This window comes from Patella vulgata, chromosome 4, assembly GCF_932274485.2.
Source record: "Patella vulgata chromosome 4, xgPatVulg1.2, whole genome shotgun sequence".
Lineage (NCBI taxonomy): Eukaryota > Metazoa > Mollusca > Gastropoda > Patellidae > Patella > Patella vulgata.
This window is the reverse complement of record NC_065882.2, coordinates 24,174,200-24,278,102: the sequence shown is the minus strand read 5'-3', so window position 1 is coordinate 24,278,102 and position 103,903 is coordinate 24,174,200. Positions and strand designations below refer to the sequence as shown.

At 35.3% G+C, this 103,903-nt stretch overlaps 6 protein-coding genes and 2 long non-coding RNA genes across 13 annotated transcripts in view; 1 reads left to right on the top strand and 7 right to left on the bottom strand.

Moving 5' to 3' along the window:
- The window catches only part of LOC126817713 (cytochrome P450 2C42), a 6,860-nt gene extending 3,841 nt beyond the window's left edge, over nt 1-3,019 (bottom strand). Inside the window, exons 1-3 of the mRNA XM_050544835.2 lie at nt 2,837-3,019; nt 1,130-1,709; nt 352-570 (exon numbers count right to left, since the gene is read on the bottom strand). Coding sequence (XP_050400792.1) covers nt 352-570; nt 1,130-1,690 — 780 coding nt within the window. The 5' untranslated portion in view covers nt 1,691-1,709; nt 2,837-3,019. The remainder of the gene's footprint in view (nt 1-351; nt 571-1,129; nt 1,710-2,836) is intronic.
- A 1,815-nt stretch (nt 3,020-4,834) lies between these two features.
- On the bottom strand, nt 4,835-21,544 carry LOC126817714 (cytochrome P450 2C42). Of its 2 annotated transcripts, none has more exons than XM_050544836.2 (6): nt 21,178-21,544; nt 17,619-18,195; nt 16,619-16,837; nt 7,215-7,595; nt 6,554-6,681; nt 4,835-5,853 (listed from the first exon to the last, which is right to left on the bottom strand). In XM_050544836.2, the coding sequence occupies exons 2-6, from the start codon at nt 18,174-18,176 to the stop codon at nt 5,649-5,651; spliced, it is 1,491 nt and encodes a 496-aa protein (XP_050400793.1). In that variant the 5' UTR covers nt 18,177-18,195; nt 21,178-21,544; the 3' UTR covers nt 4,835-5,648. The 2 variants fall into 2 exon arrangements, with proteins under 2 accessions (XP_050400793.1, XP_050400794.1); XM_050544837.2 differs by having other exon boundaries at nt 21,311-21,544.
- An 8,601-nt stretch (nt 21,545-30,145) lies between these two features.
- LOC126817858 (cytochrome P450 2D14) lies at nt 30,146-31,431 on the bottom strand. Its single transcript, XM_050545028.2, has 3 exons — nt 31,088-31,431; nt 30,793-30,920; nt 30,146-30,368 (listed from the first exon to the last, which is right to left on the bottom strand). Exons 1-3 carry the CDS (start codon nt 31,307-31,309, stop codon nt 30,146-30,148), a joined length of 573 nt encoding a protein of 190 aa, XP_050400985.1. The 5' UTR covers nt 31,310-31,431.
- Nucleotides 31,432-36,882: 5,451 nt separating this feature from the next.
- Nucleotides 36,883-45,978, bottom strand: LOC126818505 (uncharacterized). The gene is made up of 9 exons (XR_007679252.2): nt 45,806-45,978; nt 45,089-45,208; nt 42,892-43,007; nt 41,812-41,898; nt 40,817-40,897; nt 40,143-40,242; nt 39,312-39,455; nt 38,462-38,556; nt 36,883-37,135 (listed from the first exon to the last, which is right to left on the bottom strand). It is a non-coding gene; the product is annotated as an uncharacterized LOC126818505 (long non-coding RNA).
- A 3,723-nt stretch (nt 45,979-49,701) lies between these two features.
- On the bottom strand, nt 49,702-56,548 carry LOC126818503 (uncharacterized). Its single transcript, XR_007679250.2, has 5 exons — nt 56,262-56,548; nt 52,807-53,001; nt 51,464-51,588; nt 50,971-51,074; nt 49,702-50,099 (listed from the first exon to the last, which is right to left on the bottom strand). It is a non-coding gene; the product is annotated as an uncharacterized LOC126818503 (long non-coding RNA).
- A 3,446-nt stretch (nt 56,549-59,994) lies between these two features.
- Nucleotides 59,995-64,340, bottom strand: LOC126818508 (cytochrome P450 2D27). Its single transcript, XM_050545965.2, has 6 exons — nt 64,203-64,340; nt 63,207-63,791; nt 62,572-62,790; nt 61,927-62,301; nt 61,383-61,510; nt 59,995-60,908 (listed from the first exon to the last, which is right to left on the bottom strand). Exons 2-6 carry the CDS (start codon nt 63,765-63,767, stop codon nt 60,689-60,691), a joined length of 1,503 nt encoding a protein of 500 aa, XP_050401922.1. The 5' UTR covers nt 63,768-63,791; nt 64,203-64,340; the 3' UTR covers nt 59,995-60,688.
- A 7,512-nt stretch (nt 64,341-71,852) lies between these two features.
- LOC126818954 (nucleolar GTP-binding protein 2) lies at nt 71,853-84,403 on the top strand. 2 transcript variants are annotated; one of them, XR_007679428.2, is made up of 15 exons: nt 71,853-72,042; nt 73,360-73,456; nt 73,869-73,963; nt 74,180-74,313; nt 74,763-74,861; nt 75,509-75,661; nt 76,361-76,519; nt 77,464-77,577; nt 78,043-78,276; nt 78,753-78,911; nt 79,070-79,165; nt 80,286-81,099; nt 82,637-82,782; nt 82,941-84,000; nt 84,038-84,403. XR_007679428.2 is itself a non-coding variant. In XM_050546666.2 (14 exons), the coding sequence occupies exons 1-14, from the start codon at nt 71,955-71,957 to the stop codon at nt 83,037-83,039; spliced, it is 2,487 nt and encodes an 828-aa protein (XP_050402623.1). In that variant the 5' UTR covers nt 71,853-71,954; the 3' UTR covers nt 83,040-84,403. The 2 variants fall into 2 exon arrangements, 1 of the variants encoding a protein (XP_050402623.1); XM_050546666.2 differs by having other exon boundaries at nt 82,941-84,403.
- A 998-nt stretch (nt 84,404-85,401) lies between these two features.
- LOC126818951 (reticulocalbin-2) lies at nt 85,402-103,673 on the bottom strand. 4 transcript variants are annotated; one of them, XM_050546659.2, is made up of 7 exons: nt 94,812-94,917; nt 93,679-93,775; nt 92,300-92,446; nt 89,440-89,587; nt 88,976-89,168; nt 87,786-87,978; nt 85,402-87,348 (listed from the first exon to the last, which is right to left on the bottom strand). In XM_050546659.2, the coding sequence occupies exons 2-7, from the start codon at nt 93,716-93,718 to the stop codon at nt 87,077-87,079; spliced, it is 993 nt and encodes a 330-aa protein (XP_050402616.1). In that variant the 5' UTR covers nt 93,719-93,775; nt 94,812-94,917; the 3' UTR covers nt 85,402-87,076. The 4 variants fall into 4 exon arrangements, with proteins under 4 accessions (XP_050402616.1, XP_050402617.1, XP_050402618.1 ...); XM_050546660.2 differs by lacking the exons at nt 93,679-93,775; nt 94,812-94,917 and adding an exon at nt 103,532-103,673; XM_050546661.2 differs by lacking the exons at nt 93,679-93,775; nt 94,812-94,917 and adding an exon at nt 98,611-98,766.
- Nucleotides 103,674-103,903: the final 230 nt, after the last annotated feature.

Sequence of the window (103,903 nt, the reverse complement as noted above, 5' to 3'; positions counted from 1 at the left end):
AGCGAATCTGCTATAGTTTTACACGAGCTGTTTCGTCCCTCTGATACAAACTATACGATGATAATGTAATGTGATAACCATGACCTCTGGAGTACCACAAGGCACATGTGGACAACGGGCAAAGGGGCAGACGGGCAGACGGGGATGACAGTGATATACGAATGCATTTAAGTGTGGGCACATAAAAGTGTATCAAAGCCAAACGCAGAAGTAAAAAATATAATGACATAAGTACAAAATGATAGAACTACGATATATAAATAATCTATTGACCTATGCAAACCAGCAAAGACTGCTTTTGGTACTTTATTGATTTCATAATTGAACATTTTATTTTTTAAAATAACTCACCTTTTTAATTCTATCATTTAAGTATAAATCATGCAGCCGATTTTGAACATTTTTCATTTTCATGTACATATCACGGAATTGTCCAGGTACAAAACGAAGCCATGGAAAAAGTGTGAGAACCATATTGTTGGAAAAATTGAAAAGTACATTGGCAAAATGATCATATTCTTTGATGACGGAGCATATTTCTGCAGCCTCATCTGGAGTTTCGTTCGTTAACTTAAAATAGAAAGTTTCATTTAAAGAATGTCTGGGGAAAATTAGGCTTACATCTCGTTCAAGCTTTAAACATTACATTTCGAGCGGCTGTTCAAATTTTAAACATTACATTTCATGTGGCTGTTCAAGTTTTAAACAATATATTTGAATGTCGTGATTCGTTCGTAAACATTACATTTACATGTGGCTGTTCAAGTTTTAAAGATAGCATAGACTTCTATAGGGGTTTACCTCCTTAAAAGAAAGGTGATAGCATCATTATAATCTAATCAAATGTGTTATTTTCGTTTCGTTTATTAGGATGGCCACTCTAAGAAAGACACCTTCTATATGTCTGTGACAATTAGGTAATACGAATTGACATTAATTAGACAGCCAATCCAATTCCCCAATATTCAAAGCCTTTCAAAAGATTCTGCATAATAATATGCATCCCAAATTTTGATTTGTCTAGGACACATTCAAATGACACTGTTAAACCAATTGAAATATATAAATGCAAACTGTAAAATGGTCATTTAGAACTGGTCCATTTGAATAATACAAACATTTAACTTACAAATATGTGCAATATTCGTATTATGGAAACTGTTAAAGCACTGTCTAAATCGAATGTAGGTTTATTGTCTGCAGACCGAAGTTTAATTTTCAGAAGCTCTATCTCCGAATTAACCATATCCTCGAACACCTTGACACCATCTCCGTACATCTTCATGGATCGATGTATTATCTGCCTTATCTTCACAAGTAAGTCATCATTATTTCGTAAAGTCAAATCTTTGCCGCCATAAAAGATGTACTCACTAAAGAATGTTGGTGGTCGATCATTGGTAACATCTCGATAATGGCTGGAGGAGAAAACTTTACGCATTATTCGACTACTGTTCAGGAATACCGTGTTGACTGAAAAGATTCTGATGATGAAAATGTCTCCATAACGCCTTGCAAGTTCTTCGCCGATTAAATGGATGTCGTTCTTTCTTATCATATGCCATGTAATTTTTAAACATTCTAATAATCCTGGACCTGGAGGTAGGGGTGTTTTATGTTGATCTTTAAACCATTTTATGATGAGGTAAGTCACCAGTAAAACCACAGATGATATAAGTATTAAACCCATTCTGAATTCTTACACTTAACTAAAACAGTGAGAAAACGCCGAATTATTTTACTTCGAATTAAAAGGAATTAGACCACCACCATAGAACCCGATAAGTATCTCTTCGCTTCTATTTGCCTTCATGTTACCTCGGCGCGAAGACGAAGCTAAGAAGCGGCGACAAACGCATCTTCTATAGAAGGCTTTAACTCCGTACATCTTATCAAACCGTTCACGTAATACCCTGCTAATTTTGATTGGCTACTGACCCAACTGGGGTGCCTATCAGATTCCTCGATCATCGCGAATACCACGTCTCGCGCTTTCCAGCTAAACTGACTACCCGTGATAACCGAATTGCAAAGTTTAAGGTTTATTCAATGCTAAAGTTTCTGTCGAGGTCGCGACATGTTTGATAGAGAGAGAGGGAGAAAGAGAGGGGGGGGTAACACCCACACAACACAAATTAGGTCATTTAGGGACTAACATATGGTTCAATATTATTTCAATAATTCGTTTAAGCGAATGGGGTCTTTAGCAGTGGGAGGAAATCGGAGGACACGGAGAAAATTCACTAGGTTGGACGGCCGACTCTACTCCTTGTCACGCACAAGTGGGGAATCGAAACCACGCCACTTGACTCAATGACAAGCCTTACGGTTTCACACGCACACGTTTATGCACTAAACCCCCCCCCCCCCCCCGCAACTCGTTCTGAAGGCAAGAAGGAGCGAAGGGGTACATATCGGCTTCCATATACGATAGCCACTTCACGCTCTACTAAAAATAGAATCGAAACCAAGCCACTTGACTCAATGACAGGCCTTATGGTTTCACGCGCATGCGTTAATCCACTAGACGCCCCCCTCCCCCCCGCAACCCACATCTCGTTCTGAAGGAAAGAAGGAGCGATGGGGTACATACCGGCTTCCATACACGATAACCACTTCACGCTCTACTAAAAACAATGTCAAGAGAAATAATTATATATAAACAGCTGTAACTAAATTCGTATGACACTAAGACTGACCATACAGACTGTAGTTTATAGTATAAAAAGGCATGTGGGCATATCGTATACAGTATAACAGGGGTCATTATTACCCTCCAAGAGACAAAATGTAATGAATTTAACATATACTATATTCAAAAGAACTGTAGGCTCACCTAACTATCGAAAATCCAAGCTTTCGTCACGTCGAGTAAATATTCTGTTATGAACGCTCCCGATGTAAGGTTAGATCTATTTGATAAGGCCAACTTCAAGTTTGGTCAAAGGTCACGAGATGTTAACAGGGCTAGTGCTAATCCCAACCCTAACCCTAATAATCACGTGCCCTAACCTTATTTACACCCCAGCGACCTTGAAGAAAATTGTGCCGGCCTTAACAAAAACATTTAGCCCCCAGTGTAATTGTATAGTTAAACCAGATCAAATTGAAAATTATTCTTTTTACTTTCAAGGCCTGCAAAGCGCCAATGACTAATTACAAAGTCCATAACAATCGCTTTCCAACATATAAACACACTTGTTTAAAAAGTACATTACCAGTTCAATCGATACGTGTTTATTTATTAAATTCTGCTATCAGCAAAGAAATGTAAATAAGCTACGGGGTGCCATTGTAGACATTATTTTATATTTAAGCGCAAGATGATAACAATTTCGTTTTTAAAGGCCCGTTCTCACGGTGCGACTTGTAGTAACTACTTGTAGTATCTACATGTAGATTACAAAATCGTATATAAATGAGTTGATACGACTTGGAATCTCGCGATAATCTCGTCTTGTCTTAGCATAATGGCGTCATCAAGCGACGAAGAGACGCTGGCTATTATTGCCCTACATTTGATAAATAAAAACAGTTCCCACTCACATCCCATAAGCAAGGTTGTGAGAGGTAATTATTAACAAAATTCTCTGTCTCAGCTTTGCTGAGCGGCTCTTGATGGGTGCGCTTCGCGTCCATGTTTGGACACAGATCACTAAAGATTTCCCCATTGACTCCAATGTTAATTCTCGTATCTTAGACCGGCTCTAACTTTTTCCCAAATTTTCGTTGGGTAGAACGCTTTCTACCACAGATGGAGCAACATGTGGCAACCACTTGCCCAAAAGCACGTATGAGGTTCTTCATGAAAAACTTGAGATACACAAGCTGGAAGTAGAGACAAATAAACATGCAATTTCAGGCCCTACATTTCAACCTAACCAACCTCTCAACTCTTGTATCCTTCCGCATCAAAATTATGAATATTCACCAAAACCTGGCAGAAAATGTATTTTCAAACCCTTTTCCTCGATTCTACACCAAAAAGTCAACAAAAATCGCCATGCAAAAGGGGGAAAAAGGAAAAGGGAGAGGAAGACTAAAAATAGCTTTGGCCCTTGTTTCGGGAGCTTGTAAAAATTGGTACGACTAGGGTGTTCTCACTTGCATCTTGGGTCGATACTACAAGTAGTTACTACAAGTCGCACCGTGAGAATGGGCCTTAAAGACAACTCTTTTCATGTATAGGTTAATCTTATATTCAGAATCTGTTGACCGGATAGTAGATAATCCAGAACTGTAATAGACTTGATATACAGTTTCATATGTCACTATTATGGGCTAGACATTTTTTAATAGTCGAACTGTCTTGCTCGCAAGAAATTGTATCTTTTGAATATGTCAAACAATATCACAAGTGGAAGTTAACACCCTCTCGCCATGTCCCTGCTTCTCCCATCATTCAGTACTTTCCCTCACATTAGCGTAACCACCACAAGTTCAAACCAATGGTTTACTGTGATTTTGTACATGCATTCTGAATTTGGTTGCCTTCATTAGCTTTGCTCTGTAGTGGTCTCGTCGCAATTTGGGGTTAGTGTTTTTTGGGGTTTTTTTTGTTTTTTATATGTTTTTTTTTTCTTTTTTTTTTGTTTCTTTTCATTTAGTTCTTTCGGCCTTTCACCAAGCCTATCTTCTTATTAATGGTGACGTCTACAGGGGTTAATTTAATCTATTCGCAATGGGAAAAGGGCTATAGCTATTTACAACTAATGTCCGTGGACAAACATAATGGCTCTAATGTGCTGCCGTACAGTCCAGTTGTTTACCGAGATGGTTTTATTACAGAGCCAGGTCATAATGCATCGCATATTAATATCACATGATGACAAGGTAAACCAAGATAAGAATTACTTTATTTATCTACATAGGTATATTACTATACAATGTTACCACATCCACTGGAGAAAAAATTCGGCTCGCTACATTAAGAGTTCGGGAGAGGATGAGAAGAAATGATAACACAAGTTTTTAAATTTTACTATACATAATATTATATAACAAGTATCATATTACTGAGTTACAAATATACTTTTATAATCCCACGATAGCAGTTATACGGGCGACTGGATGAGTACCACTTATTTCTACCATAGAACTCAACAGTCCAAAAAGTTCTTACAAAACCAAAAGCAGGAACAACATTAATAGTCTTCTTGTTTATGCTGGGTTCTCACTGTCGTGTGATGCTTTACGATAGGGTTGTCCCTATCGAGTCCACGATCTGCTACGTGCAGATACGTTCGAATACGTTTCAATACGGTCAACACGATTGCTACCACTGACCTCAATATATGACAAGACCTGATAGTATCACCACGATTACTTAGACTGGAGTATGGGGTCAATAGCTATTCAAAAACGTTACATTACCATATTGAATATAGCAATGGTTGGTGAACTATACATTTACATTATGGGACAGAAAAGTAGGATGTGAACCCCCTTTTTATATTCAAACTTTGATTATTATCCATTCCCAAAAATAATGCTATTACGTTTCAAAAAGTGTGACAGAATGACCTGAGAAAGAGAGGACACAATTTAATAGTTTCACAGAAAAGCTGGGGACCCCAAAAAAACATTTAAGATTTTATTTCAGTTAATTTAGACATCAATATCGGTGGCATTAACCGATATTTGGTCATTTACCTAGTATGTACACAGCAGTTCAAGAAATCGGGTTGCATGGCAGCATTAGGTTTCCATGTTGCTGGGTCTAAAGGTGCTAATTTATTTTCACCTGGTGAAAAAGTAAACTTCTGTAATAATGACGTAACGTACAGAAATATACGCGATTTTGCGAAGGATTCACCCACGCAGTTTCTTCTTCCAGTTCCAAAAGGTATAAATCTGGAGAGAGAGAAAAAAAATCACAATTTTATCAACTTCATTTAACACATATCAAAAATCTGAACATCTCTCGCAAGTTCCCTCAACCTGACTGGGGTGAAGGTGTGGGGGGATAGTACATATTATTATATCAGTGAACTAGATGTGTTACCACACCGATAGATAACCAGTATCTATTCTGAAGTCAACCGTGCAGAGAAATTTTATTTAATTTTGTGGACATAGTCGCCACCATTATTTCCACCTCTTCTTAGCACAATTATAGTCAGACCGTTGGTTACCGAGCTTTGATATTGTCAAATATTTTTCTAAATAAAATGAAGTGGTACACCGAACAGGTTGTCACGGTGTGAGTTGTTCTATAATCAGCTATATCACAGAATATTTAATGACCCAGTTTCAACATTCCACTACAGATTTAACATATTTGTTAATGTAAATATATGTCTAATTGCTTATTTCCTTGAATTTTTAAAAATTTGGTCTCGCATTTAGCATTCCATTAAGTGCTAATGCAGTCTTTCGAACACATGGAAGGGAAACATCATCACTGTCTCCTAGTAAAAGCCGATGCAGATTTTGCAGATAATTAAGTAAAACTGTAATGTCGTCATCCAATACAGATGCACCAGTCGTCCACTCATAAGCCTAACCTAACTTCAACCTGAGATAATGATCAAACGAAATGGTAAAGACTTACTGTGCTCGAAGTGGATGTTCAGCAGGAAGTAGTTTACCTGCGTCATCTAAAAATCTTTCTGGCAAGAAGGAATCAGGGTTATTCCATACTTGATCCGAATGGGCCATCATCCATAAATTGCATATTATCTGCGGATAAAGATTTGAATATTTTCTGGGAATAGTTATTTGCATATTGCCTGGGAATAAACGCGCCAAGGTTACTCCCTAGTTGAATATAACGGGTCATCATAAACTGCCGATTATCTGAGAATAAAGGTTTGCATTTTCTGTTTACATAAAGGTTTGCAGATGCAATAAACCATAAAATTTGAGTTAAACATGTACGAGTATACTACGTATAAATCAGGAACCAAGCATGGGGGCATCTTAGCCATCTTGTCGCCGTCGATCGATTCGCAGTTGACCAAAGAACAAGCATATCAAGTTCCCTGTCGATTACGCACGAATTGGCAGAGCCTTGGGTATGGTTTGAAGACCGTGGACCAAGAACAAAAAGAGGTACAATAAGAAGATTGCCAAGTGTATGCAATCAGTTCATGGTTTTTGTGTGTTCCGGTAGCTAAGAGTTTTAGATAACGATGAACTAGATGTAAACTGTTCCAGTTAAAGCTTTCAATTTCAGCGATGGGCGTAGTATGCAAACTCGTATGTAGACTTACTGTAGCATTCGCTGGAATCCGCATTCCTTCTACTTCTATTTCTTCTCTATTCATATGTGGAATTCCTAATGGAATATGACTAATGAATCTCAAACATTCTAAAATGGCGGAGTTTGTATAGTGCATTACTGATCGGTCATCTAGGTTGGGATCTCTGTTCCTACCAATATATTCATCAATTTCTTCTTGAATACGGTGCTGAATGTCTGGATAGTAAAGCATCAACAAAAAAAATCCACTTAAAGCTCCCTTAGTTGTTAAATAGCCAGCCACTACCATGTTGCTGAGGATTCCTTTAATACAGTCCCCATCAATCTCATCATCATCTACAGCTTCGTTTAAAATATTACCGAGTATACCTTTGCCATGGGATTTCATTCTCTAAAATATAATAGACAAATAAGGCGCATTATGATTATGTCGAATTTCGTAAAATCAACAACTAAGGATTAGACCCCCTTCTTAAAGGAGCTAAATCGCTAACATTTGGGACCTAGAAATTGACAAAAGTAGGTCGCAACACATATAATACTGTAGTATGAATGTATATAACCTGATTTACATTCAATGGTTTCCGTTTTTACTCCAATTTCAAATCAGTTATGTTCGGCGAAATAAGCCAGCAGTCTCAAGCGAGTGCAAATTTCTAGCGTCTGGTTATTCCAGCCGTTTGATTTGGTGCAATGTGTCTAACCTCGTCCCTCGAGACTCTTGATACAACTGGGGCTGAAGCGCATTATGGTACACGATTCGTGTACCAATGGTAAAATGTTTATTTTGTCTTAAATATTGGATATCAAAAGCCCATCTTTTTCCGGTAAGATCACAACATGAATGTTGATTTAATTTGACAAAAAAATCGTGTTTTCAATGTTGAAGATTTTGGATGATATTTTTTTTTTTTTTTAAACAATATTTTATTCAGAAAATTTTGGATTGGGGAACAGGCTTAGCCTATGGACCCCCTCTCCATAGTATACAAATACAAACATTAAAATACAAAATAATAGTAATAAATATACAAGATAATTGAAATTTGATGGCTATTTACATTATATACAAATTTCACAGCCACAACAATGTTTAAATTCATAATTCATGACTTTAAAACCTCTTGGAGATGTCGAGAAAATGATGAACTGCATTAAATATCTGTGTTGCCTTATAGCTATCTTTTACGCCGAATAATAGGGAGTTAATATTGTGATGTTCTGGTTCTAATTGAAAAATAGTTTGAGAACGGGCATCTGAATGTAAGGAGCAAACTAACAGAAAGTGTTCAGAGTCTTCAAAAAAGTGACCGCAATCGCATGTAGGAATGTCCGAAATATGCCTTAGAAATTTATGTCCGTTTAAATCACTGCAAGAAAGTCGAAGTCGAGAATGGAGAATTTGATTCTTCCTGCAACCAATATAGTAGACAGATGGAACAGAGTTGTCTATAGCTCGTAATTTTGATTTAAAAGAAGAAATGGTAAGTGCGTTTTTGGTAGCATTATCAAGGTTATTCCATTCTTTAATAGTGGATGGTATGAAAGTAGAAGAGAAGAGAGTTGTTCGGCAAAAATAATCTGGTAAATTGTTTTGGTTTCGTAGATTGTATGAATATGATTGATTGCAAGGAATAAGTTTAAATAAATAGTCGGGAGTAAAATGATTTAAAATTTTATACATTAATATTAGTTTGTGTCGCCTTCGTCGTTCTTGCAGTGATATAAACCCGGTCTCCTGATATATTAACTTATGACTGGTACCCTTTACAGCACCGCATATAGTCCTGAGTGCATCTAATTGTAAATATTCTAGATTGTTAGTCAGTTCATTAGTGCTCCCGTCCCATATTATGTCACAGTAGTCAAAATGAGGAAGAATGTAAGAAGTGTACATAATTTCTAGGGATTTGCGACTAAGTCGGTACTTTAGAGATCGAAGACAGTTCACGAGTTTACCAGTTTTTGTTAAGATGTTATTGATATGCATATCCCACTTACAATTATTTTGAAATGTCAGTCCCAGATGTTTGTGATACGAAACTTCTTGAATTGGAATGCTGTCTAAGTTTAGTGTCGGTAATATAATTTTCTTCTTAGTAGTAAGTGCAAGTGTTTCAGTTTTCAGCGGGTTAAAGGATACCAGCCATGTTTTTGCCCAAATATTTATTTTTTCCAGATCAGCATTAAGAACATTCGCACATGCCGTTGGGTCACTTACTTTTATATATAAACTTGTATCGTCTGCAAATAGTCTGATGTTCGAGTCAATGTTTTTGACAATATCATTGATATAAACAAGGAACAAAAGGGGTCCGAGAACGGAGCCCTGTGGGACACCAGCTGGGACAGTCAGAGGTTCAGAAGAAGCACCCCCAATAACCACACATTGTTTTCTATTACTAAGATAGTCTTCAAACCACTCTAGTAGATCTCCTCTGATCCCAACTGCCCCTAGCTTATGACAAAGTGCAGCATGCCACACTCTGTCAAAAGCCTTGCTGATGTCACAGAACACCGTTCTCGTATACTGGCCTTGATCGATGGCTTGACAAAAAAAGTGAGTAAGGTCTATTAGTTGATAAGTAGTTGAGTCCCCGTGCAGAAAACCGCTTTGTAGATTAGTTATAATGTTGTGATCCTTAAAGAAGTTAAAGACATGTTTGTAAATGCATTTCTCAAAGATTTTTACAATAATACTTAATAGCGATACAGGTCTGTAATTACCACAAAGAGTTGGGTCACCTTTTTTAAAAATTGCCGTGATGTTTGCAGATTTCCAAATAATTGGTACATGCTTACAGTTTAAAGAGATGTTAAATAATTTACATAATGGTTCACTTATTTCAGAAGATAGAGATTTTATTAATTTCCCGCTAATTTCGTCATGTCCTGTAGCTTTAGAAGTGTCAATTGTTGAAATCATGTCTCTAACCTCTTTAGGTGTTAGTAATATGTTGCACAATGAGTGTTCTTCGTGCTGGAGATCCGGAAGATTTGCATTAGTGTAGTCTAGCTGTGATTGGTTAATAAAAAATTCGTTTAAATAGTGTGCTTTATCTTTAGGGTTGAATAATGGGGTCCCATCTTTCATAAGTGGTGGCATTTCTCCACCTTTTTTATCCCTAACAAACGAGTTAACAAGACTCCACCACCCTTTTTTGCCAAAATTGTTTGTACTGTTAATTTTGTCGTCTAATTTTTGATAATATTCTTTTTTACAGTTTCTTATTAAATTAATATATGTATTTCTAATATGTCTAAAATTTTGCCAATCAGTTGCCAAATTAGTTTTTACAGCTTTCTTGTGTATTTTATTTTTTTTCCTTCTCATTTTCCTAATAGAGTTATTCATCCATAATTTATCTTTAGGTCTAATAGTAACTTTTTTGTTGGGAATGTATTTTGTTGCTAGTTGTATTAACTCGTTTGTAAAGGCTATACTAGAGCTTTCAATTGAACCATTATCAAAGATGGAGTCCCATGGTATACTCCTAATGTCATGTCGAAGATTGTCAAAGTCTGCCCTATCGTAGTTCCATATTGTTCGAGAAAAGCTATGTAGTGTTTGACGATGAAAATTTAACCGACAGTACACAGGGCAATGATCACTACAGAAGTTATCTAATACACCAGATTCGTAGATATATCCTGAACAATTTGTTAAAATTAAATCAATTAATGTTTTCCCCCCTTTATTGTCATATCTTGTTGGTTCTGTAATAATCTGTTTAAAATCAAAAACTGAGATAGCTGAGTGAATAATAGTATTTGTTTTAGTCAAAAGATCAAAATTAAAATCGCCAAATATAAGGAGGTTATTTATATCATCTGATGCTGCCAATGACAAAGAATCAAATATTGATTTGTTAATTTGGGTTGAACAATTTGGAGGTCTGTAAAAGGTGCCAATTAAAAACTTTACATTATTAATATTTGTTTCAATCCAAATGCACTCTGTACTGTCGGTTTCTAAATCAGTCCTACGTTTTGCTAATATGTTCATACGGTAATATAGTGCAACGCCCCCACCCTGTCCGTCTGTCCTGTCTTTTCTTATAGGTGCATTAAAACCAGTGATAGATAGGGTGTCAGATGAAACGTTTTTGTCAAGCCATGTCTCTGTAAGTAAAATAAAATCATAATCTTCTGATAATTCTGCTGTGACAAGATCAATTTTATTTCGGATGCTCCTAACATTCAAATGCACCAAGGAAAATTTATTTGGTCCAGGATTCTGTTCGACATCTCCACTCTGTAACAATAAAGATAACATAAATATTAAAATGCTTATGAAAATTGAAACATGATAATCGTAATAAATGTAGGATTTATGAATTGGCCGTAATTGATTATATACAATACATTGGCAATAAATACACGAAATCAACTTATTTACATTTATGTACAAGAGGTACAACGCTACCGCACCTCTGTGATTGCCGTATAAAATAACGACAAGCTGCATATGTTCAGACAGATTAAAGAGAGAACTTTAATTAAAGAATAAGTTAGATTTAAATATCGCATTAAAATTAAAAGAAGAAATAACTTTTATCAAAAATATTAACAAAATTTAAGCTATATTTTAACTACACGTACTTCAGTATTTTATTTAAAAAAAAAAAAAAAAAAAAAAAAAAAAAAAAAAAATTGAATTGTTTGCATATAAGAAACCGTTATCTTACTTATATTGTGTCAAAATATTGTATCAATCCGTATTAAAATAAAGTTTTAACATAGTATTTTATTATAAAGAACTATTAAAAAGAGCTATTTTCAACATACATATATATTATTAAAGTATTATTTCTATTGCATCAATGAGTGTGTTCAAGTGTTCAAAACGTTTTGAAGTATGAATTTGTAAAATAGTCTAACATAATAATTATGAGATGTCTTGATATACCCAAAAGTTTCTCTTATCTAAGTATGGACACGCTTTAATATATCAATATGTTTGTAGAATGCTGTTCAATAAGTTTTAACATAATATATTATTCTGTTGTATCACTATGTATATGGAATACTTTTTGTCTTAAATGCATCTATATTTTTAATACTAAAGCACGTTCCAACATAATATATTATTGTGGAATATTGTCTGTGTTATTAACATTTTTTAAATTTAGGTACAAACAAGTTTAAATAATAATATGTATCCTCATCATAAAATGCTGTCTTAATAAATTTGTAGAATATAAAAATCTAACCAAAAGATTCCAAATAACATATGTGTTTTGAGTACTTTTGTCTACCTAAGTATAAACAACTTTTACACTAAATATCATTATGAGCATGAACAAGTTTAATTTAAGATATAATTTGAATTATTGTGTCAATATGTGTACTACTCTAGGTTTAATTCTAAAAATTTTGTACAGAATACTGTTTTCTGAGTATGAACAAATTTCAGCATATAATCTAAATATGTGAGTAGAGTACTACTGTCTTAGTAGCAAGTTATAAAATGTTGTCTTAGTGTGTGCATTGAATACTTTTGTCCAAGTATTAACAAGTTTTAAGCATAAAATATTATATGAAATTCAGTTTTGACATGTTTACAGAATACTACATGTATTATCTAAGGATAAACAAGTTTCAATATAATATATCATTATACAATGTTGTCTTGATTTGTTTATAAGATACTATTTTCTAAGATCTAAGAGCAATTTGTGAAATGATAGATTATTATGAAATATTGAGTATATTGTAGTAAATTCTTTTTTCTTAATCTAAACAAAATTGCAATACAATATATCATTATAATTGCTGTTTTAAAATATTAATATAATAGGCATTATTATATAATACATGTACTGTCTTAATCTCTTTATAGAATACCATTATTTAATAATTATTTAAATAATTGCAACATAGCATATTATTATTACCTATTGTGATATTGTATCAATAAAATCATAGACTAATACTATTGCCTAAAAAAGGAGAAAAGTTTCACTACAATATATTTTTTTGGAAAATTGTATTGAATTAGTGAATGCTGTTTCATAGAAACGGTGGCCATTGATGGGTCAAAATTGTATTAGTATTTTTTACATAACACTAGTTACACTACTATCTTAGTATAAAGATCCTGACAAGTTTCATAACTTATTACTATGGAATATTATATCAATATTTTGTCTTTTGAATAATTTTTGTCTAAGTATGAGTACAGTATGATCCAGTTTCAATATAACATAGTATTACTATGTAAGGTGTACAGAATACTAATATCATAATATGAACCAGTTTCCATCTAACATTTTTTTGTGAAATATTGTATAGACTTAAATATGACCAAGTTACAACATTCGGCCTTATTTTGAAAATGTTGACCTGATATGTGTACAGAGTGCTAATATTTAAGTATGAACCAGTTTCAACTTAACATATTACTATGAAATATTGCATATAAGTCTCACATAAGTTACTATTATACAATGTTGTGTGTACAGAATACTATTATCAACCAGTTTCATCCTAACATATTATTTAAAGTATTCTATAATCTTAAAGTGACACTCCCAGAAAGTTCAGGTCTTTAAAACTAAAAGTTCCCGGATCTTAACAAACGCGACTATTTGCTAATGTGTTAAAAATTGAAAGCTCGTCGGGTTTCATTAGCCTCAAATTATATTCACAGATGAAAGACATATAGACTCATCTTACTGTTTTTACTTTCTAAAACGGTTAAAAAATGAATAATATGGCCTGTAATAGTTGTACAGGTCTAAAGTAGGGGTTTATAATTAATTTTCATAGAAAAATTAAACATTTGTATCTTCCAAAAATCATCTGGGACGTTCCCTTTAACTATGAACTACTTATAACTTCACATATTTTTAAGAAATATTGTATACGGCCTGTAATGAATAATATGGCCTGTAATAGTTGTACAGGTCTAAAGTAGGGGTTTATAAGTAATTTTCATAGAAAAATTAAACATTTGTATCTTCCAAATAATCATCTGGGACGTTCCCTTTAACTATGAACTACTTATAACTTCACATATTTTTAAGAAATATTGTATACGCTTAAAGTTTCAATATAAAATTGTTTATATACTTAAATATGAATTTAAAGAAACTTACATACATTGTTATATATAATTAGAATCTTGAAGCTTGGCTAGATTTATTTGGTGACATTGTTGGTGTTGGGTTTTTGGGTGTTGACGTCATAACCCCAAAGTTTACTATGGATTGTTGTCTAGTAGTCTTCTGTCCTTCGTTTATAGATGCTAGGTCTCCAAATATATTTCGCCTGGTATCTCCTTGTTGCGTTCTAAGAACAGGTCTTGTTGTTGCTGGTACTGATGTGAAATTTTTCAAATCGTCTTCATTATTTATCAGATATGTTCTGTCGTCATCTAGATTTCTGACGTATATTCTCCCATCATACGTCCAACAACTCTTTACTAGGCCAGCTTTGAAAACTCCTCGTGTTTGTTTGTATATGTAGGATCTTCTCTTTGTTAAGGCTTCGTTGATATAAATTTTGGATTCATTAGTAGTGTTATAATCCTTTAAAAGTTTTTTATTTCTAAACACAACAGCTCTGTACCTATAGCTAATAAAACGCACAATTATGTCCCTTTCATATCCGACATTTTTGCGGCCAACCCTGTGCGAGCGTCCAATATGATGAAGATTTAACCTTTCTTCACTCTCTGGTAAAATTTGTGAATTGATAAGATCTAAGATTAATTTATCTGTGTCTTCATCTTTTGTTTCTTTTATCCCACTGAATTTAAGACAGGTTCTCCTGGAATATTGTTGTAATTCTTCGATATCGTTTTCTAGTTGCACAATTTTATCATTCATTTTTTCAAATATCACTGGTTTTATCAGTTGGCACATAATTTCTTCTCTTTTGTAAATTTCCCGAATTAAGGATTTAAGAGATTCATCGTCTTTTACCAATGTGTCAAGAAAAGCAGATATGCTTGCGGAACTGGTACTATCATCAGGTTTGCTTCGCTTGTTGTTTTTCTTGTTCGTCATTTTAAGTTACTTGTATTGGTTTTCTATTGAATGTCTGACTGTCCTCTAGTTGACTCTAACTAAAACGAACTTCGCTCACCTGAGCACTTCTAAGTTGAAATCGTCGAGTAGACAAAGAAAACCTCAAATAACTTGTCATAAAATTGATTATTTGTTAAAGTTTTATAATGTAGTAAATTTTAACATCACAATTGTATTATTTGCAAAAGTACATACTATTTTAATCACTGGATATCATTAAAATTAGCTTAAAATCTGTCTGATCATTCACTCCACTCTACTCGTCCGCCATCTTCTTGGATGATATTGAGTTAGAGACTTAGCTACTTTAAAACCTGGTTGCTTTATAGTCCAATATTTGTAACTACGGAACGGAAGGGCACAGAATGCTGAATATCGATAAGGTTCATTCTCTCAATCTCATGACAACAATGCTTCAAACCAAATTTGAAATCGACGAAGACCAGTGTGACGTTAAACCCCATTTGATTTCAAAGTTTGAAATTTAAGAACAGGGGGAATAACTCGCAGAACGTTGAATATCGATGGGGTTCGACCTCTCATTATCCCAATGATTCTCATAAAAATTGAAAACATCTGTTAAAAATCGTAGCCCAAAACGCGTTAACAAGGTTTCAGCATAACTATACGGAACGCAAAGTTGCGGATAGCTGAATATCAATGATGTTCATCTTCTCATGACCTCGACGTTTCCCTCCAAATTTGAAAAATAAATCGGTTGGAAATAATAACCGATATCGCTCTCATAAGGTCTTCGACAAAGGGGAGATAACTCCGAAACGAAAAGTCTTTGAAAGCTGAATATCGATAGGGCTGTACTCTGCATTGCTTCACACGAAAATTTTAAAAATTCCGTTAAAAACTTTAACCTGTATCGCATTCACAAAGTTAATTGGAAAAAGGGGAATAACTCCAGAACTAAAATTCGCGGAACACTGAATATCAATGCTTCCATAAAATTTGACAAAAAATCTGCTAAAAACTATAGACTCTATCGCGTTCAAAACGTTTACAGAAAAGTGGGCGTAATTCTCGTACGGAAGGTCAAGGAACATTCAATTTGAACAAAAATCTGTAGAAAGAGGATAACTATGAAACAGAAAGTCAAAGAAGGTTGAATTTACACAGGGTTCATCACAATGCCCCACAACAAATTTTAAAATATTCCGTTAAAAACTGTAGCCTTAATCGCGTTCACAAAGTCTACGGAAAAAAGAACCTAAGTCTTCGTCGTCCTCTCATCAACAAATTTGTAAAAGAAATATGCCATAAACTGTTGCCTCTATCGCGTTCACGAGGTTTTGGCGAAGGGGGGTAACTCCGGGACTAAAAGTCGTGGCACGATGAATATCGATAAGCCCTGCATATCGAAAATACTCACCTCTATAATAGTGGGGTTTAAATATAAATCATTCAGTCGATTCTGTGCATTCTTTGTATTTATCCACATCTGACGCAATGATCCAGGTACAAAACGAACCCATGGACATTTTGTGAGAACCATGTTGTTCGAAGACTTGAAAATTATATTGATGAAATGGTCATATTCTTCAATAGTTTCACAAACATCTTTAGTATCAATAGGTGCTTCATTGGTTAACTTGAAATAGAATACCGATTTTTAAATCATGTAATCGGTATTAAAAAAACATAAGAAATAAATTTTCAGGCCCGTATAATTATAGACTGGGCCCGTTTTACGAAATTTTAACTAAGATAAAATCCAAATTTTAGTAATTTAATTGGATAATATTAGGTTGATTTTAGTGCTTAGCAAATCAAAATTGAAGTATCCACTAAAATTTGGATTTTATCTTTAGTTAAGAATTCGAGAAACAGGGCCCAGGCCTACAACCTTGTCTGCGATACCACAAGCGTGGAAGCAACTGTTTAACCACCAGCTACTACTACATTATAATACTACACTATAGGCTTATACTATCACATAGGCCTATATATATATATACCCCCCCCCATCATGAGTCTATATTAAATGATCCCAGGCGCCTCTATAGTTACAGTAGATACGCCTCTCCCTCCACCTCACCTCCACCCCTAATCATGGGGTCTATATGATCCCACACGGTATAATCACAGACCCTTGCCCCTAATAATAAGCCTGTGGTCTCGCAGTACGCCTATATCGTTATGGTTTCCACACCACACCCCTAATTATATAAGCCAATATGATCTCATACGCCTATATGATTACAGCCCCCACCACCAACGCCACCCCCACCCCGCCAACCTCCTAATAATAAGCCTATGGGGTCAAGTACATGGTGTTAACATGAAGGTTTAATTAAATAGAAGTTTATACCATAAAGTATATTTCAGTACAAGTTGATGTAATTATTGGTTAAAAATTCAGTTATACTCACAAGTATATGCAATACCCTTATCAAAGAAACCGTTAAAGCTCGGTCTAAGTCGATACAAGTTTTATTGGAAGTCTCTAGATGATTTTGTAGATTCTTTGTTTCATTTTTCACCATATCTTCGAATACATGAACACCATCCCCATATAATTTCATAGATCTATGAACAATTTTTCTTAATTTGACATGAAATAAGTCAAAATTTCTTAACACGATATCATGACCATCATAGATTAAATGTTTTTTAACAAATGTCGGTGGTCGATCGTTTGTTAAGTCACGATATTGACTGGACAGCAAAACTTTACGAATCACCCGACTGCTGTTGAGCATCACAATATTCTCCGAAAAGATCTTGATATTAAATATCTCTCCATAACGTCTGCATAGATCAGCACTCATTAAATGAATATCATTTTTTCGCATCATTCTCCAGGTAATTTTTAAACATTCTAATAATCCTGGACCTGGGGGTAGAGGTGTTTTATGTTGATCTTTAAACCATTTTATGATGAGGTAAGTCACCACTAAAACCACAGATGATATTAGTAGTATATTCATGTTTTATTCTCACGGTTCACTGAAACGATAAAAATAGATACATTTTTCAAATAAATAATAATGGTTTCGAATACAAAAAATTGTTGTTAGTAATATGAATCTATTTTATTTACCTTATTATTTCTCCTGAAAAATACGCGTTAAATTAAACAGGCACTGGCATGCTTGACATAATACTGTTACTATCGGGGTTAGGGTACAACAAATAGATAGGTGTAGGTGGGAAAACCACTGATGGGTTAACTGCAGTCCAGAAATGTATCTATCAATTTTCAAGGTGAGTCATTTTCTTCCAAACTGGTTTCAAAATTAATCATCGTGTACCCTTTAAGCGCAAATTGAAAAACATAACCCCCAGACGAACCGGGGGGGGGGGGGCAATCTGACGTTTCGAGGAGGACGGGTAAAGTGAAAACAAACATTATCATTTCATCTAGTTGAATACCACGAATTTGTACTGAGTTGACTATTGATTAAAACATTTTGTCTGGATTCACTCTACTTTGTGCGACATTTTTCGGGCATCTATTATTATTTGTGAATGCTGCTGCAACAGCCCGATTGGATGATTGGAATTCAGGTTGGCATACAGTGGGATTTCGGTAGCACCACACATAATTTACACCAAAAAAAAACAACAAATATACGGACAAGACACAATACGCAGAAATCACAAAGAAATGAACAATTCAAATTAAGTGAATGGATCTGGGGGGAAAGCCGCAAGCGTCCACTGCGCTGTACAGTCCCGGGTATGTAGTGACACAGACTTCACTCAAATTTGAAAACAATCAGGGGCCTGTTTCACGAAATTTTAACTAAGATAAAATCCAAATTTTAGTAATTTGATTGAATAATATTAGATTGATTTTAGTACTTAGTAAATCAAAATTGAAGTATCTACTAAAATTTGGATTTTATCTTTAGTTAAGATTTCGAGAAACAGGGCCCAGGAATATAATCCAAAGAAACCATTGTGTAATGCCAGCATGAGTCATGATCTGCTATATGTTACAAGAAATATGAACGTAAGGATATTGAAGTAAAAATTAACTATACAAGTAACCTGAAGTAAAAATTAACCATACAAGTAACCACATCGGTGAAACTAAATGGACCACATTGAAGTTGCTGTATTTACGGACTTGAACAGCAGGAAAACGAGTTTGCGGCAGCTAAATTTTCAAAATTTTCTCCTGACGGTCCCGTCTCCGTGGATTGTGAACGATTGATTGGTTGATTGGAATTCGAGTCAGTCCGGCTATACTAGAACTCTTTGAAGTTGCTGTATCCTTGGGTTGCAATAGCAGGAAAACGCCTTTGCGGCCGTCAAATGTTCTTGGGGCGAGGGGTCCCTGCACGGCAAGCTCCACTCATTCGCCTAGCGTATATTGTCGGGCAAACCATTTTTATTAGTCAGTGATGTAGGATGGATGGCCTGACATTAAGGACCAGAGGCGTAGCCGTGAAATATATATTGGGGAGGGGGGGTCCGCAACCCTAACCCTAACTCATTTTTAAAACCCCTAAAAAATATAAACAAACACCATGTGGCCATGCTCTCTACCAAGACACCGCATGCAAAAGCATTATGGTTACGTTGCTTTCTGAGCGGGTGATAAATATTTGGTTTAGGCGATAATGTTTTTTGGTACCTACATGCGATTCACTCTGATAAGTGGCAGAAAAAAACAAGCCAACAGTGAGGCTCATGTCCCCCGCCGAAATAGGAAAATAATTAGAGGACACATATAAAAATCAAATTGCGTATCGCTCTGCTTACCCTGAGCAGAAAATGCTCATTATCAAACTTATTCAAGGTATTACTGTAATGAAACTATACACCAAGTTTCATCAATCTCACTTAATTAGAACTAAAGTTATCGTGTCCCAAAGCATCAACCAATCAAATTGCTTATCTCTGCTTACCCTAAGCGGAAAATGCTCATCTTCGAACTCCATCAAGGCATTGACCTAATCAACACATACACCAAGTTTGAACATTCTAGCTCAATTAGGAAGAGAGTTATCGTGCCCCAAAGTATCAACCAATCAAATTGCTTATCTCTGCTTACCCTAAGCGGAAAATGCTCATCTTCGAACTCCATCAAGGCATTGACCTAATAAACACATACACCAAGTTTGAACATTCTAGCTCAATTAGGAAGAGAGTTATTGTGTCCCAAAAAGTGTGACGGACAGACAGACGGACAGACAGACGGACGGCGTCCCAAAAAGTGTGACGGACAGACAGACGGACAGACAGACGGACGAACCCATTTTAATAGTCCCCTGCTTTCTTCGAAAGGCGGGGGACAATTAACAAAATAATACTGACAGGCTAACTAGACACAATTTTATGGAACACAGTTACTTTTCACTTCACACATGTTTCCAGGATGATTCTCTCTGTGTTTTATTTTAGCAATGTAAACCGTATTGGGATATGTACAGGTTTTATACAGATAGAATCTTAACTAATCCTAATAATTGTTGTAAATAAATAGAAGTTTGGGCCTACTATGTATTTTTTTTTTGGGGGGGGGGCAATCCAAGTATATTCAGCCCCCCCCCCCCCATCTGTGACGCCCATGTTAAGGACAGCTGTCTATTAGATGTGATGCAAAATTTGAAACCATAGATATATAGAAATGTCCGCCTCCACTCATGCCGAAGCGTGGAATAGGTTTTGATTTATCCTCCTAGTCCTTCTATGTATTCTGCGTCTTATTTTTAGCATATAAATAGAAAGCTACAAAACTAATCTTACGATTTAGAACAGGTCACATGATCGACGTAATTTACTCGCTGAATGGCATACACCCTCGAGACGATCGCTACGTATGCCCGTTCGTGATCGGCTGTAAAATATCGCTGGCGAAATCTAATCAGCGCGATTAGGTGAAACAATACGCTCGCCTGCCCTTAGCATAATATAGCACGAAATAAGGAAGTCATGTATTACATAGGGCCTATCGTTGATGTAAATAAGCATATTTACCTTAAAATAATCCAGTATATGGAGTGGCCATATACATGTATATTATGTACATTTATATACCCATATAATCTGACCTATATGCTTAGTAATGCCTGTCGGGTAACAATAGTCATCGATATTTAGCCTACACTACCTGCAGTCATTCAAAGCTATTTAGCTGAGTTGTCTTCTCGTAAATGAGTTTAGTTCGTTTAATGTTCATCACTACTATATTTAGTGACCTTGGTCGCAATCGCCCAAGCGGAATCTCTCACCCGTATTCCAGCACCCGGATTCAAACTGAAGGGGAATCGGATTAGAATAGGGTCGCTGCGCACACTTCTAGGCTACTGTCTGTTCAGGTGATTGAATATTTAATTGCCCTCCGTTCGAGAATTGTAACTTTTTGATAGTGTAGTGAATGTCACGTGATTGCTCGTTGACGATATCACGTGACTACATGAACGAATCACTTTTACTACGAATCTCACAAGGTACGGTTGCTAACCAAGCTAACAAGTTGTCGGCCACGACTACACTTGGCGTAAGCCGAATCACGGGTTGGTAAAAGTCAATTTGATATATTGTATCGTGAGTATTTGGTGCGATTACATTATATCTCTAATGTGTGATAATACGAGTCATAATAGCGATCGTAAGTGAGTCACATCATTGTGATTCATTGATTGTTCACCTTGACTCGATCACCGGTGTTTTGATAATCTATAGAAGTTAATTTATGTTTGCTTGTTGTGAAAGATAGTTACAGCGATTTAGTCATATCAATATTCTCTCACCCTCTCTCTCTCTCTCTCTCTATATATATATATATAACCCACCTGCACGTCACGGAATAGCTAACTTTTTGTTGGTCCAATTTCCCGCGCGTACATCATTTAAAGGGACTCCATTACTGTTTGGGTGATAGCCAACGCCGGATTAACCATGGTGGGGGCCCTGGGGCCTGGAACATGTGGGGGGCCCCTGATCACCGATCGCAGAGCTGTGGCCGGCAAAGCCGGCAACCGCGAGCGCCAAAGTCGCGAAGCCCCGCCGGAAACGTGATTTCCTGGCATTTCAGGCACTTGCGTGGAGCCATTTAGAAGTACCTACCCCAGAAAATAATACAGTTCTGCCACAAAATTAGCGCATTCTGGCGTTATTTCAGTGGACCAATCAATGCGAGTGCTATGAAATGATGGCATTTCTAGAGGAGGGGGCTGGACGCAACTGAGATTTTTGTGGGGGGGGGGGGGCTGGGGCCTGTGCCCCATGGTTAATCCGGCGTTGGTGATAGCTAACATTTTTGTTGGTTCACAGCCCAAATTAATCGTTCCTGTTGTTAACTTGCGCAATTGTACTGTGTCTTATAGGGAATGATGTCATATCTGCTACCCTAAAGTACTCACCTGGAAATATTAGTAAAGTCTGTAAGGTACAGACGGTCAGTAGTCCACTTGCCTGGAAATTATCATAATGATTTAGCCCGCCTGCTGTTCGAATATTCTGATGTGTTTGCTGCCGCTGATTTTGATCTTGATTGTCTCTCAACCGTTCAGCACCATATAGATATCAAACCGAGAATGAGACAAACACCCCTGGGTTTTCAGGAGGTAGAGAAATTGCTTAAAGCCGGTGTGATTGTGCCATCAAAATCGGATTGGAGCAGGCCCCCAGTTTTGGTGAGGAAGAAATATGGGAGCTGCCGCTACTGTATTGACTACAGAGCTCTTAATAAGCGAACAGTAAAAGATAATTTTCCGTTACTCATCATTGAGGATTGTCTTGATTCGCTTCAGGGATATTATCAGATTGAATTGGATGAATCCTCCAGGAAAAAGACAGCATTCATAACCCGCTAGGGTTTGTTTGAACACGTTCGCATGGGATTCGGAGCTTTGAGCAACCTGTCCCAGGACAATACTGATGCTGGTTCGAGGTCTCCCACACCAGCTGGCATCAGAAAGGTGATATCGCTGTCGCTGGTTGACCAGGATGATGATGATGGATTTGTTCCAGTAATTGCTGAAGACTCCACAAAAAATATAATGATTATATTTTATTATAATCTACGCACATACATACTTTTTTTTAAACTGCACAGATTTTATTCCTAAATAATTGTTGGTGGTATGGTTTCAGTCTTCATTATATTTTAACCATTATTTTATTCCTTTTTAGATGGCTTCTGAGACAGGAGATTTTACCCGAGATTATTTTAGGATAGTGAAGACTAGCTGTAGTGAACGAGTTTTATTTAGTCAGAAATGTCGGTTGACAACCATAAAAAGAAGAATAGCTGTATCAGATACAATTACGGGTGTTCGAGGGTTCACACAAATATTTGTAGCTCTCTGTACCTCCGCGAAACTGTAAATAGCTGTAGATATTCCATCATTTGTGCCAATTGTCTCACACATCTTCTCGCCGGCGCTGTGGATTCTTTTCTGGCGGGAGGGGGGATTCCGCCCGAAATGTCTCGTGCTAGCCGGTTACCAAAATGTTTTGTTCAATGGTATTGTATGGGGCATTAAAATGTATAGAATTCCTTCCATTTTAATCATATTTATTAATTTTTAGTTTATTCATCTGGTTTTTAAACAGTATCTGGCATATTTCCTTTAAGTTGACGTCAAAGTCTTTTGGATCGGGAGGAGTGTAGTGAATGTCACGTGATTGCTCGCTGACGATATCACGTGACTACATGAATGAATCACTTTTACTACGAATCTGACAAGGTACGGTTGCTAACCAAGCTAACAAGTTGTCGGTCACGACTCCAATATCGATATAAGCCATGCAAATTTTAATACGCTATTGTGCTGACACGTGGTGGAATTTTGGATGGAGGCTGCAGGATATACTCAAAAATAACTCGGTCCACAATATATATTGACACTTCAGTCAAATTACATAATTCTGAGCCAAGTGTATAAATGTTCGAAGTTTTGATAAGAAAACCGCTGTCTCGATTTCCATTGCTACCATTTGTACGATAATAAACAAAGTCTCGATTATCCATTTTTAAATTTAATTATTAAATAGTGATCGTGTGTCACTCCATTAAACACCGCGACCATCCCATGTTCTAGAGAGTTCATAATGTACTGGTCATGTGAATAAATGTCTAATTAATAATTTAAATAACATTTGGAGCCTAAAGAAAGACATGCAATAGGCAAATGTAGCTCTTACATTACATACTAGCCATTACCGTGTAGATTGTGGATGGTCGCTTACTGGTCAGGTCAAATTTATCTAATTTTGGTAAACAGTTTTTAAACATCCATAATTTACTATCCAGTTTTGTAGAGCCCCGTACACAGAATTTACGTGTATATTTAGAACGTTGGCAATCTTTTTTTAAAACTTTTAATTCGTTTATAATTCATTGTATTATGTTTCTCAAATAACTATATAATTGCTTGATACATTCCATGACATACTGCGTATTTTTTATCTTGAAATTGTACATAACAATATTTCATTATTCAAGGGACTATATTTTCCAAAGATTCGTTTGTTTTTTCTTCTTTTCTACAAGAACATCAGAAACAAATATGTTGTCCCTAAATCTAAAGATCTATTTTAAAAGGAATATCGGTATACTATTGTAAATCCAAAATATTATAAGATATCTTACAAAAAAATGCACACTTTATCCTAAAGGTTACCACTCCATCTGCTGGTGAAAATAAGTGTTCTGTGAGAAACATTTTGGTAGCAATGCAATACTATGAATACCAATGATGTAATGAACAGTGAGGAATATTAAAATATAGGTAACCCAAAAAATAGTGCTATTGTAAACCTACATAAATTTATTTTGCATTTAGAAACAACTCTGAAACAAATCGAAAACTAGTACTGTGAAGACTAATTTCACCGGCGCCCACCTTTAGCAGACGTCACTTCCCGTACTAATGTTAAAAAAATGGACGCGAAATAGCCATTGATCAATACATGTTGAAGTGTGAAAACCATACAAAGTGACTAGGCTAATGATAAATCGGCCATCTCTCGGCAATGCATCGAGTTGGAGATTTTTTTGTGATATCTGCCTGATCGTATATTTGCATACAATTCGTCTATTTTTCGGCAAAGGACAAAGTTAAAAATGATTTTATGATATCAACATGGTCGTATATCTGCATACTATGTTAAAGGAAGTTGGTAAATCATATTATTAAAGGGTAGCTAATAACAATCTTTAGAAAAAATATTTGTTCTAAAGAATAAAAATATAGTGTCTTTCAAAATCGCCTCACCCCCGATAATACTGGGAATTTTGGATTGATTGGATTGATTGGATTTAATGGCGGTTTGTATAAGGTATCAAATGTTAAAATGTCTAATAAACTATAAATAAATGTTTTGTGGGGAAAACAACGTAAAAGGTTACTTTTGAACAAATGTTTATTTCTAGGTAATGACTCAAGTTAGAAACTATCTTTTGATGTATTTGTTCGCAAAAATATAATTTTTGCCACAATGACATCATTTTCGGTGACCAATTAGTTACATCTAAGGAACATTCACAGAATGGTGCAAATTTTTATGAAAATTGTACAATCATTTATTCTTTTATGGGCACAAAAACTTGAAAGTTCGCGGAAACGTCAAAAAATGTTTGCTCTTATATATGACTTAAATATGCCTTCGAAAATAGTCATGTTTCAGCCTTAATTTCATAGGGCAGCTTAATTTTAACTCCCAAAAGTGTTCCGAAAAGGTAAAAAAAAAAAATGCACGTTTTCTTAGAATACCGTTAACTCTGGGTCAGTCGGATAATTATTACCCAGTTTATACGCTAAAAGCTAAATCTAGGACGGAGGATAATTTAAGTAAATTTGTGTTTGATATGTATTGGAAATCTGATCAGTACATACATGTATAATGTTATTACGAAGTTTCAAGCAAAAAATATGAAAACTAAAACGTTTTCTAAAAATGCCACATTCCCCATATTCCTAAAGCAATGGCTCGAGAAATCCCTCTCTGGCCATTGCTGGATTGACTTCTGATACTTGCGCTTTTGATGGAGTGTGTTTATTCTTCCCGTTCAATCAAATCTATCCGAAGTACAGCAACATGACAACCCTTCGTTTAATCTGGGGTTTTCCCTAAAACCTTGGACAGTCATGATTTGCGGTATTAAAAACGGTGAAAGTATTGTTCGTCTCCAAACAGTATTGTCCACATTGTATTTGTTTTGATAGCCTCGTTTGTCACGCAATTAGTTTTTCTGCAATATTATGCTGCACTGGTTAATTAGGCATAATAAAATCGTGAGTCATGACGTAACGTTATGTAAACATATTTGGTCCAATTTGGAGCTCTGTTTAACGCGTTATGATACTGTTACGCAGTTAGCTATTGGTGGTTAATCGGACTATTGACCATTCATAATTTGGAACAGAAATTTGCTTTCTTTACAACAGTGTTAAGTGAGATTAGGTATAATCAAACGAAATACTGCGAGGAGTATGTACATTCCCAGGCTTTACTCTCAAACAGAGCTATAAAGTCTCAAAAAACAAATTTCTGAATCATTTTACCCGATACATTTGTTCAAATTTAAATAAGACCTAATCTTTTACACCAAATTACTTATTTCGGAGAGTTCACATGGTTCTGACATGTGCCGACTTTTCAAATAGTTTTAATCTTTAAGTCACTCCAAGTGATCCAATAAGCATTTTTGTGCGAAATAAGCAAGGTGGAAACAGCACACCAGAAAACCCAATAGAAGTAGGACAAAAGTCTCTAGTATATCTCATAGATGTAAATCAGCCACAATCCTCTTAGATTAACAATACATAAAAACACATACTTATGGAAAAACAGCTACTTATTTATTTGGGCGACGTTTCGAAGAGCATTCTCTCAGCATTACCAACGTGTGTGCACACCTCATTCATTGATCCTCGGCGAGGCCAGTTATCTTTGATGACCTGTGGTTGGCCACCCAGTGATCTCTGATGACTGGTAGTTGGCAATCCTTGTTAGGCTATGGGCTTATGATACAGAACAGAAGAAGACCCACACATTAGGCGATAATATTTAAGCAGTCTGCTTCATTGCTCTAGAACATAACATTTGCGGTTGTTTGATTATGTAGTTTCAACCGATATCCTTACTAAAAGTCTATCAAATCGCTTCTCTATGTAAATGTGTGTCCAAGACCTGTTAGCACTGTTTCTTTACTGTAACATTTTGATTCAAATATTGATAGGGTTCTTTTGCAAATTGGATTTAACTATTGTTATATCTCTGTATATTGCCAACGGTCACCAATTCATTTTTATAGTCTTGTTATTGCCAAAATAGTATTTTTCTATTGAAGTTGTCTGTAGATGTCTACTGTTCATTGGTTATTTATATTATATGCAGAATGGTTGAGGCAGAATGGTGGACACAGATGGAAGAGGATGCAGACAAGGCAATATGGTGATCTGATTTGGTTTTTCTGATTTATTTTCTTGCGGGCGGTGGCAGGCTGCAGAGTGGGCGGCTCTCAATTCTGGGGAAAAGCCCAGCTGAACAGTACAGTTCAGTTCCATTTAGTTCAGTAGGGAATTAAGTTAATTTGGCTTTAAATTCATTGAAGATTATTTTGTTTTTGTTTTTCATTGCACAGGAGAGTACAGTGTTTCTGTTTGATTTAGTCGTGAGGGCAGTGGAGGGCTGCAGCCTGGTCGGCGGCTCTCAAATTCGGGGAATATCAGATGAACAGCCCAGTTCAGTTGCATTTAGTTCTTGTTCAGTGGGGATTGAGTTAATTTAGCATTTTTGGAAGATATTTTTATCATTGCACATGTACTAACTGCTCTCTCCCGCTTGGATTATTTTTTCAGCACGCCCATATTAAACATTATTTAGGTTGTTTTATACGCCTATACATCATGCATGTCAATGTGTCATGCTACAAGTTAAATTTTTAAATTTTCAAATTTCCTAATCTTGGAACATTACCCTTTAAGGAAATTTAAAAGGGTGCCAAAATAATTTCGAAATTTGACATACCAACATGTGATGATGGTGGATTAGATGATTCATGCCGTCGCCAGTCCATCATGCTACAGGTTAAACTTTTAAATTTTCCTATTTGCTAATCATGGAACATTAACCTTTATGAAAAATTGAATGGAGTCGATTTAATTTCGAAATTTGACATACCAACATGATGTGATGATGGTGGATTAGATGATTCATTCTATTTTACTAAACTTGGAACTTGGAACATAAACCTGTATGAGAATTTGAATGGGGCAAAATTATTTCGAAATTTTCGACATACCAGCATGATGTGATGGTTGGTGGCTGAGATGAATCGTGCCCGTTGTTCCATCGTCATTTTACAGATCTAACTTCTAAATTTTCCATTTTACAAATCTTGGAACATAAACCGTAATGGGAATTTGAATGGGGTCAAAATTATTTCAAAATTTTCTACATACCAACACGACGTGATGGGGAGTGGAATAAATGAAACATGTCCGTCGGTCTGTCATACTTCTAAATTTTCTGTTTTATTAAACTTGGAACAGACCTTTATGGGAAACTGAATGGGGTCAAACGCATTTTGAAATTTTCGACACAACAACATGATTGGATGGTGGATTAGATGATTCATGCCCGTCGGCCCGTCATGCTACAGACCAAGCTCTTCTAAATTTTCGTTTTCCTAAAGTTGGAAAAAACCTTTATAGGAAACTGAATGGGTTCAAAATTATTTCGAAATTTTCGATGTACTAATATGGGATGGTCTGGTGACTTAGATAAATCATGTCCGTCGTTCCGCCGTGTTACATGTCAAGCTTCTAAACTTTCTATTTTACTCAACTTCGAACGAAAGCTGAACAAGCCAACACCTTAAGCTTCCGAAATCCGTGTGTAGGCCAGTGACGATTATCAGTCCAGTTCAGTTGCATTTAGCTCTAGTTCAGTGGGGATTAAATAAATTTGGCATTCTTGGAAGATGTTTTTATCATTGCACATGTCTTAATTGCCCCCCCCCCCCCCTTAGATTGTTTTTCCGCAGTTGGATTGGTGGATGCAAAATGGCAGACACAGATGTGCGGATGTAGGCAAGGCAGTGATGGTCTGTTCGGACTATTTGGCTCAAAAGGAGAGTAAAGTTTTTTGTTTGATTTTGTCTTGGGGGTGGTGGCAGGCTGCAGACTGGGCGGATCTCAATTTTGGGGAAAAGACCAGCTGAACAGTCCAGTTCATGCTCATTTAGTTCAATTGAAATAAAATTTAAAGATGTGTTAGTCACGAAATGACCTGAGTGGACGTTAAACCCAATTCTCTCTCTCTCTTTCATTTAGTTCAGTGGGGAGTTAAGTTAATTTGGCTTTAAATTCATTGAAGATTTTTTGTTTTTGTTTTTCATTGCACGTGTACTAATTGCTTTCGGTCACTTAAAGATACATTATGTAAGATTTAGATAAAGAACTAGCCATTCTTGCTATAATAGTTCGAAAGTAGATGATGTAAAATGAATAATTTGAAAATTTCATTCAAATTACTCCATTGCAAGCGAAGATAATAGCCTTTGAAGTTTTGACAGACGTATGCAATAATTTCAACAACCGTACTGGTTGATCGAAGCTAAGTCTCGGTCCTCCATATTTGATTAAATCAAAGTATCGCTGAACCATTCTAATCTATTTAATATCGGAGAAATCTGATGCCATCGAGAGTTGATTAAGGCCTGGATCAGTTAATTAATGTCTAATTAATACTTTAGAAAACATTTCAGGCCTAAAGAAAGACCTGCAATAGGCAGATTTAGCTCTTGCATAATGCATGTTTAAGTTGTCACAAAGATTTAATTCGTTCCGTTTGAGCATGCTATTCAAGAAACACAACTCTTTTTATCAAACAGGTAATAAATTTTACAATTTGTCTCGTGGCTGCGATTAGTTTTGATTTCTTTTTTATTTTGCATTTTAATTTAGTTTAACAGAAATCTAGCTTTACTTCACGAAATGTTTCTACTTTGTCGTAAACGGACAATACAGTTCAGAAAATCAGGCTGCATAGCAACGTTTAGTTTCCATGTTGCTGGATCTAGAGGAGCCAGTTTATTTTTACCGGGTGAAAATACAAATGTCTGTAATAACGATGTCACATATAGGAACATGCGAGACTTTGCAAACGATTCTCCAATGCAGGATCTTCTTCCGGATCCAAACGGTATAAATCTGGAATAAACAATTTTATAATAAAAACAATCGTGAAGTTGAAACAATTATCTCTACCATTGCTAGTATTAAGATATACTTAGATTTTTAATAATAGGTATGGCATTGTCATTTTTGTAACAATGTATTACCCAAACCAACGATCAAAGTGAAATATTTGAGCGGTTAAAAACAGTTATAAACAGGGACATAGCGATTTAAGTTCTCGTCAACACATAGCTCCGTCTACCAAGGGTTCTTTTACATAGACGTTGATGTGTGGGTCGGTGTACCTTGGGTTTTATTCATAACCAAAAGATTTGGCAACACGTTGGTGTTACAGCTGATAATTTCTGAGCCCACGCTCGGCTTCGATCCCGGGACACGGACCGTCATCCACTTTAAATATTTTGTCAACTGCAATCCAAAAGTCTAGAAAACTTACTGTGACCTTAAGGGGTGTTCCTTGGGGAGTAACTTTTCCTCGTTGTCTAAAAACCTTTCAGGCAAGAATTCGCCAGGCTTATCCCATACTTTCTCAGAACGATTCATCACCCATAGGTTGGTTATAAGCTAATAACAGAAATTTTTAATTTTTTAAAGTCGGGATGCTTACATTAAAGAATCTCTGTATCACTGGGCTATAGCATTTCTTTAAATTTTGTATGATTTTAAACACTATATTTAACATTTATTCTGGTATATAATGTATTTATACAATACTAGTGCCCAAATCCTACCATAGTATTTGCTGGAATCCTCATACCGTCTACTTCCAAATCTTCCCTTGCCAAATGAGGTACGCCAAATGGAACATGACCAATGAATCTCAGACATTCTAAAATAGTAGCGTTTGTGTAGTGCATTACTGCTCGATCGTCTAGACTAGGTTTTCTGTCCTTGCCAATATTGTCGTCTATTTCCTTTTGAATACAGTGCTGAATCTCTGGATAGTAAAGCATAAGTAGAAAGAAACCTGTCAGTGCCCCTTTGGTAGAAAGAAACCCAGCTGTTATAATGTTACTAAGGACACCTTTAATACATCCTTCATCAATCTGATCATCGACTTCTGCCTCACTTAAAATAATTCCAAGTAAACCTTTGCCATGATATTTCATCCTCTAAAATATGTAGAATAATTATCTTTAGAGCTGTTTAATCAATATACGGGTAAAGGTGGAAATACACATGTACTGGAAATGAGTCACTTAGCTCTTCTGATTAAGTCACTAATTATTGTTTTTGGCGGAGGAATTTCTGTGCCTTTGACTAATCAGCATGGTCAGACATATCTCGGTTACAGCTTCGATCGTGTGACAACTTGTTTATTACTAAATGCTACTCAGTAAAACTAACTGAGTTACTTGTGGAAGCTGTCGGTGGTTATTCGGCGTGTCTGGTAAAATAAAAGACATAGAAAAAGAAGGCCGTACCTTTTTTATACTGGAATTCAAGAATAAATTATATAGCCTCTCTTGAGAATGCTTAGTTTTTTTCCATATTTCTGATATTGGTCCTGGTAAGAAACGAAGCCAAGGAAAGAATGTGAAAATCATGTTATTTCCGAAACTGAACAATGCATTAATCAATTTATCATATGTTTTAATTGTATCACAGACATCTTTTGTATCAGTTGCTGGTTCGTTCGTTAGCTGAAATATAGCCGAAATTTGGATGGATATGTTACATATCCCACCTATTCATAAATAAATATACTAATACATTATGAAATTAAATAGTTGCTCTGCAGAATTCTCAAATGTAGAAAACATACAAGTATCAACAATGCAGAAACATTAAAAACATAAATACAGCCACATTTGTAAACATCAAAAATCAGGAATGTTTGAAATTTGACATAACATCATCGTCATCATCATCATTCTGCATTTTATGTAAAAGCATATCGCTACCCCTGAACACGCGTCGACCACCCCTTCTGTCCATGATTGTAGTAATAAACACTCTATAGGTCAAGGGTATAGAAACATTTTGTTTTACCTTGCTGGGATGAAATGACTCGTCATAAGCAGGTCAGTGTTTCTGAAACTGGGCCTAGTCGAAATTCATACTCGCGCATTATTTTACTACAAAGTTATTGTTGAAACCTTGTAAACGTTCTGTGTATGGGTGTGTGTATATAAATTTAGGAACAATCGGATTTTGATAAAGATATCACAAACACACAAAATCTTCAAAAACGACAATTAAATCAAATTAAATTAATTTTGATTGAATAAGTAAACAAAGGGGTACACGATGATGACATAAGGACAATGCGCCCACAAAGCATGTACAAGGGCCTATAAACAAAATGTTACTTACAAATGTGTAAAGCACTTTTGCTAGAGAAAATGTTATGGCACTATCCAAATCAAATGACTCCTCTCCGGTAGAATTACACAATTCGTGCTTAAGATTCCTTATTTCAGTATTAATCATATCTTCAAACACTATGATACCTTCTCCATACAACTTGATAGATCTATGAACTATCTGCCGCAATTTTACAAGGCCCTCGTCGAAATCTCTAAGTATAATGTCTCGACCGCCATATATATGTTTTGTGAAAAACGTCAGTGGTCGGTCGTTCGTAACGTCGCGGTATTTCACAGACGACAAAACTTTTCGAATCAAGTGCGCACTGTTGAGAAAGACAAATCTTCTTGTGAAAATTCTTATACAAAAAATATCTCCGTATTTTTTACTCAGAATTTCCGCGTTTAAATGAACATCATTCTTCGTTGCCATTCTCCAAACAAACTTAAACGATCCTAGAATAGATGGGCCTGGCGGAAGAGGTTCCTTTTTCCCGTTCCGGAGCCATGTCATTATCACGTAAAACACCAGCAGAATAACTGACGTTATTACTAGCAGACTCATTGCTTGTCATCAATATTTGTGTCTGTGGTGGTGGATGTTGGGGAACTTCTTCCACCTTCGTGTTGATAATTATTAGGGTTATGAAATCTATCGGTGATTACAATGTAAGTTTTGCGTAATAAAATTTGCGTCTGATTAAAGTCCACTAATAGTCTACGTTTAATTACTTATCACAGGTTCAAAGATGATTAAAGATATTAAAGAGCCAAATCTTCCTATTGAAAGTTTTTCTTTTGGCTTCAAATGTTACATAAATTATTATTTAGACATTTATTAACACAACAAGCAATCAACTCTCTTAAACATGGAATTGTCGAGATTTAAATGGATTTAAAATTTTAGTGATAAAATGGACAATCGTGACTTAGTCTCGGTTGTGAAATATCGTTACTACGATAATAAACGATCTACACTACATATTCAAATGGTCATAACTTCGCCTAGAATAAAGTAATTTGAATGACATTATCAATATTCATTTCTCATTATATATTGTTGAACTAGTCCAGCAAAAACGGCCAGCAGCGGACGCTTACGGCTGGCCCACGGATCCATTCACTTGAATTAATATTTGTTGTGTATTTCTTGCAATGTCTGTATAGTTTGTCTTGTCCACACGTTTGTCTTATCCGTTTTGTTTTGCGTGTACTGTGGTTCTTTGCACTTACCGTTATCTAAATCTTACATAATGCATCTTTAATCATTGCCTGGCTTTTACTTTTGTATAATCAAGATTATGACCGTGGATGGGTACAAATATTATTACAACCCCCACCCCCACCCCACCACCCCAAAAAGAAAAAGAAAAAATAAATGAAAAATAAATAAATAATCTTATTCTAATCCTAAGTGCATTTAATTTCAAAGTTCATAAATTAGACCAGGTTCAGACAACGAACTTTAAAACTAACTGAATATTGTCCACTAAAAGATTGTATGTTTTACTTCTTAAATCCTGCTGTTGTGGGCTTATCAAATATAACATTATGATGGCGGTAACAAAAACCATATTGTGATCTTTAACCAATTATTGATTGTAAAATTGATAACAATCAAGATATTGTAGCAAGTCACGCTGGTTGTTTTGATACGTTAACTGAGCTATAGATTAATGAACATGTTGGTCATTTAAATTTGTCTTTGTTATAAAACGTATATTATCTTTGTTGACCAGATTAGGTAACAATCCCTGTCGATATCCAGGGTATGGTGCATGTCCATTCCATATTTGGAATTTAGCTGTTATCAGTTTATCACGTAAATCAGTTAGGGGTGGTCACACTGAACAGCACTGAATATTCGCTAGGCCGCGACAATCACTGATAAGGATGACATCGATGCGACTTAATGAGCCACAATTTTTTTTTTTTTTTTTGTTTATTAGAAAAATAAATAAAGAAGTTTTAAGTATTAGTAGGTAAAAATTATTTCCTATTTTAGTGTAAGTTGGTATTAAAATGAGTAAAAGGCGCCATTCTGCTCGAATCAGTAACGTCTTATGTAAACAATGCATGCACCATTGAGCCAATGATTGACGCCGCGTGATATGACGTCATGTGTTGAAGGCAGTCATCTTTTACAGAGATATTAGAAGACTTTCTAATACTCTGTGAAACAGATTGAGGGGTGGTTACCTATAAAAGACAGAGCGGGGGTAGAATTCAATCAATATAATTTAATTTGTGTTTTAAAATTTAATGTTTTGTTCTGTTTTCTTTTTCTTTTCAGGTAAATTTTATCTGGGATGAGTCACATGCAAGAAAAACCCTAATGGACTGCAAACTATAAATTGTAAACGCTGCTGTTGTGAACAGCTTTACATTTTACGGGTCCAGCTATGTGCTATTTACTACGAGAACTTTGCTTTTCCACATAAAGCAGGCGGGTTCTTTTTCCCCACGGGTTTTTTTTTCTATCCGCTCTGATGACGCCAAATATCAGTCAGCTGGATCTCATGCTTTAAACATGCGTTATGTAAGAGCTAAATATGTTAATTAGGCAGTTATAAACAAAACAAGATCATAATCAACCCTAGATGCTATCGGATACTCGTGATTTTAACTAGATTAGAATGGTTCGCAATTTAAAAATTTAATTTAAAAACGGGAAAGCGAGGCTAAGTCTCGAATATACCAGTGCCCTGCTTACCACAAGGCACACATCTTGTCAAAATTACAAACAGTGATAACTTTTCTCAGAATTGAGTAATTTGAATGAAATTTTCAATATTTTCATTTTGTATTATCTATTTTTGAGCTATTATAGCTAGAATGGTTAGCTGGACTTTTTGATATACAAGGAGTTTTTTTATTTTGTGTTTTACCAATTTTCAACCCTTTAATTAAATCAACCTGTCCATAATATCATACTCAATGTATTGGACGTTAAATCTGTAATAAACATCAACAACATAGAATTCGGCAGAACTCACACAGACCATCATAACAGCTATAACAAGCTTCTTGAGAACGGGGGAGAGTTGTGATTACCAATTGCCTCAGATTGTTAGAAGAATAAAACTTAGAAAGAACCTGAACTGTAGTCTGTAGTTTTGATCACGGAAAGAAAAGTGAAGTTCAAGAAAAAAAAACAGTAGTACTACACAATGACTCAGTCTTCCAGATCACTTTTCATTAGTTTTAGTGGCTGATTTAGGACTTATTGGATCAACAGGGTGTAAATTTTCGAAGACGAGGGCGACCACATCTCCCACATCAAAGATTACTCCCTCTTTAACTTGGAAGGGGGTAGATACAATGGGAAATATTTAGTTGTGGCGTTCAGCATGGGATGGAGCATACTCCTCACAGTGTTTCGTTTGATTATAGCTAATCGAGCCATTGCCTCGGGGATATGGGGATGCAGTGTGTGTGTGGGGGGGGGGGGGGGGGAGGGGGGTTTCGGCTCCGTTAATGCAGCTTTGGATGGGCTGTAAAAACGAACAAAAAATATCTTTATTCTGCAAGTTTATCATTAAATAATGCTTACAATTATACAGCTTAATTATCTCGAGCGCCCGACTTAATTATCTCGAGCCCTCGACTTATTTCTTTTCTAGATCAGCCACCGTAGAACTGGAAATAAAATAGTTGGATATTTCGTCCCAGAAGGAAGTTCTATAACAGCTTCACTTTTACTCAGGGTTACTCAAATTCCCATTTTGTGGTGCAAGATAATGCGAGCAATTCAAAATGACATCCTTTGGTAGACATTCTATTGTCCAAGGCAACATTTTATACAAACTTTCTCTGGTCGAAAGAACATATTTTGCTCGAAGAGAGCGTTTGCGTATTTGTGATATGGGAGTTGCAGATTCTACTATACACACTCTGATCGGTTTCAGGCACAAAATGGTTTGTGTTTAATTGAGTTGACCGCTTATCATGGCCCTTGTTCATTTATGCCATATTGTAGATATCTCGTTTGTTCTCAAGAGTAAACCTACTTTGGTCCCTAAGACTCAAGGGTTATCATCTGATCTACTTAAAGGGTTTAGGTGAGGACTATTTAGGTGGAATTACTTATTTGGTGTTTGCCCTTGGCTGCTTGTTTGCATCTTGTAATGTTCTAGTTACTTATAAAAAGTATCAGAATGGTGACAACCTTGATGGACTACGGGGCGACTTAGTTATTTACTTAATCCAAATTTAAGTTCCGCCAAATATATACATATTTATTAATAATTTATTACAGTTCTAACCAGCCGTGGGTTTGTTTACAATATGATGTAAGGGAGTTACACTCAGCTGTCGTTGTAACATTTAATAAAATTTCTTCCAGGTATGCATTTGTTACAATTCAATAACATTTCACCCAACTAACAACAGTATAATCAGTATTAGAGATAATAAAGTAACGACAATAAAATGAACTATTAACAACATCATTCGGTATTTATATTCCTCCTATAATAAAAGAAAAAAAAACAATAAATATCTTTGTCATGGGTGGACAGATACGGAAGCGTTGATTCAATAAAATGTATACACAATTAATTTGAATTACTGTGCAGTATTGTAATGTAAATGATCGTTTGCCAAGGAAATTTTAAAATGAAATGGAAAATAATGAAAAAAATTCCGAAATAATGAAAATTTTTTCGAAATAATGAAAAGAATCTTGTGATATAATGAAATAATATTTCGATATAGTAGAATATTATTCTAAATACATATGTACAAAAAAAGGAGTTTCGTACATTCAATGATTGAGTTTAACGTCTTAATGCGGGAGCGTATAGGGGTCATGCAAAATTTTGAATGCTTCAAAAGAAATTGGAAAGATAGCCACGCAATGTGTGGAAAGACGCTCACGCAGCATCTATGTTTCAACAGCACATTATCGGAAAGGAAAACTTGGATGTTGAATAAATTGAATAAGGATCTAGCATTCTTCAAGAAATCTAATCTTTATCTGTTCACGTTTTTAATACATCTGTGGCAGCAAACCATATATTTTTAAAATTCAACAGGGGTAATCCTTGTCGCGGAAGACTGAATATCGAAAATCCGTTAAAATCGCAATTCTCTACCGCGTTAACAAGGTTTTAAAAGAATGGGGTGTAACTCCGGGACGGAAGATCGCTAAGCGCTGAATATCAATTGACTTCATGACCCCAATGCTTCACACAAAATTTTAAAAGTGAAGCGTCTATGACGTCAACAAGGCTTTCTGGGAGAGGAGTGGGTTATATTAAGGAACAGAAGGTCACAGAATGCTGAATATCCATAGGGTCCGTCTTCTCATCGTCCCATATTTGAAAAAAAATACGGACAAAGAGGGTAACTCTGGAACAGAAGTTTGCGGAGTACTGAAAATCGAAAGACCCCAGTTAAAAATAAACTGTAGCCGCTATTGCGTTAACAGGGTTTTCGGAAAAAAGGTGTGTTTGGGGGTGGGGGTGGGGGGGTAACTCCAGAACGGTGCGGGCGCTGAAAGTCAAGAGTATAAAAATACTCAAGATCTCGGGAAAATTTACACAGGATGTCAAGATCCCGAGAATATTAACTTAGGGGATCTCGAAAAGATTAAATTGGGATCTCGAGAAAGTATCACGGGCCTACAGGATCTCGAGGTCTTCTACAAAATTTTGCATGACCCCTTTACCCTTCCGTACTATACGCTTCCGTACAATGTAAATATTAAAAGACATTTCTGTTTTAAAGGCTATTTATTCTAAGTAAAGGAGGTATTATTATACAAGTGTCAAGACAAAACACAAAATTACTCACGTTCAATTTCTCCTTTTTCTCGTTTTCTAAAGACTTAGCACTTCCATTAGATCCGGTTAAGTTCAAATCATTCATATTGTATTCTTGTTTTTGACCTGAAGGGCAATTTCAAATAAAAATCATCATTACAATATTACTGTCACTATTATAAAATGTGTATTATATTCTAAATTAATAGATAATGATGATAGTCGCACCAACTTTAGCTTAAAAATGGCGATGGTTTGTTTTAGTAAATCGGGCAAATTTGTTGATTATGGGTGTCGAAATTATCTGTTATTTGTGTTTCCACCCTTTCAAGTTGTCAATATCTAGCACCTGTTCCGCTAGTTAGGTTACGAACACAATCTTTAATTTACTGTCTGAACCATCGTAAATTTTAAACGGATTTCTTCGATTATGAAGATGGTTGAGACAGTAGCTGGTGTCGTTTTAACCGAGTTGTCTAGAAAGCTTTTAAAAGTCGATTCTAGAAGCTGTATTTGGTATCTATCTATTGTTAGAATATATGAAGTTGGCTACCACCATTAATAGCACATGATACTCATATTCTTGATACCATCGAATCAACGAAATAAAGTGACTTAAATCTGTCATTTTCAAAAATGCATTGTAACCAGTTTCGTTACAGCCAGTACGGCGAAAAAGTCGACGATCGTCGTTTTTTTTTCTTCCGTGCTGACTTAACGTCGACTCGTGTTACATCTGGAAACACGATGATCTAAGTAATGGCTTTCTGGCACTATAGGTGATGAATGCTATGGCAACTGAAGTAATAGATGTTTCGCCAAGTGCTGTGCCCTTTTTGTCGTCCGGAAATAAAAAAAAATGGATTTCATTTCAAAGTTACCTTGTCTTTTCTTGATTATAAAGGGTAAAAGCTCCATGACAACTATGAATATTATATGGTAGATAATATAAATAATCAAAATTGGAAAAACTGAAGCGGGTGCTCCGCTCTTTCCTAAATCAAAACCTATAAAGACGGCCACCACTGAAAAACAGGAATAAATTAAATTAAAACATATTGTAAGTTTTTGAAAGCAGATTGTATTATATTCTATAAACAAGTGGAAGCTAATGTAGTAGGTAGAATGGATATTATGTAACCTCAGATTATCACACGTAAAACACACCAAGCAGCTGTATATTTTGAACTTTCTAAAATTTACCCAAGGAGCCGATTCGGAATTTCAACTAATAAAGCAAAACTACAATCTGCCCATGACTAACCCCGAACGAATGCCTCTGTGTTATAATAAGAAATACACGGGTCCAAAATTACCGAGGTGGTCTGTTTTCATTAACTGATACACAACATCAACAAGGGCAGATTCTCTAGATATGCTCGCAAAACCGCCGCCTGTATTTTGGGTCAGGAACAATAACTGCGTATAAAAGTGATGCTTGATACATTGTTCGATACATTTTCGAAAAAATAAAACCAATCTGACCTGCATAAGCTTTCCCGACTCAGACTTGAATAAAGTTTCTCCTCTGGACTAGCCGAACTATCCAAGCAAATTTTAAAAATACTCTGACCGGTAAAGCATACGTGATATGTGAGCGAATAAAAACATCTTTAAGTGGATAAAAGAACCTGGCGAATATGGTACAAGAAAGGCGTCATAGGAGTTTCGGTTCCAAGGGTTAAGAAAGCCGAAGATCATCTCAAATTTACCTGCCATTATAAAAGCAGTGACACCAACTCCTCGGTGACACCAATTAAATATATATCTACTGGAAGATTCGCCGGTAGGTCTGAATAATGCCATAATAGGCTGAAATTAAATATTTACAGTTAGAAGGTAGATACTTGTGTTTAAGAGAGAGAGAGAGAGAGAGAAAGAGAGAGAGAGAGAGAGAGAGAGAGCATTATTTCAATAAATGGATGCGCGCAGATGCCTTCAGCAGTGCAGGGGTGGCGTTGGGGGCTGAAATCAACCTTCACTGAAATTAACCTCTATTGTTTGAACAGACTGTATTCTTTAGTGGAGCACTAATATATATAGAAAAGTTCCCTTCTTGCAATTGATGGTAACAGACCAATTTGAACACAAGCTAGGGGGGTTGGTTGGCCGAATGGGTAGCATGTGCGCGCTGTATCATAAGGCCTGTCATTGAGTTAACTGGCGTGGTTTCGATTCCCCGGTTGTACGTGACAAGGAGTAGGGTCGCCTGTCCAACCTGGTGGGTTTTCTCCGGGTCCTACGGTTTCCTCCCATTGCTAAAGACCCCTACGCGCAAGCGAATTATTGAAAATTATTGATCGAATTTTATTCAGATTGTGTAAACTACTGACATAAATTAAATTAACAAAAATCAAGTTCAATACACTGTAAGATGAAGACTTACATTGGCTAGTGTTAATATAACTATCATAAAACCAATCACTGGATGTATCTGTCTATACATTTTACCTGGTTGTTCTGGTATCTGAAACAGTAATGACCTTTTATTGTAGGATGATTATTGACGACCAGTAGAACACGATTACAGATTAGGCAGGTAAAGGTGTCGGATATTATAGCAGTCTAAGGAAGTGTGTATACCTTTTCTCGTTCAAATTGAAATATTACTTTTTCCCACTAAATTTAACGATTTTCCATGATAAGGCAGGTATAGCAGTCTTCGGAAGTGTGTATACCTTTTCTCGCTAAAAATTGAAATATTACTAAAATTAACGAATTTTCCAAGAATACGAACACTAAAGACGTTATTGTTTTGTTGACGATAGTAATGCATATTTCAGGCATTTGTATAAACGATCAATTTTTGTTCATAAGGTGAATGTCTTAAGTGTGTTTGATGATGGGCAATTTCTGCTTGGGCTAAGAGAGATAAGCAACTGATTTATCAATGCTCTTGGATACGTTAACTTTGATTCTAATTGAGTGAGAGTGATACAACTTCGTGAATAGTTTCATCACAGCATAACTTGGCTAATGAGCATTTTGTCACTCTAACTCAGGTTAAGCAGAATGATAAGCAATTTGATTGCTTGATGCTTTATAAAAAAGGACGAATGTAATTATTGAGTTGCGTCTATTTGTTTTGTTATTGGGCCAAGGAACATCCCGTTTATACATTGGCGTACACGCAAAAGATCCCTTTGCGGTTGAAATTCAATATAAGAGTAGGCCATAGTGCCGCTGCCCGGGCAACATTTCCCTCATAGCCCGTTTTCATTCGCCCAGTATAGGAGCAGAACAGTAGGACGCTAAACCCCATTTCATTTGATCTCATTTCATAAAGCAATGGCATAATGTTTTCTTAAAATCGATAAGCCAAAGTTCAAACATAAGGAGGAGTCGAGAATTAACGACAAAATAAAGAAGAGTTTCTACTACCTGACTAAAACCTTGAGCTTCTATTAATATAAACAGTAAAGCTAGAATAGTTAATCCCACAGTTAATACCATACTGGTTCTGTGAATCTGAAACAAGAGCCATGTAATCAGAAGGTTTTTGAAGAAAATAAGCTCAAAATGTAAATTGTTCGTGAAATTTTTGGCGATCTGGTGTACTATTAATTTTGATTAAAGATACATTATGGGAGATTCGATAATGAGTTGGCAGTTCTCACTATAATAGTTAAAAACTAGATAACGTAAAGGCAATTTGCTGAAAATTTTATTCAAATTGATCCACTATGAACCGAGAACTATAAGCGAATGACATTTCTGCCTAACCTCGGTCATCATTACTAAAGTCAGTACGATAAACAGCATAGTGTCGATTATCCATTTAATCGTTTAATCGAGAAGGAAAGTTAAAAACTAGATAACGTAAAGGCAATTTGCTGAAAATTTCATTCAAATTGATCCACTTTGAACCGAGAACTATAAGCGAATGACATTTCTGCCTAGCCTCGGTCATCATTACTAAAGTCAGTACGATAAACAGCATAGTCTCGATTATCCATTTAATCGTTTAATCGAGAAGGAAAGTTATGCAGTAAATCGGCTCACAATTACTTAAGATCGCAGGCTAGCGATGCCATCTAGAGTTGATTATAGTCTGGATAAGTTAATTAATGTCTAATTAATAATTTAGATAATATTTCAGGCCTAAAGAAAGACCTGCAATGGACAGATTTAGCTCTTGCATAATGTATGTTTAAGCATGATAACAATTAGAAATTGGACATTGTCCAAAAATATTCCGCGAATCGAATGTGATTGAATACCGATTTACGGTTGATGTACTCAAGCTTTACAATCATATAATTCAATGAAAAAGTTTTAAAGGTCCGTTACTTCGGAAAGGTTGGTTAATTTTGATGCTGTCCCCACAATAGTGGCTTCGTCTGAAAACTTAATTGCCCGTATTGAGTCAGAATTTTCAAATTAATATTCAGTACACGTATCCATAAAAACAACTTAACCAAACTTGATTGAAATTGGGGAGTATGAAAGATAATGACTTACATGAAACCATATTTTTATTCCAAACGGGCTTGTGTTCGGCCAAAGAGGTTTACCATATCTAGACATGATCATGCCGATACTACTGAGAGCCAGCCAGCTTAATGTCATCAGTACACCTAGAAAAATAATCCTTCCCTTAAATCATCTACGTGTTATACGCGAGGGTTGGCTGAAACGTTCTAATAGAGCAGGAACAGTGCCGACTAATCTATCCTAGTTGGGGGTCGTGTTATTTTGGGCGTGTCTGTTAGGGGCAACCCACCGCACAAACTGTCTGGCAGTGGTCATTCATGATTCCTGTGGTGGTACTAAACAACCCCAAAGCTATTTTAGGTGGTACAAATTTGAGCTAATCTAGCCTAGCTTTGGTCTGGAAATTAGATAACCCTTATCAGGGATACTCCATCACTACAAATGTCTGGCAATTACATAGCTCTGTCAGGGGTACCCCACCACTAGAAATGTCTGTCAGAGTGTTTTTGTAATACCTGAAGATGTACGGTACATTGCTGTGCGATTTTCATGTGGTACACTTTGAGGTAATCTAGACCAGTTCGGGGGCATAGCATTTTGGGCGTGGAATACCGCACCCACCACCAGAAACCCGGCAGACTTACATTCTGATGATACCAGATATACATACATTAATACCATATAGGAGAAAATTGGTACACTTTTCAGCTAGGTTAACCCCCTGGGCTCCCGGTCTATAAGCCTATCTGTGAAGAACATGTACAAAGTCGATGGTTTCCATCTATTTTTCTACATAGTCCCCTTCGAGGTGTACACAATTTGCCAACTATATAGCTAGGCCTGGGTGCCGGTCAAGGAGACATTTTCTTTAGTCACCCTAAAATAAATGATGACCGTTTAGTCCCCTTTTCATTTTTGGAAACATGTGGAAGTCTGGCGGAGCCAAATCTGACCAAAAAATTATCAGGATCTGCTTCAAAACGGCGTAGATTGTTACCTGACACGTTTCTGATCCGCAATCAAGAGTCTTGGCACCCATCTTGCAGAAACGTTTTTCATTGGCGATATGAGAGATACCCACAATACTGGCAATAATATAAAGTGGAGTGGTCAATCGTCGATTAGCCATCCCCATGTCGTGCACCCGAGGAACGTTCTCTTGAATGGTTGCTGTTGATGGCCGTTAAGGCCGTCTCTGCCACGCCTAAATTCGAGTGGAAAAGGAAGGGGCATCATCCCTTAAAGTTAAGACCATTTCGGCATGTATCTGTGATGGGGTTAGTACTTTCAGTTACACGTGCTTGATGACTGCCCTATAGCAAGTTCTGTCCATTTCTGGTAATTTCAATGGGTATGTTCATAAGATGGTCTCGTACGAAGACAATAATAGCACTGCAGTTGCAGTTCTTATATCCATGATTCATTCAATGATTGTGGCGGCAAAAGTTTGTTTCAACCCAGTTGATCTATCCTTTTCAGACTTAGAACTTTTCAGCCAGCCCTCGTATCTTGGCTATTAAATCATAGTATACATATACATTTTTTGATGCTTTTCCTACATTTCCCTTCCGTTAAAATACGCCAAAATATAAACTATATAAAGGACCTACCAGTGTACCCGTCGTTTGTCATGTTTTCTTTTTATTTCAATAAATGTTAAACGTTCGATTGCAAATGAGGGACTCTTTTACTAAACGCATTTCGCGCTATAAAGACCTTCCATTATTCAAAATTGTTTTTTATTCCTTGCACGTAAATAAAACAGTATTGTAAAAACACAAATTAAATATTGTTTTAAAATTTTAATATTTCTGATATAATCAGTCAAAATAATTCTGTTTTGCGGTATTTACCTCCTAATAAAATGTTTTGTGTCCCTCATTCAGACTTTCAGAACTCTTTCATCCGCAACTGTGGATACATTGCATTTTGGAAACCCGATTTTCAAATATTTCTATATTCAATGTATCTATAAAAGAAAACCAGAGTCTGGTGTATCGGAACGTTACGAATTGACGGAACTGTAATTGAGTGGCAGAAATTGATATGGTGTGAACAGAATCTTGACGCAATAAAGTGTTTCAGCTATGGTGAATGGTCATGACAGTATTATATTCAGTTGACAGAAATTTGAGCACATCCACCGTGACTGGTGCCACAACACTGGTGATGGTATTTTAAGTGACTGAAACTGCATATTGATCATATTAAGAGATAGTCTTACCATGTGTTTTGACCAAAGGAAATGTTGGTTTATCTCCGCCTACATTACCAATTAAACGAAGATTAACTTTGTTGTTTGTTACTAGTGGTAATACATCGAAGCTATGGGGTAGCAAGGAACCTGAAAAAATCAAGAGAATCACCCATACTGGAGCAGTCGGTGCATGATTTTTTTTACAAAAATAGAAATCAGAAGATCCACAACTCTGTAGATCAAATACTTTATCTCTCGACTCGACATTTCCGATTGGGGATCACGTGGCTAAGTGGGTAAGACGCTGGCTCGCTAGCTTGGAGGTCGGGTGTTCGATCCCTGCATTGGCCGAGAAAGCTCATTCAGATTTTCCCCTTGGCAGTGATGCAGGACGGGTGGGACATTGGTGTGCACGTAAAAGATCCCTTGGCAGTTGGATTTCGATATAAGATAAGAGTAGGCCGTAGTGCCGCTGTCCGGGCGAAATTTCCCATTATAGCACACTGTATGGCGTATGCCCATCTTCATTAGCCCAGTTTAGGAGTGGAACGTTAAACCCCATTTCATTTCATTTCATTTCTGACATTTCCGATTATTTAACCCGTTCAGATCGCAGCTAAACCAGATTATAAACCATTGAGATGTGCTTCTAGATGATTTAGAATATTGTTCAGTAATTTCTATGACATACAGTTAAACCCCAGGCGACCTACTATTTTATCGAGAAAAGCATTTAATACCAACCGTCTATTGCTTCTCCTTCTGCAAACATTAAATGATATTCCTCACTTAAAGTAAACCCTTTTTCTGGTTGTACAGTTTCATCTTTTATAAAAGAACATTTTATAAGACCATTCGCATATGACCCAGATATGCTTGATATCCCAGAAGATGCCTAGAAATAAACCCATGGAAATTCAGAGATTGAAATATACATAAACAACATGTCAACAAGTCATGGGCTCTTTAATGTGTTACGTAGGATACATGTATATATATATCAGAGTTTTACAATGGAATCAAGGAAATGTTCCATACCAATATTATGTAAGTTACATTGTTAGCAGGGTGTCGTGGCCTTTTCACAACAAACAGCCCTGTTATCGATGGGAAAATGAAATTATTTTGAGTTAGAAATTTAAATGTTTACGAATAGGCACCTGTGGGTAATACGAATCGTAAAAGAAAGTACGTGTATATTAATATTACTTTCATACGTTTGTGTTTTCCGTTGTGTACCAAGCAAACAGCACCAGATAGAATTATTGAGACGCAAGAAATAGATGATTTGAGATATACACTTGAACCTAAGAATAATGAATTAACAACATCAAATCACGACAATAACCGCACCACAGATAAATTCTCTCAAACACAAAAACTAAATTCGACAGAATGGATACGTTGAATATCATGATTCCATGGCGTATGAAATGTAGCTTTTAAAAAGCTACGATCAGTAAAAAGTTACGATCACACAGTTCTATAGAAGATGATATGCCAATATTGACACCTGAACAATTCAAGAGGATGTGGGTATCAGAGCTACTGGAAGCATGCAGCATTGTAGAGAGGGCGGAGAAGGATACCATAAGGTGACGTTACTGATTTTTTGTTGTTTTTTGTTTCTTTATTATATCGCTTGTGCCTACGTTTCACTGTAAAGTAAAGTTGCCATGACCTCCGTGGGTTGTTGATTTTCCAGCCGACAATCATGTCAAAACCACATTTGCCTGCAAGCATTTCAAGTGAAATCAATTATCTCATTGCGTCTAAGTAAAATCATATGTTAACCATTAAACGCCTTCTGGCCAATTAAAAAGCATTGTTCTAATATAATAAAAATGATTTAGTAACTTGCGTCATTTTGTCTTTCATTGGCTTTTCCTTCATTATATGACGTATGTACTTGAACCTTGTCACCCTCTGTCACACATTCAAAAACAACATCATCTCCCTACACAAAAAAACAAGTCGTATACAAACATCTTTACATAAAATATAACAATCTATACATCAATTATTTATGGAAGTCTGTCAGATGTATAAGATTTTTTTAAGTCGGGACTTAAGACTAACTGTTGTTAAGATTTTTGAAAAGTTAATTGTCAAGAAACCCGGTACCAGTCAGTTCACAGAGCTAACAAATTCTGTGTTTGCATTTACAAATAATTTTATCAAAAGAGCCAATATCAAAGGATTTCTCACGACCAGTTCGAACATACACAATATTAGGTTTGGGAGGGTTAGGGATGGGGATTGGTTGATTGTCCTCCTCCGAGAAAATTTTGAAAAAAAGAGTGCAAATGGTTATTTGTGAAGCATGTCCGGACCAGAATATAATATCCAATTTCAATCGGCCATCAACCTCACTAACAAAAACCTCACCAGAATAATACCTGGAATATGTATACTTTGTTTTTTTTGGCTGGGGGCGGGGTGGGGGTGGGGGTGGGGGTGGGGGATTTTAACACCTCCTGGGTGCGTTACTGTCCATCCTAAATCTGTGCAAATACTACCGTATGTCCATTGGGGGCATGTTTCCTTGTTCATCGGTAAAAACTCAAATATGTAAGTCCATACTCCGTCATATTAATAGCCTAAATACGTACTACTAGTTATTGGTAATACGTAAAATGGAATCGTGTGAGCTAGACAATGTAAGTATATCCCTTTTTTCTGATGAACATTAAACATGTACTACTCAAAAGTTTCCGTCATAACCATAATGATAATACCATAAGTTCGCATGCATTCTCCAACTTATTGATTTCATACACTGATTTCAAATGTGGTTTGAGATTCTAATTAATGCGGTTTGTAATTCTAATTCATGTTGGGGGTTTCCACAAACTTACCATCTTTGTGTCTTTCGAGAAGCCAACAGAGATCCACCTTTGTCGCCCACCATTTGTTATTGCCATCATCTCAAATTCAATTTTGTCCCCATTATGCTTCCATTCAACAGAAAACGTACACTGTCCATTATTACAATCATGAAAACATGCAGTAGTACTTCCACAATTAGGATTTTGACTAAAACTCTTTCCTATAATCTAAATGGAACAGAAATAGGACATCGTTTAAATTCTGACGTATTACATGTAGATACTATAGTACTCAGCACAACATAAACGAAAGGTAACCTTTAGAATTAATATATATCATTTCTGGGGATCAAGGGATATTTTTCGTACTTACTCGAACCAACGATCGGGTATTGAAACGGTTGGATATTTATTTCATAGATGTACAAAGACAGTGAGTGTACAAATTCTATGGTTGAACGACGAGATTTCGGTTTATATCTAAATTCAATAATATATTGCTGGTCTTGGCTTAACTTGGAGTTCTATATCAGGGAAATTATATCCGGTCAGTGGTGCTACGGCATACTCTTATTTCGAATTCCAACTACCAAGGGTTATTTTCGTGCACGTCAATCTGTACACACTACCTCGGGTTTTCGTCCCATCCGAATGACTAGACACTGTTATTGCCAGGTCCTCCGTCCTGTACCACTGACAAAAGGAAACTTTCTCGGCCAACATTGGGTGACAACCCAAGACCTCCTGTTTAGTTAGCCAGCCTCTTACTCACTGAGCCACCGCGGCTCCCCCGACTTTTGAATCCATTAGCCAATAAAACCAACGGCTGGCAGGCGGATACGCCCACATTTTGCAAGGGATGGATAGAGAACAAACTTTTTCGTAGAATCAAGGGTCATAATTCAGGAACCAAGATCCCTGGGTTATAAAGATATATTTCAAGTTTCATCAAAATCGGATTAAAATTGTGACTTCTAGAGGGTCCACAGCCTTGATATACCACATATTTACACTATTTGCGTACGAGAGGCGGCCTTTTTTTCAGGCAGATTTGATCCGATTTTCACGAAATTCGAACTCAGTCATCATTAGGGTGTAACGGTGATATATTCAAACGTTTTTTTTTTTAAATCGGATAAAAATTGTTACCTCTAGAGGGACCACAAACTAAAAATATGATTTTTCGTACAATCAAGGGCCATAATTCAGCAAGTTACGATCCGATATATGCGAAAATCGAAAGGAACCAAGATCTGGTTATAAACATGCATTTCAAGTTTCATCAAAATCAGATGAAAATTGTGACCCGTAGAGTGTCCACAAGCTAAAAACTTGATTTTTCGTACAATCAGGGGCCATAATGCATGAAGTTATGGTCCGATTTATGCCAATATCGAAAGGAACCGAGATATTTGGAAGATAGACCTATATTTTAAGTTTCGTCAAAATCAAATAGAAAATGTGACCTATAGAGTGTACACAAACAAATTGTGGACGGACGGGCGGACAGGGGCGGCGACAATATACGTCCACATGAAAATGTGGGCGTATAAAAATCTAGCGTACACAACATTTCAGACGAACCAAATACAAATGATACATTTTCTTGCAAGAACTAGGGAAAAGGGGTGGGATGGGTCGATTAGTGTTAAGTGGACGTTAAACCCCATTTTCCCCTGTGCAGATGTCTTCTAAAACATAACTTGCTTATCTGGATTCTGTTAAATTTGTAAATCTAATAGATAAATGTTTTTGGTTATGTGTTAGTAAAGACAAAATTCCTCAACCCCGAAAAAAAAAAACCTACCAAAATGAAAAAAAATATATATTTTTATTCACAACGGCAAAGGGTTAAAAACCTTTCTATGGGTTAATTTTATGAAAACAATTGGTTGAACATAACATATAAATATTTATTTAGCCTCTTAAAAATAATGTATTAAATGAAATAATAAAAAAAACCAGATAAAGATAAATAGGCCAAATAGTTTTTAGTATGTTTTATATAAATGTTCCATTAACCACCAAAAGAACGCCCCGTAAAAAACTGCCACCAATTTGTGGGATTCCAACGATGTACCGGTTGCCATGCAGATGCTGCCTGTGTATTACTGTCTGGAATAGTTACTGCAGGGGCTGAAAGGTCAACTAATACAGGTGTAGATTCAACACCTTGCCAGTATATTTCTATATTTTGAACTATGGTTACACTGAAATAAAAGAGTAAAAGTGATTAAAATACATGTACATAAGAAGGCCGGACTGAGGATCAAATGCCCCTACGCAAGATCCCATGAAGGGCCCCTAAACTAGGGGTTAGTTGTGCCCTCCCCCCCCCCCCCCCGCGTGTCATGCGTAATATATAATACAGTATCCAGTAGAACCATAATACATAATTAAAGAAAAACAAGTTCAACCCCGTCGAGAACAACCCCAAATTTTATAATGAGCTATTTGTCAAGTTTCAGTCATGAAGGACTGGTCCATTTACAAACAAACTGTCTTCAAGAAAAATAAGAAGAAAAAAAACCTCGAGATGCAATAAGACCAACCACGAGGTAAAAAGGTATAAAGGAATAATAAATATAACACTAAGTCAAAGGTTTTATTCTAAGGATAAACACTCTATGGTTTTAAAAAGCATTCTAGCCGAGAGTTAAATATAGGCAAAATAATGAATCAATTGCATTAATCAATTCTCGATTACGAAAACAGGGAACCAAAAAAGATATTTAAAGGACACGCCTCACTCGAGTCTCCTGCGTAAGGAATCGAGCCAAATCAGACACATATTCAAACAATAATACCCTCTTTGTAATTGACTATCAATGTTCACCTTTATTTTGAAACGAAATAATAGTGTCAATGTGTATACCCAGTCAAACAGTATACCGGGTCAAACCATTTACCCAGTACCGTTTACCCAGTTAAACCGTGTACCCCCAAAAAACGTATACCTAGTCAAACCGCATGTTCCCGTTTCTGGTTACTTGTTTGTTTGGAAGTGATTATCTGAGCAACTATACCATGCATTGTTTTAGAGCCAAGAAAATAAAAAATTAAAATGCTAAACATACTTACTTAAATATGATGGAATCACCTTGACTTAAATTCTGTGGTGCATTCCAAACTAGGTTTAAATTAGGAACCAGTAATCTCTGTCGATGGGTGATTCCTGTATTTTCCTGAAAATCAGAACAAACACATTTCTTTTATAACTAAAACTGAAATCATGGCGTAGGAAAATGCTGACTTGGACTCCTATTATAATCTATTAAAAGGTCCATGATGAACGATACCATGGTAGGAGAATATTCGGGTGGTGGAGTGGGTGGTGGAGTGGTCTAACGAATGGAGTAAAATGGCGTCGTTTCGATCCCAAGCTTGATTGGAGTGTGGTCGCCTGTCCAACGTCGTTGGTTTCATTCCATTGCAAAAGGCCCCTAAAGTGCCAGTGAGCTATTGAAATAAAATTGTACTATCTTAAATAACATAGTTTGTGTTTGCGTGGTCGTTAATTAAACTCTCTCTCTCACTCTCTTTCTCTCTCTCTCAAATTTATGCATATACTTACATCACAATTTATTTTAGTTTTTGGCATTGCTACAAATGAGCCTACATATTTATTTTGTTGAATACTCATAGCTTGGACCAGTACTCCCATTATTAATACATTAGTGTCTGTAGACGATATATTTACTTGAAAAGAAAAAAAAAACGGTTCATTAATTTCAGTTTTCAAAGAAAAAATATTTTTTAAGAAAAAGATACGGATAAAAATACTAAAATATAACATAAAAGATGCGAAATCGAAAAAAAATTTAACAATGACAACATAAAAGATGCGAAATCAAAAAAAATAATTAATAATGACAATGTTTATCAATCAAAGTTTACAATATCTCACGAGAAGATTCCTTGTCAACCCAGAAGAACCTTCGAGAATTTCCCAGTTCGGTTCCCACGTATCAAGGATAACACATGTTGGGATCACAAGCAATGTTTATTTGATGCCTCGGATCAATTTAAATTCAAAAACCAAACTCCAATTGTGTACACCTTGCGGTGCACGTAAACATACCAAAGCTGTTTCAATTCCAAAATAATTTGGTGACAACCCTGTTGTTAGCGCAAAATTCTCCAAACTTGCTGTTTTGCACACATAACCGAAATAACTTAACACGCGACAAAATGGCGTGTTCGTTCAATTCATCCCTGTTTTAAAGTAACATGTCAACATTGAAAACGTTACCATTGTAGAAATTTATTAGATATTTATTAGTATCAAATCTATCAACTTCGGTGATCTTAATTTTTATAATCACATGTCACAATCATCTGATAAAAATATCGAGGGGTCCTGCCCAACTTTATTTTTTGCTACGCAAGCTCAAAGGAATCAAAGGGCTATGAAATCATTTTGTACGTGATTTCCCTGATTGATGTCTATTTACTTCCCGATTCCCCCGCCTCAAAATCATGACTATTCACTAAAACCTGGCAGGAAATGTAAATTCAAACACCCCTCTTCTTCAATTCTAGACCAAAAAGCCAACAAAAGTGGCATGCAAAAATGGGGAAAGCGGAGAAAAACAGAATTGCTATAAATAAACGAACTCCATCAAAGGTCTCAAAACCGAGTTTTCTCCCTTGGACACCCTGGGAACCGTGGTGTGTGATTGCGGACAAATTTATCAAAATTAATTGTCAATTTTACCATTAAATACTGTACCAATTACAAATTTGACCCTTGGCCACCCTGACAACCGTGTTGTGTAATAGCTGACTTATTTGTTAAAATTTATTGTCAAATTTATCATTAAATACTATACCAAATACAAAATAGACCATTAAATTCCCCGTAAAACATTTGGTTATTTTGACAATTAATAAAAAAAATGTTGGTGTATAACTTACCCTCCACTTGGTTACCCGGAGAGATAGAATCGGCATATACGTTGACTTTAAATGGAGAAGGATCCAAAGATCGGTCGCCATGCCCAGGTTGCATGAACTTACATACATACTTCGGAGCTCCACTACTAAAGGCCAGAATATATGGAAACCAAGTTGTGATACAAAGGACACAAGTGAAAAACCGTATCTTCATACCTGCAGTGTTAAAATTAATTAAAAAAAAAAATTAAAAAATAATCCATTCTTATTCATTTGTCTAGTAGTAGGCAATTTCTTTCGTATGTATTGGCTCAGTTCTAAAATTCCACACAACAACTACGCATGCCTTTAGTTAGCAGCATGCAAACTTCGCAGACTAGAAGTGGCACTATAACAGAGTCACCATCACATTGGTCTAAATATCAAAAGCCCAACAATGGTCTGTTAGCGTAACTTCCAAAACGAGAAGTGGCTATGGAGGAATGAAGGGGGGGGGGGGGTGAGCTGTGGCCGTATATGGTCTAATACGCGTGCTTTATGTATGAGGTCTGTACCCCCCCCCCCCCCACACACACACACACACATAACACACACTCCACTGCTAAAGACCCCTACGAATTATTGAAAACAATTGTACGTGTTAGTCCCGAAATTACATATTTTGAGTTGAGTGGATGTTTATTAACTGTTAATTTTCCGTAAATCTTTCTAGAAGATTTTTTAATTAAATAATTTAGGTGATATTGCTACAATAAGGTCGAGATGGTGTCATTAATAAGTACTTAGTACTTCGAAGACTTAACAGTTTAGATTTAACCCTAATAAAAGTTATACCATGGTTATGCCCTGAGGTCATACCGACACATATCAAGCACATGTGTATTTATAACCAAGATCTAATCGGTAACATTTAAATCCCCCAAACGAAATTGCTAGTCCGGTTGCTTCATATATATATATATATATATATATATCCAAAATTATTAGCACAACCGCAAAGCTGCACTACTTTAAATTGTTTCACGGTAAATGATGAAGGTATGCCGACACAAACTGATTTCAGCACTGGTTAATAACATTTTGACATTTTAAAGTACTTTTCGTCCGTCTTGGGACTATTCATAAATAATGTCATTGTATAAACATGGACAGTATAGTATATTTATACATATTTATACATATTTACATATATATATATATATATATATAAGTGTCTCCAAGAAAGAGCATTAGAGTTACCTGTTAACCAACACCCCTGTTCAATATAATAATGTTTATTATACTAATACTTACGGTAGAAATAGTTTGTTTATTTTTCAGACTAGTTTAGATAATTTTCGTTTTAGCTCAATACTGATTTTCATTATATACCGACTATCTTTTGATGCTTATAGACTTATTATTTATATCACATTGTACATCCATAAAGGATCACCGCAGATGTTATAATCGTATGATCAACTATTGTTTAAACTGTGTATGCTGTCCTTGGTGGATGCAATGATACAAAAATCGTATCTTATCTTATCTTATTAGCGGATTTCAGGAGGCAATAGCGCTTGGGGAAGGTATGGGGCGCGGGGGGGGGGGGCTTGTCTTTATCTATTAGTAACAAATGATGTTCTTTTACTGTGATAAGACTAAGCACTTATATATATCGGGTGAGTTAAAAATATAAGACAAATCGGTCTATTCATCGCCGTAATTAAATTCTTTTTCGTGGTGAAAGTGCTAAAATAAAAAATGGAACGACTTTTTAGAGACCGTTTGCTGTGACGGAGTATCGTGTTGTTTCATACTCGCCTAAACTGTGTGGGTTTTATTGTGCTTTTGATTTATCTCTACACACATAATATAGTGCCCTTTTATCCCTTCGTGTTAGAAATAAGTCTAATTAATGCAAAAAATATGCAAATTTTAATGTTTAAACATTGTTTCGCCTTACTTATATATATATATATATATATATATATACCAAGAGCGTGATTTTCATATTGGGCATATGCTTGAAGCCGAGCAAAGTTTGACGAAACAATTTGGCATTGCGATGTCTTTGCTTAAAATAGTTTTATATTTAACACCGGGGAATAAGAGGGCACTATTATATGGACCGAGAGGAAAGAGGGTGTGTTATAACAACATTTCATTTGCTCTCATCCATGGCACACCCTTTACAAATTAACAGTCAGGAAAATGTTCATTGCACACAATGACAACAGATGTAGACCTGCGTATAGATATTCCGGTTATCTTTATTTATTATATAATTTATTGTTTTAATCTTGGTGTAAAGATAGATTATCAGGTATATTACGTAAAGACTTTTATCGCTATATTACCCCTAGATGAAGATTCTATTATCACCATCACATCTTAATGGCTGAAGACAATTAAACACCAATCACATAACAATGGACAATAGATAGCCAATTACCAAATTAATACATCCAAGTGAAACAAAAATAATGTTACAGTCTAACTTTTTAGTAGGTACTTTCATGAAATTTTGGTGTAATAAATAGTCGCAACAATTTTTTTTTTTTTTTTTGGGGGGGGGGGGGAAATTAAAGTGGTAAATATGTTTTGGTGTAATAAAAACTAAAAATAGTTTGGGGTTTGTTTTTTGGTTTTTTTCTGGGGGGGGGGGGGGGGGGAGGTAAGTGGTAGATTAATTATAGTCGCTGAAACTGGTTAATTCTTGGAGTGAAAGACGTTTTTACACCAGTCTGTGCAGTTATTATGTGGCTTTGTGAGACTTTTTCGAAAAATGAATTTTCGGTTTAAATGGGATTGGCCATTAGTAAATGAACTCCGCGCTATAAAATGTCTGGATAACTTTATACTTGCCGAAGTAAGTAACTGAGTGTTGCACCTTTATAGCCCAGTCGGTGCAGAAATGTGGGACGTTAAATCCATTTCATTTCTGTTCTCTTAGTTGGCGGTAAAATAACAATTTAACAAAGTGCTGTTAATTGATATAGCACGGGAATGAGGAAATTGTTATTAACTGTTTTGGCATGTCTGTATATAAATGTTAAGTATGAGCTGCCATAACATTTTTCAAATTTAACAGAAGTTGACTAGGGTATATGTAGTAAAATAAACAATTTCATTTCCCTAAATTTACCTTGTAACATTCCCCCATACGGAAATGAAAATAATGAATAAGATGACAGCCTTTTAACCTCACTAACATTTGCGCTATTTCTGTTTGTTTCTGTTTATTTATAGTGCGATTGAAATTCATCAAAATATCAACTTGAAAATAGTTTTGTCATTTTCTAAAGTTGGTAAAACCTTCTTTTGAATTGGTACAAACTGTCTGCATTTATGAAAACGATTCATGAAGTAAATTTATAAACAAAAAAAAATGGCATCTATATCAATTAAAATATGTTTTCATTAATCGTTATTATTTAGCAACGACTGTATTTTAATTTTGTTATAACTTTAAATAAGAACAACAATACACTTACCTGCAAATAGATGGAGATGACACGTAATGGAGCCCAGTTACTCCAAAATAATATATAACAATAGAGAAATTAAATATTTTTAACATAAAAGATTAAATGTTTCCGATGTTTGACATCCACACTGTTTTCCTGTATTATACTCCCATGGCGTTCTAGGTTAATACTCGATCCCAGACGTCAGCCCGATTGACGGATGGACTATCAAATAGGCGGGGACATCATGACGCATATGATGTGGTTTCAGGCGACGATTTTACACCAACTGATTTATGGAGGTTGGTGGTAAAAACGAAAGCTTGATCACGTGACATAATGAGAACTTGGAAAATAACTTTTCATTATATTTGTTTTCACATGTACACACATGCACGGATTGATTAAAGGGCGTATGACTATTTTCTTAAACCATAAATGGATCTAAAAGCACATATTAATGTAATATGAGTGTATATAAAGTGATTTATATTCATTATTTTTAAAGTGTAATCTCGAATCAATTATGTTCGGCGAAATACGTGAACAGTCCAAACTGAACGGCAGTCGTTTATGTCTGTTTCGTCCGTTTTTTTTTGTTTTTTTTGTTTTTTGTTTTTTTGGTTTTTTTATCAGCCAGTACTATTTACTGTCGCATTGTAATTTACGATATGTTTACCTTTGTTCATTGATTTTGCGTCCGAAACGATATGGTACACGACTTGTGTACCATATTTTAAAACAACGTTCATTGTGTCTTAAATATTGGATATTAGGATCCCACATTTTCACGGCAACATAACAACATCAATATGGATTGAAATGGACCAATATTGAATTCTAATTTGTGTTTTTAATTTCGAATATTATGGAAAATAATGAGTTAGAGAATTAGTTCCCTTAATGCGAGGTCTGGGCAGGACACTTAGTTAATGAATACTTGCAGGATACCCGGCTTCTCCCAGTATTCAAATTCACCCGGGGTCCAAATTCGCCAGGGGCCAAAATTCACCCGCGGTCAAAATTCGCCTGGGCCCCAATTCGCCCTAGCCCAAATTCGACGGGCTAATACATTCACGGGGTCATGCTGGTTAATATGATACCACATTATGTGGGGGTGGCGCGCGGCGAGGAAGCGTGATTTGGCTTCGATTTGTTACTGTACTTGTGACAAAGTGCTCCATAACTTGTATTATATTAAGATTTTATATATTGTATGCATGTAAAGTATTTATTTAAATGCATTGAATCACCACACGTCCACCACATATACACGTATTCAATTACGGACTTGGTAATTTTCAGATGTAGTGGCAATATTTTTAATATACGAAAGTATATACGACATATGGACGAAAGGATAGACGAAGAGAGACAGGAGAAAGAGAGGAGCAGAGACCGGCGTCCCGAATTCAGCCGCTGCCGTGGAAGAGGCGCGGAATGGTTGTCTATTAATGTACCGTGTTAATGTTATTGTCTCCTCGTGTAGTTTAGTTCCTGTTTAATTTATGTTCTTGTTTTATATTCTTGTTATGATGTAAATGAATTTTATATTTACGAGACTGATATTCTGCTATAACTACTATAATAGTACATTACATAAATCAATTTTTACGGTTTCTTCTGGTTGTCTTACTAATGTAAAATTACTATCGTATATAAAGTAATATTGACAAAAAAAAATCTAGAGTGAGGAATGCAAGGAAATTTTTAAAAAATATTTGGTAGATCTGATTATATTTATATTTGACATTATATCTTTCTGTAGGCTAAATGTTCAATTTTAAAATTATAGTCTTGATTAATTACGGTTTTATATGGTTACCATTGCTTGTGTTTTTTTCATATCTATATTATTTATTATCCATTAAAAATTGAATACAATTTTTGTGTTGTTGGACCTACTTGACACTTATAGTTAAATGTATCATTTCTAAGTTAATTACCCTTGGTCGTGCTAATTTACGCGCTTTTAGAAATCTACTGTCAAATCAGGATTTCTACTGCGTTTTTTGCTCTACATAACTGCATTGCAGCTCTGAGTGGTTGACGGGTGTATACAGGTCCGCAACTGTACATGATAAGATTGATTACTTGTCAATATGATATTTATCGCCATGGGCGCTACCCTGATATGTTGTTACATGTATAATGCAAATAATTATCTTGTAAAACTAGAAATTAAATTTTCAATTGATGTGTTTTTAAACTGAACTGGTGGTGGTGCTGGCACGGGGTTCGGGGTGCAAAACCTGGCAACAACTTTGTACCTCCAGTATCTCCAACCCCACCGCCTGAAACTGAATGGCAAGTTCCAATTCTTTCCAAGTTAATCTAATTTAACAGTATAACCCTATATACATATCATTTTCACGTTCTAAATAAAACAAATTTTCAAGACAGCTATGAATGTAAAGCTAATACCTATACGGAATTTTGAATTAAAATAAAAAAGATGATATACAAATTTAATGCAACTTACCATAGAATACGTATTCAGATATAGCTATATTCATCAATTTTGTTACAGCCTAACACCCGATTTCTTTCTATAAATTAATGACCGATACCCTCTCAAATGTTTTAGAATTAGATCCTTGGCGATTGCTTGTTTGTTATCAATAGTTTTGGGAACAAATTATATTGTACGTCATAATTCTAGTAATGTGGTGTGCTCTAATCGTTTGTTTTTAACCTTCATATTAACACGATCGCATATCTCGAAAATTAATTAATTTTTAAGGGATCAAATTATTTGAAAGGCAATGAATAGATTATGGTCAAATATAAATGGCACGCTGCTGTTAATTGCCCCCGGTGTCTATAATTTTCCACCTATATCTATTAAAATCTGGTAATGGTTCATAGGGTGATAACGTGTGTTATCATTGCTACTGTAATATGAAAATAGTCGATATGTTACTTTCACTTTTTCGAGAAGATGATAGCAGATAAAAGTTTATCACCATCGTCACTGGTTTAGACATGTCTGGATGTTCCATTATTTTCACATTAAAATCACTAATTAAAAAATCATTTGATGATTTTTTGTTGTTTGTCCATTACGAAAGCAGAAGGCTATTGTAATTCGTAGTCTTCACTCCTGTAGCCCAGAAAGTATGCTTCTACTGATACATGTGACATAGAATTGCAAACAATTTTAACAGTTAAAAACAGGTTCACAACCGCACAAAATTCTCGGTGGCTTATTGACGTAATGAGCAATATTCAGATCCTTAGAAAGTTTTGCTAGGGGTCCCCAAGGTATAGATAAGAGATGTTATACATTTAAGTATTTTTGAGGGTAAAATGCGCTCAAAACTGTTCTCGTGGTCTTAACACGGAAAGGATGCTTCTACTGAGAGCTAGGGACAAAATGTAAATAATTTTAACAGTAAAGTGGGTTCAAAATCTCAAAAGCCACTTGGACCCGCTAGGGTGCTTACAACGTTCACCAGACCCCTAGCGGTTTATTCGCGATCTTCCGACCATACGGTCGTTCGGTTTGGCACTTCCTGTGGCAGCGGGATGCCGTTACAAAATCTTTGCTGCGACCCCCCACCACGCAACCGTAAGCTTTATGTTATTAAGCTAACTTATTTTATGTAAAGCCGTAAAGTATAGACAACCATAAGGAGCACATGTGCGAGAGTGATATCGCAGACAAACGAGCATGTTTATGTACGTATATTACCTTAGGTCGTAGTAATTTGCGTAAAATGTATGACTACTAATAATTTGCACAATGTTAATACGTGTATTTATTATAATTCAGATAAAGCATACAATCCACTAAACTTGGATGTTCCCCAAAACGCTCGTAGATATTAGTAATTGTAATTAAATATATTATTCATCAACGTACACATGTGGTCTTTAAAATATACCAACATGGAATGCTCAACACCATTCTATTGCTCTCTCAAATATGTAATAATACGAGTAGATTGTATTTCGACTACAAAAAATTTAAAATATGATAACTTGCTACATGTATCATTCTTCATTCACGTATTCATCTGAACGGGAATTGTGATATTGAAATTAGCCATTCACTTTCTTGATGGACTGGATTTGCGGTTTTGGGATTTAGGTACAACTTTAACAGATAAATATAAGACTTGCGAAAATTCAATAGTTTAAAGCCTGTCTGATTACTAATAGAAATAGCAAATCAGATCTGCATAAGTATTTTTACCTAAATTAAAGCTCCTTCGAATGTTTTATTTTTCATATCCGTGTAGGTTTACCCTTACGCAAAGAAGGTGAACATTTTATATGAGACTACCACTACCAGGATCACTCCAACTGAAATGTTCGCTTCAGTAACACTTCCAATATGATTTCCTGCGATATATGTTTTAATTTTGGTTCGTAAATGTACAGATGCATTCCTTCTTCAAATTTAATCAAATGTAACATTATTAATCCGAAATTGAAATGGTAGAACAGGCCTAATGTTCATAATTTTTTCGTATTTTAATTAAACAGCTCAATGAATCCGGGTGTAAAGCTGCATACGGTTTCCATGTTGAGGAATCTTCTGAAGGAAGTGCACCACCATCTGGTAAGAACGTGAATTTTTGTAGTAGTGACGTCACATACAGGAATATACGAGACTTGGCGAATGATTCTCCAACACAATTTCTTCTTCCAACTCCAAAAGGATTAAATCTATTAAATATCAAAAATATAGACCATTTAACATGTCATAATAAAATAAAACCAAGTACGAACAATCCAAACCATAAGACAGAATTCGAAGTCCTAAAAAACGTTATAGGCAAAATAGTGTATTCGAGAAAAATATAGTGTAATCAGCAAATGGACTGCTCCTCGTGTACAAATTACACGACAAACAGTGGTAACAGGTGTCCGGAAGAGTAAGCTTATCCTGCCTGATGCCCACCAGCTGTTTAGGTGTTCACGCCGTCATGTTACGCTCGAAGTCAGGTCCATTACTCCACAGTTAATGATTGCATGATCTAAGAGTCACTGCTAGTTTTTTATATCTTGTATACCTCCTGTCTGCACATCGTTCATGGGCAATAAATTATCGATAAATGAACTACGATCAAGTTGGTTCAAAATAACAATACAGTATAACTTGTTAGCAATTTGAACACAAATAAATTAGATGTTACTTACACTTGTCTTAGAGGATGATCACTAGATACAAGTTTACCATCATCGTCCAAGAATCTTTCTGGCTTAAACATGTCTGGATGTTTCCAGATCTTTCCATCTCTAGCCATATACCAGTAGTTTGTTATGATCTTTAAAATATTAGGAAAATGTATAAATGAAAAGTGTCACTTGCTTCATCATTAACCGCTACGACTTTTGCTTTGGCTATCACAGCAACCTGACACGAATTAATATAATTGTAGGCCTATAAGGATAAATTTCCAACTTCCTAAGTGGACGCAACAGCCGTAATCTAAGTAATACCAATACATCATTAGTAAATAATTTATAGTAAACATTAAAGGTGACATTTTTCTTTCAGAAGACTGCCATGTCTTTGTTCGGGGACGATTGTTGTGAGATAAAATACCAAACATCGAATATTGCGATATAAATTTGGCGTTTTCTTAGCAAAAATAAATAAAATACGTTGTCCTTACAGTGGACATAGCGATATAAATTTTGTCTTTCTTAGTAACAAAAATATAAAATGTTTGGTCCTCACGGTGGAATTTGCAGGAATTCTATATCCTTCAATTTCAAATTCTGCGTTGTTCATATGTGGAAGACCTATTGTCGTATGTCGTATGTATCTAAAGCATTCTAAAATGGCTGCATTGGTATAATGTAGTTCTTGTCGATCATTCAAAATTGGTTGTTTATCACCAATCTCTTTATCTATTTCATTCTGTATACGACTTTGTATATCTGGATAATGAAGCATCAATAAGAAGAATCCACTAAGAAAACCTTTGGTAGTTACAAATCCTCCTACTACAGTATTGATTATTACTCCCTTAACAGATTCTTCACTCAAAGTGGAATCATGTTCTTGTTCAGAAAACATAGCACCCAGGAGGCCACCACTGAGTTTCTTACCCTGAAAATAATAAGGTATCCATGATGATGGCGTATAAACCATAGAAGAAATCGTTAATTCGCCGGCCCGGTTGTTATAGCAGAAAAGCAGGGCGCGCATTTCAATTAACATGTCATTTGTCCGGTTGTTATAGCAGACAAGCAGGGCGTTCATTTCAATTAACTTGTCACTTGTCAAATGAACAACTATTATAGTAAAATGGGAATACTAGTCAGTAGAGATCTCCTTGTTAAAATACCCCTGTACCCTAATATATAATATATTACAAACCTCGTTCTTTACTGGATGAAGGAAAAGATCTAACACACGTTCTTGTTCTTCCATGACCTCTAAAAACGCCTTTCCAATGAATGTTGGTAAATGACGAAGCCATGGAAACAGGGTCAGCGAGGTATGGATGTCGAATCGAAATATAATATTAAGAAGTCTGTCATAATTTTCAATGGTAGAACAGACCATTGCTTCATCCTTAGGACGTTCGTCTGTCAACTGGAATGATAAATCAAACAGTATTTACAACCACAGAAGAAAATATTATATTCATTTTTATTTAGAGGTGTAAATCAGGGTTCCTCCATTAGACAGGCACTATTCATGATGTGTTTTAATAGTCTTGCAAATAGATTCTAATGTTTCAATTTTGTTCAAGCGTGGATTAGCCGTGAGAAATTTGATATTTTAGCGACAAATGCCAATGTTGTATCGTTACTTTCATTACAATTAAGTCATACAAATAAATACAGACTAATGGGGACACGCGGGACAGCAATGTACATTATAGAATAGAACTGGATAATTTTCTTTTCTATTTTATTTTATACTGTAGTTTAAAATTTTGAATCCTCTCGAACCCAATTGTTCATATCCATCTAAATAGAAATAAGTTTTATTGAAAAATTACTTACGAAAATGTAGAGAATTCTTATTATAGAATGTGTTAATTCCATATCAAAATCAACAGATTGGCCCGTTTTGACACTTGCTAATCTTTCTTCCAGATTTTGTATCTCGGATGTCACCAGATGCTCAAATGCATGAATGCCGTCGCCATATAATTTTACTACGTTGTGAAAAATCTTTCTTAACTTCACCTGATTTTCAGAATAATTACTAAATGCCATTTCCTGTTTTGTTGGCAAAACGTATTCTCTAAGAAAAGATGGCGGTCTGTCGTTTGTTACATCGCGATAATCTGTGGATGTAAACATTTTACGCAGAATGCGAAAACTATTTACATACACTAAATGCGAGCCAAATACTCTAATGACAAATATATCACCATAACGCTTGGAAAGTCTCTCTCCCACTTGGTGTATGTCGTTTCTTCGAATCATTCCCCACACAATCTGCAAAGATTGGAAGATGGAGGGTCCTGGTGGTAGAGGTGTTTTATTTTTGTTACGTCGCCATGTTGTAAAAATATACACCAGTATAACGAAAACTGTTACTATTAAGACCCAACTCATGATGTTTAGTTGTACGTCCGATCGCTGAAATGATCAAAACGTTTTTTTTACTATTTTAGTAACGGCTATACAACAAACTTGAAACTAAGGATACTTCTGTATCGATAGATATTGTCGATGATACTAATTAATATATTGTTTGGTGGATTTCTGGTGTATTCAGGTTTGAATGATCGATGGATATGAATCTAGCACTGAAGATGATAGTTTGCCAGAGGGATAGGGGCATGCTCCTCCAACAAAAGGTTAATACTTTAACTCCATATGTCAGATCAGAAAGAGGACGTCAATCTAACGTGATTATTTGGTCACTTGTACAAATCAATGCATGAAACGAAACTTATACTGCTAAAGTCGTCTTCGTTAGCACAGTTGGAGCAGAAAAATAGGACGTTAAACCACATTTCATTTATACTGACAAAGAATAACACTTACCCACAATACATATATTGCCTATACTAGCGTTGTTTCTCTCGTCGTTCCTAAATTACCAACTCAGCTATGTACGTTTTATAGTGAATGTTATTTAAGATGTATCCCAGTTAATGAACTCGTCAACAATGTGAATACTGACCCGTGCATTTCTATATTAAGGTATGATCCAACTCCATTAGCTCTTATCGTATAAAGCTTTTGTCGAAAGAACTTCTTGTCCTAGTGAACAGTATCCATGTTGTCCTTATAAAACCCTATTGTAGAGACTGTGCCAGATTTAGATGAGCTGTCATTGGTCCCAAAGCATTGGCCCCAAAGCATCAACCAGTCAGATTACTTATCTCTGCAGACAATGTTTATCATCGAACTACATCATGGCATTCATTCACCTAATGAACACCTACAACAAGTTTGAGAGAGAGATAGAGAGAGAGAGAGGGAGAGAGAGAGAGAGAGAGAGAGATGGGGTTTAACGTACACTCGACACAAACTAGGTCATTTCGGGACTAACACATGGTTCAATTTTATTTCAATAATTCGCTTGCGCGTAGGGGTCTTTAGCAGTGGGAGGAAACCGGAGGACCCGGAGAAAAACCCACGAGGTTGGACAGGTGACCATACGTCTTGTCACGTACAACCGGGAAATCGAAATCCCGCCAGTTGACTCAATGACAGAACGTATGATACAGCGCGCGCATGCTAACCATTCGCCCCCCCCCCCCCCCACCAAGTTTGAATATTCTACCTCAACTAGAGGGAAAGTTATTGTGTTTCAAAGTCTCGATCAATAAAATTGCTTATCGCTCTGCTTACCCTAAGCAGAAAATGCCTATTATGGAACTTAGTCAAGGTATTGATGTGATAAAACCATACACCAAGTGTCATCACTCTCACTTAATTAGAACTAAAGTTATCGTGCCCCAAAGCATCAACCAATCATATTGCTTATCTCTACTTACCCTAAGCAGAAAATGCTCATCTTTGAACTCCATCAAGGCATTGGCCTAAGTTTGAACATTCTAGCTCAATTAGAAAGAGAGTTATTGTGTCCCAAAAAGTGTGACGGACAGACGGGCGGACAGACGGACGAGCCCATTTTAAAAATGTTATACCCCTTCGGCGGAGGTCCACTAGATCTTGAGGCCCTGTAGGCTTCAGCCTGTCAAACCGATAGGTAAATCCGGCACTGGGTTTAACGTCCAACGTTTCTTTCCCAACTGGGATAATAAAGACGGGCAGACGCGATGCGGTGTGCTATGACGGGAAATTTTGCATAGCAGGCGCGGATCTAGACGGGGGTGGGGGGCAGGATCCGAGAAACTTAAATCTAAAAGCCTGAATCTGACCCAAAAATTGCGAGTTTGTATACATTGAGTTGAGTCATGACTTTCATTCCATTGTGGGCAAAAACAAATAGTCACATACAGCTCTGGCAATTAGCCAAAAACGTCGACGGCATAAATTGCCGTCGGGACCAATTGACCCCACGGCAAATCGCCTATTGACGACGGCAATTTAATACCGTACTGTATGAAAATATAAGTTTATTGAAATTTAAAGAGTTTTATTAACGTTGAATATTGTTGTGTTTGCTTTTTAATTTTATCGGCAGCGTTGATAAGATCCGCGCCTGCATAGGTAACAGCTTTTCCGTTCATCGAATTCCAGCTGTCAGGTGTTCTTTTACATGCAAGCCAATGAATACACACGTGGACCAGAATTTTTCGTTTTTATCCTTGAGTCCACAGTGTCATCATAGCTTCCTTGTGTAACGCAACCAAAAGGACGTTTAAAGGGATTTTTGTTAACAATGCAGACAGTAGGTAACCCTCTCTCTTCTTTGAATTCTATCAATGATTCTTATAATGCACGCCAACGAAGTACTCTTGGTGGCCTTTGTTTCACTGTTTTTCGTACTTTACGAACGACTAGACGCTTTGTTTTCTTTTGAGGCCCTGCACCACCGACAAGGGGAAGCTGGGTTAGAAAATCGATCCTGGGACCACCTGGTTAATGAGCCAGCGAATTGTTCATTGAATACCCCTGGCACCATTATTGGTATAGTTGCAATATTATATATAACCGCGTCTTGTCGTGTCCGCAGCTACAACTGATACATTATTCGAGGCTTTACGCAAGTAAAATCAGGTTCAATTGCATAATTTTCAACATATACTATTCAAAAAAAGTAGGGGATATTTGATTTTGGGGGCATAATATTAAAATATGCAAATGACTACGAAAAAAGTCACTATAGAACCTAACAGAAGAAACATTTCCAGTTACATGTGACGCCCAAACGCACCAATAGCTACCGCATGGAATGCAGGTGATGCTTGGGATCATCATGGGGGTCCAACCCAAGATTTGCACGACTCTGACTTTGAATGTTACAGTCATTGTGGCATTGAATTCCAGGGTGGAAACATCAGTTTAATTGTTTTAGTGACCAGAAAACAAATTTTGATATGCGTCGGCTTACCCAAAATGAAAGGTTACGTGCCCTTGGCATGCTACAGATCGGCACAACACAGGCGGTTGTGGCGCGGACGATGAATGTTTCTCAGTCTGTCATAAGCAGGCTATGGTCCAGATACCGTGATACACAATCTGTACTGGACAGACCACGCTCAGGTCGACCAAGGGCGACAACTCAAGCCCAGGATCGATTTATCCGTACCTTGGCCTTGAGAAATCGTGTCATCACAGCAAATCAGATCAGCGCTCGTCTTCAAACAGACACTGGTGTGAGAGTGAGTGGCCAGACGATTCGGAATCGACTGCATAGGGGTCACCTTCGCGCCCGACGTCCTCACGTGATCCCTTGTTTGAGAGATCATCACATTCAGGCAAGACGTCGTTGGTGTAGGGATCGTCAACACTGGGATAATCGACGCTGGAGCAATGTGATGTTTTCAGATGAGTCAAGGTTCACTGTTGATTTTTTGGACAGACGTAGGAGGGTGTGGCGTCGTCGAAACGAGCGCTTCCAAGACGTTAACGTCATCAGACATGATCGATTTGGGGGTGGTTCTGTTATGGTGTGGGGAGGCATCACTGTTGCTGGAAGAACGGCTTTACATGTTGTTGCAGGGCGTGTTACAGGCCAGTACTACCGGGACAACATCTTGGCAGTCCATGTTGTGCCGTTCGCACGACGTCATGGCCGCCGTTTCATCTTCCAGGATGACAACGCAAGATGTCACAGGGCCAGGATCGTTACAGGTTACCTCCAACAACAGAACATCACCACATTACCTTGGCCAGCACTGAGTCCCGACCTCTCCCCCATCGAGCATGTCTGGGACATGCTTGGACAGAGGTTACGTCAACGTCAACAACGTCCTGCCAATGTCCAAGAACTTGCTGCTGCGTTGCAACAGGAATGGGACAATCTGGACCAAAATGACCTTAGACGTCTCATTAGGAGTATGCCACGTCGGATCAATGCTTGTTTGGCAAACAGAGGAGGATTTACCCGTTACTGACTTGGTTGTGATGCTGTGGTAACTTTGCTGTTTGACCCCGGGTATCATTTTACCCTTATAATGGTCAGTCTGTGCCTTACTTAGTCTAACGATCATTTGGAATAAATCGATGAATGTGAACTTCATTTCATTTTGTCATTTGTTTCTTCGTCAGTTTCATTAGGTGACTTTAATAACACTTAAAAATCAAATACTTTTTTTGAATAGTATATATCACCACAGTTAGTATGGAAATAAGTAATTATGTTAAAAATAGTGAAGAGTGGAACACTGGAATCTTAATCTTATCTTACTGAACATTTTTTTTCTGTATTTTCGAGATGACGTGAAATCACGTGCGTGTTCTAATTCTGGTTCGACGGCCATTTCAAAATGAAAAGATATTTCGCGTAGCGCAGTTGGGTTTATGCTAAGCTATGTGAAGTACAGTTTGTGGTCGGTTTAATTGAAAATTGAGGGAGTTATATCCAATAACCTTTTTGTCATCAAATCATGTCAAAACCTGCTCAAAGGAAGTCCTTAGAACCAGGGGGTGATGGCCAAATGGTTAGCACGTGCGCGCTGTATCATAAGGTCTGTCATTAAGGCAACTGGCGTGGTTTCGATTTACTGGTTGTACGTGACAAGGAGTAGGGTCGCCTGTCCAACCTCGTGGGTTTTCTCCGAGTCCTCCGGTTTCCTCCCACTGCTAAAGACCCCTACGCACTTATAGCGAATTACTGAAATAAAATTGAACCATGTGTTAGCCCCGAAATGATCTAGTTTGTGTCGAGTTGACATTAAACCCCATTTCTCTCTCTCTCTCTTTCCCTCTCTTTCTCTCTCTCCCCCTTAGAACGACCCACTACTTTGGCTGGAGCAAGGCGGCAGATATCAGAGAGGAGACATTTCTACATTGTTAGTTCTTGGTGAAGTAACGAAAACAATGGGCGTTTCAAGGGATTTTTTTTAAAGGGGGACAGTTATAGACTCGGTACCCGGTTTGGCTCGGTTCCTTGTGCATGTGTTATTTGGGTGCCCGTTTTATAGAACACATTTTATAACAGCCGAGAACTGATTTATCATTGTCTTTATGATTCTGCCATCCAACACTCCTATTATTAGTATAAATCTCTGATTTGTTGTTGTATATCTCATTTATTTATATAGATTTTAGTACTGATTAATAGGTCTACTTGGGTGTATTAATACCATTATTTGTATACAATATGCCTATACATTTTGCTAGGAAACATGAAAGCTAAGGTCGCTTTTTATGCTAAAATAAATACGAAGGGAGGTGCTAATTGTAGGCCAGTTGGGGAGGTTCGGGAATTTCCAGAGTCCAAAATGGCCGCTTTATCTAAATGAGTATACTAACCCTAGCCCTTTTTAAGGGGTTAGTATTCTTCAAATTACTCATTTATATAAAGCGGTCATTGTGGACTCCGGAAATTCCCGAAACTCACCAACCGGCTCCAATTAGCATCTCCCAAACTTGACAATCAGCGGTTGTCAGGCAAAATACGCACACATTTTGCAGGAGATGGATAGAGAACAACCTAAAAAAAAAGTAATTTTTCGTACAATCAAGGGCCATAATTCAGGAAGTTACGATCTTATATGCGCGCATATCAAAAGGAACCAAGTTTTTTGGGTTATAAAGATATATTTCAAGTTTCACTAAAATAGGACCAAATTTAAATTGTGACTTCTGGAGGGTCCACAACCTTGATATACCATATTTTTACACTATTTGCGTAAGAGGAGCGGCCATTTTGTCCGGCAGTTTAGGTCCGATTTTCACGAAATTCGAACTCAGCCATCATTATGGTGTAACGGTGATATATTCAAACAATGTTTTCAATCGAATGTTACCTCCAGAGGGACCACAAGCTAAAAACGCGATTTTACGTACAATCATAGGAAAAATTAAGGAAGCTACGATCCCATATACGTGAATATTGAAAAGGAACCAAGATTTGTGGGTTATAAACATGTATTTCAAGGTTAATCAATGCATCAAATCGGATCAAAATTGTTACCTCCAGAGGGTCAAAAACCTTGATACCATATATTTACACTATATGTGTACGGCGGGTGGTCATTTTGTCCGGCAGTTTAGGTCCGATTTTCACAAAATTCGAACTCAGCCATCATTATAGGGTGTAACGGTGACATATTCACGCGTTTTTTTAAATCAGATAAAGTTGTGACCAAGATCGTTGGGTTATAAACATGTATTTCAAGTTTCATCAAAATTGGACCAAAATTATGACGTTTAGAGGGTCCACAATCTTGATACAACATATTTTTACACTATTTGCGTACGAGGGGCGGCCATTTTGACCGGCAGTTTTGGTCCGATTTTCACAAATTTCAAACTCACGCGTCATTACGGTGTAATGGTAATATATATATTCCACCGGTTTTTTTTAAATCGGATAATAATCGTTATCTCTGGAGGGACCACAAGCTAAAAACGCGAATTTTCGTACGACCAGGGGCCATAATTCAGGAAGTTACTGTCCGATATGCGCAAATATCGAAAGGAACCAATATCTTTGGGTTATAAAAATGCATCTCAAGTTTCATCACAATAAGATAAAAATTGTGACCTCCAGAGTGTCCACAAACCGAAAACGTTATTTTTTGTACAATCAGGGGCCATACATGCCATATCGAAAGGAACCGAGATCGTTTGGGGATAAACCTATATTTCAAGTTTCGTCAAAATCGGATAAGAATTGTGAGCTGTAGAGTGTCCACAAACAAATTGTTGAGGGGCGGACAGGGCGACGACAATATACGTCCACATGGAAATGTGGGGGTATAAAAAGGATACTAAGCAAGATTGAAATAAATTAGCAAACTGATCTGCAGGAAATTTGCCCTCGGTCGTTGATATCACTGATAAAAATGTAATATGGCTAAGATGTGGCGTCAATATATTAAAAAATAAGTAAAGCATATTAAAGTTGATTTGAAGCAAACACATATCGTAGTTATTGTTAATAATAAAAAATAGTACGTGCCAGTATAAAATATCTAAAAAGTGAAAATTCAGTCCAAATCAGTTATAAGTTGAATATATGACTGTGCAATCAAATAAATTTACGAGTGTTTTTTTCTTACTTTGTGAGTGCATATTTATACTCGTATTTTTAACGATTTTATCGGTGGTTGTATGGTGCTTTTTATCATTTTACATACCTATTATTTACACTAAATAGAAAAATATATTTTACCTACATATATGCTTCAAACACCTTTATTTATTTTCTAATGCTTAAAAAAATGTTCTAGATGTAGCGACCTAGCGAATATTCAGTGCTGATCAGTGCGGCATTTGCCATGCAATCTATACTAGTAGGGGTGGGGTGGGGTGGGGTGGTAAACAGCCGCACTATCTATACTCTTATTCCCTCGAATTCCAACTGTCAAGGGTTCTTTTACATACTCATCATCAAATTTTAATTCGAACTGTCAAGGTGTTTTATTTAAACGTGCACGCCAACCGTTGTTAGTGAGAATTACGTCCAGCCAATCTGTGTCTCTCGCTCTATGTCAGATGTCATGAATAAATGAAATGGGGTTTAATATTCCACTTTTTTGTACCAGCCGGACAAATGAATAGCATAGCCTATGATAGGCCTACAGCGTGTCATGAGCGAAATTTGCCCCAACAGCAATTGAATTCTAACTAGCTGTTGATATCAGATGAATTCCAACTGGCATGGGTTCTTTTACGTACGCACGCAAGTGTGTACGCAAGCCATCGGTTTTTCATCCCATCCGTGCGACTAGACACTGTTCCTTGCCAGGTCGTCTGCGTAGAGCATATTTTTCCACTACATTCATCAAAATATATAAGGAACAAATAAATCATGATAAATGGTTTAAGTGCGCGCCTGTATCATAATAAGGCGTGTCATTGAGTCAACTGGCATGGTTTCGATTTCCCAGTTGTACGTGACAAGGAGTAGGGTAATTGTCTTTCCAACCTCGTGGGTTTTCTTCGGGTCCTCCCACTGCTAAAAACCCCTACGCGCTAGCGAATTATTGAAATAAAATTGAACCATGTGTTAGTCCTCTTCTGTACGTAATTCACTGAGGAGTTCCGAATGAAACAGTTTACTAATTTTTATCCAATCGCTAGCGCTTTTATATTCTGTTCGCGGCTGATACTAGTTGTTGGAATAACTTCCTGTGAGCACGTGTTGTTGTTGATATTCTAAACCTGGAACGTTTTTTTCGGTAATCGAAAGAAACTAAAGTTACAAAAATGGCAAAGAAAAAGACTAAAATACCCAAGCCCGCCACTGGGAAAATTGTGGATCGTATCAATACAGCAAATCACAGCATGAACCCAGGTAATATTTGGGTAGTCCGATAATCATTATAATAAGAGTGGTACATACATACATGTAAGCCTTATCCCTGGCTACCTCTCCCAATAATAATAATGATTATGACCCAAGATATGCAATCGCACCAATGCAAATGACTCAATGCTCCAAACAGGTGTCAAATGAATCCGCTTTGCATTGGGTTTTTTTTTATGTATCCTAATACGTCCTTCTCCTTATAAAATATGTACCGGTATTAGCATGGACTAAAAGTTAATATGTACGCGTAACAGACATTGTCGGAGTAGAGCATAATGCTTTAGAGCTTCACTCTATATAATACGATCTATGGTATTATTACCCTTTCCGTCTTTAGACGAATTAATTGAGAGGGTGATGAAACCACTGATTAACGTACTGGCTCACTAAAGGCTACCTCAGGATTTTTCATCCTGGTGCAGGACAGGGGGCCTGGCAAGGAACAGTGTCTTCTGATGGCAAGAAAACCAAGATCCCAGGTACACATTGGTGATGACAGTTTGACGAAGATTAAGCTGAACTGTTGCTGTCCAGGCATACTGCATTATGTGGTGCATGTTGTATGCCTGTCTTCATAAAGTAATATTTTGGGATGTTTTTATGTTTTAATTCGTCAGGCTTTCGCAAATGCATGTAGTACATGTCTGGCATATACATCTATGGACCGTAGTGCAAGGCCCTTTTTTGCAGAAAAGTTACTGCAGTTTTATGACAGCAAATTACATGTATACATGCAGGTTGGTCCATGTACCATAATAGAATAAACTCTCAAAATCTTGATACACTCCTATTCTACAAAACAAATCTCATTTATGTTCTCATAAATAAATTTATGACCATGCTGTGTTTGATAAACATTTGGAAACAGCATCTAGAAATTTTGATCGGTTTGTTTTTAGTGTGTCATTAGTAATAATTTCCTCTTATGAAAATTTTGATTCCCAAGTCCTCTGCCATCTCCGCAAAAGTGCTTGATTTGTGAAACTGGTTTATTCAAAACTTTTTAGAAATTTCTGACAAAAATCCAGATCGCAAGTGTGGTACTACCAGATTATGATTAAAAAAACTGATATAATAATTGAATATTAAGGCATCTGTCAGACTTTCACTGACATTGTCAAGCATAAATTTAGACATTGTCAGGCACATACATGTACTGTACATGTAGCTAAAAGGTAGAAATTCAATCGAACAAATAAATTTCAACAAACTAATAACAAAGATACACATGCAGTACACAAGAAAAGGATGTTGGACAATGAAACATAATATTGTTTTTGATTGTGATTTTTTTTCTAATAGATCGAGCTGCAAGGCCAAAAGGACAAGGTGGTGGTAATCTTCGAACAAGATCAACAATCAAACGTCTTCGTATGTACAAATATTTCAAACCAAAACGGTAAGTAATAACTTACAGGATTACTTATACTGTATGTAGTGACAAATTTATTGAACTTCAAAGTACAAATCAGAGTATTTAAAGGTGTAATGTGTAATTTAACACTAGTAGAATCAATTATAGTGACAGGAATTTTGAAAAAAGCAGGCAAAATTTAAGCACATAACACAATAAAAATTCTTATTTTTGGACATTTAAACTTTTGATCGTTTGATGAGAAGGAAAGAGAAATTTCTGCTTATTTCAGTAACTAGATAACATGCAATTGTCTTTACAATTGTCTTGAGGATAACAGCTAATTACTCATATAATCAAACCAGCAGTATGTATTTTTAATTTTGTGATAGTCTCTGATCCAACAATATTTGTATGATGCTATAATTACAGACATAGTTTCCCCTTTATGTTTCAGAGATCGTAAAGGAAAAATAGTACGTTCAGCTCCCTTTCAGTCAGTGTTAGCATCAGGAACAGTTGCCAGAGTTGAGCCAGATAGAAGATGGTTTGGTAAATATCTAGGGTTGTGTTATGCAACCCAATGTCTTATTGCATTATTTTTGAGTTCAGCCAAAGCCATCACAATCAATATTTACCAATCAGGTTTTGAAGAGAGCAGGTTTCAGTAGAATAAATGTGGCATATAATCGTTAAAATTTCTATAGAAATTTATGAAATTAGAATGTCTGATGCAGATTCTAAAATGTTTAAATTTTGTTTTTAAAGGCAATACAAAAGTTGTAACACAGAATGCTCTTCAAGACTTTCAAGAAGAAATGGCCAAAGTGAAGAAAGATCCATATAAAGTTGTAATGAAACCCTCAACATTACCGGTTACATTGCTAAATGAAGTAGCTAAAGTATGTTTTTGAATTGACGATTTTTAGAAATCCAAGAAACTATCTTTTCTATATGAGAATAATTTCATGAAAAGAATCAATTTACATATACATTAATAATTTATGAAAGTACGATATTTTAAAGACTAGCTCGACAACCGGCTTTGCCGGCCGGGGCTCATGATTTGCTTACTTGCCATCTTCTTTTCTTGCATGCTTTCCCGCTAGCTTATATCATCTGTTACCTCCTGTTAACCGTTAATTGCAGTAAAACAGTTTGGCTGCAGGTAGATTTCACCATAGATTTTGGCTGTGTTAAACTAATAAATGATCTTGACCTTCATAAATCATGGCCTAAAACATTCACAGGGTCATGCTGGTTAATTTGATTGGCGAACATACAAACAGATTAATATTCAGCTGGGGCATTTGTTATGAAAATTAAGACAATATGTATTAATCTATTACAGTATAAAAGAGTTCACTTATTGGACACAGAAACATTTGAAAATACATTTGGTAAACACTCCCACAGAAAAAGACCAAGTATGAAAACTGGTGATTTAGAAGTAAGTTTTTATATTCCATCATTTAAATATTTTTATATATTGTCATCACCACTGTCCATCATCCGTTAAGACTATCAATTTCTATCTTTTCTTTCATTATCTATAATTCACTATCTATTGTTTGATGGACATAAAAAATATCAATGACCTCTTACTGTATGATCTTAGCACATGAATAATTAAATAATTAAACAGATTTTAATCTCAATCAAATAGTATTTTATTTTCATTTTTATGTATAACTTTGGCTTGTTCTCTAATGTAGTTAGTAGCTTAATGTGTATTATATTTATGTAATATGTATGTGTTTGCCATTTTAAATATGTATATACACCCCTTTGCATTAATATTATCTCTATACATGTATATTATTTAGGGAGAGGGGTTTTACATAGGCTAAGCCTGTTCCCCAATCCCTTTCAGTCAACCTGAATAAAAATATTGTTTAAAAAAAACCCCAAAAACCAGCAAGCCAGCAATATTTCATGTTTTGAAACTAAATAAGGTTCAGAGGAAGGAGTTTTGAATTTTGTGGGGTAGAAATTGGTTCTCATGTAATGCATTTAATTGAATTTGATTTGATTCATCTGTGTACTTTCAACAGTCAAGTTTTAAATTTTAAAACAAATTTTATATGCATATTTCAGGCTATGTTAAATAAAGCAGAAGAATTAGGAGAGAAGTATGATGTAACTAAAGACAAAGATTTGATGGTAGAGGATGATGGAATGAGAAAAGAAGCTTTAGAAATGATCTTCAAAGCAGGCAGATCCAAAAGAGTATGGAGTGAACTTTATAAGGTATTATATTAGAATGAAAAGCAACAAAAAACTTGCCTCCTTGTATAGATTTGATACATCTATAATTATTTAAGATGTGAAATCATCTCAAATTAGAATAGCTTGTCTAGCAAATTCTCCTGTTACATATAGAAGAATAACAATGGGGCAAAACCGTATGGGCTGCTCGAGCAACTTAGTTGTTGTGGATACCTGTATTTTTTTCAAATCAGATAATTGACAAAAAATATTGTCACTACATTCCCATTTTGTCAAATATTTTTTAGAATAATCAAATTATTATATGAAGGAAGCATATCAGAATTTTCTTTTATTATTTGATTTTTTTTATTAGTTGTATAAGTTATATTTATAGCACGGCTTTCATGAGTTAACCGGTTTAAACTGCGAGACCGCAGGTGGAGATGTTAAACCTGTTAACGAATGAAGCGTGCTATAAATGACTTGTAATATTGACACCTGCTCAACATGCTTGTTATTATTGCACAGAAAACCCACCCCACTTCTCTATATGATTTCTGCTAAAATTAGTATAAACCAGCAAAAGAGTGCAATAACATTGAACATGTCTAGTTATTGCACGGTTAAGCTCCACTCAATCTACTAGAGGGAAAACAATCTGCTTATTCAATGAAAAGAACAAAGGAAGATTTCCCGTCCATGTTACAAATTATAATATTTAATGTCTTGCCTCCATAGGTAATAGATTCATCAGATGTAGTTGTTCAAGTACTGGATGCTCGTGACCCACAAGGCACCCGCTGTTATCACGTAGAAAATTACATCAGGAAAGAAAAACAACACAAACATATTATTTTTGTTTTAAATAAAGTAGATTTAGTTCCAGTCTGGGTTACGGTGAGTATTATTATACGCCTACCTGGCCTTCCATGTATCCGTTCACATTTTGTTTGTGGACACTCTACAGGTCACAATTTTAATCCGATTTTAACAAAACTTGAAATATAGGTGTATCTTGTCATGCATCGTACCGTAACTTTATGGATTATGGCCCCTGATTGTACGAAAAATCATGTTTTTGACTTGTGGATACTCTAAGAGGTCACAATTTTTATCCAATTTAAAAAATATGTCACCGTTACATCATAATGATGGTTGAGTTCGAATTTCTTGAAAATCGACCCAAAACTGCCAGACAAAATGGCCGCTCCTCGAACGCAAATAGTGTAAAAGTATGGCATATCAAGTTTGTGGACCCTCTAGAGGTCATAATTTTGAATCCATTTTGATAAAACTTTAAATTTATGTTTATATAACAAAAATCTTGGTTCCTTTCGATAATCACGCATAACTTCCTGGATTATGGTCCCTGGTTGTACAAAAAATCACATTTCTTTTTAGCTTGATCTCTGTCCATCTCTTGCAAAATGTGGGTGTATCTTGCCTGGCAACCACTGGTATAACAAGTTTTATAGGTTTGATGTGAATCTTTTGGGTCACATTTGGCAAATCAGTATCTGTATAACATTGTCATGTTATTAAAAAATACTTGTAAAATATCCAGCTGAGAAAAAAAGTAACCGTCATTCAATTTGTAAACTAAAAATTTACACAATTTACTTTACTAAAACATAATTAACAATTTCATTTATCAAAAAATTTAGTTTTATGTCATTAAAATGCAAGAAATAGATATTCCGTAGTCATTTCATTGTTATAACTAAAGCATAAATACTTCAAGAATAGATCTTAGTTGAAAGATTTCTACAATCTAATAATTTGAATGAATATTTGAGTAAGATCATTATTTTATTTTAATGATTTGTAAATATTATTTACAGCAAAAATGGGTGGCTATTTTGTCAGCTGAACATCCAACTATGGCTTTCCATGCTAGTATAACTAATCCATTTGGTAAAGGAGCTCTTATTAATCTACTCAGACAGTTTGCCAAGGTAGTGTATAAAATTTCTTAATGGGAATTGAGAGGGTGAATTAACTCTTTTTTCCCCACAAACAAAATTGTCTCTTGACAGAATAGATGCAAACATAGGTCAGATTTCTGGGTATTTGATTGGGGTGTATCGAGGGTCACATGAGTAGTTTAATGTCTGAATTATGCATGATGGTTGATTGTCATATGCTTTGTTTTGTCATTGAATTTTGGTTTAATGTTGACGGATTTGCTTATAAGATACCGATAATCTTAATGCTGAAGTCAGAGTTTCTAACAGTTCTTTTTAATGTAAACAGATACATGTATCCTCCACCAACTATTATTAATATCAAATTAGATTGTACTATCAACCTAAAATAAGAAAAACGTTTATGCCATACATAGTGTGGATTAAAAGTGACCCCTTTGAATACAGCTTAGGTTTATCCTTATTGATATGTTTATTTCTATTTTGTTTTTCTAGCTTCATAATGATCGTAAACAGATAAGTGTAGGTTTTATTGGTTATCCTAATGTAGGAAAGAGTTCTATAATAAATACCTTAAGAGCTAAAAAAGTGTGTAAAGTAGCTCCTATAGCTGGAGAGACTAAAGTATGGCAGTATATTACTTTAATGAGAAGAATATATTTAGTTGATTGTCCTGGTGTGGTTTATCCAACTGGTTCAACACCAACAGATTGTGTACTAAAAGGAGTTGTAAGTATAACATGGTTATTTAGAATATTTAATTAATATATGAAAATTAAACTCTCATTAAAAGAGATGGTCCATCTGATTGTATGTTCATCTTAAAGACAGCCACCAGGATCTAGTTTTAGAAATATTCTAGGTGCCATCTGTTAACCCCCTAATGAAAGAATGGGTTAGTGCCCTTATGAATACAACCAGACCTTTTAATATAGCATTTTAAGATAACAAATTAAGCATATCAACCCAATATTGATGATCTATATGAAATAGGTTTTGCATCTGGTCTGACATTAGGGAATTTTCAATAAAAATACATGCAACAAATGTTGATTGTTGAACATAGATTATCAATAGATGATTCCAGTGATTGCGCTTTGTATTTCTAACTGTTAAAATTCATATTGAATATGTGAAATATAACACAATGTTTTGTGTTGAATATGTGAAATATAACACAATGTTTTGTATTTCTATTTGTAAAGGTTCGTATTGAATATGTGAAATCACCAGAAGATTATATACCAGCTTTATTAGCACGAGTAAAAAAAGAATATGTCTGTAAAACTTATAAAGTAGAAAGTTGGACAGATTCAGAGGATCTCCTTGAACAGATTGCTAAAAGATCAGGAAAATTATTAAAGGTATATAAGAAACACTTTATTATTGTACAAATCGTGTAATAGCCATTACTACAGATTATTAGAAAAAGCTGTCTTATATTAAAATTTCTGTTTTATATCAATACTATTAAATATGTTAAATTGGTGTGCTAACAGTTTTTCAATATCTTTTTTTACAGAAAGGGGATCCAGATTTGCCAACTGTAGCAAAAATGATTCTTAATGACTGGCAGAGAGGCAAAATACCTTATTTTGTTAGACCACCAGGGTCAGAGGTAACTAGTTATTCTATTTTCATTTGGGTTAGTTCACCGAACTAGAACATCCAGGCTTTGATTCTCATCCTGGGCCAAGAAGGACTTTTTCAAACCCATTTCCCTCTAACTAACTTCCCCAGCATTACATGTGGGGTTGGATGGCCAAATTGTTAGCATGTGTGTGTTGTATCATAAGATATGTCATTGAGTCGGCATTGTTTCAATTCCCCGGTTGTACGTGACAAGGAGTAGGGTCACCTGTCCAATCTCATGGGTTTTCTCCGGGTCCTCTGGTTTCCTCCTGCTGCTAAAGACCCCTATGCTCTAGCGAATTATTGAAATAAAATTGAACCATATGTTAGTCCCAAAATGACATAGTTTGTGACAAGTGGGCATTAAACCCCATTGCTCTCTCGCTCTCCTAGCATTACATACAGGACTGCAGATAAATAATAATAATAATAATGTACATTTGTAATTGTGCTCACTCCATCCATATTACATGCTCTAAGCCAGTGGTTCTCAACCTTTTTTTGCCAACGGCACACCTTTAAACACATGAAAAAATAGCAGCACACATGGCTTTATATATATAAAAAATATTTGAATTTTGCAAAATAAAAACATAAGTCAGATGACATACAACTGTAGACACAGACAAGTCATAGACACATAGAAAGACTCAAAACTAAATAAGAAAAACACAGCTATGCACACCAGTAAATACGCAATTGGGATCACATGGTTTTTCACATTTTCTTATTAGTGTGCCGTTCAAAATTTCGCGGCACACTTGGGAAGATCTCGCGGCACACTGGTTGAAAATCACTGCTCTAAGCGCATGGAAGATAGTAGCTAATCCTGGTAATATGTAACAAACAAATGAGTTTTGAGTTTTGATTTGAACACAGCTAATGTTTTAGAACATGTGTTTCTCCAATGGTAAGTTATTCCACAAATGCGGTCCACAGATACTGAAGGCTTTATCCCCATAGAATTTCAGTTTAGCTTGCGGCACAATAATTTTGTTAGTCTCAAAATGACCAGTGTATTGTGTGAAAGAGACTTTATACTTTATTAAAAGTCCTTTGTCTTTTTCTATATTGTAATGAATCATATTTCGTTTGCTTCGTTTCAGGATTTTCAAAAGGAGAATAAAATAGCTGAAAATACAAGTCAAGATGTTAAAACATCAACGAAAGTTAGTAAAGATAATGATAAAAAAACATCATCAGATAATGACACAGGTGTGGAGCAAGAAGGTGTGAAGGACACAAAAGAAAATAATGAATCTAATGAAACAGATATATCAGACACACTGTCAAAACCCCAATTATCTATTCCTGGTATTAAACAGAACTTTAGTAAGATTCATGTAGAGGCAGAATTTCTTGATGAAGATATCAAACCAGTTGAATGTAATGATGGTGATGATGATGATGATAATGTTGAAGAAGAAGATGATAATGATGATGATAAAGACAAATCAATTGATGAAAATGATGAGGATGATAATGAAGAAGTTAAAGAAATTGTAAAAACCATTTACAAGAAACCTGTTCTAGATACATTAAAAAAGAAATTACATCAAATGCAGCTCAACAAAGGTATTGTTACGTCGTCAGCGTCCAAGTCGCGATCTCGATCACGAAAGAATAAACATCCAGCCATTGTTCCTACCAGTGAGCAACCAGAATCTAGTGACTTCATAGCCTTGAATAAAAATAAACCTTTAAAAACAAACAGCAAAAAGAAATCAGATGTATTTTCTAATATTTCTATGGACAATGTAAATGAAGAAAGGTCAAAGGGCAAAGAAATTGGAAGCATTAGTGCTAAGGACATTGAAAATAGTAAGAGCAGTAGTAGAAGATCAGCCAGAGTAGAAACAAGGACTACAGCTAGTGGTAAAATGGTGATAACAGTTGATGAATCTAGTGCTAATAATACTGGTAAGTACCATATTTATTATTTGTTTATTATGTAAATGTTATTTAAAGATGGGTTCCCAGAAAAGTATTTATCGGGTGGTTATTTCCAATAAAAGTATGGTAATTTTGGCATATATGGAAAGTAGAGATATACAATCTTACTAGAAAAATACTGGATTCCCCGAAAAACACTCATGGAGCGTATACAGGACAAAAATGTAAGGGTTCCCCTAATCAACAGCCCGACGATTAGGAATTTCTGCACGCGTGATGTCAAAGGTCACATGCGAACATTGAGAGCTTGATGTACAATTTGATAAAATTTATGAAGAGTCAGACGTACAACACTTTCTGAGATAAAAATGACGGAAAAAGACGCAGGTAGTAGATAATCCGAGAATTTAATTAGGATTCGATATTTGTAATAAATAGTAAGCGATTAAAGACAACATTGTCTTATGTATGCAATGAATTCTCCTCTGACTTCCAAGAGAGGTAAGTCACGTGACGTAGACATGACCTGGTTTGATCGATTTTTTATAGCAGGACATTCCTTCGCAATTACAATGTTTGAGAAGGATTTGAAGCAAAATTATGACAAATTAATTAGTTTGAATATGTTTTTAGTCCGTATATACCATTAAATCATCCAGTTTGTACGCGGGAACCCATCTTTAATTTCAAAGGAAATTCCCAGATTTCACAAATCACTGTAAATGAAGGTTGGTTAGTAGGTAAATCAAACTCCAAAATGTTTATGGAGAGAGAGCGAACTGGTGTTTAACGTCCACTCGACACAAACTACAATGTAGGTCATTTAGGTGCTAACATGGTTCAATTTTATTTCATTAAGTATAGAATTACAAGAGGGGAATTGAAACTACGCCACATGACTCAATGACAGACCTTATGATCCAACGCACATGTGTTCACCATTAGGTCAACCAAGAACCAACCCTCCAAATGTTTATAGAATAACTAATGTACCATGTTGGAAAATGTCAGATCAAAATATTGAGATGTTTCAGAAATTATTGCCTCATTTACTTAAGCGAGTTACATAAATCATTACAAATTGTTCAACCAAGATGATGATGAAAATTGTTATATTCTCTGATAAAAAATGATGCCCTTCCAATGACAGATGAATAAAACATGCTAAAATTTGACCGCCTGGTAAAATTTTGAAATAAAAACCTTGTTCCATCCCATAATCGTACATGACGAAAAGACTAGTTTGCCTAACTTGTGGCTTTCTCCAGCTTCCTCCCATTAATAAAGAGTCTTTGAATAGTCCACAACCTAAGTTTTCCAAAAATGCAATTCTCGCCTCATTTACAGCAATAAGAAGGCATACAGTTTATGCTTTTGTGCCCGTAGTACAAAATGAAGTTGTGCGAAAAGCACCTGGTTTCGTGGGAGCTGGTCACATATACCATGCAAGTCTCAGACAGAAGATCATTAAATCCAACTCTCTCGTCACTCTTCATCTATGTTCAGAAATAGGTAACTTTTGCTATAAGCAGGTAAATAACTGATTATGATCTTTATTTTCTAGATGCTGATAATTTATACGAAGTAGATAAAAAAGGTAGTAAGAAACAAGAGACACCCAAGTCAAATAAAACTTCACCTAGAAAGAGAAAACATGATGATGATGAAGAAGAAGATGAAGATAGTACTCCTAAATTAAATAGTAAACAGGTTCGTTCATTCATTATTTCATATATTATTGTAGTTTGTTCTGATAGTCATGACATTAAATTCAAAATGTTTGGTGGGACCTGTATTGTTATAGCCATTACAAACTTCCACATTTCTCAGATACTATACTGTAACTCTCATTGCATTGTATATTTCAGAGGAGGCGTAGAGAAAAAATATCTCGATCATCTAAAATAGGTGTTCATTATTACCAATCAGCTAATGTTAAAAACAGAAGTAATAGAAGAAAACAATGATGACACAAGAGTAATCTAACAACATTTATAATTGTGTAGATTGATTGTTCCTAAAGCTGAGTCTCTAGATTCCTCTTTAATTCAATCAACTTGTTTTATTTCTGGTCAAATGGGAAATTCAAGATGATATATTCAAAAACTTTAAAAGCATAACTTATTGAAATTAAATAAAGGAATCCAGATTCAAATTTTGATCATAACACAAAGCGAGTCAGATTTTCATTCTGGATCATCCGGTCTAGATAAATGTTTAAGAATAATAAATACACTCAAATATTGTTGTTAGTTGAGATGAGAGAGATTAATCTGAGCTCTTTTGTATTAGGATAGGCTTGATCACTCTAGCCTAAATGGTTTGCCTGCTTCAACAGCAACAAATATCTGTCAATGATGGACAAAATAGAATCAATAGGTCTTACAATTTAGTTGCAACTAAAAATAACCCTCTCCCTGGTAAAAATTTCAGTGTGTCATTTGTATCAAATTTTCCATGACATAATTCAATCTAAAATGTACTCAGATATATAAAAACATTAGTGGTAGACAATCTCGCTCAGGCCCATCAAAGGATTCAGAGTTGGATTGTGTTGTCTGCAATGGATGCTGATTGTTTACAAATTTTGAATTCATATCTTTATAAATACTGAACAGAATATTAGGCCATTTTTGGACTGATATTCCCTTTACTTTTACAGACTCAACTTAAACAATCTCTAAATGTTCAGAGACATTACGTGAACTGTATAAGGTTACAACCAGGCTGCCAGTTACCATAACACAGATGCTGTTTTGTCCATAATATTTATTGTAACTGAATCAAAGACAGTTTAAGCTGGAGTTACCGAAACTAATTTTACATAAATACACAGCTTGTGTACTCTATGCATTGTTTTGTTATTGATTAAATGTAATTTTGTTAGAGGTATTATTAATTGGAAAGTCTCTGAGCATCATTTGAAGGGTTGAAGAATCTCTTGCAGAGAACAATATTGGGAAAGTTGGAGCTCTAAAAAGGAATATTGGTCCAAAAAGGCTTGAATTCTGCACAGAGCATATAAACAGGATATGGTCAGAAGCCAGTGCCACCTTTAAAATTTAATCTTAGCTAAAATCTTTTGATGGGCCTCTGTTCAATCTGAATGAATTTAATTTGCTAGATTATCTACATATGATATTTTTATTTTGTTTTCTTAATGACATGTTAAATTGCATTTTAACACAGATACAGTCATGGAAAATTTGATATTTTTCTTAAAAATGCAATTGACGCACAGAGACTTGAATTATTATATTGTTGATATAAATGAAATTGTTGAATTATCTTCATGTAAATAAAATGAAATATATTCAGAGCAATGATTATTAGATTAACTATAAAAATATAACTAAATATGTAATGGGTCAAAAAACACATCTAGTCATTCAGATGTAATAAAAACCAGCTCGATATAAAGATCCCCCGACTGTTAGAAATCAGTGTTATTGTAGGCAGTAGTGCACAATTTTCCATATGGCACACTGCAAAGCATATGCCCGTCTTGGTGCAGAAAAGTTAGACTTTAAAACCAGCTTTTGTGGTTTGTATCCCTGCTTGTATGTGATGAGGAGTGTGGTTGCCTGTCTAAGCTTGTGTGGGTTTTTTTCACACTGCTAAGGAAGCCAGGGTGACTCGGTAGGCACTCACTTACTAATCAGAAGATCCTGTGTTGACCAAGAAAGTTCCTTTGGACTTCCCAGCTTGGATTCCACTTGTAAGAGGTGCAGGATGGAGAGCCTGGCAAAGAAAAGGTATATAGTCATTGGAAGGTCCACCTGTGTACTCCTTGGTGTGGAAATTAAGGAACCCTTGACAGTTGAAATTAAATGAAGAGTAGATGGAAACACTGAAATAAGGGCAAAATGTCCATCATAGAACATGGTGTATGTGTGTCTTCATTAAACACCATTTCATTCCATTGCTAAGGACATATATATGTTTGTCCCAAAATGACCTAATTCAAGTTGAGTGGACATTAAAATCCATTTCTCTAGCTCTCGTTTTCTGATACAGGCATAGAATACATGTAATTAGACAGTTTTTTTAACTTTTTTCATAGACTGGAAAAAAGGAGCAGAAATCAGATTTTCTGCAGAATTTTCCACGATGATTGAAATTATTATTGCTGTAACCTACTAATGCAAGCAAATGAAAAGAGACTATTGCTATTGCGAGTCATTAATAAGAAAAATAGAGCATGACAAAAATAATCCAGAAATACTTTTGACGAGATCTGGATGGTAAAACCCACCACTGTGCAAAAGACACAGTCCCAACAATGCTATGATAATGTAAGGAAAAAAAAATGGCACAGACATATCAATATTGAATATTAAATAAATTATTTATTGACTGAACATTTAAACATTTATAACATTAAATAAGTATTCACATGATTTAGTTGTTGATATGGTTATAATACATTCATACATATAACAGGAATGATTGAAATTACTTGAAGTTGGAGATTGGAAGACATTATATCATACCTGTCTCCTTTCAAAGAATGACATAGCTATCTTCGTATATATTTTTAAAAACAAATCACAAAATAATTAAATTTATTTAAAATACATCATGATTTATAATAGATTTTTAAAGAACCCATAGACAGTCATCACATCAACTCTTACACCAGTAGTAATAAAATCAAAAGATAATGTTCAATTGGCATCTCAAAAACTATATTTTATACATATACATAAGGCATATAATAATTGATGAATTTGTTCTAAAGCTATAATACTGCATTAAATTTATAATAGAATAAATGTTTAGTATGGCTGTGGACATAAATAAACATTGTTAATCTTTGTTACATATATATGAATAAAATGGAATTTAATGTCTTTTCTACACAGTACTTTATTCATTTTGCGATAAATATATGTAATTTTTATTTCTATTGTTACATATTGAATACTGAAACGTTTCTTAATTGACTTAGAGCATTTAGTTTTAGACTACTTGTTTTTTTTTACATTTCACCTATGTGATTACTTGTATAGTTAAATTTTACTACAATATGCTTACATTCATATTTCTTGTAACATATAGCAGATCATGACTCATGCTGGCATTTACACAATGGTTTCTCTGGGTTTTATTCCTGATTGTTTTCAAATTTGAGTGAAGTCGGTGTCACTACAGGCCCGGGACTGTACAGCGCAGTGGACGCTTACGGATGGCCCCCGGATCCATTCACTTTATTTGAATTGTGCGTTTGTTTGTGATTTCTGTGTAATATGTCTTGTCCGTGTATTTGTTTATGTGTAAATTATGTGTGGTGCAGTCCCCCTGCACTTACTAATATTTAATCAGAGAATTTTGCACAAACAGCAGCATTTCTGCCTACTCTTCAATTTTGACGTGTCCAGGGCTCTTTATATTTCTATGAATACGTGTGCAATATGAGGTGAGAGAATTTAGTGTGGACGGCAGGTTTTCCACATTCAGCAAATGTTTGAAATAATAAATAAGTCTTAATTTAAAAAGACAAAAATAATCAAATAGAAATAACATAATGAATCTTGTTCTTTAATATATGTAGAGTACACTCTTGATATCTATAAGAAATTTTTTTAAATATATACTAATATGTTTTTTATCTCAATAAGCTAGAGTGTTAATATAAATAAGAAATTTGAAGATACATAAACAATGATGACAGAGTTGAAGCACTCTATAAATTCCTTATTTCCCAGATACAATGGATACAACTTATACAGGAAAACTCATCCTTTAAGAAAAAAAATTCAATAATACAATATTCTACACCATAAGGTTGATGAGTCAGCAAAACTTCGCAAAAACATATATAAACATTATATTTGAAAAATTAAAAGCTGACTAAAAGTCTTTAGAATATTTGTTCAAGCACAAAGTTGTTTTTTTGATGAACCCCCAATATGATTAGATGAAAGGTAAACTAAAAACATATAGTCAATAGCAAAACTAGCTAACATTTTTAAAATTTAATGAAAAATAAAGATAACATTTATTACAATTCATCTTCTAAATGTCTGCCATAATCTGTTGCTTGGCTACCAACAAATTCCTCATAATGATCTACAATTTCTGCTAAAGAAAGTTCGCGATTTTTATTTTCATCAGCCATGTTCATAAGATGTTCAGCCTCTTCGTTAGCAGCTACTCTGCTATCTTGAATAACCCATTTTCGAGTTTCTGCTTCATCTAACTTTCCATTATTATCTGTATCATAAAGTTTGAATTGCTCTTCTTCAGCAATAACTCGCTCTTTATCTGTAACATCTTAAATACAAGAAAGAAGAATGTTTAAAATCTCTGTTTTTTAAGACCCCTTTAACTGACACTTCTAAAAGAGAGCTAGAACTAAAAATGATTGTGGCAACTACTATTGTTTATCAATCTTTGTAGTTTTCTATTATTATTTAACAACATAGAATGATTGACACAAATCCTATTAATTCTTCCATCAATAAATGATTTAGTCTCAGTTACTCCTGCCTAAATTGTTTGGCTGGACAATATAGCATCCATTGTGTATATTGTGGCTGGTTGGCTGTTCGCACATACAATTCACACAATGAATTATGGGAAATGTTACATTTTGAATACATGGTGAATTTCCTCTCAACCAATCAGGAAACTGTTCTGCAGACTAAAATCATAAGTAAAATATGCAAATCTACTAAATTCGACAATGTCCCTTAATAATATATACTTACCTCCAATAAATTCTGTTTTAGAGATTGAACCATCATTATTTTTATCAAACTGTTTCATTACTCTTTTAATCTCAAATTCATGCATCTGAACGTGTTCAAGAGGAGCATGGAAAGCAAAATATTCATCTTTGTTGAGCATACCGTCATGATTAGCATCAGCTGTCATAAACCTAGCTTCATCATCCTCCACTAGCTAAAAAATGAAATGAAATTGGGTTTAACCTCCTACTTTTGTGCTCCATCTGGGCTGGGCAAACACCATGCAGTGTAATATCAGAGTCAAACTGTCAAAGGTTCTTTAATGTGCATGCCAATGTGCACAAGGGACCCCGATTTTACTTTCCGTCCAAATGACTACACACTGTCCCTGCCATGGTTTCCGTCTTGCACCACTGACAAGGAGAAACCGTGTCGGATAATACCAAAGAACTTTCTTGGCAACATCAAGATTGAGCATTAGGTAAACGAGCCAGTGCCTAACTCACTGAGCCATCGCAGCTCGTACAAGCTAAAATCAACAAATATAACCATTAAACTTATATAAGTAGCACATAATGGAAGAAGGCAATCAAAATCACGAAACTTCAATCAACATCAGATCTTACAATATCAGATGAATGTTTTACACCTCAGAGTCACCCAATCTATAGAAACATTACAAAGAAATTTTGTTGTCATCCAGTGCCCCATAATGGCAGGCAATTTTGGTGGAGTGTTGGGGGGCGGGGATCAAGTTTTGTAGTTTAGGGAGTGTGTCTGATAACAAGGAGGGAGCGGTGCATCATCCAATGCTGCCCCCCTGCTTATACATCCACACACAAATGTTTCACACATTATGAATCTCGGCTCACAGAGATAAGTTTTAGTCGAATCACTCACATTGTGTGCTAAAAATAGTTCCCGGTAAATCGGCTATTTTCCAATGAACTTTTGATGTCAAGATGTGGAAAATGTTCTAAGGATCAATAATATGTAATTTATGCAATGAACCAATGCCTAATTGTCGAGAACTTGGCAGCATTTCATTCTAACAAATTCTGCCACACAGGAGCCAATGAGCTTAGAAACCGATTTAAGACTGATTACTGGCCGGTGAGTTTTCCCAGAGACAAATGAAGGGTAAACTTATCTCTGGGAGACGAGATTGACACATTATTTATATTTTGGTGTAAAATAAAAAAAATATTAACCACAAGTAGTTCAAATGTTTCTTTCATTTGTTCATTATCTTTGTCTGTCGTTCTTAGTTTTTTAAAATCTTCAATATCACTAGGTTCATAATTATATTGTGATTTTAGATATTCTTCCCAAGATACTTTTTGATCTACATCTATAATATCTTCTTCTGCCATTTTTTCTGTAGCATCTTCTTCATCTAAATTTCTAAAATGCACATAGACATCATCATTAATATTTTATATAAAACTCAAGCAATCCCTTCTGGTGAAATGAACTTTGTACAATTAGACAGTACACAGCTTTTCTTTCTAGAACGCATGGCATCCCTTAGTTTTTACATAGCTAATCAATATTTGAGGATTCAAGTTTTGCAGCCAATTTTAAAGGGAAGATTAATACATTACCAGATATTTCAATAACTGATAGTTGCTGTGATTAATGGGATTAATTAAATAGAATAAATAATGTGACTCACTTGAATGACTGCATTAACCATTCCACAAGCTCTTCTTTTGTTATAATTTGATCATTATTTCCATCATGCTGAGCTACTAATAATGTTAGTCTTTGTTGTGCTTCCTCTGGACTCATTTCATCAAATTCCTGCTCAGTTTTTCTTGAACCTACATGTATTACACACAAAAATAAGAGATCGGTTTGCAGTTAATATTCCTTGAAATCTAACCCAATACTTAATAAACATTAATCAAGTAACACTTTGAATGATACAAAATACATGCAGCTAAGTCAAGTGAGCAGTTTGTACATTACAGAATGATTATTTCATGATTACTGCTCATACTAAGGAATTTACATCACAATACAAGCAGTTGCCATGCAAGATATGCCCACATTTTGCAAGAGATGGACAAAGAACAAGCTAAAATTAAAAAAGTGATTTTTCAGACATTCCGGGGCAATAATCCATGAAGTTAGAGTCCCATATGCGCAAGTATTGAGAGGAACCCAGATCTCTGGGATATTAAGTATCATCAAAATCGGATGAAAATTGTGACCTCTAGAAGGTCCACAACCTTGGTAGTACATACTTCTACAATATTTGTAGATGTGGAGTGCGCATTTTGTCGGTCAGTTTCGGTTCGATTTCCAAGACATTCGAACTCAACTGTCATTATTGTGTAACTGTGATATATTTAAAAAAAATTTTTTAAATCAGATAAAAATTGTTATCTCCAGAGGGTCCACTAGCTAAAAATGCGATTTTTCATACAATCAGGGGCTTTAATCCAGGAAGTTACAGTCCGATATGCGCCAGTTTTGAAAGGAAAAGAGATCTTTGGGTTATAAACATAGATATAAACATTGTTTTTAAATTTCTTTAAAATCGTACAAACAGGTGCCATAATCCATGAATTTACGGTCCAATACATGCAAATATGGCCATAATCAATGAAGTTACGATCCGATACATGACAATAACAAAAGGAACCAAGATCTTTTGGAGATAAACCTATATTTCAAATTTCGTCAAAATCAGATAAAAATTGTGACCTGTAGAGTGTCCACAAGCAAATTGTGGAAAAGCAGACAGGGGCAATGACAATATACTGGGCGTATAAAAACAGTATACAGGGCGATAACACATGATGTAAATATCCGAAATTGTTACAATTTGATAAACTAGACTATTTTCTAGCACTAATATTAACAACACATTAATTTCAAGTTAATCACATGATAACCTAAATCACAAAACAATTCACAGTAATTATTGAAAATGATTGAAAACAGTCACAATAATTTATAGAATTGTGTCGTGTGTTAAATGCCACATCATTTAGGAATATGTCATTCACCATCTCAAACACTTCTGACACCAGTAATCTACCACATTCTGTTACCGGTAATTTAAAGATAGGTTGCTAGGCAACAAAACATACGCCCACAGCAGCTAAATCGTTTGAGCAGTCGGCAAGGGTTGTCACATATTTATTCTTTTGTAGGTAATTAGGGGAATTTCATATAGATGACATTATAATTTTCGTCGTTTGAGGGTTCACAAGGTTCTAAAAACTAAAACAAGTGTTGTAACTCTGGAAGTAATCTACAGAAATTGTTCAAATTCGACAGGCTTTTTCGTTTTACTAATTCAAATAATGCATGTAAATTTCATACAGATTGGACGATAACTTTTGTCGTTCGAACGTTCACAAAGTTCAACAAAGTAAATCAAGGGCCATAACTTTAGACATAATTGACAGAAATTGCTGACATTCAATAGGCTTCTTCATTTCACTAAATTAAATGATGCATATGAATTTCATACAGATTAGGTGATAACTTTTGTCGTTCAAGCGTTGACAAGATTCAACAAAGTTAAACAAGGGCCATATCTCTAGATGTAATTAACGGAAATTTGCTGAAACTCAATAGGCTTGTTCGTTTTACTAATTTAAATGATACATATAAATTTCATACAGATCGGATAATAACTTTTGTCGTTAGAGCATTTACAAGGTACAACAAAGTGAAACAAGGGCCATAACTCACGGCGTAATTAACAGAAATTGCTGAAATTCAATAGGCTTCTTCGTTTCACTAATTTAAATGATGCATATCAATTTCAAACAGATCGAATGATAACAGTTTTCATTAGAGCGTTCACAAGATTCAACAAAGTGAAACAAGGGCCATAACTCTAGATGTAATTAACGGAAATTGCTGAAATTCAATAGGCTTCTTTGTTTTACTAATTTAAATGATGCATATAAATTTCATACAGATCAGTTGATAACTTTTGTCGTTAGAGCGTTCACAAGGTGCAACAAAGTGAAACAAGGGCCATAACTCCAGAAGAAATTAACGGAAATTGCTGAAATTCAATAGGCTTCTTCATTTCACTAATTTAAATGATGCATATCAATTTCATACAGATCGGTTGATATTTTTTGTCATTAGAGCGTTCACAAGATTCAACAAAGTGAAACAAGGGCCATAACTCTAGATGTAATTAAAGGAAATTGCTGAAATTCAATAGGGTTCTTTGTTTTACTAATTTAAATGATGCTTATAAATTTCATACAGATCGGTTGAAGGTGCAACAAAGTGAAACAAGGGCCATAACTCCAGAAGAAATTAACGGAAGTTATTGAAATTAAATAGGCTTCTTCATCTCACTAATGCAAACAACATATATCAATTTCAAAACAATCAGATGTAGTCTGTAGAGTGTTCACAAGAAATTGTGGACGATGGGCGGGCGGAAATATACGACCACATTTCCATGTGGGCGTATAAAAAATGACTGACATCAGTAGTCTACCACATTCTGAATTGAATTAAATAAGGAATTACACTACAGTCTATCAACATACCAATTACTGCTTCATGATCAAAATGAGGATTGTGTTCTCCTGCTTCTTCATGTGGTTTCTTTACTGGAGGAACATGTTCTTTTGTTCCTAAGGCTGCTCCTGTTACTATAGATATCAACGTTAACACTAATAAATACTTCATCTTGTCTGAAATGAGAAATTTAACAAAACTCTGTTTTTATTAAAAAGAAAAATATAATATACATACAAATTTTAAATTAAAACATTTTCAGGAATAAATCAATAACAATAAAGTAAGAATTCATATTGTAGTTTAATAAGAATGTGTAGAAAATGACAAACTTCTCAATATCAATCAATATGCATAAAACTAATGATTCAAAACATTATAAATATTCAGCTTCAACACAAAAGATAAGCCCCTTTACCAAGAAAAATAAACATGCTTTGTTTTAAGATCCCTGTTGACTTTTAATGACTAGATGTCCTTGTAGGAGAGCAATGAAAAATAGTCAGCAAGACCAGAACATATACAGTATTCTGTGACACTAACACAATTAGTCACAGACAGATGTGTAGCTAGGAAGGTGTTTTGGTCTAAATTTGCATGATACAGGCAAAGGAAAATACACCCATACAGCAGCTATGTCTCAAAAAATATATAGCCATAGACAGCAGCTTATCCAAAATGAAAAGTTTGATGTTGACCAAATTTTATAATGCCTTTAAGAAACCTAATCTCTTTCATCTTCACAAGCTTTTCTGGACACATATCTCAGGAAAAGAATGTCTTAGAAAAGCTGTTCATCTTCTTTGATCATAGTACCGGTACCTCCCACCAAATTGATAGTCAACAGGGTTCACCCACTCAAAGTCCTAATGATTCACACCAAAGCAGTTCAAGGTTTACAGAAAGTGGGGTCAAACTCTTATGGCATTCAAAAGGTTTTTGGAAAAAGGGGTCATAATTTCAGAAGGGAAGGTCATATAACACAATAACGACAATATACCACCCACATGAAGTACGAATATATAAGAGGGAGATAGAAATGTGGTTTAAGGTCCACTCGAGACAAACTAGGTTATTTTGGGACTAACATATGGTTCAATTTATTTCAATAATTGGTGCGTAGGGATCTTTTAACAGTGGGAGAACACCGAAGGACCCAGATAAAAACCCAGTGTTGGACAGGCAACCTACACTTTGTTGCGTACAACTACAAGCGGGGAATCGAAACCACTTGACTCAATGACGGACCTTATGATCCAACGTGCACGCGTTAACCATTCGGCACCCCCCACCCCCCACACACTCCTCTGATAAGGATTTATAAAAGGCCCTAAACGTATAACTAATAAATCCTACACATAACATAAATGTCTCATCCCGTGTAAAACCATGTAGTACATTTGCCTACCGTGACATCTGGCCATCTTGTAGAAAAGTGTTAAGAACATTGGAAACTCTACGAAGCGAACAACTCACACTTGGAAGTTTTTCTACATGCAATTAAGCTAAAATTAATATTTTTGACATTTAATTTTAATGAAATTTGGCATTACATGCAGATATGATATACTTTTCATAGCTTTTATGTTAAAAATAATCAAAGAAAACATGGAAGAAAAATTTAGGTAATCATTTTAGACCAGTGATTCTCAAACGGGAGGGATGAATTTCAAACCTAAAGGAAGGAATTTTTAGCCATAGGAGAAATTGGGGAGGAACTTTAAACTGGGAAAGAATTGTGTATCAAATGAAATACCAATATACACAATAGTAAGGGTACTAAATCAGAAATAATCCTGTTTCAGATTATGTTAAAAATAATCAAAGAAAACATGGAAGAAAAATTTAGGTAATCATTTTAGACCAGTGATTCTCAAACGGGAGGTACTTTATCCCAAGCCAAAAGGGGATGAATTTCAAACCTAAAGGAAGGAATTTTTAGCCATAGGAGAAATTGGGGAGGAACTTTAAACTGGGAAAGAATTGTGTATCAAATGAAATACCAATATACACAATAGTAAGGGTACTAAATCAGAAATAATCCTGTTTCAGATTACTCAATTATTGAGGTCTGAAAAGATTGGTCATGTTAATATGAAGCTTGTAGGGAATTTGATAACTGTGCCTATGAATGCGATAGTAATCACTTTTTCTTCTCATTTTTTTTTGCAATCAATACAGTAATGTAGTGTCATGATGCATTGTTTCAATAATTACAACTATATTAACAGATCATGGTGAAAATTATACTAGATAACAATTCAAAATGGGAGAGAAGTTGAAGAAGCCTGAGATTGCAAGAGCAAGAATGTGACCTGGATCTCTGAGAACCACTGCTTTAGACTATTTATAAGATCTCTTTAATCAATGAACTATTTCTACCTATGATTAAAACCATGTGGTTTAATATTTTCTTATTAATTTCTTGATTTCAGAGACAATGTACAAGTTAATATATTTATCAATTTTAATTCATAATCTATTAAAATTATATCATAATCAAATAAAGCATCCAATATAAAGAACTTTTAAAAAAATTACCTTTAATTTTATACAATAGTGAGAAGAAGTAAATTCTCTCCAATCTTCTTGTAATAATGAGCAGCTGTTATGAACAACACTACATATAGCAAATCTTTATTATTCGAAATCAAACTTATGAAACAGATGTGGTTAATTTGAGGGCAAAACGTAGCATAAGCCACGTGGATCTATCTTACAATGCCAGCGATTTCTCTTTTGTGTTAACATTGGACAGGGTATTTGAAATTGATTAACTTGAACAATAGTATCATAATTCATTTATTGACTATTATTTGAGAGTTGTAGCAAAATCATTCACATAACATGTAGCCCTAGGTTGTCAATTAATGCCATGTATTGTTACTTTACTCAAACACAGTTTGCTAGCAAGGTAGTATTCGCCCAGTAGCAGCTTCGGTATCCTATCTTTTGATTTTTTCATCAGTAAATGATCAGTTTTTTGATAATATATGTATGCAAGGTTTTCAGATAAGGAATCGTCGCAGTAATAATTGGTTAAGATCTCAAATCTAGCCTAGGAGTGAGTACAACATGGATGTTATAACTATATATAAGTACTGATACTTTTCTGAAGACACTTGAAATCAATAGGGATCACACTTAACACATGCTAACCAGTCCTTGACATTTAATGAAAATATGTCTGGAATTTAACCCTGCAATCAACATACCCTAATATTACCCATTTTTGAAAACTTGGGCATCAAGACAAACCCTTCAAATGCTTTTAAATAAATGACAACACATAAACAGAAGATCATGAAATTATGACCAGGTAGTATTTAACACAGCCATTCACCCACTATTAAGGGCTAGACTTACACCATAACTGGGCACCCAAGATGGATAATCTAATGATCTTTTAGAGGCATTTTTAGTAACTGGATAGAGCAATAAACTATAACACATACTTATAAATCAGTAATTGTTCTTCCATAAGTATGTGTTATAGTTTATGGATAATCTAAAGTAAGTTAACAATGATCATCTATGATGACAGAGATTATAGACAATAGTACTAGTAGTAGTGAGATAATCCATCTGATAACTTATTTCTTGGATACTGTTCCTTATTAAGTTACCTACTTTCTGTTCCAGGTGATAATATGACTCAAAAAATGCTTGCCATTTCTTCGATTTTTATTTAAAATGGTTAATACTTTGTGAAATACCTAGAACGGTTATCCCATTGTTCAGATCAAGCTATATAGTTTTTCTCTATTGAAAAATCGTGGTTTGTTGACATCTTGGTACTGAAAACAGCCATGTTTGGCTTAGTTATCTGGAAGAGCCTAAGAGGACAAGGGGTGCTGGGTTGACTTTAAGTCGTTTTACCCTACTTGGATGTGTAGAATACAACTCTGGATCCCAGCTGTTTGTCTAACTGACTTGAATATTTAATTGCCCTCCATCAGAGGATTGTAACTTTGTAATATCGATATAAGCTGCATACAAATTTTAACAGGCTATTGTGCTGACACGTGATGGAATTTTGGAAGAAGGCTGCAGGACATACTCAATAATAACTCGGTTCAAAATATCCAATGGTTATGGAGGTTTGCATAGTTATTCCGTGCCTTAAAATTTGCCTTGAGGAGAACTACTTGAAATTTTAAAACTTAAGCTAAGACCGGCATGGTGATCAACTAATTTTTGATGTAGTGCAATTCCTAATGAAACCTTCAACAAAAATAAAATTACTATGTCTGCTATCGAATTAGAAATGCATTATGTAAGATTTAGATAAAGAGCTCACAGTTTAAATATTATAGTTTAAAAATAGATAATGAAAAAGGAATATATTGACACTTCAGTCAAATTACATAATTCTGAGCCAAGTTATAAATGTTGGAAGTTTTTATAAGAAAAGTGCTGGTCTAGACAGTTGATTATGTAACCGGTCAGATCTTTATTCCATCGGAAGTATAAAAAAAAAAAATAGAAACAAAATATAGATCTGTATTTTAATCAGATTGAATTAGACACCTGAGGAATTTCAGTTTTATTCATGAAATGAAAATTTGACCCCAAATTCTGACATTCTTTATAAAAGTATGGTTATGAATTTTTTGCTGACTTTTTTCGACAATTTTTCTTTTTGTATTATGAATCTGTGCATCTATCAATCTCCTCTTTGATCTGTCACATGACAAGTTATGTGCTTAATCACATCCTATTTGGGGATATAATGACATACTTTCTATAACTTTATATTTAAGGTTAAATAGTTTCAGTACCAGGATATCATTTATTAAAAAGTAAAAAGTCTATATAACTATTCATTAATCTTAGTCTACAAAATTCAATTTGTGACCCTGTGTCTAAAAGATAGGGTGCCAAGCATCGGAAAAAACGCCTACAGCAGCTAAGTGACAGTCATCCGGGCAGTCAACAAGGTTTGTCGCATATTTTTTTCTTTTGCCAGTACTGAAAACATTTACAACACAGTATCTGATTAGCCTGAGTAACAACCCATCAATCAGATATTAACTTTAGCCTCTAGAGCTTCCACGAGAGTCAACTGGCTTGGTTTCGATTCCCCGGTTGTACGTGACAAGGAGTAGGGTCGTCTGTCCAACCTCATGGGTTTTCTCCAGGTTCTCCGGTTTGAACGAACTGCTAAAGACCTCTACGTGGTGTAAGCAAATTATTGAAATAAAACTGAACCATATGTTCGTCTCGAAATGACCTAGTTTGTGTTAAGTGGATGTTAAACCCTATTTCTTTCTCTCTCCACAAGATTTTTCAAAGTGATCAAGGGCCATAACTCTGGCGGTAATTATTGGAAATCATAGAAAATCAATAGGCTTCTTTGTCTCATGACCTTAAACACTGCGCATAAATTTAAAGTCAATTGGATATTAACTTTAGCCTTGTGGACGCCGGATGGCCGTACGGCCATATGGAAGAATGGGGGTCAACGGCAATATACTACCAGATTTCAATGTGCCTTGGGCTTTATAAAAACCTGTCACATATAACATCAACATTGCACATGTTTGACATTAAAGATACATTCCCACAACAGAATTTATCGGGTAGTTATTTCTTTGAGAGTATGGCAAATTTGGTTTATATGCAAAGTAGAAACACCCAATAATACTAAACCTACCACTAATCAGAATATTTGATAATTACCGGTATAAATTGTTGTACAAACCAGAAACCAAGATGAGCATTCAGCTTTAAATTGATCTCAAAAGTGATGTGTAAATGCTAGATGCGATAATTTTGTATACCTGTATAAATCTTTGTTCTGTGAAACGGTGGTGTCATCAAACATATCACTCATTAAAACAATAAAATAAACAATAATAATTGCTTACATGGCCATTAGTATTCTTGATAATACTAATTACATTTTAAACAAGCCAACAGGTATTGATGTAATGAAACTATACACCAAGTTATCGTGTCCCAAAGCATCAACCAATCAAATTGCTTATCTTTGCTTAACCGAAGCAGAAAATGCTCACCTTCGAACTCCATCAAGGCATCGACCCAATAAACAACTACACCAAGTTTGAACATTCTAGCTCAATTAGGAGAGTTATTGTGTCCCAAAAAATTGGACGGAGAGACAGACAGACAAACATGCAGACGTACAAACCCATTTTAATAGTCCCCTGCTTTCTTCGAAAGGCGGGGGACAATAATATGTTCTTTTACAAAGTTTATATCAAATACTTTAAATTATAATGTGATATTTTAGATTCCAAAGTACAATAAAAATACATGTATGTTAGTGATGTGAAAAATGGTATCAAGTGTTCATGAAAGAGTAAGCGTACCCTACCTGTCTACCTGTAGATGTAGTGACTACTTCTCTTCACAAGCTTATTAATTATTCAGTGTAATATAATAAGTTACTAAAGTTCAATGTTTAAGTTCAATGCTGTAAATTATCTTGGCTAGATGTATTATTATCTAACCAATTTGTACACGTGTAACATTTATAGAGGCTTACAGATTACAATACAAGGTAGTAATAACTCCTTAAGGCTACTATAGTCTAAAATACTATAAACATTTAGCCAATAGCAATACAGGATGTTTCTTTAGGTTTAGAAATAGATCTTTTTCTTTCATACTATACATCCATTTTGTGAATATAATTCACAGGCTCTTGAAAGAATTAAAATAAAACTTGACTATATACTACAGTAAAGTCAAGCAGTAGTAAGAAGTTTTATTTTAATCCTTTCAAGTGCCTGTGATATAATTATAGGTGGATTTAAACAGACTTTTTGTTGGAATAAATTTATATGTAAAATTTAATGGGTTACAGTTATTTCTCAAACTAGACATTCAAAGTGAAATGCTCAATTACTGGCATACCTTTAAAAAAAAAAAAAAAAAAAAAAAATCTGCACCTAAATTGAAAACTCTGTATTTGAGACAACAGACCATAGCAAGTAGTACACCATCCACATATGTAAAGCTATAATAATAAGTTAACATTGATTATTTATTTAGCTAAGAAGAAACCTATTCTTATTTGTCACAAAATATTTGATTGTATTGAGCTATTTAAGTAATAACAACTGTTTCCATTATAAATCAATATCTTTGAGAATTCACTTTAAATTACTGAATCTACATATGAGGTGTAATAAGTGTTTAAGTGTTAGGAGCAATATTGCCCATCCATGGGGTGCCAGTGGGTGGCTGGACAGAAAGAGAAACAGTTTCCCTTGCTAGATTGTATCCAGGACAAAAAGACAAGAGAATACCCTCACCAAATTGTACTGAAAAATGAAATGGGAAAACTAATTCCTTTACATAGCTTTCTAGACCCTGTCAGTAACCCAAGTAACCTGACAGACAAGTGATCTATCTCTTTAGTCTGATAGTCTGCAGTCTTTGCACTTAATGAATAGTCAGACAATAACGACATGATTCAGATTTGTTCAATTTCTTTATATATCTATCAACTGTATCAATTCAATATCTCATTTCATACCTACATTTGTACTGTTAACTGTCCATTTTTTAGTTCAGATCTATATTGACTTTGTGTATCTATATCCAGTTCGCTTCAGAACTCCCAACCAGTTTATGAGGATGAATGGGATATGATGGGCATTTTGTTGAAAAATCAACCCCAAAAGTTATAATTCTTTAAATATTATTTCTTTTAAATTTAACAGTCTTATTTATTAAAACCATTATGCCATTTAATACGGTAACTCTACTATCAAAAACATATTCTACTTTTTGATAAATACATTTTCAATAATCTAATGTTCACTGTATTCTGTTTACAAAAATAACAGAATTGTGTAGGCCCTACATCAATAAATACTGGTGTATCAAATTTTATTAACATAACTATTATTACATTATTTCAAGGATTATTTTATAGCTATGCATGTGTATGTAGTCATGTTTTATGAGTTTAAGTCTTATTGCGGGATTTAATAAAATTGCAATACTAATTTTTATTCATGTTTGAATGAACAATAATAATACTTATTTATGTTTATATTAAAATGTAAATAAATTCAATAACTTGACAGGTATATCACAGAATAGCAATACTAATTTTAATTTCATTTTCATTTTTCTGTTAAGAAAACATAATTTATTTCTTAACTCCATATCTTTCAATGTTCACAGAAACAGACAATATGACTGACATTGGGATTATCAAATTATCCATGTCTTGGTATTTTAAAATGTTTATGTTTTGATTTAAAGAAGCATTACATAAGTGCTAAATCTGTCTATTGAAGGTCTTTATTTTGAATTCAAATATTATATAAACTAATATTCAGAGAATTATTTGCATGACAATTCCTATAATAAACTCTCTTGACCATCAAATGGCTAAGATTTGAATGGATTCAAACATGGTCGTCACCATTTAATGATTCAATTTAAAAAGTATGTCACATATTTGATCTTTTGTAGGTAATAAGGGGAATTTACAAGACAATTTCATTCAGATCTGATTATAATTTGCATCCTTTGCTGCGGGTTCACAAGGTGCTACAAGCTGAAACAAGGGCCTTAACTCTGGAAGGAACATACAAAATTGTTGCAATTTGACATCCTTTTTTGTTTAAAGTAGCTAAGTCTCTAACTCAATATCATCCAAAATCTTCAACATTGAAAACACGATTTATTTGTCAAATTAAATCAACATTCATGTTGTGATCTTACCGGAAAAAGATGGGCTTTTGATATCCAATATTTAAGACAAAATAAACATTTTACCATTGGTACACGAATCGTGTACCATAATGCGCTTCAGCCCCAGTTGTATCAAGAGACTCGAGGGACGAGGCTAGACACATTGCACTAAATCAAATGGAGAAAGTAGACTGGAATAACCAGACGCTAGAAATTTGCACTTGCTTGAGGCTGCTGGCTTATTTCGCAGAACATAACTGATTTGAAATTGGAGTAAAAACGGAAACTATTGAATGTAAATCAGTTTATATACATTCATACTACAGTATTATATGCGTTGCGAACCATTTTTGTCAATTTCTAGGTCCCAAATGTTAGCGATTTAGCTCCTTTAAATAATGCATATAAATTCATACAGATCGAATGATGACTTTTGTTGTTCGAGCGTTCACAATGTTCAAGAAAGAAAAACAAGGGCCATAACTCCAGGAGAAATTACAGAAATTATTGAAATGAAATAGGCTTCTTCATCTTAGTAATGTAAACAACATATATCAATTTCAAAACAATCAGTTGTTAAATGTAGTCTGTAGAGTGTTCACAAATAAGTGTGGACGACGGTCCGATGCCGGCCGATGCAACGGCAATATACAACCAAATTTCTATGTGGGCGTATAAAAATGGTGAATCAATGGCTTAGTCTCAAATAACAAGTACCTTGGTTACGATAATATTAATAAACAATCGATGCCACATCTTGTCAAAACTTCAAACAGTGATAACTTCACTCAGAATAAAGTAATTTGAATGAAATTACAATATATTCATCTTTAGATTCATAGAATATAGAATAAATGGCTAGCTCTTTATCTAATGAAATGGGGTTTTTAAAACGTCCTACTGTTCTGCTCCTAATGGACTGATGAAGACGGACATACGCCATGCATGCAATGTGTTATGATGAGGGATCTTTTACATGCATGCCGTGTACACGCGTGATCTTGGTTTTTCATCCCATTCCACATGACTAGGCAGCTGTCTTTGTACGGCCCTCCGTACTGCACCACTGACAAGGGGAAACCACATCAGACCACAATCGTGACTGGCATTATTGAGCTACAACTATGGTACCCCTCTTATACTATGAGCTATAAGTTATAGCTTATACATGTGTATGAAATGTTACATGTGTATCCCCTGGGTCTCAGGCAATGATGAGATTTCAAAATTTTTCTTGTCGGACATTTTATCGAAAATAAAGGGGCATAACTCTTATTGTTATTTAAGCAGAAGAATTCATACCACAATTAAAAATCACATGCCGACAAAATATTCAAATCCTGTACGTAATAAAAATAGGTGAACCTTGCTATTTTTAATATTTAATTCCTGTACGGTATTCAATTCATACCACAATTAAAAATCACATGTCAACAAAATATTCAAATCCTGTACGTAATAAAAATTGGTGAACCTCGCTATTTTTCACATTCAATTCCTGTATGGCATTCAAATTTATGTCAGTAACTTTCCTACAAAATTAAGCATTTTCGTAATACATTAAATGAAAGCTTGTCAATCCTGCTTCTGCATCAAATTCACAACCGTAATATTCCTTTAAAATTACGTGTCTTCATTTATACGGCAGCAAATGAATGCAGAACTTCCAAAATAAGAATAGTTTGTGATGTCAGAACATCGTTTTTTCTTTATAAAATGTCAACAAAATATTAAAATCTGTGCGTAAAAGAAATAGGAACACCTCTCTATTTTTCATATTTAATTCCAGTATGGTTATGGTTTCAGGTGTTGCGCTGAATGAAACTAAATGGGTTCAGCAAAAGCATCCTACTTTTCTGCACAAAGGACTTTTTTGCACGGGTATACCAGTACCGGTAGGCATATACCATGAATGAAGTGTGCTACAATGACGGGAATTGAGCCTGGACAGCAGTGCTACGTACAGCATACTATTATTTTGAATTCCATCTGTCAACCTGTTCTGTTACAATGTACATGCAAGCCCAAGTGTAAGAGTCCAAGACCTCAGTTTTTCATCCCATCCAAATGACTAGCACCACTGACAAGAGCAAAACACACTGAAAAATCATGAGAAACTTTCTCAGACTAAACTGGAATCAAACCTGGGATCACCTGGTTCAATGAAGTCCTGGTCTAAAGTAGCTTACCTCTGCCTTATGAATGAAAGGCGAATCACTCTCCTAATTAACCAAATTTGTCCAAATGCCTCGCACCTTGGCCTTGAGTCTTGACATTGCAATTGAGAAGAGCTCTTTCCAGCTCTTTGGCAGCCAAATACAGAAAACAACGACTGGATTTTAACTCTCTTACAATTGCCATTATCGGTGGCTTAAAAATTTAAGGAGATATTATTGAAAATTGATATCCACACCCCCTTCCTCCAAACAAAGTCCATGTTGTCTTGCTGAATAAGGACTGGGTTATAGTTTTGTTGCCAAAATAAAAATCATTACTGACAGTAACAATATTATATTATATCCTTTCCTTCAATCAGATATATAGTCTTTAAAGCTATGCTAATACAATAATTGGTTACTTACGGTTTTTATTAACCAGCCCGGCAGACTTATAAATCTAATTGTTGTTATCGGAAGTTTGGGATTCATGCTTGCCTCGGACAACCAGTCTTATTCCGAATCATACATTATCATCAGCGGTAGATCTTTTTGAAATGTCAGAGACATTATAAATCTATTTTTATTACATTTCTAATACATTACAGTATACATCAATATATATGTCTACATAAAAGCTTACCCCAGGATTTAAAATGTTTTTATTGGCGGAGCTATTTTTAGAATAAAGACAAACGTCGATCTGCTTACAATACCAGAGAAGTTACCATTTTTATAAATTTTATTGTCATTTGACATTCGTGTGAGGGACTGGTGAACCATATCTCTTGTGTGATC

Coding starts and splice junctions, on each gene's coding strand:
- LOC126817714 (XM_050544836.2), bottom strand. CDS start 18,176: ATGAATATACTACTAATATCATCTGTGGTTTTAGTGGTGACTTACCTC. Junction 16,838..17,618: donor TAAGGGTATTGCATATACTT/GTGAGTATAACT, acceptor TTCTATTTCAAG/TTAACCAATGAAGCACCTAT. Junction 6,682..7,214: donor GGATTCCAGCGAATGCTACA/GTAAGTCTACAT, acceptor CTTTATCCGCAG/ATAATATGCAATTTATGGAT.
- LOC126817858 (XM_050545028.2), bottom strand. CDS start 31,309: ATGCTTTACTATCCAGAGATTCAGCACTGTATTCAAAAGGAAATAGAC. Junction 30,921..31,087: donor GGATTCCAGCAAATACTATG/GTAGGATTTGGG, acceptor TTCTGTTATTAG/CTTATAACCAACCTATGGGT. Junction 30,369..30,792: donor GAACACCCCTTAAGGTCACA/GTAAGTTTTCTA, acceptor TGTTTATTCCAG/ATTTATACCGTTTGGATCCG.
- LOC126818508 (XM_050545965.2), bottom strand. CDS start 63,767: ATGAGTTGGGTCTTAATAGTAACAGTTTTCGTTATACTGGTGTATATT. Junction 62,791..63,206: donor TAAGAATTCTCTACATTTTC/GTAAGTAATTTT, acceptor TTATCATTCCAG/TTGACAGACGAACGTCCTAA. Junction 62,302..62,571: donor TTCATCCAGTAAAGAACGAG/GTTTGTAATATA, acceptor TATTATTTTCAG/GGTAAGAAACTCAGTGGTGG.
- LOC126818954 (XM_050546666.2), top strand. CDS start 71,955: ATGGCAAAGAAAAAGACTAAAATACCCAAGCCCGCCACTGGGAAAATT. Junction 73,964..74,179: donor GCCAGATAGAAGATGGTTTG/GTAAATATCTAG, acceptor TTGTTTTTAAAG/GCAATACAAAAGTTGTAACA. Junction 82,783..82,940: donor CTAAATTAAATAGTAAACAG/GTTCGTTCATTC, acceptor TGTATATTTCAG/AGGAGGCGTAGAGAAAAAAT.
- LOC126818951 (XM_050546659.2), bottom strand. CDS start 93,718: ATGTTCTTAACACTTTTCTACAAGATGGCCAGATGTCACG. Junction 89,588..92,299: donor TGATCATGAAGCAGTAATTG/GTATGTTGATAG, acceptor TAATACATGTAG/GTTCAAGAAAAACTGAGCAG. Junction 87,349..87,785: donor TAAAACAGAATTTATTGGAG/GTAAGTATATAT, acceptor CTTGTATTTAAG/ATGTTACAGATAAAGAGCGA.